Below are 116,126 nucleotides of genomic sequence, written 5' to 3' on the forward strand. Positions count from 1 at the left end.
CCCTACTCTACTCTACTACATTATACTAGTCTCTCCCACTCCCCAAGGCAGGCTTTGTACCCCAAAGTATCTCTAAGTTTGGGTAAAATTAAGAGGTCAGTTGTGCCTCTTAGAAGCTGCATATAAATTGACCAGACACTGATTTCTATTGTACATGGAGTCTGGCTCACCCTCCTTTGGTGTCAGTGCCAGATTTCATACCCCAGCTGCTCTTGAACATGTGCAGTGTAACATAGCATGTAACTAACAAAGTTAGACATGTAAGTATGATATACATGGTGTAATTTTAAAACTCTCTTTGGTGCAAAGCCAGTGCTAGGCTGTTGAAAAGCATGACAGAAGACTGTTACTTACTATACTCAAAATGTTGCCATAAAAAAATCACGCTGCTTTGAGTAAATGCTAGTAAAATATCACATTCCTTCCTTTTGCAATAAATTAAGCAGTGTTGTGAAAATATTACAGAATTAATAATATTTGTGAAGATCTGGGTTTTCATAACGCAGCTGGACCTACTACTTTTGCAATTTACTCCACCGTCTTGACATCTTTCGAAGTAGAGCATAGTGGTTAATATACAGTTGTCTGTTTTCAGCCCTGCCCACATTTTGCAACAGAGGCCTACTAGATGAATAATTTCAAAAAGGCGAAAAATGTAAAATATAAAGGTATTACAGTTGATAGAAATAGAAACGAATAACTAAGAGATCAGTGATCTAATGCATATTCAAAGAAAGAAGCTCCCTCCATATTCTTCAGATATCCTCACTAGCTTCTATCCTAATCCAATACTATGGTATTAGCTATTCCAAATGCATAAAATCCTATTTTTTTCTCTCTTTGAAGTTGTGGCACAACTTCAAGGGGAAAAGAAAATGACTTGTAGAGCTTTTTTGAGTCTTCCCGCAAGATCTGTAAATACAATTAGTCACTGCTAAGATTAATTAATAATTATATTTGCAAGTACAAAATCATTAAAAAAAAAAAAAAAAGGATGGGTGTCTATTGCAGAGAAAACAGTCATTAGAATACTAGGGTAGACACAGTTAAGATATTCTGATATAGGTGTAGAGATTAGGATAGCAAAGAGATTAAGCAAAGATATACTAATTCAGAGTTCACCTTCCTGGAAAATAGTAAAAAAGAAGGCCAAATTGAAATTGATGGCCAGCAACTTCAATAGTTAGATCATAGTTTCAGGATACAGGCACATCATATAGTAAACTGAGCCGGGTCCAAAAATAATGAACAGAGATCTCATTAACTGAGATTCTGCAAGTTTCTAAATTTTACTAAATCATTTTAATGTAGCCTCTCACCACTAAGTGGCAAAAATAATACAGTGAAAGCACTCTGTATTTGCAGTGCTAGACATACCTAGCATACTCCCTATGCCTCCACAGAGCTTACAAAAATATAACTAAATATTTGTAAATCAGACCCAATTAATTTATTCTTAATCCTTTCCAAGACTTTTTCAATAATAATCCTGATGCTTCCCTTGGAAATTTTCTATCACACACGGAACATAATTATTTATAAAGCTATTGGAATGTACATGCAAACATGCTCTGCAAGTGTGTAGAAAGTATGGACAAGGTTATAATTTATTTTGGACTAAATGGAACAAATTCCAGTCCTGCAGAAGACTTAACTAATGCATTATTCTGTGTAACAAACAATTTTGGTGTGCCACATTGCTTCACTGAATGCTATTTTAAGAGTTTGGGAGCATCAGGCATACAGAGCTCAAGACATGGCCACAGAAGAAATCCTGTGACTATGGAAAAAAAAAAAATCACATTGCTTATCTGTATCAGCTTCTTTGCTGGTATCTTTCTAGTCTGATCCTTATGAAAGTCACAGGGATGAAGAATGGGTTTTGCAGGAAGGAGGAGTGTGGAATTTGACAGAAAAGGGAGTATGTTATTCCAGCAACAAGAAAAAACAGAATAAATTTATGTAAATGCAGTCCACATTGGAAAAAAAAATAGTTTCTTTCTCCAGGAGCCATATGATGAAGCTAGGATGAGGTCTATGGCTGAATTTCAACCCTCTGGCTTCGAGCACCCATCTGGGACTCCTTGGGTAAGAGCATGGTTGTCACTGGTTACATCTATAGACCATGAAAGAAGGCAGCTCTAGAAAGTGATTCAGGCCACCCAGGAGCCATCTTCTGAATAAGTCCATCTTCCTTCATTTGCTACAAGGTAACTGAGCTCCTAACATAATCCCCACAGGTAGGTGACAGGAACCTATGAAATGACCCAGGTCTCAGCTTAAAATGAATTTTCATTAAAAAAAAAAGAAAAGTTGAAAAAAATAGTATTTGTCTTCTTCTATAATTCACCTTTCTCAGTCAATGCACAGTTTTGCAAAGATTATCTTTTCAAGAACAGATTGCCGTGCAATCTCAGTATCAAAGGGGAATCCCTTTCTAGATAGCAGCATTAATTTCTGCATGATAGAGAAAGCTACAATCTATTGCAAAGCTGTGTAAAATTCAGTCTGCTTTTTAACATGACACTTTATAAAGCTACTGTTTATCTAGGGGTGGTTTTTGGCGTACCAGACATTCCAATATACTAGAAGTTTTGGTACACTTCAGGGAAAAGTGACATCAGAGGTGAGTACAAGGTGTCCAGTGATCATCTAATTTCTTACACTAGGAAAGTCGTCACTTTAGTCTTCTGGTAGGATGTCATGTTGCTTTACGTATGTCATTCACTCTTACACGGACTTTTTAGGAGACCAACAATGTTGTGTTCTCTTTGTGGCATAGGCAAAAATGGAGTTCAAGTGACCAGTTCCTTCCTCTGAGGTAATGCAGACCTATGAAGCTAAGCATGCATTTCTGTCTTTATTTTTAAATGTCTGATATTGAACTAACAGGGAAGGTAGAAATCTATGTAGGAAAACAGTGATCAACAACATCATGAAATTCAATGAAGGAACATGCCAGGTGCTGCACCTGGGACGGAGCAGTGCTGGGCACAGGCACAGGCTGGGAGACAAGTGGCTGGGCAGCAGCTCAGCAGAAAGGGACCTGGGGGTGCTGGTCAATGGTGGGCTCAACATGAGCCAGCAGCGTGCCCTGGCAGCCAAATGATATTTTGGGGTGCATTAAACACAGCACAGCCAGGCAGTCAAAAGGGGTGATTCTCCCACTATACTAGTGTTGGTGTGGCCTCATCAGCAATATAGTGAGCAGTTCTGGGCTCCACAATGTAAAAAAAGGACATTAAGATGCTTGAAAGCATCCAGGGGAGGGCAACAAAGCTCTTTACAGGGCTGGAAGGCATGTCCTGTGAGGAGAGGCTGAGGACACTTGGACTGTCTATTCTGGAGACGAGGAGTCTCAGTGGTGACTTCATTGCTCTCTCATGGCTCAGAGCTGACCTCATTGCACCTTCCTGAGGAGGGGAGGTGCAGAGGGAGGTGCTGGTCTCTGCTCCCTTGTGGCTGATGATAGCACACTTGGGAACAGCACAAAACCATGCCGGGGAGGTTCAGACTGGACATTAGGAAAAAAATCTTTACTGTGAGGGTGGTCAAGCAATGGAACAGGCTTCCCAACAAGGCGATTGGTGCCCATGCCTGTCAGTGTTCAAGAAGCATTTGGAATAACGTCCTTGATAATATGCTTTAACTAGTGGTTAGCCCTGAAGTTGATGGGCAGTTGGACTGGATGATCTTTGAAGGTCCCTTCCAACTGAACTATTCTATTCTAGCAGCCGTAAACTTTACCTTTGTCAGAATTTTTGTTCTAATAAACCGTCTGTCAAACCACTGATTAAGTATAAATATCTACAGAAATCAGGAATACATTCCATCTCAGAGCTAGCATCTCTACAATGACTTCAGGAGAAGGTATGAATTCTCATCAGGAGCATGTGCTGGCTGAAGATATTGTGTGTATAATATTAAAAGACCAGCTTATTCCAGGCTCACCACTATACTGTAAAACTTTTCTGCGGGAGTCTGTGACCACAGTCATATCCTATAAAGACTCTGAGGAACTCTAGACTAGCTCTGCCAGGAAATTCATGATGCACCTTACAGGAAATAAACCTTCTCATGTTTGGAGTTGTCTGATTCATTATTTACCTGTACTACAGTCTCAGTTCTTGAACACAGATCAGTACGACCTGTGATAAACTGCAGAATGTTAAACTAGCAATGCAAGTAGATTTCTTGTGTGTGCACTTCAGCACTTTGGATTTGTTCAGAACCCTTGTAAAACCTCTCCACAGCAGAGATGCATCAAGGCGAGTCATGGTATCTTACCAAGAGAATTCATAACCAAGATGGTAAATCAGCAAAGTCCTCCTTGGCACACTAAGACCAAGCCCCAGTAAGGAGACTGTTATTTGGAGGGTGCAAATGCAACTGAGAGGTTTAGCTGCTCTTGAAGAGACAGATTCAGAGAGCAAAATGTCATATTGCCAAGCCAAAGAACCAACACTTTGCAACTGCAAACAACAGAGCATGGCTGCCTTTGCATTGACAGCACACATTATAGAACTATCAGAGGAATTTCACCATAGAATGTCTGCATCTTCACCATAGAAACTTATACAGCCCAAAGTTTTTTGAACTTCTAAACTGTCTTTTGTTCCTTGCATTTAACTGACTTATGTGTATATATATTAGGTATACAATTATTGGCACTCACATACAGTTTCACATTTCAAACTCAATTCCTTGAAATCTGTACAGCCACTATTACCAGCAAAAGAAAAAACGTTCCATGCCTTGTGAAAAATAGAAACAACCCAAACAAAACAAAAGCATGTCACCAGTAGTCACAAACAGTATTTTAAATTTGACCATACTCAAAACCCAAAAAAGTGGGTGTCATAATATTGCTACAGATAATTGCATCATATTCATAATATAAATATTACTTGGAAGGGATTCAAGTTTTGACAAAAGCATGACAGCTATAATCTCATTACTCATAAATCACTGTGAGGCCTTTAATTCACTAGTGAAAGAGCTGTATGTCCTAATATGTCTTTTATATATCCAGCAACAATTAACATGCATATTCATAATAATTGCATTAAGCTTTAAAGGTGTCAAATACCGGGGGGGGTGCGGAAGTTAAACTTGGATGCTTATCCTACTTCTGCAATTTGAACTTGACACATTTACAAATCTGGACTTGAAGTACCCGAGAACCAATATAATCCCGTAAAAGCAACAGGCTGTGTTATCTTAAATATTACCTACTGCAAGATACCTTTCTATCACTGCTCACTCTCTGAACCATGTACAAATGTTAAAATGATTTAAATCAATCTGTTTGCTATTTGTAACTACTGAAAGGAAAAATTAAAACTAATCAAGAACAACAAAACAAGTAGATCTGATTTACAATTCCTCTCCTATTCGAGACCATTGAGCTGTATAAACTTATACTGTTTCTTATTTGGCATCTGTTTCCATGATCTTGGAAGTATCTGTCATTCCCACATACTAAATTTTACACATATGTTTATTGTGCAAGTTGTTTCTGAGTTCTTTTTTATTTTTTTTTTTTGATTTGGAAGAACAGTTATGTTTATGTATGTTTATGCAAACAAGAAGAAACAATACCATGTGATCCACAGGTGTACCTGGAATTTGTCATTGAGAAATGTCAACTAAGGGGATTAAAACAAATACATTAAATAATAATAAATATGATATTCTAAACATTAACAAATGATAAGTAAAACCCCCATTCCTGCCACCAAATCACAAAATTGATTTAAAAATCTTAAGGTTTTATTTATTTATTTGAGAAGGAAAGAACCAAAGGAAGAAAGAAAGAAAAATAGATAAAGAAATTATTAAGGATTATTAAATATTGCATTGGGAGTTTTAAGTACCTTGCCTGAGTTTTGTGCCCTCTGTAAAACCCTCGCTGTCTGCCTCTTTGCCTCGAAGCCTTTGCTTTGCCACTCACCTTCACCTGCTCCCCAGGGACAAAAGTATGCTTCTGGAATGGCCAGTTATTTGTAGCCGCAATCAAACACACCTTTCCTTGTTACAGCAGCTGCTCTAATGGACCTCAAAAGAGCTCAGGTTGTTGTATGGCCACAAGTTGGCTAGCACTGACGGAATCTCCTCCCTGGGGGCTTTAATTTTTGGGATAAAATTTGCATATTAGGTGTACAGACAGAGAGGAATCAACTTGCATGTGCAAGTGCATTGTCTGCAAGGAGCCCACAGCAAATTACATGAACCAGACATCAGTCACCTTTTAGTTATGTCACCTTTTAAAGTTATGAATATACCTCAATATACCATCCCACAAGTGAAACAACTGTGATCCTGGGGATTTAGGCTTGCCTGTAAATTATTGTATGGCACACCATTTTTTTAGAAACAATTTTCACAAAAAATCCATAGCCAAATTCATGTTCAAGAACACTAGACTGCTGGTCACCATTTGGTCAGCAGGTCAGGAGCCTTTTGGGATAGTGCCTTCTGTTTCTTCCTCATCGGGCACATTGCCAGCAGTGGCCCAAGGGTGTTTGTGGGTTGTCACACCACAAAAAGGGTTCCCTATCAAATTACAGCCCTCATGCCACAGAGTGAGTATGCTGGATCTGTGAGATGTTTTCCATGCAAACTGTGAAAATAACTTTGGGTCCACCCTGAAGGTCTTAACTGGACATAATTAGAAGGGCTGTGCCTCACCCAGGGGCCTGCCACCCAGGAACTGTGGGCACATCGCAGCCTTCCTTGGGGCAGTGCTTCCAAGAATCCGTTTCATGTGATTTACACCCACAGAGGCGCACGCTAAGAGTGTGGAGGCTCAGAGCACTGCGATGTTTGTGCAAGTGGGCACAAGGATAGAAAGTCTTTGTTCCCGGCTCCTGCACTCAGCTTTTAAATGTGGGTGCTGGACTCTGATGCCACTTTTCAGCACCTACAATGACATGATTGATGCACTTTAGGATCAAACTGGCTATCCTGTTTGCTAGACTGAGACATTTCATGTAGGGCCACATGTTTAAAAATTCATCAGATGTTAAAAGTTCAAAGTGGTTTCAAATGATCTCCAGCTCAAAAAGCAACCTGGGAGTAAGCACACTAGATTTTGTTTTCTACCTGTGCCACCACCATTGAAAGCTTCTTGTCTAAGTTTCCTCAGATAGAAAATGGCAATAACACCTTGATCTTTTGCTGCAACAAATAAGATGTGCATAAATAATATAATGACACTGAATAGTCTGAAGTCCTTGTTATGATACCGTATTTCATTTGAACACTACCCTTGCTTTCTTAAGTATCAATTCTCAGCCAACCATTAGGGTTTTTTAGAACCAGAACCACAGAACAGGTTTGGTTGGAAGGGACCTTAAAGACTACCTATTTCCAACCTCCTGCCATGGGCAGGGACACCTCCCATTAGACCAGGTTGCCCAAGGCCCCATCCAGCCTGGCCTTGAACACCTCCAGGGATGGGACATCCACGGCTTCTCTGGGCAACCTGTGCCAGTGCCTCACCACCCTCTGAGTGAAAAATTTCCTCCTAATATCCAATCTAAAGCTCCCCTCTTTTAGTTTAAAACCATTCCCTCTTTTCCTGTGATTGTCTGACCAAGCAAAATGTTGCTCTCCATCTTTTTTATAAGCCCCCTTTAAGTATTGAAAAGCTGCAGTAAGGGCACACCAGAGCCTTCTCTTCTTTAGGATGAACAGCCCCAGCTCTTTCAGCCTTTCTTCATAGGAGAGGTGCTCCAGCCTTCTGATCATCTTTTTATGACTCTCTGGACTCTAACAGGTCCACATCTTTCTTGTGCTGGGGTCCCCAAACGTGGATGCAGTACTCCAGGTGGAGCCTCATGAGGGCAGAGCAGAGGGGCACAATCACCTCCCAGGGATTTAATCCCAATGTTAGTAGACTGAAGTGGGTAGTAATATTTTTTCTTTACAGTGAGGTCAGAGAGTATATAGCTGCTACATCAAGAATTAATAACTAAGGCATTTGATGCTCAAAGGAAACAGTCTATTAATGCTAAAACAACAACAGACATGTTCTCACTCTCTAGCCTCCAAATATTTGCTCTTAATAATCTTTTCATCACCATAAAGGGCACTGGAACAGGCTCCCCAGTGTAGTGGTCACAGTACCAAGCCTGCTGGAGTTAGAGAAGCATTTGGACAATGCTCTCAGACATAACTTCAGAATTTGTATTCCCAACCCTGTTCTAAAAGATATGATCAAAGGCAAAAAGACTGAGAATGGTTGTTCACTTCAGCCTCACCTAGCAACTCACCTACACTGCAGTAAAGCTCTTACTCAACGGTTATACCTCTCTCTTCTAACAAAGTTGTTCATCCTCAGCTGTACCTTGCTGTTTCATCACTAAACAAACCTCCTTGTTGTCTCTCACTGACAATAACTTCAGGTATCACATTGCATTCAGAGTGTCCCATGAAGGAGATACTCTGCTGTACCCCCGCAATGAGTACGGGAGACTGTGCTGGGACAGGGTGCTGGAGGACGACAGGGGCACGTGTGTGTAGGATACTTGTAGATCAAATTGTTCTGGGTATGAACAGCCTGGAGGGTAGGGGTGTCCATGTGCATGTGTGCATGTATGTGTATGTGTGTGTATGTTCCTGGGGAGCTTGTTGATGCTCAGCTTGAACATAGGTGCCATAGCTACCCCTGGGCTAGGTTTGGGCTGCCATCCCTTAAGTTGTAGGAGTCTTAAGACTTTAAATCAATAACTTTTTGTTCAATGTTTCTCATTCAATTGTCAGGTGTAATTTCCAGTTAAAATAAACCCAATTTTGTGGTAAAAGTATAAGATAATCAAAGCAGTTTGATATCCCACATCAAACTCCTCCCTTCCTCTGCATCAACATAAATCTGGACAGCTTGGGCCTGGTGCCACACTAAAAGCTGGTGCTGCCAAACACTGTTTTTTCTCTGTCTCACACTTCTCTGTCACCAACAATAAGGTAGTTTTACTTGATCTTATTTAAGTGTAGCATTGTTCTCCTGTCACTTCCACACATATGCAGAAAGAAACTCTGTGGTGGAAAGGGATGTTGCAGTGAACAGGCAGCAGAAGGGCCCTGAGCACAAATCCATGAGTTGGCCCAACCACAGATATTCAGAGTAAGGGCAGATCAACCCCGTGAGTCCCTCCCACTGAAAGAAACTCATGCAGCACTGCTGTAAATGCAGTTAGAGGGGGGCTGACATAAGGATTTGGAGTGTACAAGTTCTGCATGGCCTGGGGTCATCCTAGCAAGCTCTTACAGCTCAGACATGACCATTGCATAGTGCAACCCAGAGCTGCTGAGGTATCTAGAAGCCATTGGTTTGCATAGTGGGGCTGTCCTCACAGGCACAAGTTTTAACATCTCTTTTTAACACGTTTAGCAGAAGTTCTTTCACTTCAAAAGAAACTGATGCTGACCACACCAAAACATCAGTGATGACTGGCTGGCTGTAGAATAATAGTAATAAAAATGTTAATTACACTTCTTTGCAAGGTGAACAAGGGTCATGTAACACTTATGAAAAGGTCACCTGGTGAGGTGGCTGAGAATGAGGAATTCTGACCTTTAAAGCTGAACGTAGCCCTCTGAATGCATTTGCTTTTGCTAGCTCTGAACACCAAATAAACTCCCAATATATGGTCACTGGCTAAGGAAACAAAGAGATCCCAGGAATTAGCCTTCTGCCTTTCTCCCAAAGAACCCCCTGTTATCAAGAGAAGTGAGTGGTCTGGAAGAAAAATTGTTGATGTCTCTCTTCCCCGAAGGTACTTCAAACAGTAAATGAACACACAAGATCCCATGTTTATTTTCTTTTAAATATATTTTTGAAAATATTGTGTGATCCAAAATATGTGTTTTTCAATTTTGCGTGCCATAGCCCGGCCATGAGTGATGTATTTTATCCATATTCATAACAGTGTACAAACTTTCTATTCATAGCTCTCTCCACAGCATAAATTTTGGTGGGCATGCTGGAATTTCCTTGTGCGGCATATGGTAATCCTTTACCTGAGGGCTTGCTCCAAATAAATGTTTACATTCCTCTGACAGCTCACTTGAAATGTAAAGGAACAAGGTATGTGAGTCTTCCATTAAATAACTAACTGCATTTACATGTTCGGGGAGGAAGGCACATAGCGTTCTTACACTGGACCCGTTGCAGGAATGTCCAACCTTGTTTCCTCTCATAAATATTTCATAATAGAAAAGACCTTAAAAATATGCCAATTCAAACTGCAGACTGACCCTTCCAGCTCCAGGCACCGTAGCTAGGAGGGACTGAAATAAACACCACAAGTAAGCAGTGCCTGCAGCGGGCAGTCATCTATGGAAACCACAGCCTCCTCTTTGGTCCTGGGGACGATCATTTCATTTGGAGGCTATTACAGGGACGGCCAGCTGAAAGAGAGGGTGGTGGGTGGCAAGGGTCACACATCAAAGATGCCAGGGAAGGTGGAAAGAATCTGGAGAAAAACTTCCTAGTCTGGGATTTGGTTTTATTTTATTTCACCCAGTTCAAGCAAATAACATTTTTTACTTAGGCTGATGAAAGAATATCACAGCAATGAGGGATAAGCACACTGAAGTAGTAAATAGGGTAAAAGCCTATATGCTGTGTATATATCTAATTACTGCAGTAAAAGTGTTGCCATGCGTTTATTGGCATGCCTGGTCTACTCAGGCTCCTGTTACTCCAGCTAGTCACATGGGGCTTTTTTAACCTTTTAATCATTATTCATATCATCGGGACTATTCATTTGGCCAGTTGCCTTTCAGCCGCCACCAGGCTGAGGCTGGCCAGTTACCAAAATATCCCCAAGAGAAAGAGCAACATAGGAAATCAGGAGTTTGTTATTCTGCAGGAATCCAAACCCACAGTTTTCTCTGCTCATTCCTGCCCACCTTCCCTAGCAATTTAGCTCTAATAAGATATCCTTCAGCTGCCTTTGATATCCTTTACTGAGGGGACATATTGTTTAGCCCCAGGAGGGAGTTAAAACACAGACACTCTTTCTCCTCTGTTACTCACATTCCAGCACAGTGAAATATCTCACATTTCCCAGTTGTGTTTCCCATAAGTGCTTGTCAAGAGGACCATATTTTTTGCCATTCCTCTTGATTGCTATCAAGACTGCTTGCAGCCCTCTCTAAATGAACACAGTTAGCTTGTGCAAACTGAAACAGAAGTAAAATTAGTGCTGGAGACTCACAATTCCTCTCAAAAGCTGAGAAGTGCCTGAGTGACAGCTGGTCAGAGACACTTAGCAGCTGATATGTAGCCAACATCCTTGCTTTAAATCAAGAAAACCTTCATGGAGGTTACATAATTTACACTGGCATAAAACAAGGGGAAGTAAATAGACCCTAGTAACTACAGTACGTTATAATAGCTATGATAATAGTTTGTAATAAAAAGCTGCCTCTCCTCTGAGGAACAAAATTGCCTTTGCAACCTTTAATTAAGCTGGGTTCTGAACGCTTTGTGGGCTAATTTTCTGCATAGTCCCCAATTTACAACATGGAAACCGAGGCATGTATATGTGAAGTAACTTGTCCAAGTGTTACAGAGGAAGTCAAAGATAAAGCCAAGAACGGAAGCAAAACAGACCATAATACAAATGTGCACAATTCCCACTAGAATCTGAAAGCCCATTTATTCAAGCCTAAATTTGACCCTTACTTAATTGACTTAAGTCCTGTGCCTTAAATACAAAACCACCCTTTGTCTAGCAGTAATGTAAAAATCAACCCATTATTGGAAAGATGCATGTATTCATTAGGCAATTGATACAGCTGTATTGAGTATCTTAGCACACTCCTTCGTTGAATTATGTTTATATACATCCTCTACTAATAGTTTTAGAGAAATGTCATAAAGATGGAACAGTCTGAGGAGGAGACAGAGTTCTTAATTAAAGTCACAGCTATTACTGATCAGTTATCATTGCAAACACACTTAAAATCAGATTTTTTAAAGCAAATAAATGATAATAGCACAGCCATCTTAAAAAAAATTAATCCGTGAATGACTCTAGTTTAGCTCATACCTGTGCTTAACCATTCATTTCATGGATTAACAGAAAATATGACTTTTGCAGTCTCTGAGGACCATCTACAGACAATACACAGAACTATATACACCACAGATAATATAAGCCAGCACCAAAATAGTTTTCAATTCTTGCTACAAAAGTCACTCTACAGTCAGCATGCCCAAGAAAAGTTCCTTAAGATATGAAGCCTTTTCAGCATACTTTTCAAGTTGACATACTTGGGGTTAATTTAAGTAGTGAAACAGATGACCAAACAGAAATGTTGTTGCTGGAAATAATCTTACCCCCTTGTTCCAGAACTTAAAACCAAGCACTGTTAGCAAAAACAGTCCAGAAAATAAAGTGGCACATAGTAAGAATGATGGTTTCTGATTTTTCTTGGGACCCAAACAGCATAGGACTTATAAACTGACTTGACAACAAGGTATACATCTTCCAGCTTAGGCAATAGCCCATTGAGAAGCCAGATGGGATTTCAAAGATTCTAGTACCTTGTGCATATAGATACAGGCAAGCGTCTCAGAGAATAATATCTGTGGTTGTAAGTACAGTCAGAGTGCACTGCAGAACTGTAAACTTGTATATAATCTTTATCAAAGAGGTAGCTAGCTCTCTTGCTGTCTTTCTCAACTATTGATGAAAACAGTACTGGTACTCTTACGTAGCAGTTGATTTGTCCCTGCCCAATTTTGACATCAAAGCTCCACAGACTACCCTTGCAGCACGGCCCCAAGGTTGGCAGGTTGAGATTTTTAACTTTGTTATTTACTAATGATGGAGATACAGATATTGCCGTCTTAACATTTCAAGCAAGTTTTTCAATGTGATTTCCTAGCATTTGGAGAATTTCTACTGTGTTTAGCTAGTGAACTACAAAATCTAACCACAGTCCTACACCAAACAGCTTCAAAAAAATCATTGCAAAGAGGAAAATCCACATTTAAAATTGGGCTGTTGTGTTTTACTGCATATTGGTTTCATATCCTCAGTGGAGATGTTGAGAGACATCTCCTAAATCACGAGGGTATTTCCAGACATATTCCTGGAAACAGGAAGGTTGCAGTATACTTCCCATCACACCATCAGTCTCATGCAGCTGGTTCCACTGAAGTGGGATGCAGAGCCCTGTCATCCTATGATACTCTGCTAGCCTATGGATGATCTCACACACCGAAAGCCTGCCTGCATTATAACTAAGTTCCATTGGAACCGCTCTTCAGGCCCCCACACAATTTCCATGTGTCAGAAAACAAGTTAAAGGTCTGACATTCATTGCACTCAGAAGAAAAGCCACACCAGGGTCTGCAATTAGAGGGAAAATTGTGTCAATTGACACAGCAGAATCGTTCATACAGTTGGTTGCACTCTCCATCCTTAGCACAGGGTCAGGCCATCCCTCGAGACACACAACAAAAGCTATGTAACGTTGTATGGCAAAGAGTGACAAAAGTGAATCACAGATTGCTGAGAGGGTACCTTATTAATGTTTACAAATATCTAAGTGTGGGAGACAGTGGGATTTGGCCAACCTCTTTTCAGTGGTTTGTGGGGACAGGACAAGGGGCAATGGCCACAAAATGGATCACAGGAAGTTCCACACCAACATGCGAAAGAACTTCTTCACGGTGAGGGTGATGGAGCACTGGGACAGGCTGCTCAGGGAGGTTGTGGAGTCTCCTTCTCTGGAGATATTCAAGGCCCGTCTGGACGCCTACCTGGGCAGCCTGCTCTAGGGAACCTGCTTTGGCAGGGGGGTTAGACCCAATGATCTCCTGAGGTCCCTTCCAACCCCTACAATCCTGTGATTCTGTGAAATCAAGTAGTACCAGTGAGACTAAAGGTTGAGAATATAAGACGCTTGAATAATATATGTGAGCCTTCAACGTTATTGCTCAGTTGTCACATTCTAAAGATCACAAAATATTTTTGAAATGTGCTGTAGTCCTGCAAGCAACAGTGGCAGCTCCTTGCACCCAAGTATTTCATTTGAACTAGAGTGATGTTTAAGTCTATTAAAAAAGAAATTGTCTTCTCATTCCATTCCATGTCCATTCTTCACTGAAACGGAATTTTGTTTTAAAGTATTTGCAAATTTAGCTAGGTTTGAGAAAGACAAAACAAAAACAACAACAACAACAGAAAAAACCACACACACACACAAAGAAACACAAAACACCACACAAACCAGTATGTGAGATGTATGAAACCTCAAATTTTCAGATTCCTTGAGGCTTGTTTATTTTCAAGTTAAGAAACCAAACATTTGATGATTACCAGAAAGAGGGCAATGTGCTTTTGTGCTGATTATATCAAATATAGTCTTCCATTGTCTGAAGAACAATTTTCTGTCAAGACATCGTTTTTACTGAGTTTTGGGTAGTAACAGACTTCTACTATTAAATACAGTCCTGTTTATCACCATCAACCCTGTGGCAGACTGAAAACCTCTTCCACTGGGATCAATAGCTTTCTGTGAAGCCAGCAAACTTACTTTCACAGGTATCTCACAAAAGCATATGATACAGAAACACAGAGATTTGTTTCATACTGAAAAAATCCCAACCTCTGCAATTCAAAATGTAATTGCTGAAGTAAATATCCTAGAAAATTCTTGGCTTGCTACGTTTCAGCTTTTATTATAAACATTTCAGAATAAAGTTTGCTTACATTCAAGTAGTTTTTGACTTATTTAGTGGAGTATACTGGAAAATGACAAAGCAGTCCATGGGGAACTTAGTGCCCAGATGTCAGGTTATTTGCTGTGCATTGGTTGTCACATGGGCAGTACTGGGATTTTTGTATTGCTGTTGTTCATTGTTATCAATATAATTCCATTATCACTTGTACTTTGTTCCTAGCTCCCCAGTCAACAACTAGATGCTATTGGCAAACAGAAGAAAAAAAAGTGACACGATTGTGGTTTTTATGCACTTTGAAGTTTTAAAAGCTGTACAAGAGCCAGGAGTTCAGCTGATTAGCATCATTTAGAGTAGACCCAGCTGTAAACAAATCTTATTTGTATTTATGAATCAGATTTTGAGAGGTAATTTGGACTTTGAACTAAAGACAGATGGTCACATCCACAGAAGAAAAGCTGCACATTCTGACAAGTAAAACTTGTGAGCCAACATGACCTTAAAAAACCCAGCACTTCAGATGATACATGTTATATTCCTTTAAAAAAAATCATATTAGTATTAGAAGTTAATGCATTGCAGAATAAAAGAAAGAATAATTTAAAGTCCATGAAAAGTTTGTAAGAACATTTGACTATTGCTGTTGTGGGTTTTGCAGAAAGTGTGTAAGGAACAGAAAGTTTCAAGCAACCCATGTGTTCAGATAGTAAGTGAAATCTTGCAACAGAATCTGTTTAAGCACTTGGTTCTCAGCTAGATTACAGCTTGATTACCACTCTGTTGAGTGTTGATGAATGTAGAAGGTAGGAAGGCTGAGTTCAGAAAACACCATTTTGTTGGCCATTTTTTACAGTGTGTATTTCAGAAGCATTGTGCCAAAACCCAATGCACCAGCTATAGTGTTGTACCAGTATCCTGGAGTATCACAGCATTTCCTCCTGGATGCCACAGTGCATGTGCTAACTGAACTGTAAATGAGGAAGACACATGTTAATGAAAAAAAAATATGTCTGCTTCAAATGATTTTTCATCATGTCTAGTCCTGCAATGTTTGCAGACCCTCTTCAGGCTGGCTGGACACTTGGCAAGTAGCCTTCGTTCTGCTAGGCAGCTTCCTCACAAACACCCTCTGCAGAAAAGTTTTGTCAGTTATTCCTAAATTTACTCATTCTTCTTGAGCTGTGGATAAAGTTCAACAAGCCTAATTTATTGTTATACACACTGATGGCAAAATCAGTTTCCAACACATAAGTCACATAATGGCCTTATCACTCCCCACATATATTGCATAATGGCTTTATCACTCCCATCTGTCTATTTCAGTAGTATTTGACATGGTCACCCTTCTCTTGAAGACGAAGAAGATGCGACAAGATATAATTTGAATAAAATTCTGTTCCACTGGTCTTATGTTTGCAGATCTACCTTTTCATCCTCTTCCCTTAGATTTCTATTTTATTTCTTTTTTTTTCCTCTCACTTCTTGCTCTAAGTTCTCTCTTTAATGATTTTTTGCAAAATTCTGCTTTCGTGCAATCTTCCTCCACCAAGATAGCTCAACAGGGTCCTCTCTTCTTTTATCAGGAAGAAGCCAAAGAAAGAGAGTGAAGGCTTATATCTAATAGCCAATTAAAACAGTAAGCAGTTTAAATGGTTTGTAGATCCTTTTCGTAGTTCATCCAGACCAGCACTATGACCTGGCACTAAAGAAGAGCTTCTGCAGACATCATTACTGGTGGTATAAATGATCTCATCTCCTCTGACATAGGAAACACAACAGCTAGCAGTCAAGGTGGCTGGGACTAAGGAATGTACTGTAGTTTTTTAGACAGAAGAAGACCAAATGACCACAGAGCCACTGCTGCTAGCTGGGGAGAGAAGAACACTTTTTCATATGGTTGTTCACTAACTAGGGAATGTACCATTTTAATGTGCATTTCTTTTAAGAGAGCAAAAATATCCCTGTGCCTTGTGACACTTTCTAAGTGAGTGATACAAACTAGGTAGCAATGGCTCATGGCCTGAAATCTCTGCTTTGTTCCAAGACATCCAGCTCTGTTTGAGATGCTTTTCTTCTGCAAAGTATAGAAAGACCATCAGAGCAAATACCCTGCTGCCTTCTTCAGGTAGGACCATGCTTCCACCAGGAGAAAACAATAGGATTCTTGATTTATGTCATGCAAGAGAGAATGAGAGCAGATTTAAACATATTATAATATGTTACCATAAAAACTTGTCTGTTTTCTGAAATTTAAGAAGCAATGCTTGTGAGGTCTAGATCACGGGGAAAATATGGTGCTGACATAAGATGCGGTAAAAGCATCTCTTCAGGCCCTGAGTTTTTCATGTGGAAAATTCACTGTGGCAAAGTAGTGTTTCAGTCTCTCAATTGACCGATTGTTGTAGTATTTGTCGTTGTGGTGCTTATTTGTTTTGCTAAAGGAAATGCTTTAGCAGGGAGCGCGCACACAGCCTGGCATAAAATGGAGAGTGCCCACATTCTTGACAATAACAGTTTACTTAGCTGTGTAGGGCAGGCTGTTTTCAGCTGGAAGTTCAGAGCACCCACTTTTTCCTGAAAAAGAGGAAATATAATAATACCATGGAGAATCATGGACTTCAGCTGCTTGATTTCACCACCAGATCTAAATTCCTCCAAAACAAAATACCTCAAAACATCCAGCCGGCAACAAGGTGTGCATTTATGCACTGCTGTGTCAGTCTGTGGATCATTTTTTCATGGTAATGTTGAGCCAGCTCATTATTTCAAAACCAGGCACAGCAGCCTTAGGTATCCACTGGTCTTCAGGCTATTACTATGGCATAAACATTTTATCCAAAAACTCTGCTTTACATTGCATAAGACATTTATACTCCATGAATTAAAAGCCTAAGAGATCAGCTGAGGATATCTGCAGGGCTATGAGAGGCAGAAGGCTGGGAGGGCTCAGCTGGGAGAGGTGAGAAGATATGACTTAGGTTTGTACAACCAGAAAGGCAATGGAGAAGGTGAGGAAGAAGACGTTCACCCAAATTCTCCACTAGTAGAACAGGGCTCAGTCCAAAACAGGTAAAAGCAACTTTACAGAGCAGGCAGTGCACTTCTGAAACATGCTGGCATGAGAGCCATGGTGAGGAGTCAGAGCAAACCTCCAGGTTAAAAAGAAGATTAGACAAAATAGAGCAAACCAGGTTTAAAAAAGCCACCATTGAGATTGGGGAAGGTTGTACCCTTCTGTACAGATTAGGGTGATTGTATCCCCAGTCCAACAGCTATTGTTTTACGCAAACTAATCTCCCTGGGTTGCCTTCTTCTACATAGCAAGTCATGGGGGATCCTGTCGTTCCCCAGGGACTCTCCAGTGAGCTCAAGGGGGCTGGCTTTCTAAAGGCTGAAATTAGCTTGAGCTGCAACTTCTCCCCAGATAAAGATTAACTTAATAAGCCCATGATAAATGTAAAATATATATATATATTATATATATAAATAAAATCGTATAACAAACAAAGCAACCAACCCTCTGAAATTTTTAAATAAAAACTGTGAAAAACTCTAAAGAATCAGAGCCAATTTTTCCTCCCACAAGTGCTGGCCATCCACTGACACAATGCTGGAGTTCAGTCACAGAGGCTCAGCTACATCTTTGTCCCTCAGTAGCAACAGGACTTGAGAAAATTGCACTACTACAGCAAAAATGTCCAGTACCTTCAGCCAGATTCTGCACACTTTTGACTGCTGGGAAACATCGTTGTTAGTCTTGTTCCTGTTGGTGAATGAGAATGAAGTGGACCATATTTTTTACATCAGTTTCAGGAATGAGATTATAGCTTTTGACTTGGAAATTACTTTCAATATTCATTTTGATCTGTTTCTTTGCCTTTATCAGGGCCAACTGCTTCAGCAATCAGTCATTGTTTTCCCCACTAAGCACAGACCACAAATTACTTTGGTATAGTGCCTTTCAGTTATCTTTATTCACAGAAACCCCAAATTCTTTGATGAATGGTAATCTATGTGTCAGCTGTCTGTAAGGATGAAAGATAAACTCTTACTGGAAAGTGCACCATACATAATTATGACTCAGCCCGAAAAACAATAAAATTTGCCTTGGTGTTTTGATCTGTCAGCTCCACAGTGTAATGTTAACCAGTCTTGATAATCCTGGGCAATAACACAGACTGCCCCATTTCAAGTTTTCTTTGCAGCATTCTCTGCACAAGAACTATTAAATTCATTGGCAGGTTCCGCTATAAAAATTACCTCTCTTCTGGATGAACTTTTGGGTCTCTGTGCCTTACCTGGCCTCTAGTTATCATGATTATCCCTGAGAGAGGAAACCCATTTCTAGCCTCAGAGTATCCCTGGCTGCAAAGCATGGAAAGGGTACATATGTAACTATATGTACCCATAATACGATATACTCATATACAAAAAAGATATCCATAACACAATAACGTATAGCTGTGATCTGTGGAGGTAACCTCTCTTTCCCACCCCTTACCCACTCCACATGATTGTAGACTCCTTCCTACTGGTGGGTACTATTAGATAGAAAAGTCTGATAGAAAATAGTTCTGCTGATGTGGCACTGTCCTGTCTGCTGGTCCTAAAGAGACCAAATGTTCATCCTCTCCCTCTGCAGAACCAAGTGTTTGGGGTCTTCCTTCCTTCTTAGGAAAGATTTTTCATACGTAAAGGCACTTTTTTATTTACTTCAGTCTTATTCTTATCGAGCTGTAGTGTGAAAAGTAGCCTATTGACTTTCTGCTTCAGGCCTTGCTGCGAATCCAAGATTAGCATGGGTCACTTGCTAGTGCTGGGATTTATTGATATAATGAATTTCATTAAGGTAGAATTCCAAGAAGTCTGTCTCACAGTTTAAGAGGAAGTGGAGGAAGAAATAGCAAATGAAACAAAAAAACATTCTCTTGACTACCATAGGTATAAACTGAAATCTTCATTGAAGCTAGTCAGAAAAGTAATCCAGAAAGGAACTAAAAGTGAAATTAGTCATCAGCCAGGTAAAGCTTTCTGCACTAAGTGCTCTTTGTATGTTCCAACAATGTACACAGTTAGTTTAAAATAATGGTCACCAGAAACCAAGACAAATATGACTGATGCTGACTTTTTATAAGTGTAAATGAAACAACACAAAAATAAAGAAACCCTCAAGGATAAACACATCTGTTTTCCAGTAGCCACCTCTTGTTCTACAGCAATCTTTTCTTCTTCTGTTCCCTTACCTTTCTTTAACTGAACTTTTAAAAACCTAAAAGGACCAATATTAGCATATTCATCAGCCTGATCATTCATCTTGCCTGGAGCAATTCCTAGGGTCATGTAAACAGTTTGCTGTTCCAGACAGCTTGTTCCCAGAATATGCTTCTTGACAACAGGAAACTCAATTAACAATTGCATGTAGGCTGTGGACACGTACCTTTTCAGGATGTAGCTGCACCAGTTGAAGAGGTTACTGAAGTGGCACCTTGTCCTTATGCACTCGTCACCTTCTCTCTGTGGCCTCTAACCAACATCCACTAAAATGAGATGAGTCAATTTTAAGAATTTAAAGAATGGCCACTGTTACAGCAGCTTATTTCGACTGAAACAAGTTCTGGAAAGTCACATGAGGAGCCTGGCCAGCAGATCAGAGAGGGTGATAACTTCCAGCATTAGCGGGAGGAGCAGGCTGGGGCACTTCTCATTGGCACAGCTGCAGCTGGAAAAGAGCATGCATCTGTAGACTTGCACAAATGCCAGCTTCAAGAAAGATGAGAAACCCAGAACAAATACTGTATAGGCATGTCAATGTACATACAGCATGAAGTAAAACATCTTGGCCTTGTAGTGAAGTTACTCCACTCGAGACAGTGGGACCTCTGTCATTTATGTCTGTGACAGAAGACTTTCTGAGTTCTCTGGCTGGTTTGAGCTGTGTTAAATGAAAGGACAATTTATCACACATCATAAGATGAGTATCAACTTGCTAAACCACATAATTAGATCATGTGTCTGAGCCCTAAATTCTTACTTATGCACCTAAAGAAATAGATTGAATTTCATGAGCATTGGGAATGCAGGCATCTCCTGTTGACTTAGTCATTCCAAAGGCAACTGTAAGGTACCCAGATTTTGGGAAAATAAAACCATTTACATCCTTGCATGAAGGCCAAGGAACCTATTTCTAAGTACACTTGTGTCAATCTTTCAGTCTGTGCAATTGAATGCAATGAAATAAAACCCATTTGGAAATGTAAACTTTAAATATTGCCTCACTTATTTTAAAATACTACAAAAAATGTAAGAATAATTTAAAAGACTAGATTTTACAGCAGCACAGTTACAGTGCTCTGGATGACTGTGGCGAGATCTTGGCCTCATGAAGTCATGGTTAAATTTCTTCTAACTACATAAAATTTTTCTTCAAAACAGAAAAATGTTATTCCCATCACATGGAAATCAGTCTTTCATTTCTAAAGCTAAAAGTGTCAATCACTTCATCAGCAGTCATCTTTCAGATACATGTAAGAAGACCTTTCAGCCTTTATGTTTAGTCACAAAAGAAACTCCTTAAAGTAGCCAACAACCATCTTTGAATAATGCAAGAACATTTGGCCTCTTCATTAATTTTACTAGATATTTCACAGTGTATTTAGAGATGGACCTGCCCCACTTTCAGGGATAGAAAGCTTTAAGGTGGTTTTGTACTTTCCGCTCAGAAGATTCATGAGACTGAGGATGAGAAATTACTCTTACAATTTGATTGCTTCTAGCTTTTTATGTACTTGGAGACCCAACTGTGTTTAGCCATACCAGTCACCTTGTCCAAGTTCATTGTGCTACTGGTGCTGCAGCCACAACATGGCTGTGGACTGCAGTGCAGTGAGTACAATGCAACCAACGCACACTTCAGTGCTGAGGAGATGCTTATCTTTCAAGGAACAAAAAGGAGTAGAGACTGGAAATCATGAGGATGAAGCTCTAAACAGCAGAAGATGAACAAAAGGTAAGGAAGCTTTCTGCATTTACCTGCACATACTTGGTCTTTTTCATTACATCAAAACTATTTACAATATCCCATAACACACTGATTTTTAACAGGTGAAAGTTGTAGACATTGCAGTATCTCACTTTCCAGCCCTCCTTTCCTAATCTCCTTCCCATATGTTAGGGATGTCAGTGGTACAAAAACAGATCCTCTGTGCACAGAGTTTATGAACCAAGATATTGAGTGTAATAGGAGGGAGAGGCAGCTGAGAACCACTATTACTGTATGAGGAACCTGGCCATGTATTTGGTAGCATTCTCCCACTGCTAGAAAAGCCTGTGTTGTTGCAAGAATAGGAGGACGGTGGCCTGATTTCCTCCCTACCAAGTGTCTGTGTTTGAAAACACAGTGTCTGCTGGATGCATGCAGGTCAGATGGAGAGAGGAGCTGGAATGGAAAATCTACTCACTTTGAAGTGTTTTCTTTTTCAGTACAAACTGGCTCAAATTAGTTCAGCATCAGTGAATTGGATGGCTATGGGCCTTGAATGGAATTTCTGGATAAATTTGAACCAAAATATATTATGGCCTAACTCCATGCTGCTAATGCTTATGTATGTGCTTGAACTGGAATTTCCTTGATTCAAGCAACCAGTGAGGTTAACATGAATTTAGTTAAACACTTACATTAGCATTTGCTGAGGTCTAGGATCTTGATTCAGTAAACAATCTCTTCCTCAGGTCAGACATAATCTTTGGTCATTAGTGTCCTGACCTAAGGTGCTACAAAGATGCTATCTGCAGGGTGAGACAAAACACCTAATTATGCTTCATATTTGCAACACTTTAAGCATGCATATCTGGCTAGTGACCATATCTCAGCTGACTCTGGGCATCTTCTTTCAACGTGATTATTCAGTTTTGGACTATGTGAGCATTTACGCTGGGTTCACAGGTGTTTTAAGAAGATAACTCCAGATAAATTGCTTTGAAGGTGTCTAAATTCCAAATGTGGTTCATTCACTTGCCTGTTTTCAATCCCTGAAAGCACTTCCATTTTCTGTCAGTCAGATTCCTCAATCTTAACACAACTCAATCTAATAATGGTCTGCTTCTCTCATCTGATCTGGGAAGTGGTTTTGGAGCACTTCTACTAATGAAGTCTCCCCGTAGTAGAAGTACTTCCACCTTTTTGCCTCAGATCATATTCAGCTCCATTCTCCTCTTCCGACTGAACTCCAGGAAACTCTTTTATCTGGAGTAGGAGATCGTTCAATTCCATCCTCTTCTGAAAGGCATGTCCAACAAATTTAGATGTGAATACCATAAATACCAGGCAGTAGGGTACTCTGTGATTCTATCTGATGATCTGAATAATAAACTGCTGTGAATAATTGCAAGTTAATTAGGTCAGAGAGAGAGAGATTGCACTATAAAACACTGTTTTTGCAAGAGGCTTTCTCAGAATATGTAATAGTCATGTAGTTTAATGGTTATCTATGAGGTAAGAAATGCTGCTTTCACTTCTTACAGACAAAGAAAAAGAGTCAAATCTCACATTCTTCCTTGTCTGGTCCTATTTCTGCTAGTCCCGTATTGCTGCAGAAAGGTCACCACAGCTGCAGTCCATGTGAACTCTGCACAGAATAGGCAGCTGGTGTTGGAAGAGAGCTCAAGACGGTGAATTGTGATCAAAAATCACCAGTTCCCTTCAGTCTGGAGAATCGGAAGAGGCGGGAATTCAGATAATATCATATGTTAGTATATAGTACATAGTATACATATTATATGTATATTATAATATAATTGAAGGTGCACTGGCTTTTGTGGATCCAGCTGATAATGATTTAGACCTCTCTGCATATTGTGAAAGGAGTGTAGGATTCTTACCTTTCAGGCAGTGGAGTTCACTAGAACATCTAAAAGAGAGGTCCTGCAGTACCACAGTGAAAATCCCATCCTGAGCATCAGTCTTCTAGAAGCTTAATTCCTTTTGATTCAAAAGAGTCTAGGTGTTTTTTATAAGCTTAACCCTGTGATCTTAGGTCACAGTGTCTTCAGGGCAGGGACCTGCTACTTCTGGCTGCCGAGCAATATCTATTCCCAGAGTTTACAATAATAGTGAATGCAATGGTATTCAGCAACTTATTGTCAACCTAAATACAAAGCTTACCACCTGGCCTAGAAGTAGTTGTTTATTTCATGTTTCCTCTCTGCATAGACCGTTATACTTCATCAGAGAGCAAAAGCTTCATCGCTATCTCCCTCCAATGGTAAACTTTGGTAATTTCTTTTGCAGACAGAAAAAAATATTCAAAGATGCTATAGCACTTGCTGTTTATGGATCTATTTTTTTTCCCCAATATGATGAGTACAGGGAGAGACTGACAATTATAAAAGTTGAATGCTCATCTCATTAGAGCACGGAGTCACTTTGAAGGAACAATTCCCATTTATCAGGTAAATATGTTTTTAGAAATGATAGAGTCAGAGGCCTGAATCAGTGTCACTCAGGCTGAGCAGGAGCTCAGCAGGTCCCTAGTCCAACCTGCTGCTCCCTGCAGGGCCAGCTGCGGGGTTGGACCAGGTTGCTCAGGGCTGTGCCCACTCGGGTGTGCAAACCCCCCCAGAACCTGCTCCGCTGCCCGCAGCCCCACCACAACAACCCTTCCCTTACAGCCTCAGCCTCTCTTCCCGAGGCCTGCCCTCTGTCTGTTGGCCTCCCACCGTGCACCCGTGGCTGTGTCTCCACCACTGCCTCCCCATGGGGGCTGCTGGCAGCCCCCGGCCCCATCTCGGCCTGGCTGAGCCAGCCCCAGCCCTCAGCTCCCGGCCCTGGACAGCTGCTCTGGTCTGGCCACCCCGAGCTTGCTCCAGTGTCTTTCCCACCCTGGGGGCCCTGACTGGAGGCAGTGTCCACACATGGTCTGATGAGTGCTGAGGAGAGAGATGGCATAATCTAGTAGCTGTGCTCCTGTTAATATCACAAAATGTCATGCTTTAGAAGATCTGCTCCTGTTTTTTCCATGCCAACGTGAATGACAGGACATCTCCCTCCTCCCAACATCTGGATGAAGACAGCTGGTCGTGCGGCCCCGCCAGTGGCCAGAGGGCAGGGGACAGTCACCTCTCCCTGCCCGCAGGGAGAAGTACCCCTGTGGCAGCCCAACTCCCTTACCAGCCCTTTCCTTTCAGGGTGTGAAGAGGGGCCATGCCAGGGCAGAAGCTCTCACTCAGAGCATGTATCTTTTACTGAAAATGTGGAAAATATGAACGTAGCTCAGCTGAGAACACAGATCACACAAGTCAAGGTCAGGTCTTGCTGTGGTTTCACCATTTCCTGGTAGCAGTGGCAAGAATTTCCATGCTTTTTGGATCTGATTTTCATTTGGAAAGTATGTAAATGGCTATTTTCTTTGCTTGTACCAACTTAGTCAGAAACTCATGCTGAATAAGATGGGCATTTTCCAGAATTTTCATAAATAGTGAAGCCATCATAGTTCACTCAAGAGATGCTAAGAGACAGAAGATTTGGCAGCATAGCTTTGAAACAGCCCAGTGTAGCAATTACTGGCTGTGATAATACAGTGTGTGGCACTGGGAGGCCTGCATGAGGTAGCAAAAGCCATGCTATTTGACTCCAAGACATCCTTATTACTAGCCCCAAATTTTGTCTTCATTGCTGTTACCCTCGTCTCCTCATGTCATTCTATGGTTTAGCCAGTAACAAGGTAATCTAGTAAATAATAAACCACCAAGAATAATGCATTTCAAATGGTGAAGAGATCTGGAATATTAAATGTTCACTATGCAGTTTTTGCAAATAGATTGAAAGAATAAAGTGTCTGCAATTTACTTCAAGGATTAAAAACATGTTTGTGCATATGCGTATGCCTGTACACTGTAAGACATGGCATAAAATTTGAGGGATAATTTTTTCACAAAATCACAAAATGAAAAAAGGGACTTTTAAGAAACACCTCTGAGAATGACAAGTCTCAGTCACAGTGACTGTCAACGAGACTGAGGCATCAATCCAGCTGTCTCTAACAAACAGGCATCATTTGTGAGATACTCAAACATCTTCAATTCTCAAAATTTACATGTGGAAAAAGAAAAAAATACTGCAAGCAAAGCCAAAGCATTTTGGTATCCTTGGTGAAATTTAACTATGGTTTTCCTCCTCCTCCTACCTTCAGCAGATAGCAAGCAGCAAGCTCAAGACAGCATCAATAAAACTGAAGAATAAAGACTTTTTGCAGAGGGCATCAGACAGTCTGAAATATGTAGGGAAGCAAACTTTGCAGATTTTTCTCTGTCAGAAGAAATCTAAGAACCTTATTCCCTCTTCCTTAGTACCTGTGACTTGTGGAGGTTAGGACCCCAGAGAGGGCTGACACAAGCCAGCTGTGCCTGGCATGAAGCAGTTGTTCTGGGCTTTCCCAGATGTGCTTAGGCTTTACCAAATATCCAACACATGAGCTACCCTATCAATATGCAAGCCTAGGAGATTGTTCCCCTTCTTTTTCTCCCCTAAAAGATTAATTTCCTCATGGCAACAGAGCAGGTCTATCATCTGATTGCTCCATACCATGATCCTCTATCCAAGACAATGTCTCTGGGGACACAACACTACAGTGTTCCCAAATTAGATCAATAAATAACAGATAATATAAAGCACTCTATCTCTTTCTTGCAGGTAAATTGCTCCGGGCTGAACACTAAGCATGTAGTGAGCTAGATGTCATTTTTCTTACTATCTTTTTTTATGTCTTTGATCTGCTGGTGTTATTGTCTGTTTCATTTCCTCCTGCATCTTTCTGTGATAAGTCAAAGTCTTAGAAAGAGAAATATGACAAATCTAAAGAACACCCTATTTAAAATTGTTGTGATATGAAGATCTATCTCCCAGACTTTCTGTGAACTGTGGACTAATCACATTTAAAAGCCTCAATATTTCAAAATTATACTATTTCACAAAAACAGGTACATAGACTAAATTCAGGAACAATCCAGTATATTAACTTTAAAAAATATAGACTAAAACTATGCGATATTAATTGAGCAGCTGACCCTCATTTAATGTTCACCATTAATAACTGATTATTTTTACTAGCACTACTTACTATTATAAATGGTAGATCATAAATTGTATATAAACAATAACGTGAAGCTCCAGTTTTATGTCAGCAATCTAAGTAATTGTGAGGAAGTGCTTATACTAAGTAGAAACCTTTTGTTATGATGAATGTTATTATACCTTGTGGATAGAAACAGATACCTATCTGTCCAAGAAAGAAAAGGGGTATCCGTCTGAAGGCCAAAGAGGTTGGAACTTTCAAGTGAGGAGGTACATAAAAAATTCAAGCTGGGACCAGTATTTCCTGGCTCTAGGGTCTTCTATGCAGTACATTTCCCCTGGTCTAAATAGCTTCTTAATTACTTTCGGTAGTAGATTTTCATGCTCAGCAACCTAAGCTGCATGACAATAAAAAATATGGTGATACTTAAACAAGAACACATTCTCAGCAAGAACACTCTGTCTCTAACTTAAAATACTATTAGTGAACATATGCTAGTAATTTTATATGAAGCAATCTGGGGGCATGTGCACTTTATAGTATCTTTTAATGACAATAATATAATATCTTTTAATGAACACTATCAGTACACAGTGAAAGTCTGGGAGATATCTTTTAACGACAAGCAGAAGGGATTATATATCTAAGCAAACAACACTAGTGATTTGTTTTCTTGCTGAGACAAAAATTACTAAATGGATGCGTGGCCGATTGATGTGGTACTTTCCTATCTGTACTCTGACCTGTCTTCTCTCCAGCACTGCAGTTAAATATTGCTTGAATTTTAACTGCTCTGAGCTGAGATATTCTCTGATGTATTTGAGAAAGTCAGCACAGTATTATTCCAGCCTTTAAAAGAAATGTATTATACTTTATTCTGTATGCAATGTACAGTTTATATAATACATAATGTGTTAGCAGAAATACATTACAAAGTGTTTTACAAAGGAGCAGAGCAAATAGGAAGAGAGTCTAAAGAGAAATACCACGCTGAACAAGTAGTTAAAGGTCTGTCCGAGTCCTGCCATGGGCGGCTCTGAAACACATTATAGCACATAGTGTTCTCTATGGCAGGATCCCGCAGGCATACAAGAGAACAAATATTTATTTCACAAATTTGGACCCTGTGGTGGAACATAAACATTTTGTATGTTGCCCGTAGACACTATCACAGAGCCAATATTACATTTCTCGGAAATCAATCACCTAGGATGCATTTTGTACTGAGACCCAGGGTAGACTAGGAGTAAGAATGCTATGTATTTTGATGATAATCCAAATGTAAGTATAGGTGTATCCCCCTGCAGCCTGCTAGAGCTCTGAGTAATTTGAGTACTGGCCAATCACATCAGTATTGTACTGTTTATGGTCCATTCCTCACATTCATAGTCAGCCCTGGAGTCGGCTCTTTTTGGACCGTCCAAGTGAGCTGGGTGTTCTTGGCCAAGGAATGGGTGTTTTTCCACAGCTGGGACAGGAAGGACTCAAGTGGGTACTCATGAATGGGAGGAGAACTGGACAGGTTTCCACAGCTGGAAGGAGGTAACTTCTGGTCAGTGGTAAGCTGTCACTGGAGGAAGATCTGTATGTACAGGTCTTTCAGAGAAGAATTGACAGAAACCCTGGCAGGGACCACACTCAGGTCTCCTCTGAAAAGTCTGGCATTAGAGGCCACCTGGAGGTCTTAACTGAGTCATGAGAGGTCTGTAGTTTTGCATGTTTCCAGAGATACATCCACAATGGGGAGAACATCAAGTGTGATCTCTAAAAAAATCCAGGATGCACAAGATTGCACTACATCTAATGCCATACTAACCCCAATCCACTTGTTCATTTTTCCTTTAACTAGAGGCAATGCTACCCCGCCCACAGCACAACACATTGACCTTCCCTTTGGAGTATCAGATAACTGAAAAACATTCACTCTGTGACCACAAGGAGCATCCATTTTATAAGCTGAAACAAAATATCCCATTGGTCATAAAAAATGTTATTCAACTCACTTTAAAGCCAGGTGTGCAGTGGACTGTGTAAAAAGTATATGGCATGAATTGCATAAGGGACTACAAAAAGAATTATTATTGTTCTCAAATTATTGCTACAGGAATAGCTACAAATCACTCTTTGTGTTATCGTACAACATAATAGAGGAACTGTTTATAATTTTGTTTTCCGCAGATCAAGTTCCCATCACCTCCTCTGAACCAGCCATCTACAAGTTTTTACGGTTTTTCATGGCTGCACTGGTGGCACAAATTAGGACTAACTTAGAAGCAATTCTAACTTGTAGTCTCCCATCCATGATACTAAACTCTTCTGTTACCTAGAACTGGCCAGGAGCAGACCACCCTTTCTCATCTTAATGTCACAGATCCCAGGAGAAGTAGAGTAAGACACTAAAAGGCCACTTGTGTTAGTTTTATAATGCTCCTATTGTGAAGGAAATCCCCAGAATGAATATTAGGAGAATACTGAAGACTGTTGGTGTTTACGCAGGCATGCTGAGAGACCTTGACTGGAGACCAGACCCTGGTTCCCTATTCCCTTAATGGTGCTGAATGTCCAAAAAAGGATTTACCAAACTTGCACCCATTGCTTACACCTCTAATACCCTTGTGGACTGACAGAATAAAAAGAACCAACTGTTGTTCCTTGGTGAGAAGACCAGCATAATGAGATGAGATCTTTTAAGAGACACCAATGCTACTTGGATTAATGTCACCTAGTGTAAGGGTGAGTCTGGAGCTTGCTTCCTTAAGCTACCAGTGATAAAGAGAAGTAGAATGCTCAGAAGACAGTTCAGCACATCTGGGACCATAGAATTACAGAATGGTTTGGGTTGGAAGTGATCCTTACAGTACCATTCAGTTCCAACCCCTCTGCCATGGTCAGGGACACCTCCCAACAGACCAGGTTGCCCAAAGCCCCATCCAGCCTGGCTTTGAACACCCCCAGGGATGGGGCATCCACAACTGGTCAACCTGTTCCAGCATCTCATCACCCTTATGGGAAAGAATTTCTTCCTTATATCTAACCTAAATTTACTCTCTCTCAGTTTAAAACTGTTACACCTTGTCCTACTGTTAGGATCTGAGTAACGTCTTTGACACCCTCTTCCTGTGGACTATAGAGGAAATCTAATGGACTTCTGCTGTTCTTTACTGTCCACCTTCTTACCACCGTAAACAACTTTGTCTTATCAGCAAACTTAGGCACTTCACTTCTTAGCCTCTTCCCAGAGCATTTCTGGATATGTTGAAAAATGCACAGATGCTTGCAGTAATCCTTTAATGGTCTCTTCTGTTGTTGAATGTTAACACAACTCTCTGGATGTTCTATATTTTTGTCCTTAGCTGAAGCTAAGTGGTGGTTCATCAGGGTGGTAATTTCAATCTTCCATGAAGTAATCACCAATGGTTTCTAAAAATGTGGGTCCAGCTTCATGTCCCTGTGCTACATTTGCCTACTTTATATGGCAACTGGAGAATCCAATTACATTTATGTGCTGTGCCCTCACTATGTCTGATCTTCTGCTGCCACCCAGGTCAGTAGAGAAGCAGGCGATCAGACTATATGCTTCTTTTTGGGTCTGAATCTCAATCCAAACAGATCAAATGAGTTCTTTGGTATTCACTGATGGTGTTAGTTCGTTCCGTGAACTGATTCTAAATTGTCCATGAAAACAGTGCTACTGTACCACCAGTATGTTTTTTTCTCCTATATTTTCTGTATATTCTGTTTGTATTTCAGTGTTTAATCAATTGTCTTCCTACTTCAGAGTTCCCTGTAAGACAGTGTCTTCATTGACAGCTAAACATAGCAATTCCTCCATCCCATTTCTTTGTCTTCTCACACTTGTGTATAAGTACAGGTGTTATTGCTCTGCTTCACTATTTGGCACTCTGTTTCAACTGCCTGTGCTGTCCACTTTATGCTTGATGGTTTTCATCCTCTTCCAGATTCTTAATTTGAGAACAGAGAATTCATGTGTGAAACATGAAACATAATGGGAAACACGATCCGGAACCATGCGCTCTCCCATACATATTGGTTTTCCTATGCTAATCAGCTTAAAAGCTCATTTAGAGCTTTGCTTTTCAGGGCCGGAAACTTGGTTCAGATGAAGCTCGTTCTTTCCATACAGGTTCCCATTATACTAAGAGTGCATCAAGTACCTCATGAATTGGAAAACACCTTCCTTCTGGTAATCTGCTGCCTCCCAGTTTCCCCCTCTTTTCTTTCTCCAGGAGATAGTTCAAAGGACACGACAGTAGAAGTCTTTGCATTCAACAGCCTTAACCTTTGTGCCTGTAACTTCTCTCTTGCCCTTTGCCATAAGAATGGTATCCATAAGTACCAAAGCTGTAGAGTCAGCTGGGTAAAGGAAGAAAAGACAAGGAAATTTTGTGTTAAAGTGCAGCCTTGTTTATTAAAATCTAACTACTGAAAAGGCACAGTTGCATCTAACATAGATAAACATACACAAAGTCATTTTTCTGGTGATTGCCTCAAATATTTTCACTCTGCAGCCTGTTCTCTGCTTAAAGTTTGAGAGATTACTACTGCCTTTACTACAAGGTCAGGGCCAGATGACTTTAGTCAAAGGGAATTCAACTGTAGACTTGCCAAATTACTGTTTGTAGTATATGATGTAGCACTTTAAAAAAAGTTGCACAACCAGAAGAATGGAAAGAAGGCTTTATAATAGGTCTCTTTGAATCTTTAAAATCAGAAATTTTAAAGTAAGTTCTAGGAGCAAGCCAGGGAGATACTGACCAAGAAGTCTGGTAGAAATTATGGTAGAGAATGGATTGAAACTGGTACATGTATGCGATATAATGGCAGGAGGGGACATGCTTCAAAACACGAGACTTCTCTGGAGAACTGAATATGAATAGGTTCTTACAGGAGATCAGAGATGCAGGAGCTTCCCAATGAGAAATAAGTGAGTAATAAGTTTAGACAGGTAGAGTGAGAATGATCTATGAAAGAGATTTACAAAATCATGAGTGGTGCTATAAATGTGAATAAAAAAATTATATTTATATTCTATAGGCTGTTTTTTTAAAGGTTATATGTGTCTGTAGTCCTTATGAAACTGTATCAGCATTATGATTTCTGAAGATTTATGAAGGTATGAAAAAAAGTTTTCAGAAATTATTACCATTTCTCTGCATCTATGCCTTTAAGCACACAATCTGTGATGAGTAACACAAGCCTGTCAGAAGTCCAGAGCACCAAAATTCCCCTCAAGGAAATAGAGTTAATAAATGACCAGTTACTCATTTCCATGGACAATCAGTACAAAGATCACCTGAAAAATGTCAAGTGAAAATTCAGTGAGTCAAAATCTTGAGATGTTGTTGTTGTTCTAATTGTTGTTTGTGATGTTGTTATTAATTGTTGGTGCCTTGAAAGGAATCACAATTTACTTCTTTTTTTTTTTAATACATTCTTGTGGCATGGAATAAAATACTATAAATACTTCATGTGTTTATAAGCAATAAAATTGCTCTTTGCAAAACTTCTGTATCTCACAACAGATGTGGTCAATACACTAATTTCAGTGGGGTTAAATGGAGTGCACTTTCACACATTTAAGATAAACTGTTCTGCAACACTTGTGAGTAAAAGAAGAACTCATAAACAAAGAGAAAATGGCAGCTAAAACTCTAATTTGAAATTGGTTTAAACCAATTTGAAGATCACGATCTGTCTGGGTAAGCTTAGACACAGACATATTGACTCAGTCTGCATACAGGTGCATAAGAAAAGTCCAAGAAACTTCAAGGAAGCAATGATGTTTCAGGCTGACTGCTTATCAGACATGCCAGTTGTCTCTTTTCTCTATCTCTTAGCCAGACTCTCAGCCTAAGGACTTAGCAGACAGCACTACGTGTGTGCTGCTGTTATCCTTACTGTAAGCCAGTCATTTAGTACTGCATTGTGCTACGTGGTGAGAGAAACAGCATCCTGCAGATAATGGAATTATAGGTTCCTCAACAACCTCTATGTGCGCATAGAGAAACATAGAGTGTGGGTGTTATGAAGACACAGAAAAGGATAGACAGAGAGGGAGAGGGAGAGAGGGGAGAGAGGGAGAGATTGAGCATTTGCTATTGATTAAAATTCTCTATCGGGCTAGCCACTGTACAAAGAAAATATTTTCCTCATCAGTCTGCTTTTGCAGTTTTTTTCCAAACTGCAGCTTGAAGTAAACAGGAAGAAAAATCCCTCTGTTTTCCAGATATTCTATCAGCATGCCAGCCTTTTCCTAGGTCATCGTATCAATCTTGCTGATTGTTCAGCCCACTGTGATCTGCGTAAGTTGTTTTAGCAGTTGTGTACCAACAGCAAACATTCGCCTTTTGCCTTCCTGTGTCACTGAGCTGCTCTCTTTACCCAGGAGCTCCTGGCCAGCTGCCACAGACAGCAGACTCACCACCTTGACTCGGTCATATTTATTAACTCAGTCTAGATAAACACAGCTGATCAGCAGCAGCCAGGGTCCCTTACTCAGCTATTTTTCCTGACAAACTCTAGCCATAGTGCGTAACTGTGTTATTGACTTGAAGGGTGTCTACCTCCACAGAGCTCTGGAGGAAGGCACGGTGTCAGTAAGCGAGAGGTACAAAAACACAAGACTCCAAAACAAGCCCTGAGAGCCTCTACAACTCCTAGGAAACAACCTTTTCCAACTTGACTGAAGAAAGCGTGAATTAACAGACATAAGCTTAATTAATTCACTGGTTCCAATGGAAAATGACATTTCTTGGCCCGCCCAAAGAAAGGAAAGAATCTATGTGTAAAGAGGGGAAAATATTACAGCCAAAAGAGCATAATTATCTTCAGGGAGGGTGATTAATTGCCTGAGAATTACATGGTCTGAAAGATGATGTTCAAATCTTTAGCAAGCACGTAAGTCCAGTTCATAACAAATTTCCTTGAACGTAACTTTTGCCACACTTGTCAGTTCTGTTTTCAGCTCAGAGATGCTAGCCTGTCTTGCATGGAGGCTGCAGTTAGAGAAAGGTACGGGTATCTGCAGCAGGGAAGAGTGCCCCAGCAGCTCATTGCAGCTGTAGTGATGCTTCTCATGTGCAACCATTCTGTGATGGGCAGAGATACAGTGTTCACAGCAGGCTGAGGGAGGAGATTCCCCCTCTCTGCTCTGCTCTTGCGAGCAGAGTATTTATATATATATAATATATAATATATATATATATATATAATACAAAGCTCTTGTATTCAGCTTTGGGACCCCAGCATAAGGACATGGAAGCATAAGAAAGAGTCAAGAGGAGGGCCACAAGGATAATCAGGAGGCTTGAGCTCCTCTCCTGTGAACATAGGCTGAGAAAATTGGGGTTGTTCAGCCTGGAGAAGAGAAGGCTCCAGTGAGAGTTCATAGAGGCCTTCCAGTAACTAAAGGAGGCCTACAGGAAAGCTAGGGAGGGACTCTATTGAGGAATGTAGTGATAGGACACGGGGTAATGGTTTTAAACTAAGAGTAGATTTAGATCAGATATTAAGAAGAAATTCTTCGCTCAGAGGGTGGTGAGGCACTGGCACAGGTTGCCCAGAGAAGCTGTGGATGCCCCATCCCTGGAGGTGTTCAAGGCCAGGCTGGATGGGGCTTTGGGCAACCTGGTCTGTTGGGAGGTGTCCCTGCCCATGGCAGGGGGATTGGAACCAGATGGTCCTTAAGGTCCCTTCCAACTCAAACCATTCTGTGATTCTGTGATGATTTTCAAACGAAAATACTGAGAGTCAGAAAGTCAAAACAGTGAGCACAATGATTGCATGCTGTCATCCAGGCTGGAAGCTATTTAACTTTCTGTCACTGCATCAAACGATTCTGTCATGTGTTTTCTGGTTTCCATTTTTGCCTTAAACAATATAACTGTCTAGATGATTTATGAAATACTCTGAGCAGGGAATATCATAGCACTGCTAAATGAGGCACATTAGTTTGATTGGTATTGGTAGGGCAACTTTAGTTACCAGCAGAGATCCATTGTGGGAGGAAGGTGAATGGAGTCTTTCCACTGCGGACAGCTGTACCATCAGGCATTTTTAGTTTTATTATTTAAAATAGTTCTCAGCTGGGATCTGTATGGAAGTCAAAGCTACAATATCTCTATTCAGGGTAAAAAAAGCTGTTTTTCACCCTGAATAGAGATATTTTTTCCTGTGATCATACCTCTGATGTTATGAGCTAGGTTTTACCCTTGATGTGATGCCCACTCACAGTTCTTCCATGACTGCCTGCAGCATGGCTAAAGGCAAGGGGAAATGAGAGAGCCTGTGTATCCAGTCATCCACCCACCAGAGCATGGGACTGAGAGCAGAAAAGGAAGATGAATAGAAAGCAGTTCAAATCCCAGTCCAAATTCACTCAATAAATTTACAGAACTGGGTAAAATATTCCCTCTTACCTTCAGACCCGCTGTCTCAGCTCTGGAGTCATAACAAGGTGGCTTTGTTTTTGTAATCCAGGCTCCAGTTTGAGAAAGGCAGTCAGTCTGCTGCCCTTGCCCATGTTTGGCAGGGAAGGGGGGGTTGCTTTCTCCAGGGCAGGCAGTGGGAGCTGGATTTAGGTGTACCATGCACACCTCCATAATTCATCATTTTCTACTACTTTGGTGCTAATTCAGCAAGCATGAACCTTTTCCATGGAAGGGATATTACAATAGAAACAATATGCAATATTTTCCAAATAATTTTTCTGTCACATACTACCTTAAAAAAGAAGTTGATAGTGTATTGTTATCATTTATCCTGTTCTATAATACAATTGCTTGAGAATAGAGCAGAAAAGAAATAAAGGCAAACTATAACTGCTAGTGTCATTTTCCAGGTGATTTATATTTCAAAGCCTGCTTTCTCATTAAAAGACAAACAAACAAACAAACAAACAAAAGAAAGATGACCTCTTGACTATAAAACTTAAAAGTGAATTAAGAGTAAACGTGGTAAAGTCTGGATACATCTAAGAAACCTGTGAAAAATACTGAATTTTAAGTCCTTGGTAACACTAATAAGAGATGGGGAGGGACTCTTTGTCAGGGAGTGTAGTGATAGAACAAGGAATAATGCTTTTAAAATAAAAGAGGATAGATTTAGATTATATATTAGGAAGAAATTCTTCATTCAGAGGATGGTGAGGCACTGGCACAGGTTGCCCAGAGAAGCTGTGGATGCCCCATCCCTGGAGGTGTTCAAGGCCAGGCTGGATGGGGCTTTGGGCAACCTGGTCTGTTGGGAGGTGTCCCTGCCCATGGCAGGGGGGTTGGAACTGGGTGGTCTTTAAGGTTCTTTCCAACCCAAACCATTCTGTGATTCTATGATTCTGCAATAATCACAGTTCAGAAAAATCTTGCTGTCTCTCCCTTGTGTGATAAAAATATTGAAGAAAAAGGAGGTCATAGTGAGAGGTGATATTTTATATTGGATTATGAAGGGAGATGTAAAGGTGCACTAATCTAATTTATTCCAGGTACTGCTGTTATGTCTCCATAGGAGATAAATTACAAGCAAAAATCACCATTGGAAAAAAAAATATGTGAGAAAGAATAAAAATCCTGAATTATTCAGCTTTTCAGTAGAAGGACTATTGTAAAACCACCCATTATTACCCAACTTTCCCCATTTACAGGTCCTATTCCTGGTTCTGTATAATTTTTCTGAACTCTTCACTTGGACAAAATTTTCCATGTCTAGTGTCTGCTTTAGGCCGCATTATTTACAGAAAAATACATCCAAAAATGATTCACTCAGTTCCAGGTAAGAGGTTAGTTAAAAATACATTGTTTTTCACACAGTCAAAATGTTCTGGCTGCTTTCCCCTGGAAAAGCACTCAAGCACCTCCCTCATTTGAAATGTTGTAGAAATTGGGCTTGGGCAGCACAAAGGATGTTAGGAAAGGGGTACTATGGCAGTGCAAGTGGGCTTAGAGAACAATCTAGAATATTATTTGCAGAAAACCAGCAAGTCCAGTAGTCTTCCCACCGAGGTGCTGCCAGCAGAAGTCTGTCAAACGTGTTGTTGGGTCACGCATCTTTTTCCCCTCTTCACCATCCACCACTCCTGTGCAGATCGCTGCAGACTGTTCACATCTGGGGGGGAAAAGTCAGCATTTCTATGTAGTCAGGCTTCCTCTAGCTGGCAGCTCTCCATGACCGTCTCTGTGTGTGCCAGGTGCCAGCAGACCATGCGTCACAGCCCAACTAGAGGAGTGTTCTGCATTAGATACATGTATGTATTTCTCACTAGTGGACCTTTACCATGAAGAGACACAGAAGGGAACAGGATCACACCGTTTGTGCTGTTTGCCTTTGTGTAGTGTCACTGTCAGTGTTATTTGTGAGGGCAGACATCTCTATTTGAATATATATCGTGTGTGTGTGCCTGTTGGGGATGCACACTCAGCCTTGCTGCCAGCTGGACCTGGGGACACTCCACTTTGGCATTCCCAACAGTACACGGTATTTCTCAATGTACAGCATGCACCTTGTGTGCTAATGCGAAGACGAAGATGAAACGGGCAAATAACAGGCTGATGAAAACGATTAAAAAAAATAAATCTTTTAATTGTTCACATTAGGTAAAGACTGAAATGTTGCGGTATTTAAACCCCAAACCCGGCTACTCCTTCAACAGCTGCCAACAGTTGCCATCAGCTGTTGGCAGACCCGAGCTCAGCGGGCTGGGACCTGACGAAGGCGCCAGCAGGCGGCAGCAGCGACGCACAAAATGGCGGCTGCGGGCGGGCCCGGCCGAGGGGGCGGGCGGGCCCGGCCGAGGGGGCGGGCGGGAAAACGCCTCCGGCAGGACCGCGGTTGTGCTCCCGGCGGCCACGAGAGCGGCGGTGCCTTGCCTTTAGAGCTCTGCTTCGTGTTTGTGTTTCGTTCGTACTTGTCATTTCGTTTCGGTGTGGGGCTGTCCCACGCTCTCAGCTACTCCTACTTGCCTGCTTTCTGCTTGAAAAGCTTAAACGAGGAGTTTAAAAGAGGCTGTTTTGGTGATGAGCTTTTGCCTACATAATGTTTTTGGTTTTGCTATGGGATGGGTTAAACATTTTTAAAATAACTGTATTTTACCATTATAATTCTTAGGTGTGAGTGCACACTTCTGGCTCGTTTTTCATATCATTTATTTCCTTTTCCATCTGTGTACAGGCCAAACACAGCAAAGACGATTTAACACCATGTGGTGGTTTTACTCGGGTGGGCAGCCGAGTTCCACCACAACTGCTCTTTCACTCCCCCTCCTCAAAGGGAAAGGGGGAGAAAATACAATGCAAAGGGCTCAAGGGTTGAGATAAGGATGGGGAGATCACTCAACAATTATCATGGCCAAAACAAACTCAGAGTAGGGAGATAATAAGATTTATTGCCTATTACAAACAAGCTAGAGAAGTGAGAGGCTCCCGAACTGAGCCTGCGGGGGCTGCCCACAGGCAGCAGCTCTCCAAGCACTGCTCCCACATGGCTCCGTACCACGGGGTCCATCCCCCAGGAGCAAACGGCTCCAGCACGGGTCCCCCACGGGCGGCAGCTCCCCCCAGCCCCCCTGCTCCTGCGTGGGCTCCTCTCCACGGGCTGCAGCTCCGGCCCGGGGCCTGCCGCTGCAGGGGCTCTCCATGGGCCGCAGCCTCCTCCAGGCCACATCCACCTGCTCCACCGGGGGCTCCTCCACGGGCTGCAGCGTGGAGATCTGCTCCGTGTGGGACCCATGGGCTGCAGGGGGACAGCCTGCTCCACCAGGGGCCTCTCCACAGGCCCCAGGGGAACTGCTGCTGCATGCCTGGAGCACCTCCTGCGCTCCTTCTTCACTGACCTTGGCGCCTGCAAGGCCATTTCTCGCTCCTCTCTCTGTCTCAGCTGCTGTTCCCCAGCAGTTTGTTTGTTTCCTTGTCTTAAGTCTGTTCTCCCAGAGGCACAAACAACATTGCTTATTGGCCCGGCTCTGGCCAGCGACAGGGCCATTATGGAGACATGCTTCTGGATTCTTGCAGAAGCCACCCCTATGGTCCCCCTGCTACCAAAACCTTGCCACATAAACCCACTACGCATCATCCCTTCTAGTTCCCTGTCAGAAGAGGGCATTTGTCCCATCCTTTGAACTGGCCGGTTTAGCCTTTAAAAGCTTCGAGCAGATGCTGCATGCAAATCTTTCAGGAGGCAGCAGAGAGTGCTGTTCAATAAGCAGTTATTTCTTTCAGTCTAGTTCTCGTTTTAATGAAAAATCTAAAAGGGGTAAAGAGTTACTGGACTCTTTCTGCTTGTAGTAAAGTGCCCGCCATCCTTCGCAAACTAAGTGGTGTACCAAGTAATAGCTGATGTAGGAGCAAAAAGAGACATGAAGAAGCTTGTGTTTTACAAGCATGGCATCTGCCTGTGTGCTTGGCAAGTCCATTTCTCCTGCCTGGGTATATGAGCCACACATAGCTTAAAGGTGAGCAGGTGCGTGTAGGGAGGAAGACCCACAGCACAACATGGGGAATGTGGCAGTTACGTGTTACCAAGTCCAGGATTCAGCCCTTTAAAGTTCCTCTTCTGCTGCTACCCAGCTGCACAGGTAGAGAAGCACCCACGTTGTGGTAGTAAGCAGGGCTAAACAAGCAAAATAGCCAAGCAGAGTAAAGAATGTGGCTTTTCTTCTCAGGCGTTGAACAAAATGGAAAAATCTTAGCACTAAAAAGAAGAAGATGGTTCTTGTGTCACACCTGATGAGGGGGTAGAGGAATAGGAAAAATCTATCTAGGGCCACAGAATAGGAATGGAAATGGAATGGAATGGAAATCAGAGAAAGGAAATTGCAGTAGGAATATAGATGGGAACTAAGCCCAAATATATGAGGTTAACTTCCAGTCCAGCGAGTACTGATTACAGGCAAATAAATTTTACTTTTCCTGTTAATACAGAATTTGAAACTGCTACTTTGGGTGAAATACGTTAGAAGAGTTATTCTCAACGAAAGTGACATTTTGGAGAGAACACTATATAGGAGGATCAATTTTACTGTCCATTCTGGGTTTGAGGCTGACTAATGATTTTTAAAAATGTTTTTCCATTATGAAATGTTTTCCCCAGCTTGCAATTTCCAAAATTTCTAACCAGTTCCAATGTGAAACAAACACTTTTTAAAACAAATATGCAGACAGACACTCTATGAATCTGCGTTAAAGTGGGGGGAGGGAGCAGAAAAAAAATTCTGAGTATTAATTTTGGTAAACAGGTTCTTTAATGGAGTTTTGGTAATAAATATGGTGCATGAAAAAATGCATATACAAAAAAAAAGAAAAAAGAAAAAAAAAAGAGGTACTTGGGAAAGGCATATTTTGTCTTTCTATTTACAAGGGAAGGTTCTTACCCGGTTACCAGACTATCTCCTGCCGGTACAGGAATGTTCCGTAAAGTAAACAACTCAAAGATTATATTTCACAGACAATAAAACCCTCAGGACTTCACATAGGAGGTAAACAATCAGTTGGACAGCTTTCATGATCAGAAAGGCTTCTTCCCCATCCTAGCTAAAAAGTGTTACCCTTTAGAGGTATGTTCATCTGGACATATATCTTTAAAAATTTCCCTTGTTGTCTGGTTCCTGTGGTGCCCTTCTCAACTTTCTGACCTGCTTTTCATTATCTTGCCAGCCTTGAAGGTCCAAATCCTCTGCTGCTGAAGGATGAGGTAGACTCGTATAGCTCTATAATGGATTCTTAGCACCTTATATCAGCAGTGAATCCAGCATGTCAAGTCTAAAAATGTGTCCAGGTTCAGCATTTCAATTACATTCTCCCCAGAGATGAACAATCTGGAAAAAGTTTCTCCCAGTTTTGTTGCATGATGCCACAAATAATGGCCAATACTTCAGCAGCTTTTATGGCATTCACAGCATATAGCAAACTTGTGATATGATGTCTAAAAGACATAGATATTTATAGAAGATTGCTGTAGTCCCCAGAAATGCCTTGCAAGGTTTTGGACAGGTTATGAACAAGTTTTTAAATCCTATCCCACTTTAATACCTTAAGACATTCTCTGATGACAACCAATCATACAATCTTAAAATGACCAGTCAAAAAGAAAAATATACGTCATGACATCTCTTCTAGACATGGGAGCAGACATTTTCAGTAAAACCAACATGAGATCCTTAGAAATGCTATTTGCCATGATGATGTAAGTATTTTTAATGCATTTTCTCTTGCGCTGATAATCTATGCTTAAATAAAACTGAAAGCCATTTGAGATTGTCACATTATCCTTGATCCTTCGTAAAACTATACTCTTTACAGCATTGTGTCAAGCTGTAAGAACTTTTTATTATCTGATTCCTTAGTAAGGGCAGGGGAAGGAGTCAGCAGCTTGGATTTAGTCAGGTTTCCTTTCAAGAGTGAGTTTCCTTTTCCAGTGAAAAATAGTTACACTTCTTTAAAATAACTGCAAACAGGGAAGTTAAATCATGATTAAATAATGACAATGTGCTGAGGAAATGCTTGTCCAGGCCTATAAAATCAGAAGGCAGAGTAATATTTTTGCTTTGGCAAAATTTTATAAGGGAATCATAAACTACCTGCAATGAGTCTGCTTGGTGGTTAATTACTAAGAGAACCACATTCAGCTTCCAGATGTTTTCTTGCTCACTAGGATGGAAGAAGCTGAAAGCAGTTACAAGGTGATATATATGTAACCCATGGGAGACATAAATAGAAAAGGAGAGCGCTGTCTCACAAAAGGCAATTTACTTTGCCAGTAACTCTCTGAATCTCAAGGAGTAGTTATAAAATCTGTTTGTGTTTTACAGTAAGAGTTTTCTGTCTCTCAGGGCTCACATCAATGCTACAGTTAAACCCTTTTGTTAGTGAAATCGCACTGTGTTGTCCTTGGTCAGACTTGGTGCCCCAAATTCAATGTTACATGGGTCTTCTGCATACAAAGTAGGTGGCAATTGTGAAAAGGCATCTGCTTAAAGTACATAACTTTTTTAGTATGAGTGTGCAAAATGTTCCTTGACATTAAATACTGTCAGGGGAGAGTTGTCCCTCCAGGAGGACCCGTGTTCTGCACTGGCCTCCTCTGTTACAATGAGCAACCAGAGGCTTCAGCTAGCTTGAAGGTAGGAGGAGGGAATAACACTTGGCATCATTTAAGGAGCTGTGACATATCCGAGGTAATATCAACAGTATGTAGGAATGCATGATAGCTGTGGGAAAGGGGCTGTTAACTTTATCATGACAATAGGAACAGCCTCCCCCACCCCCCTGCCCACCACTCAAAACAAACTTTATAAAATCAGCTGAGGCTTAAAATACAAGAGAAAATATATAACTTGAATGAAAAATGTCCTAATGCATGTTCTGTATCTTCAGTGATTAAAAGACTGTGATAGTCCAAGATAATCCTAAATTGATCAAGATCAAAGCAACACTCTCCCCAGAAGCATGCTCATCGAGCTAAGAACTGCTGCAGTATGGATCCATTTAGGTAGCTGTCTATAAGCTACCTATGACATAAGAAAAGTTGATTTCTGCAATATAATCTGGACATGAACTTAATAATCAAACGATAATAGAAATAGTTTGATTCAAATAAAAATAAATGGCAGCAGTTTAATTCTAATAAGCCTGGGAGATGAAAGCTGCTGCCTGTCCTAGCTAACACAAGCCCTGCTCTGTCTGTCCTGGACTCTCCCAGTCAAGTAAGCAAGGAATTGCACAATGATTTTATTCTGGGAGGTGGTGGTAAGGCAGTTGCTGCCATCTGAGACTGTAACATTATCACTTATAAACTCCCAGCGTACCAGCCTTCTTTCTGAAGTCATTTATTTACATTTTTAGGGTTTTCTTTGCTTTTGACTAAAAAGATGCCTATTTAATTCAACAGAACCTCTTTAAAAAATCAACAATATAGTTTTGATCTTAGTGCTTTTAAAAGAACACTTCAACAAGCATTTAATCATCCACCTCTGCATCATTCATCATCATTCCTAATTGTGAAACATCCAAAGTATGTTAAAATGAAGATTTTGCTTCTAATACAGGTATTTAGAGTATACCAAACATTTTCTCTATATCAGAGCAACTACCCTCCTTTTCAGTTAAAAATTCAGACTTTATTTGGCCCTTTACTTTCAGCTGTCATGCATATTTAAAATTCATGTTATATATGCAATCCAACTACATGGTTTCTTCAGTTCAGAGTTCCTGTCATATAGCAAGATGCATTGCTACCAAATTTTGTGAGCATATTTTAAAAACAAGGAAACATATTTCACCTACTCCTTGTCAGTTGCAGGGAGACCCAAGGAAACTTGAAGGGCAGCCATGAAAAACCTGGTGGCCCTGGTCAGTTCCAAACCTGCTCACCATGGCCAAGGGACAAAAAGCAGCACAGCCGCTGAGCTTCCCAGTGCACAGCCAGCAAAGAAGTCATCACCAAAGTGATAAACGAGGTCATCATCACTGCAGCAAACACTGGAAAGGCAGGGCGTGGAGCAAACAAAATTTGCCTGAGGGAATGGGAATGGTTCACTCACCACAGTTGTCTGGGAAAAACTTCATGTTCCCTTGTATATTTTTACAGCTGTGGTACATGTAGTCTTGAACGTTTTTACAGATAGTCTTGAAAGTAGTCAGATTTAGCTTAGGAACTGGAAGCAGGAGTTGCCATTCTCTTCTGCTTCCTACAGTTACATAAACCAGGGCAAAGCAGAATTTAGAACAATTATTGTTAATGATGGCATTTAAAAATCACTTTTCATCATTTAACGTTGGCACTGACACACCATACAGAAGAATACAGTCCTCCATGAGCATTGCCTCACATTGGTAATGCTCATATTATCTTACATTGAAGAAGAGCAGGATGAATAGGAGAAGCAACCACAAATTTAACAAACATATTTGTAGCCGTTAAAAATTTGCAGTGTAACTGAAAATGCTTTTCAATATTGAAATCTGTGCATATAATATAAACCAAGTGCATGGTAGGAAGAACCACATCTGAAGGCAGGCTGAAAGAGTTGGGGTTGTTCAGCCTGAAGAGAAGGCTCCAGGGAGATCGTATAGAGGCCTTCCAGTGCCTAAAGGGGGCCTGCAGGAAAGCTGGGGAGGGACTCCTTGCCGGGGAGTGCAGTGATAGGACAAGGAGTAATGTGTGCTTTAAAGTAAAAGAGGGTAGGTTTAGATTAGATATAAGGAAGAAATACATCACTTAGAGGGTGGTGAGGCCCTGGCACAGGCTGCCCAGAGAAGCTGTGGATGCCCCATCCCTGGCAGTGCTCAAGGCCAGGCTGGATGGGGCTTTGAGCAACCTGGTCTGGTGGGAGGTGTCCCTGCCCATGGCAGAGGGGGAACCAAGTGATCTTTGAGGTTGCTTCCAATCCAAACCATTCTATGATTCTATGATTCTATGATAGTTAGAAGTAAATATAGTAAATAATGTTTCCAAGCATACCATTATGGAGGAAAGGATATTGAGTATACATTGGGAGATCCATGAGTTACTGAAAAGAAGCATGAAAAAAGTAAAAGCATGAAAAATGTAATACCTCCCTGTAAAAAGGTACAAGTAGATGATACATGGCGTGTGTTTTGTTTTTTTTTTTTCTGAAATATTTACAAGCAGTGAGTTCCTACAGCCCAAGACAGTCACCAATATGTAAATGCTTTGGAAAGCTCTGATCCTCAGTGTTTTATGCCTTGGCATCCTAGGGCAAGCAGAGCAGGTGGCTGGCTGCAGGTCCCCAAGGTTGCAGGCCAAGACCTCCATCCCTTCAGGCCCAAAGACTCAATACTAAGAAGAGAGCTGAGAAAGGAGAGTTAAAAATTGTGTTTGAAGCCAGTTTTCGTTGGTCAGTTGGTTGGTTAGGGTGCCTATGTCCATAAAATGACAAGCCTGTTCCTAAGCATGTTATGAACAGCAGTGACTTGACTAAAATAACTTAGCACAACAGCTTTACTAGGCATGGGAGTCAGTGAGCCCTGCATCATGGTCACTGGTTCTCTCCACCCTTCCCTCCACCCCTTGGTTGGTGTGTCTGGTTTTCTGGGGACAGACTGTCTGTCTGTCCACATGGGGCTGCCATGCAGGCAGCTGGTGGGATCACCTGTACCACAAGCACTTGGCAGGGGCTGAAGAAAGGGAAAACTCACAGCTGCCCCCACTACTTTGATCAGCCTGCGACAGGCTCAGTGTGCCCATGGGATGCTGGTCTCTGGGAGACCTGATGCTCCTGGGGGTCCCTACAGCCCAGGGAAACCTCTGTGGGGATGGAGGAAGCAGCCCAGAAGAGGTCTTCGTGTCACAGCTGTCATTTTCTTTCAACTTCCCTCTATGCTAAAAAGTTAAGGACGAATTTGCTTTCTCTCTCTTTCAAGGGAGACATAAATGTTCCAAAAAGATTCAGTGGGAGGCACAGGGCAAAAGGAGTGGAAATTCTTCAAAGTGACAGAAGGACTAATTGGTCTAAAAATAGTCCCATTCTGCATGAAGAGAAGAAAGGGGAGAATGAAGCCAGTGTTTCTGCTAGGTTTTGTTTATTTAATTTGTGCCTCTTCAGCATCTGGGATAATGTGGCTATACAGCCCCTCCATTTAATCAGCCAGGCTGGTTACTCAGCCAGACCTCCCCAGTGGCAAGATGCAATCCCAGCACAGTTGCAGTCCCACCAGCTGGTCATGGCTCTACTTCTGGCACTTCCATCAGTCGTCACTCACACCCAGCTTAGAGGTCGCTGTGCTCCAAGCACCAGTGGGCAGGTGTGGGGTCGTGCGTGGGACCTGCAGAGGACATGCTCTTCCTTTTAGGGGTAAACCAAAGAGCTACGTAAACTACAGATGCTCCCTTCTCAGTATTCCTGAACCGTGGTTTTATGATAAACATGCAAAGTCACAAATGGTTGTTCGTTCAGATAATGTGAATATTTGAAGAGAGCCATATACTCATAAAGTGGAAGCTCCATAATGAATAAATATAAATACCAAATCGAACTAAATAGTATAAATAGGATAGACAGGCAATTAGACAGGTAGATAGCATACAGGTGGCAGGCAACTGGCCCATTGTGTGGGAAATCTGATTTAAGGAGAATGAGACTTTCAGCGCTGTACCAGAATGCAACTTCTATCCTGCTACAATATTCATATATTTAGCTTCTCACTAGAAACTCTTAATACATTTCTTCACACCGAAAAGCTTTGAGTGGCAAAATTTTTACAGGGAGGTATTACATTTACTTGTTTTGTGCTTTTTTTTATTATTATTTTTATTTTCTGTATTTACTTCTAACTATCATAGAATCACAGAGTCATGGAATGGTTTGGATTGGAAGCAACCTCAAGAGACACCTCCCACTAGACCAGGCTGCTCAAAGCCCCATCCAACCTGGCCTTGAACAGTTCCAGGGATGGAGCAGTTGCTCTTCCTCTAGCCACCAATGCTGTAACCCCATCATAGTAGGCCACCGGATTTGTCAGGCATGATCTGCCCTTGGTGAAGCTATGCTGGCTGTCATCAATATAACTATCATGAAAACTTTGGGTAACCAGAGAATTCAAGAGTATATGCTTTAGCATAGTTCAATATTGAAAGAAAACCACAGAAATCTGTGCCTGAGAGCTTATTTATGTGCAGTGTGACTTAGTAATTTTTTGCACCACCTGTTTTATTTTTTTTTTTCCAGTGGCATGACATTAGCTTGTAGCGCTTCTCACCTTTATCCTTGCTTTGAATTCTAGACAATTTTAGACTTTCAGATTTCATTTATTTTCTTGTTCAAAGTTTCTTTCATAATATAATGTGCTTAAATTTGTTTTGGATCCTTCAGCTGGAAGTATCCCAGAACTGTATCAACATGTCTATATTTTTATTTACTTGTGAAGCAAAATTTTCCTTTCTGTTCCTCTGTAAGTTATAAAACAGTTGCAGGTTATGCAAAAAAGAGCCATTAGTGCATAAGGCAGATCTTCCAGATACACTGGCAGTTATCTCTCACAGACGTCCTTTCTGAGCCAGCATTGCTTTACATCATCTCGTGGCACACTGGATGTCAACAACAAATACCCATCTGTTCTCTTGCTATTAGGATGGGTGCCCATGGAAAGGAAATCCCCTTAGATAAGAAACAGCTTCAAATCAGAGAACAGCCAAGTAAATGGAAAAGAACCCTAGATCTGCTTTATCTTAATTACAAACCAAGTCTGCATAAGATTGGTGCCAGTATCCCGCATGTCTACTAGTAAATACCTGAGAGACCACATTGCATTCAAAAGGGCTCCGCAGTCTAACACGCATGCTCTTTTCTCACTTATTCCTCTGTTATCTTCCATCTTAGTCCCTGGCAAGAAGTTGTTCAAATGTCAGTGGTGCTCACTGGACTCCGTGATAACTTAGCTGGAGGATGACCTAGGTTTTTATGTTCAGAAAAGAGCTGTACCAATAATCAGAAGATTTTTGTGCCTATAATTCACCATCACCATTGTTTGGTTTTTGTTTTTCAACCATTTATATTCAGGAACACAAAACAGAAAAGCACAATTCTTCTGCTGGCAGAAAGGAGACATTTAAGCAGTTACAATTAAGCAGTTACAATTCTTTATTGAAACTTCAGGTTTTGATATGAAAAAAAATATCTGTATACACTTTTTCCTTCCCTTATCCTGTACCAATAGGAGGGATAGCAGAAAATAACATTGTCCAGATACATCTAGAGGAAGCATCTGCCCAACAGTGGCAAAGAAATTCCCCAGGATTTGGTGGGAGTTACTCTCTTACTCCAAGTGCAGGCTGTGGCATCAGGAGGATTTAGTGGGCCCTGTGAACCTATGTGTTCACAGCTGATTTTAAACTTCCTTTATGCACACATTTCATAATGAGATTGTTATAGCTCCTAGAAATTTAATCTAGCATTGATTAATTCCCACATTTCTCCTTGAGGCATTAGTGTCTTCAATGCCTTTTCTCTGTGTAGATTATCACACAAATTGTCATTTTGGCTATCCACAAAGTAGCCTTGCCAGCTCTATGATGCTTTCTTTCTCACATCTCAAATGCAAAGAAGACAGTTTCCAAATCCTCTCCTTAGTTTCCTTCTGATGTGACAACTCTTTGCATCAGAACAGCCTGCTCTCGTTAAGAGGTGTAACTTCACAAACAAATGCAAGTACTTGTGTTTAACAACCAGTGACCCAGAGAACTGGTTCAACTCGGCCAAATCAGGTTCTTGATCTACTCTGGATTCACCACACTGCACAAGAGTACTCAGTAACATAAAATGCCCATTTACACAGATTAGTTTTAGTGCAGGTGTTACAGCAGTCAACATCCAAAACAATTGATTTTTACAGCCACACTCCAGTAAAGTTTATGCAGCACTGCAGAAAATTATAGTGAACTGTAGCTACAGAGTGGCTATAGAAATAAGTTTTTTTGAATGGTCCAAGTCCTTTTCCACTGTGTTCTGTAATTTCATTGGGGAGCAACAAATTAGGAATCTTTAGGGAATCTTCCCTGCCAAACACCATCTGAGTAAAGAAGATATGGATTTACACATAACTAACTAAATAAATAAAAAGTCATACACACGGGACACAAAAATAACCTCTTAATCAACAGTTTGGCATATTGTAATTCTCAGCGTGTGCTACCAATAGCTGCTGGCAGGCTTGTACACAGGTTCCCTGTGCATGCCAGAGCTTGGCTGTGAAATTGATCTTCATCACTGCTGCTATCTGTGTGGAATACAGCAAAGGTGTGCCTAGCCCTCACCAAAGCTTTATTTGGCCTACCCATACCTTAAGACAAAAGAAACGTGTTGAATTGTCAGGGACTAAGGAAGACATGAAGAGAGAAGAAACGGGGAGAGAAATCCCTACCAAGTCAAGGATTCCTTGTACAGGAATCATCATGGGGAGGTTTGGGGTTCTGCCCCTTCACACCTGTAGTGCGCCCTTCTCTTGGGAGGAGAGACCGATTAGCAATGTGTTGCTTCTAGAAATGCCCTCCGTGAATGAACCCTTCCTGTGGCTTCACTGCAGGTGTCAGACATGCCCAAATACATGTTTGCAAGACTTGTCCTTGCAGCAATGACTTCATAACCTGCAGATGTCAAGAACCAAGACAAAATAATATAGCACACTCCAGGCTGCATGTGGTTAACTAAGTTGCTTTTAGTTTATTAATTTTACCCATATACATAGTTGGTTTTGAAAACACCATGTGAAGAACCAGGACAAAGTGTAACAAAATGGTATGTGAAAAGATTTCAATACGCAACGTGATGGTGTACCTACTGTGTTTTATACATACTTTACATTGAAAACCAGATAAACCACAGATCTCAGAGGAAGTACACATTTTATTTTGAACTAGCGAATTTAGTTTATTAATATGTAAAAAAATAAATCTACAATAGCAACAGTGCAAACACATCAGAACTTGCATGGCATACAGAACACAAATGAATAAAAATTATTGTACAAAGGGTCCGATGTTTCCTATTGTGCTGGCTGTGATATGTACAACAAACAACAGGGCGACGAATAAACTGCAACTTAAACAGGAAGATGAGCTGCATATTACTTGTTCTGTCTTGTATGGCCTCTCTATTTCAGGGGGTAAAGCCGTCATGCCCTGGAACTGCAATTAAAATAAAATAAAACAGTTTCATCATATAAGATTAGAAATCTATTTTGCTCTCTAACTAGTTAGCAAATTGCATGAGACTCTATTGTTAGCTTTGTATTGCGGTTGTGACTCTTACTGTGGAGACATCAAACTCAGTAAAAATATTAATATATTGCACGTCAAATGATCATCCAGTGTGCAGATCCATTGTTCTCAGCTTGGGAACAATTGCACACAGTGGCATCCTCTCCTATAAAGCAAGGCCAGGCTTTTGTTTGTTGATTCGTATGACCTTGTTTTGGTTTGTGGGACTGTTTGGTTGGTTTTGTCTTTGTTTTCATCTTTCTGGAAGGTGAAAATGGAAGATTACAGCATTACAGTGCTTTTGGTATATTGGATGACAATTGAAAGCATTCATTGGTACATACAAGGCTTATACTTGCATGTAGAAGCCAGTTAATTGTGCACACATGTTCCACAGAATGGTTGAGGCTGGAAGGGAGCTGTGGAGGTCATGTGGTCCAACCCCCCTGCTGAACCAGGGCCACCTAGAGTAGTGTCATATTTCTATATATTTAGCATTTTTATGCTTCCCTTAGAATTCAGTGCAATTTTTTATGGAGGTTGCATACCTACTTGCCTCTCCTGGCTTTGACATGAAATGAGGGAGATTTGGGTACACCACTTAGTAATGCATTTCTAAATGTACTCCCTACTTACATGGTTTAACTCTTGAATTAAAGGAAACACTGACAGGTTTATGTTGAAGAAAAGAAGTTCTGTGAAAAGAGAGCCCCTGGGCACAAGCATTTTTGAAAGTTTGAATGGCCACCTGTACAGTATGTGCTTGTTTTTCCATGTTGCAATTATTCTTCACTGCAGAAAAAAAAAATAATCTAAATATGGATTTATTCTTAGCAAATACAACACAAAGCTAAAACTGATCAGGAAGCCATCCCTTCAGCAGGATGAAGATCTTATCAAATTAATTCCTCCACTTCAAATTTTTCCTTCTTGTAACAATTCACTGATTGTTTGGACATTCAGGTTAAATCTGTTCTTGATTTTGTTGAGGATGGCCAATTACACATAATATTACTAATAAGAGAAGGAAAAGGAAAGAGTCCTAATCGTATCTTTGAAGAATATGCCCAAGTCATTTGAAATAGGAAACTAATAATAAAAAGGAAGAACTAAACACTCTCATTTCCAGTTAACTCGCTCTTTGAATATGTTCTTTAAGTCGTAAGTATTGTTCCTTCATCCTGTAAGATAAAGGGGAACAGCATTTTCCAGAAAGCAAACTGCTTAAAAAATAGACGCCTGCCCCCTTCTGATAAAATTTCCACGTTTTCCATCTTCTTAACTTGTCCTTTGACAAATAATCAGTGAAAGAGTAGCTAAGCGATTGCTACTAGCTAGCAGTTGCAAAGGTCAAGAAGCTTAACCAAAAACAGTGAATAGTCATATGTATTATCATCACATGTAGTCAATCACATGTAGTCAATGAGTACTTTTCACAGAAGGTCTGTAGTGTCTACTGACATTTAGATTAAATAATAACCTACTGAGTAATTATTTTTATCTTACATTTTCTCATCAAGAAGTTAAAATCTTCCAAAGGTGCACAAAAAAGAGAGAGTGCTAATGCACTGGTCCACTACTATAGACATCTCTAAGACACAAGATCAACATAAAAGTAAGAGATATTGGAAGACTGTTCATATAGCTCTAGGTGGTTTAAGAGTTAAGAAGTTGGATTCTTGAGGCTTCCTTATGCAGCCAATATGCCTTCCCCTACAAAGTGATTCAGAGAAGAAATCTGATTCAGGAATTTCAAATCCTCAATTGCAATGCCCTAACATAAGACCCTGACAATAGAGGGAGCCAATGAAAACTAGCTTTCTAACTTGGTCGCCTAACCTGGATACATATGGTTACTCTTTCATCTGAGTCCTAGGCACAGTGGAGAAGTCCATATTCCTATCACTGAACCCAAATCTTGACCAAAGCTCCAGCTTTTCTATTCTTTTTAAACACTTCTAGAACTTGAGTTACATGAAAGCATTGATAAAGCATTCTCATCATTTGTTATTGCAGGTCTTCAATGGCCATGTAAAGAGTCTGAAACCAGGTACTTATTCATACTCAATCAAGCATGGTAAATCTCATTTGTTTCATAGCATTGTAGCCTCCTTTTTAAGACTTAGAAAACTTGATAGGAATAGACTTACCGACCATTCTGCATTATCTGTTTTTGAACATCTCACATTCACTGGTAGTTTAAGCACAAGCTCATTGTAGGAGAGACCCTCTGATCTGGACCACTTGAACTTGTTCATTGCGTCCATAAATGACAGATTTTTGTATTGCTTAGGACTCTTGATAATAAAAGGCCAAGTCCTGAAGAAAAATAAATACAAAGAATTAAAAAAAAAATAGATAAATGTCATCAAGTTGGAACTGATAAGGGAAAGCTTTGGGAGAATTTACTCAGGAAAACAAAGCACTATTAATATATATATGTATACATAATTCACATTCTCACCTAAATTCTCTCCTAGTGAAACTTGACACAGTGTCACTAACAGACCTATGAAAGTTTGTCATCAGTTTAGAACTTGCCACCATATGCTTTTAAAAATGAAGGATTTTAAGTTAAGAATTACATTGCTGTTCTCATCTACAAACTGAATACACAGGCTATCCAAAACAGATCTTCTATTGTAATCCCACCACCGAGGAAAAAAAAAAAAAAAAGAAAAAAAAAAGTCACACTCTCTACTAAGCTTGACAGACTGTTTTAAAGAAATGTTTGCCATTAGGAAGCTGCTTCCAGATTGCTCTGCCAAGCTCTGGTTGTAACTCAGATAACAAGTCAAACTTCATCTGAGCACGAGGGTGCTAGGTTGGCAACAGTGCCAAAAGATCAAATGACAGTAACCAGTGTTCTGGACGTTGTCTTTTGGCATGTCCCAGTGCCCTGGCTGCAAGAGAACTTTTGGCAAAGGTTGGGATAGAGAGCTGCTGCATTGCTCTAAGAGGGCTGAAAATTCACCAACATTTGGCAAAACTCTCCCTGAACAAGTCGGGTCAGTCCATTTCCCTACCACCATCCTGAGATGTGGGAAGGGAAGGAATGTCTTTGTCTTTCATTTAGTAGAGAAAACTCAAATATAATAATGAAGATTTTTTTTTTAAGTAAATAAAACCTTTTCCATTTTTCTTGCTTTGTCTTGACTCTGCTGGAACAAATGGAAAACACCATGGTGAGTGTGACAAGTTTTTAAAAGCAGAAAGTTATGTAAGCTTTGTGCAAAAAAATAAAGTGGCTAAAACTTTAACTAACCTAATTATTAGTTTAAAAACATGCTGAAGCATGTTATCTTTTTAAAACTGATGGACCTGTGTTATCTTGCAGTATGCTGTCTCCCATTTGCTTTGGTTAATGGGCTGCCTATGCCAAAGTTCAGCTCCACTCAATATATAGGCACGGAGGACATAATTTTAATCAGACACCTATTTTACACTATTGTAGCCCAATCACTTTAATCTCAACTTCTCATGATTTATACCACTGTCTGGGCCACCAGGCTGAGGAAGAAAAGGAGTTTTAAAGTGAGCCACCAGTGCCTTGATCCTGCCTCCAGCTGCCTTCATGTGTAAGTCAAGAGAGATTTTAAAGCAGTCAGTGAAGCAATTCCAGTGTAAAACTGACACAAGAGAGATGAGTATCAGGTCACATATCCTTAGGCTGACAAAGTTTAATGAAACAAGAATTGTGGATTAGGTCATAAATACTAGAGGCATTAATAATCTCTTCTTCTAATTACTCTTCCATTTGCAGCAGACAGTCTGCATACTTACTCTATTCAAAACATCTTTATTTCCCCAGGCCAAATGTGCATTTTTTTCTGAAGTACAGTTATCATGAATGAGCACTCAAGAGAGCATACAATTGTTAGAATATTTTCTTTATAACCTCAGAAAGACTCTTTTAGCTAGGACTGATTTAGAAACTGATCTCCCTGTATTAAAAAGGATTGTAAGTAGAAATATCATTAAAACTGAAGTAGACATTGACTGAATTCTGACTTTTTCAGACTCTTCAGTCTTGGGTGTAAACTTCAGAACTAAGACCAGTAAGTCTGTACATCAAATTACTTTGCAGTAAGAGTTTTATATTTATTTTTCTGTATTTCATTCATTTGGGAACTGTCCGTTTCAGACTATTCCCACACTATGTTTGCAATCACTTCCACTGCTGATCCTCTACTGAGATGCTTTCATTTTGGGCATTGTAAGGAACATTTAATATCTGAAAAAATATGCTATTCATTGATTTTTATATCTTCACACACATATATCCTGTTCATAGTAGGCTTCTTCCCATCTCCTACAAAAGTCTAAATTTTTTGTTAGATTCTGGAGATCACAATTGCTCACAGTGAGCAATATCATTGTGCAGGTCAACCTAGTGAAATAAGAAGGGCAGAAAAGTTAGATCTAACAACTCAGTGCGAGACGTGTTTTTGCCTAGGCCTTCATGATGAAGGCCAGCAAGAGTTCTGCTGACTTAATGAATGAATTGCAACACCTGGTTTAACCTTCCTCCCTGTGCTACACCCCCTGCAAACTCACAGGTCAGCAGCCAGATGCCAGATGAATTGCATGGACCTTCATGATGTTCATTACAGATCCAGAGTTGCCTAAATAGTAACGGTACCCTCCCACCCACACCATTTACGGAGGGGATATTGAATATTTGTGGCCCACTGAAGTAGTCAGAACCTACAACGGAATATTACCCCTTTCAAGCTGAGCAGCATGCCAATGTTCAGCATTTTGTAGGTTATTTCTGTAAGGAAGAAAAATTGATGGTAGGGGAGTTTCTTTCTGACACAGTCCTGTTTACCTCTCAAAAATGTGCAGTGACCTGTTTCCCTGAAAAGCAGGAATCAAAGTCTCAGCAGACAGTGTTTTTGCACAGAAGTGCAAGCTTCTGCAGTCAACAGCTAACCAAAATACTCTTTTCTTCCTCTTGGCTAGATTCCTACCACTTATTCTCCATTTTTCTCTACTCACTTTGTATATCATTTTCTGACTTATTCTTCCAAAGCTCCATCTCCCCATCATGGTGCTTATCTACAATTTTATCTTTTACTATGAATGATTTAATATTCTCTCCCCTCCATTTTTTTCTAATTTACAACTTCTTCCCATTTTGTGCATTCTTGTCAGCGTCACTGAAACAGCACTGAGCTCCAGATGTGAGAAACAGTTCTAGTATCAATTCTCCTCTTGGTTGCATTGATCAGCTGCAGCAGAATTAATGACAACAGATCTACACAGGCTAATTCAACTCTCATGCTCCCAAAGTCCTACTTTTTCAAAAGTATCTATATATCCTTTATTTCTGTCATTGAAACACTGATATGTTTTGCTAAACTGATACTTTTGAAACACTGATATGACATTGATAGAAAGATTTTTGTTTGTTTTTTGATGGTTGTTGGTGGGGTAACTGCTGTAAGAAAAAATGTTTAACAGAAGAAATTGCTTTTCAATTAAAAAAAAAAAAGACACAAAACAATAAAACAATTTGGCAGGAGAAATAAGTAGTTGCACAGGTTGTTCACCAAAATGAGGTGGCATGAGTGATCTTGCAACACATTGCACTATCAGAAAGAAATAAGGGTTGTATAAAAATGACCCTGTAAGACTACAGATTAAAGCAACAGACAGAGATAGAGGTGCTGTACATATTCATAAACATTTTACTTGCCTGACTGGTCTATAGATTTCCTTAACACCAATGAACTGGAGTTGCTCCATGATGTCTGGAATACTTGCACACCGCGTGAGGTTGATTCGTGGGTAATAGAGCAGATATGACAGGCACATTTCATTCCTGGTGCTCAGACCACCCTGAAAATGGGATTTTTCTTTTAATCAAGATAGCATTAGAATTCCACAGGTAGAAACACTGATTAGCATTTATATGTTAATGAAATGTGTATCAGGAAGCCCGATACAACAGGTTTACCTTTCACATTAGGTTATCAAATAAAAAGAAGTTTTTACGTAATTAATTTCAAAATACACTGCAAGCTCAAACAACAGCTCCTGAGCTTAAAAAATGTCAGAAGGAACACCTATCAATAAAATAAGCCTCCAGTTACGTTGAAGAGTATGATCTGAGAAGTTCAGATTTACTTTTGGTTGTTTCCACAGTTCTTATATGTACCACGTTTCAGAAAGATGTCTTCAAAATGGAGCCAATTTAGGAAAAATCTAGTAAGATAATTAGTCTTTTTAACAGAAAATCAAATGAGCTTTGCCTAGTAAAACGGAGGAAGGGATGTAATATGTTTCTATATAGACTACATATTTTGATAGAGTAAGAAAGAAAAAGAGTTATGTATTATATAGTTATGTAGTTATATTTATATTATATAGTTATGGTTTTTATATTTATATCGTTATATTTTATCTAGTAAAACAGATTTGTGGGACTGTTCCCACAGATCTCATAAATTCATGAAGCAGGGCACAAGAGCTAGTGTAATCACCACACAGGAAAATAGGACTACCTGGACTTGACCCTGAAGTATGACAGGATTGAATAATTAAACTCCAACTGCTTGCTTTTCACTAGTAAACATCAGTAACAAACAGAAAGCAGCTGATTTAATTCTGCACAAGGATACAAGGATCAGCAAACTCTTTGCATACATTTTGAGGTATTCTGTTTAACTGAAATTCTTAAAACTCCATGCAAGGCTTTATGAAATTCTCTTTTCCTATCAACATTCCAACCTGTGCACCTTCAGAAATATTTATTTCACTGCCTTGCTACATGCTGTTATGCACCAGTTTGTGAAGTGTCATACCAATTAAAATTACAATATTCAGTTAACTTACCACCCAAAAGTAAGCTAAGACCACAGACCATAGATTTACTACAGGACACCTTCTTTTTGAAGAGTGCTTTACTAGGGAAGCACACTAGTGTGTTTCAACATACACCTTTTTTAAATATGTTTCATTGTTTCTATGCATATTTCACTCAATTAAGATACAGCTGGCACAACAAAAACTGAAAGGACTTGATTCTCTATATTTGGACAAAATGTCTAGTATACAGATAAACAAAAACCTAATACAATGGGTGAACAATTGGCTGACTGGTCGGGCTCAAAGGGTTATAGTAAATGGGGTTACATCAGGCTGGTGGTCACAAAACTAGTGGGCTTCCCCAAGGCTCCATTTTGGGGTCAGATTTCTTTATTGTTTTCATAAATGACTTGGATGCAGGACTTGAAGGTATACTGAGTAAGTTTGCAGATGACACTAAATTGGGAGGAGCTGTTGACTCTATTGAGTGTAGAAAGGCACTGCAGAGAGATGTTGACAAATTAGAGAACTAGGCAATCACCAACAATATGAATTTTAACAAGAACAAGTGCCAGATTCTGCACCTGGGAAGGGGCAACCCTGGCTATACGTACAGACTGAAGAATGAGAGGCTGGAGAGCAGCCTCACAGAAAGGGATCTGGAGGTTTTGGTCAATGGCAAGTTGAATCTGAGTCACCGGTGTGTCCTGACAGACAAAAGGGCCAACAATGTCCTGGGTGCATCAGGCACAGCATTGCTAGCCGGATGAAGGGAGTTATTGTCCTGCTCTGGTACACCCTAACCTAGAGTACTCTGTGCAGTTTTGGGCACCACAATATAAGAAGGACATAATATTATTAGAATGTGTCCAAAGGAAGGCTACGAAGATGGTGAAGAGTCTAGAAGGGAAGATGTATGAGGAATGGCTGAAGTCACTTGGTTTGCTCAGCCCAGAGCAGAGCAGGCTGAGGGGAGGCCTCATGGCGGCCTGCAGCTCCCTCACGAGGGGAGCGGAGGGGCAGGCGCTGAGCTCTGCTCTCTGGGAACAGCGACAGGACCCGAGGGAATGGCATGGAGCTGGGACAGGGGAGGGTCAGGCTGGGTGTGAGGGAAAGGTTCTGCATCCAGAGGGTGGTCAGGAACTGGGACAGGCTCCCCAGGGGGAGTGGGCACAGTGCTGAGCCTGCTAGAGTTCAAGAAGTATTTGGACAATGCTGTCAGACACATGGTCTGATATTTGGGTGGTCTTGTGTAGAGCCAGGAGTTCGACACACGATCCTTGTGGGTCCCTTCCAACTCAGGATATTCTGTGCTTCTATGATTCTATTTTGCGTTTATTCATACACCTACTGCATATGCCTACATGCAACTGATGATTCAGCAAGAGCTATCCCTATGCTCTGGATGTCACGACCAACCAGGTCTTCCCTATTAAACAGATCTCACCTCCTGGAGATCTGGATCCAGCCCCTCCTGAGGACGAGGGATCAGCCCCTGGCAAAAGGCAGGTGCCTGCAGCTATGCCTGTCCCTACATGTAACAGGTTTGGCCTCACTCCCTGGTTTCGCAGTCAGCTGGCACAGTCCAGCTGCTGCAGTAGCTACAAGCACGCGCAGGCAGAGCACCCACTTCTGCCCTGCTCTGGGGATAGCAGCTGCCAAGGAGGGTCTTTGCAACTCCTGGCCAACGTATGCAAAGTACTTATTTGAGCAGTTAGCTGCTGGAAAACATGATAAACGTACCACACCAAGGCTCATGGCTCCCAGCTGCCTCATCTTAGTCATGCCTCAGTCCTACTTTAGGTGCAAGTGGTCTGATCTTAGTCATAGCATAAGTGAAAATCAATATGCAAGAACTCATAATTACATCTTCAGGGAAAGATGGATAACAAGTTCATAAAAATAATTCATTATAATATGCACAATTTACATGTTAATATATGTTATGAAGAAATTGGTCCTTTTGCTACTGAAGTCTCATTTTTCAAGATCTTTTATGTTCTGGCCTGCTTCTTTTTATAAACTAGACATATGAATGCAATATGCAAGAGATCAGACTACGATCATAGTATTTCTTATGACTTAAAACCTAAGACATGAAAGACAATACATAAGTAACTGCACGCAAATTAGCAAATAAGCTCACACATTTTAATAGCATCTTATGAAAAAGATTTTGGTCCCCCAAAATGGTCACCTCAAATTCTGTGTGCTTGTTTTGATCCAATAAAAATTTTCTTACCCATGTCATGCGAATTCGGTCCACAGTACTGTAGTGACATTCTGTGATTAAATTATCCCCCTGAAATACAAGATTTAAGAAGTTCACATTTCTGAAGTTTATGAGCACTAGCTTAGGGTATCTATGGATGACAGCAAAAACTTAAAAGGATCAGAGCAGTTGATATGAGTTTTTGAAAGAGCAAAGGATTAGGTAATTGGTCTATGCTAAAACTTTGGCTATTAGCATTTATATTATCCCATATCCTCAGGGATCCCCCATGGATTTAAACAGAGCCTTATTAAGAGTATGATCTATTTTTTCAAACTGCAGTGGAAGTGCTCAGTTAGAAGCCTATTTTCAGGAAAATTATATATGTGGACAATGTATATAAATGAGTCCTGTTCCAAAACCCTTCCAGTGCTAATTTGGGTATCTCTCCCCAGGCTAATTTATCCTGCCAACTTCTATAGAATTACTTGCCAAATCAGGAAAATAAGGTTTTCCACATCACAATAACAACTATTTATCTGCCAAGACTAGGAGAAGAGGAGTGGCAGGCAAAGACTTAGCTACACCGACAGATATGCATGGGAAAGGCTGAACACTTACCTTCTCAAGTACATGCAATTAACTTTTTGCTGTCTTGACAAACATATCTACAATGTTTTTAAATAAAAAGGTAATATCTTTGCTCCCTGTACCTAATCAAATACGTATCTCAAAATGACCATGATAATCAAATGGAAACAAAAATATTGAAGAACACAGACTTCAAAAATCTGACATTTTGGGGCAACTACATGTGTCACAAGGATGTCATAGGCTTATTTGCTCTGGTTTGTTTTTGTGTATCGCCACCTTCTTTCCATATAACCCATTGTATTAATCTTCCCTGGAGAAATCAGATTACCCTTCAAAGGCTGAGAACTTCTACTTCCCTTTGGGCTTTTCCACTGCCAGATCAGTGATAGCACTAACTGTAGTCTGGGCTACCACAAGAAGGTGTATCAGCCTTGTGCCAGCTAAATGAAGACTGAGCTTTTTGAAGGAGCATGAACAGGCACAACTTCATCACCCTCTGCAGGAAAATGCTTGTTGGCACTAGGGAGGACTCTGTCTCTCCTGGTATAAGGAGCTGCAGAATATTCACTAAAAGTTTTTCCTTTGCAAGATTAGATCTTTTGTGTCCAAATTCAGAAGAGGATACGAGTACACAAAGAAAACAAGATGGACTGCGCAGATGAAAGAAGGATACGCTATGTGGAAGAGCTATCAGGAGAGTGTAACAAGAACTTTGATGAAATTTTTTAATATTATTATTAGTATTATTAGTTAATTGATTAAACTGTGGTCAGAAATATACCAGAATGATGCATGAAAAGTTGTGCTAGTAATTTTGCATAAGATGAAAGCAATTAAAGGGTACAAAAAAGACTCATTTCAGAGAAAGAAAAAAAAATCCAGCTTCTACTCTATCTGTCTTTTTTAAGTTGCTGATACTATCAAATATCTCTTTTTGTCTTTTTGCTGTCTACTCCCTTTTGTTCTTGAATTTTAAGAGGCCCTTCTCTATAATCTGCATGGATATTCCTAAAAGTATTACAGGCTTTCTCTGTAAACCTGTCATCTTCTGCCAGCCCTCTTCCTAAACCCTTCAACATTTCTTTCCTGGAGGAGGTAACACCAGTTTGTCTTTGAAGTCTCCGTGGAGTACTAGCGGTTGGACTTCAAAGACTAAATTCTGCACCTGAACATCCAGATTTTGCTGTAGGAACTAAAGTTAACATTTTATTATTTTTTTTTTGCCTTTCAAGGACAAATGTCAAAGTATCTCAGTGTGGGAGAAGAGACATAAGAGAGGAAGGGACTTGAAGAGAAGCCTAGAAGATCAAACCACAGGGCTCCTGACTATACATGAAGTTCAACCATTCCAATGGCCTTTTCAGTTCAAATCATAAACAGAATGCAGTTGTTTGATATTTTGCATCTGACCAATTCCATGAGGTAATGGGCTTGTTCACATGCACCAGGACAAGCACATCGCCATCTGCACTGCTGGTCAGTTCTGGAGCAACCAGCTCTTTGCACTACTTAGCTTTCTGTCATCAGGCCAAAACTTCAAAAACAGATGCCAGCTGGAACTAACAAGAGATGGGTGAATAATTTTTAAATGAGTGACTCATCCAAAAATATATAGAGAGAGACTTCTTTCATGAAATACCCATGAATAGCTACTGGTTTAATTTAACGCTTTATAATATAAAAATTGTTTGTTTGTTTGTTTTTTAAGTATATTACGTTATCATAAGAGCAGCAGATAGAATTGCATGATTCCTTCTTCCAAAGGGTTTTGTTTACTTAGTGAAACCTCATGTAGAACAGGAGTGTAGAATTTTATTCCCAACAACAAATAAAAATATGAAGCAAATAGAAGACTTGGTTGATTTGCAGACACATTTGCAAGGCTGAATACTTGCCATGTACAAATTCTCAGGATGTGCTATTTGGTTACAACGGCTCAGTAAAGCCACAAGGGAATGTTTCCATTCTTCGGCTGGCCGGATTCACGAAGATGGCACAACCAGGCACACCTGTGATTTTGTTATCCACTCTGTTCAAGAATTTATGATGGTAAAGTTCAAGTCAGTAACTGTAGACACCAAAAAACACCCAGTAGATGAACTGATGGTCCAAGCCAGTTCTGTAATGAATTGTGTGGATACTTACAAGACACAGAAGCTTTAATGCATTAATCACTCATGGGAAAATGACCAAAACATTAAAGAAATTAATCCTAAGTGTGAGTAAATGTTAGGTATATGATCTCTTAAACAACTTCAGGGAAAACATTAAGAGTGTCATACTGGCAAGATGGTTCTTTCTTCTTCCAGATACTGAAACTCCTGGAAGTTGAAGTCAAACTCATCATCATATGCAAGTAGCTTCTGCTCCTCGCCATTGCGGAAGTGGCGCATCCGGATAGCTCTGCCAGCAAGATGAGCATGAAGAAGTACTGCAAACACGTGAATCCCACTAGGTCTCTCAGCACCTAGAGCCTGGCCAGGGGAAACCAACACTATCAGTGTGCTTAGGTGCAATGTAATGTAATGCAGAGTGAAGATATATTAATAAATGCAGTTCATGTTCTGTCAGTTTACAACAAAGTACAGTCTGGAGCAAAAGCAAATCAGAATGTGAAATTAAGGTTTTATAATTAAAAAGTTGCTGGGATTTTTATTTTTTGCTTCTTTTTAATAAAACCATGTCTTAATTCCTAATCCACATAGTTTTTATGAAAATCAACTGGACTGCCAATAGTTATCAATACATTAAGACTTTTCATAGAATCATCATCATAGGATCACAGAATGGCTCGGGTTGGAAGAGACCTTAAAGATCACCTAGTTCCAACCCCCCTGCCATGGGCAGGAATGCCACCAGCTAGATCAGGTTGCCCAGGGCCTAATCTAACCTGGTCTTGAATACCTCCAGGGATGGGGCACCTAAAACCTCCCTGGGTAACTTCTTCCAGTGCCTCATCACCCTCTGAGTGAAGAATTTCCTCCTAACCTCTAATCTAAATCTCCCCTCTTTTAGTTTAAAACCATCCCCCCTTTTACTGTCATTATCTGATTAAGCAAAGAGTCTCTTTTTATAAGTCCCCTTTAAGTGCTGAAAAGCTGCACTGAGGTCACCCTGAAGCCTTCTCTTCTGTAGGCTGAACAGCCCCAGCTCTCTCAGACTTTCTTCATAGAAGTGCTCCAGCCCCTTGATCATCTTTGTGGCCCTCCTCTGGACCCATTCTAACAGATCCACATCATTCTTGTGCTGGGGGCTCCAGACCTGGATGCAGCACTCCAAGTGGGGCCTCATCAGGGCAGAGTAGAGGGGGACAATCACCTCCCTCAGCCTGCTGGACACTCCTTTTTTAATGCAGCCCAGGATGCAGTTGGCCTTTGGGGCTGCAAGCACACACTGCTGGCTCACATCAAGCTTTTTGTCTACCAGAACCCTCAAGTTCTTCTCTGCAAGGATGCTTTCAATGAGTTCTCCACCCACTCTGTACTTGTGTCCGGCATTGCCCTGATCCAGGTGCAGCACTTTGCACTTGGACTTGCTGAACCTCATTAGCTTCACATGGATCCACTTCTCAAGCTTGTCCAGGTCCCTTTGGAGGGGTATATACCATAATTTTATATGTATTATATTGAAATCTCAACATTACTTTAGTGTTACTGACCAATACTGATGAATGTGGATGTTTATTTATAAATAAATAAATAAATATTTAGATAGATCTATGCAGCTATGAATGACATCAGTATTGTGCCACTTTAAATTAAGAAGCTGTAATTACAGTATGTCCTACTTCCCATCCTCAAGTCAACAGACAGTGAAATATTGTAGGTTTATATCTAAAACCTTTTTTCCTGGTCAAAAACTTTTTAAAATCAGTAAATTTGACATCACTTCCATTCCAAGTGAGATCTACAGATCCAAACTTTCGATATACTAAACACTTCTTCTTCAAAGCCCGAAATAGAAATAGTCTGTTATTGCAGTAGCTTTCAAGTGTAGACTTAAGGTCAGAAACCTCACAATAATAGATTACTCCAGTGTTTTTAAGCTGAAATATGCTACAATAATATGTAACATTTAACACCACTAAGAACAAAACTAAATTCCATATGTAATTTGCCCCTTCAATCCACATCATGCAAAGAAGACATTGATCCAGCCTTTCTCTAAAAATGACAGAGTATCTGAGAATCTCAGGTTTCAGACAATATTTCCATTATCTGCAGAGAAATTTAAGCTATCTTCATGAAACCTTGTGTTTAATGAATGCATAATTTTTACTTTGGGCCATACAACAAAACCAGCTCAGGTCTTTAGTTTCTGCGGTTCATCTAAGAACACTTTTCAGGCTTTCACTTTACTATTAGGAGCCTTTTGCATGTGCATAGGTCTTAATTAGTCTCTCTCAACATTTCTTTTAGGTTAGTGATTCCAGGCTATCAATAGCTTTGCCTTGGAAAACAATGTATGTTTATATATTGAACACAGAATTAAATCATCACAAACACAGTATCATTCCATATTACTTGTATCAGAAAAGCAACCTCAATACCGAGCATCCGAAATACCCAGATCCAAAAAGATTCAAAATTCCCTAGAGCAGCATGTAGCAGATGCCTTTGCTCATGTCTTTAACCAGCAACTATCAATCTTCCCAAGACGATAAAGAGGCTGTCCTAAACTATTTCTAAGCATGAAAACCACTGGTGTCAGGCTGGAGACATACCTCTTCCAGACACTCCAATGTGCAGTGACCCTCTGACACAAATTCAGGCATGCCCGGTGGGATATTGTGGAATAGGCTGACCCAAAGACCAGCTTCAATAACCCCAGCATCATATTTCCTTAAAACCGGAGTATAAAATAGCCTCAGACCAGAGTTATCTATTAAGCCTGCAACAAAAAAAAACACAGTCAGCCATGGCTGTAAATCAGTATTAAAAAAAATATAAAAACCCAATCATTTTGCATTTTTAAAGGCTTGTCCTAAGTTTCTTACATGAAAATCGAGAAATCAACCTCAATAACCTGGAAATTAGTCAAACCATATGCAGGAAGCAATAAATAGAGGCAGCCCACAGGAGGGCTGTTAAAGATGGTATGTCGATACCTGCGCTGTTCAGACACAAATGAAAAATGTGTGCTGCTCATAGTCCCTTCTGTTAAGTTACCTAACATGCATGTCAGAGAAAAGAAAGGAGACCACAGGCATACCAAACAAAACAAGGAAATAAGACCTCAAAAGGTGCCATGTATGATTTTAAAATAAAATATTTAAAGCACAACTTAAAGTTGTATTTGTTTTTTTTTTCTTTGAACTTTTGGAGCCGTGTGTTATATTCTGCTTGTGAATTTATAAATTCCTTTACCTTAAGCCCTAATATTAATTATATTTTTTCTTTTAGATTGCCTGTCACATTACAGCATACCTCAGATGACTAAATGCATCCCTTTCACAATCTCCCCAATTAAGAGTATCAACTAAACATATGAGAAATAACTTCCTAAATCACAAACTTGAAGATAATAACAGCACTTTGAGGAAAGAAGGCAAGAGAACTACACTGGCTTTTAATCCTGCCTTCAAGGACTTCTCTTGATTTCAAAAGTAGTTTGAAGAACCAAAGCCTACTGTAAGACGGTTGAGCTTTTAACAGTGAAAATTATATGAATCTACTTCATTCATCTAAATGCCATATGCATTTGTTTGTATATCTACTCAGAATTTGTGCCTCCACTCACTCACTGATTATAAATATTTATCTTGCATTAGCCATTTTTATGAGGCAAGATATAAGCAAAAACAAAGATTAATTTGTATTGCACAAGCCTTAAATTCTGTGTTAGCTCATCTGGTAACTTCCTGTTTGCTGCTCCTTTTCAAATTTCAGCTTTGAAAATCAAAAATGCAAAAACATTGCCAAGTATCTCAGAGAGGTAAGAGGCTTCCTCTATTAGTCTTCTAAAAAACAAAACAGACATAGCAGTGGCTTAAACCAAATTTTCCATCAGTATGAAATCAGCAGGTTATTTTAAGATAGGCAAATGACAGAGGGACAGAGGAGGCACTAAGTTACTCCTTCCCTGCAGTACCTAAGACAGAGTAGCATGTAAGTATTACAGAACAAACGATATGAGCTAAGCACAACCAATTACAAGTGGTAGGGAACTACAAGACAATCTGCAGTATACAAATCATATTTCAGCAGATATACACTGTACCACAACATCTCAATTTTAATTCATTTTGGAATCTGCACTCATTCCCTTTCTGAAGCTATCTGTAATCTCATCAACTTGGATTTTTGTGGTATTCCCCCTTCAAGCAGGCTGCTAATATCTAAATACCAGAAATTGTTACGATATCTAAGAGTTTTTGTTAAACAAAATCAAAAGAGGTCATCTGTCATATTAAAGGGGATGTAAATGACTTCAGAAAAGGAAACATTCAAAAATAGACAAGAAGCAATTCTTGAGTCTAACCAGGAGCCAGCACTGACTATGAAGCTGAGTCACTTAGGCAAACATTGCCCCAGATGCAGAGGGGAACCTGATGGCTTAATTGCAAGACCCAAGCTGGGAAAACACAGACCCCAAAATGGGAAAAGAAAGGTGATCTGGTGGCAGGATGGGTGGGAGGACTCGCACACCCCACCTGCACCAAAGCAGCGGGAGCACCTGGGTCCTCTCTTTCCCTCTCTTATCACAATCTCATACCATGTATTTTGTCAAGGAGGAGAGAAACGCCACGCAGATCACAGACACCCTGCTCTGCCTACGCTCTCTGAACTTTCCCAGGTCTTTGGTGAGACTCTGTGTTCACCTGGGGCTGTCCCAACAAAAAGCAAAGCTGTCTCCGTTGCTTATGAAGGAAACAAAATATTACTGATTCCGAGATTTTGTGTGTGTTACTTAAACTAAACCAAAATCATACAGCACAGTCAATTAAAAGAAAATAGTGAATTTAGGGACACAGCCTCATTTGGATACAAGCTTTCTGCATGTGACACATCAGGCTTTCAGGTAGTATTTGGTGGAAAAGTGTGTAGCATCAAGGATGCAAACAAAGATTGCTGTATCACATAAGAATCACAGAATCACAGAATCACATAATCATCTAGGTTGGAAGAGACCTCAAGTTCATCTAGTCCAACCTCTGTCCTAACACTAACAAGACCTCCACTAAACCATACCACTAAGGACTACATCTAAACGTCTTTTAAAGACCTCCAGGGATGGTGACTCAACCACTTCCCTGGGCAGCCCATTCCAATGCCTAACAACCCTTTCAGTAAAGAAGTTCTTCCTAATATCCAACCTAAACCTCCCCTGGCGCAACTTTAGCCCATTCCCCCTTGTCCTGTCACCAGGCACGTGGGAGAATAGACCAACCCCCACCTCTCTACAGCCTCCTTTAATGTACCTATAGAGAGTGATGAGGTCTCCCCTGAGCCTCCTCTTATCCAGGCTAAACAACCCCAGCTCCCTCAGCCACTCCTCATAAGACTTGTTCTCCAGACCCCTCACCAGCTTCGTTGCCCTTCTCTGGACTCTCTCGAGCACCTCCATGTCCTTCTTGTAGCGAGGTGCCCAAAACTGAACACAGTACTCGAGGTGCGGCCTCAAAGAATGTGTATGCTGAAGGGTGAGTGGCTGTCATTAAATAAAACAATTTTAAGAAAGTTCATTTCTGACATCACAAAGAGAGGGAATAACAGTAAGATAGAATGCCCCAGCCAAAACAAAGGAATTTACTTAAATACATAGGGATGTAAAGAAGGACCAGTACACTGTGCTGCAATGGATTTTACTTAGTTCATCCGTACTAGTCATCAGAATATCCTCAGACATAGTAGCTCAACAAATTTTTGTTAAAGAACAAAAAAAAATTACTGATCTTTTCAAAAGTCAGCTTTGAAGTATCCTAGATTTTTGGGGGCTCCCCAGTTTCACACAAAAACTTAATTTTCTTTCTTCTAGGTATAAATAAATTTTAGAATGAAGATTAAAAAATAACATTATAAAAGAGAAGCTTATCAATTAAGATAAACTGGTTTTACCTAATGAATAGTCTAGAATCCTGAGTTTTCATTTCACTTTCAGAAATTACCCACAGTGTAGGTAGATATCTTTAAAAAAGTACTTTAAAAATGAATAAAAGGCACATTCCCTGTGATGCTATCTAGCACATTGAGTGATGTACTGCTATTTCTCAATCTGAATAATGAGACTTCTGGATCTCTGATATGGATTTCAGAGCAAAAGCAAAGCACAGAGAGAGAGATAACATGAAGAATGTTGTGATAAAAGGTGTATTCACCTGGTCCACAACTCCTTGTATCTCTGAATCTCCCACTGTCTTCAGGCTAAGACAGTGTGAAGTTTTTCTCACTTCAGTGCAATGAGAAAAACACTGGGAACCAGGAACTATTGAGCAGGGAAAAATAGCCTCAGCTTTGCATCTCTTCTGTTTGCAGTGTGATGCAATGAGAAACTCCTGTGTCTAGAACATTTTTCAAACTTGCATGTTTTAAAGAGTGTGAGGGTACAAACCTTCCATGTATGATGGATTGTCGTAGTGCACCTCCATAAGAACAAACTGAGGGTCAGCTGCTGTGCCGATGGATAAGCCAACGTGGGGAGGGTAGGTGAAGCCCTGGAAATCAACACTTGCACATTAATCTAAGGAACTTTTCCCATAATTAAAAGTGGTTTTTGTGTGTGTGTGTGTGTGTGTGTTGTTTTTTTAATAAATAAAATTACCGATACAATCATCATAATAATTAAATTTACAAATGTAACTTTCTGAACATGGCATTTTGGCATACTATATTTATTAATATTATATGCACTAAATAACTATGCCAGTATAAATTATTAGGTCTTGTGCTTTCCAAAAGGTAAAGCCCTGAGCAACCCAGTCTGTCCTCATGGCTTACCCTCCTTGAAGTAGGAGGCAGGACTAAAAACTTCATGAGGTCTCTTTCAACCCGCATTATCCAATGATCTTATGATTTTTTATCCTTTATTTATTGCTTGAGTGGAAAATGAAAATGCCATTTTAGATGTATAAACACTGCACCATCAAGCAGTTAGTCTGACAATAAAATCCTAATGAAAAAGTGAATCTACATTTTAAATGTTTCTAGTTTACAAAAGCAGTAATTTTCAAGGAATACTGAAGTTGTTTGCAACTAGATTGTTTTTCCTGCATAAATCACTGCATTCTAAGAAAAAAATATTTCAACAATAAAAATGATCTTAATGGCTACATTTACATTAGGAAGCCATGTGATGAAAAAGAAATTGATCTGTACAGCATAACAGCTTGTGCTGGACCCTCTGTCCTCAGACTATTTTCCTTGGACAAGCTCTACTCAGACCCTATGCACTGAATCCCATTTGTTGCTGGGAGGTGCTGGGTTCAACCCCCAACATTCAATTTAACTTGAAGTTAAGGAAAAAAAAAAAAAAAAAAAAAAGCAAGCTTAGTGAAGTGGGAATAACTGGGAGATTTGCTTCAGAAGCTCACTCCTGATTCAACGTAAAATACCAGTATCTTATAAATGAACTCATTTTATAAATGAACTCATATAACATATCCACTTTTGGAGGAATGAATCTTTACTACACAGATACTATGTTTGAGATCCCAACTTTCCGATGCTTGATGGACAGTAATGAATTAATCTCAGAATATAGTAGTAAGTATTATCACCTCCACGCTACATAAAGGTAAACTGAAGCACTGTGAATACTCCAGTAAACCTGAATGTAACCCTCTCTGTAGATCTTTAACAGGACCATCCTTACAAAAGCCTTCACAGAGTTTGTGAGATGATAACTTATTTATATGAGGTTTTTTTCTTATTATTTCACTTAGTTTAAGAAAGTTGAAAATACAAATACTAGGTCAGAGCATAGCTGATGGCGAAAATGCACAAAGCATACATCAGGGATAATGCTCATAGTGGATTAAGCTTCTTTTGATGGGTAGCTACATGGGTAGCAGATCCAGCTTCCTCACACTGCAGCACTCAAAGACAGTTTTTGGACTGCTGGTTGGCCAGTGAAGCATCCAAAAACTGTGATCCGCCAAGTCCCTCTCTTTGCCTGCACCAGGTTTGAGTGGGCATGCAGTGAAGCAAGGGGGTAAAGAAGGGTTGGGATGCTTCTTTTGGCAGTAGTGCTGCCTTATGTCAGCTGAAAGCATTAACTGCAGCTTAAATTAGCATATGAAATAAACTGAAAACAGCCTGGGGTTAACATGGCATCAGAGACTGTGTTTTCAGTAAATATGCCCCATTGCCACAAGCGAAGTCGTCCTTGTGCCGGCTCTGCACCAAAACACAATCACTCCTACACTGAAATTATGTTTTTTAGGGCTGGGAAGGAAATTTCAGAATGATTTGCCTGAATGGGGGAAGGTCCTTCTTAGGCACAAAAAGAGTTAGACATATGTCTGACTTCAGTTGGAAAGTCTTGGATGCAGTCACCTACAGAGTGCTTTTCATTCTGTCATCCTCCACAGATAACAGACATTAGTCCTTGCTGGAAGCAGTGCATTTTCTTATCAGATGGGGCAAGCTGATATGGTGACAGATTTCCATGTTCCCAAGTAATCTTTTTCTGCCTAAAGCATCAACTCTCTGTACTATTTTCATTATTTTTAGCTTGTCACTCAAGACGTTCATTTCATTTATCACTTAGAAGGCCAACGAGAAGTTGAAGACAGTGATGAATCCATTTAGGGATTGTGCTTGTTTACCCATAAAAATAAAAATAAAAAAGACAGATTAAGAATTCACTAACATGCTGGAAGGAAGCTTTATTATGATATACACCCTCCTGATGCCCCATTGATGAACCACGTTAGACAGCCATTCATCCTACCTCTCCTCCAATGGCCCAAGCAAAAATGACTGTCTCACATGTGAAGAAAGAGTCTGGCATGTTGGGATGGTAACACTCATGTCCGTAGTCCAGCACACTGTCATTCAAGTTGCTGCTGCACTGATACAGCAGGATATGATGCACTAGGTTCTCATGGCCCTTCTGGATCAACGGCTCAACCTGTCAATGTTAAAAGGAAAAAGAAAAGGAAAGAAAACACGTCTCAAATATGACTATTTCAATGTGGGTACACAGACAGAACAGCAAATTATATGGTGCACTTTTACTGAAAGAGAAGCCTTGATATTCAATTGTAACTAGGTTGAGATGCTACTTCAGCGCTCTGCAACTCCAAGCATTAAAAACATTTTTAGGTGCATCAGTAGGGAACAGGAAGAAAAATCTGTGTCTTGATTAAACCTATGTTGCCATCTGTCTTGTTCTCCCTTCTCCCACCCCAGTCTTGAACTGTCACTTGTCTTTCTCCCTGCCCAATCCTGGTTAGCTGCATTCCAGCATGAAGGGGATATAAACCAGCTGTATGTCTGCTCAGCTAAACTAGCTTGGTATCTGAACTACTCAGGACATTTCATCCCTGTCTCTGCCTCTTTTGTACTACTTTGAACTAGAGCTGCCAATAAATTCTGTAAATCTAGGGGGAGCCTGGAGGTATAATCCCACATTCCTCAGCAGGTCAAGATGGACTTCCAAATTTTTTAGACGTCTGTGAAAAATTAGACCTAATTTACAGTCTGTTCAGTTGTAAAGACCTCATTAAGTCATTCCACAGAGGTCGGGTGCTCTGGTCTGCTTGTGGCAATGAGGAGCTGGAAGGTTCTCAGGGGTGCAGGAGTGCCCACAGTGTAATGTGACCACTGAACTTCAGGGTAGCCCAAAATTTCATTCCAATATAACAGTGTTAACTCTCTCTTCGGATGGATGACGTTAAATTACCTCCATCAGAGATGACATCTGGGCAAACATGAATACTTCTAAAAAAAATTATTTTGCTTTTCAGAAAGATCATATTCCACAAAATATCAGCATATAGAAAACAATATTAAAATGAAAAGAGTTTCTTCCTTGTTTTGCATTCAAAGATTGAATGCAAATCCATGTCTATCATATCTACCTTTAATTTGAATAACATACACATTCTCTGTAAATGTTTTCACAAGAAAGGTGAAGTTTTAGCAATACAGCACTTAAGATGTGGAGAGCCATGCAGTATTGCATTTTACTATTGTTAGGAAAAAGAAGGTGTTTTAAAGAGGGAAAAAATGCATATACATCCTAACATTGCATCTATTTGTTTTGCAAGCACGTGAACCCCGGGTACCAGAGGACAAGAGCAGGGTAAGAAAGAATAGTTTATTACCTTATTAAAATATTTTCAGCACAATATTGTCACCAGAAATTCATCTCTGCGCTTTATTCAAACCACTAAACCAATTACAAAAGGGGAAGGGCAGGAAGAAGTGACTAGAGCCTGTTCATAACAAGACCACCCTCAGTGATATAAATCTGCAAAATACCATTGAAGTCGGGCTCTTGGGGAGTCCAGCTGCTGCTGAGTATCTGCAAGTCTGTCCAAGAAGTGCGCAACCCAAACCCACCCACTTCACTGTGCTTAGAAATCAATGGAAGGATACCAATTTGCACAGACATACCAAAGTTTTGTTCTGATGGCTACACTGAAATGCTTCACAAGGGATATTCTGTACTGTTTTCAGTAATCCCTATTTTGGTTAGCATTACCATCATCATGAATTACTCTACTACGAAAATAAAGGTATTTTTGAAAAGGTGCAAAGAGTCAGTTCACCAGTCAGAAAAGAATTCATATCCAAATATATCAGGCTGACTGACAATGATTCAGAAATCTATTTCAGCTTGATGTTGCTTCCTCCTCTGCTCCTTCATATACATGCACACCTATCCAAATGCTGCAGAATCGTATCATGGTAGCTTATTGATGAAACAGCAGTATATGTATTGGGAATTTAGAAATTCCACATAGTGTATGGGTTAGTTGGATGATGGTTATGGAAATATTATCTCTGTATCTACCAAGAAAAAAAGAATATTTTTGTCCAAAGACATGACAGTTCTGCCTGCTGCTACAGGATCCCAGCACCTGCTGTGCTTACAATCACTACTGCAAAACCAGCTTCCCCTCAGAACAATGGGACAGCACCAAAATTAGAAACTCACATCCTGTCATCAGTTTCTTAGTGTCAGATACCTAAACAAAAACAGAATTTCAGAAAGTAGTTTTGTTCAGCTTTCTTTAGTGAAGAAAAAAACAAAAACAAAAAACTTGAGCATCTTTCCAGCGTATCTTGTAGGACTTCTCATATGCTTCACATGCACCAAGAAATAATGAAAAGCAGCAGTGAACTTAAGACCTTTCACACATTTTAATTACAACTGGGTTACAGAACTACCACCCTTCTCTCCTTCCTTTTAAACAAAATACAGAAAATAAAAGAAAAAGAAAAAAGGAAAAAAAAACTACTAGGTGTGGGTCAAAAATCTTTTAACAAAATTTTAGGAAAATCACTCATGATCACAAATTGTTCATTACCCAGTAATGTAGGGAAATATTTTACTGGCCAGCTCCCTAAGGCTCACAGCATCATTTCTGACTGAAATGAGAAAGAAAGAGGAGCAGCCTCCCTTGACACACTCGGTTCCCTTTCTCTGATTCAGTGAGTAGCTAACTATACTTACGTAGTGGAATAACTTCAGCAGAAAATAAAATCAAAAACTTTTATTTGACCCTTTATTCTAGTGATTAACTGAAGCAGGGATTTAAACATGCCAATTCTACATCCCAGGAAGAGTGCTGTCCTAGTTACCCAACCGTTCATCATTGTAGCTTATAGAGTGAGGAGGGTGTTTAAGCTGCCTCCCTCTTCCTCTCTCACTTTCCACAAAGAGAATCTGTGCAGCTTCAAGCTTAATTTGCTTCAAGCAGAAAAGAAATTACAAAACCTCTTTTTTTTTTTTTTTTTTTCAATAAATAGAATTCTTGTTTTCTGGCCAGTCTTACAAACAATGATGAACAACGACCAAGTTCCTCAAAAATGAGGCCAAATCTAGCAAACCACTAATGCATTTAAATGTGCACATAAGTAGTCCCAAGTGTAAAATCAGTTGCTAGAGCAGGTATCTACAATTAAATACCTAATACCAGGGTGGCCTGGTTTCCAGAGCACTTGCAGTCCCAATGAATGATAACAATTTCTGGGATCATCTCCTACAAGGTTATTCCTCTATGAACAGCTCTATATCAGTCTCGATCCCTAATTATAGGCATTCATTCATAAAATGTGAACTGTTTAGTGCACACATTCAGAGTTTCCAATTATTTGAATTTTTAAGCATTTTTTTTTTTTTGGGGGGGGGGGGGTGGTAGTCTTTAATCCACAAACCACAGAACTGAAAGCTTAGCTAAGGTCTAAGTTTGCAGGTCTCCAGTCACAATAATGGTGGGCCAACACTGAAAAGTCACCACGGCTGTCTTGTACATTTGTCTTGGGAAATAATTCGACTTTTAGAATACTTATGAAAAGATAGTAATTTACTATGCTAAATTAGGGCATGAAGAAAAATATAGAAAAGGCGATAAAAGTAGGCATACTATATAATAGATAATAAACACTGCAGACTTCATTAATTTTTGTTGGGATTCTTATACATAGGCTTGCTTAGTTTGTACTTGTAAAGTAAGGGGATGCTCAAACGTCACTTTCAGCCACCAATATCTGAGAAATTTAGAATGGGTTGTAGTGAAAATGGGAGTCAGCCTTTCACTTTCAGTAATTATGAGGAAAATTGTGACTTCGAAAAGTTGTTCCTTTCTCTTTCCTTGCTAATTCCTACTCACCTCCTTTTAGCCAAAGGAGTAAAGAAAGAGGCTGAAAAGAGATTCAAAGGGAATATACATATAATTACATAAAACATCCAATTCTCCATTTTACCTCATTCTTTGAGGTGTCTTCACTGTTGCTGCAACGCAAGGAAGAACCAGCTGTCAGGGTTCATCTGTTTGCCATGTCGGGAATAAGCCAAAAGAGATACTGCACTACTGGGGCACCTCAGTGACTTCCTCGCCTGCAGGCAAAGTGCATTTTCTGCTTGACATTTCATAACTGCCAGGGGCTTGGAGAACAAAAGCCCTATGTCCACTCTGCATCAAATTGCCGAAAGCATTTGGAACTGGAAAAAAAATAAGTGGATGCACAAGAATTGCCCTCCTCTGCTTTTCGCAAAACCTGCAAACAGAAGCTGCTGTTTTATTATTCATGAAGGCTTACTTTTTGCATCGTCTCTACCTTTCCTGAAAGGTTGGGTGAAACATCTTGCTAAATGAGCACACTGACATACATGAACGTATCTGACTTTCATTAAAAGAGGTAAAAAACAATAGATGTGCTATAATCCCCCACCGCATCAAATCATAGTTCCAAAGAAGGAGGTATTTAAAATAAACATCATGCAAAATAAAGACAACGCCTTTTGCAACCAGAAGTATGGGTTATGGTTATGGTGTTTGATTAGCATTATCTGTACTGATGGGACAGGTTGAGAGGTGTCAAAGAGTTCTTTTCATCATTACTGTCTCTCTTAGCACTTCTCAAAACATTGACTTTCAAAATATATAAAAATAACAAATTTTCAATTTAAGTTAAAATAGAAAAGACACTTGCTTCCCACCTGTTACTTTAACAGAAACCCTAAAAAGACAATAACAGAAACCCGAAGATAATGCCTACACTCACTAGTTCTGGATTACTCAGCTTCAATGTTTCTTCCTCTCTTCTCTGTTACCTATTATCTCTTTACCTACTGCACAAACTGAACATACCACATGCATTTGTTTCATTAAAAAAAAAAAAAGCCAACATTGTAACATAATAGAGGCTTGCATCTCAAGCTGCTGATAAGCAGGGTCAAGATACTAATGTAAGACACATTAAGTGGGATGAAAATGCAAACAGATGAAATGGTCCAAGAAGTTAGATTCCCTACAAGGAAAAATTATCTCCAGAAAGCTGGAAGTCTTTCTTGCTTATTCTTTTTCCTCCCTTTTTATTTGCTTTGCTTTCTTTGATGTTACAGCTGTGGTTTGTTCTTCATGCCTGTTTGTGTGAATGATAAAAGTCAGTAAACTATCTCCATAGTCTCCCCATAGTGTCCCTGTTACAAAATAAAGTTCACAGACCTTAAGTAAACAAAATGCTGAATTTATTTTTATATACAAAAATAGCAACAGGTTTTTGGTCTTGTTGCAATGATTTTTTAATACAGAAATGTCAATGAAAAATACAATTTTATTTTTTCAGGTTCAAAAGCTAGCTTCAACTTAATTTTACATTTCAAAGTGCCCAGATAAAATGTGCTGCCAATAATCTATTACATACAGTGACATCTAGCCTCCTTTAGCCAAATGTACACTAATAAATACAGACCACAGACGTCTCCAGCCTTGAATCTCCATGGGATGCCTTGTTCACATATTCATACAGCTAACCTGTCTAATAATTGGTCGTACAGCTGCCTGAACCATGTCTGGGCATTAGTTGTTCAGCAGTGGTCAAAACCACGCCAGGCAATCTGCAATGAAGTAAAAGGAATGCAGTCCTCAAGCAAGGCCGTGATAGTAAAAATGAAAGGGAATGGTTTGAAAAAAGGACAGACATACCTCAGCCCAGAGTCTTCTTCAAACTGACTTCAGCTGCACAAGTGTTAAGCTACTAAGATTTCCAGTTCCCTCTGGAGAACACTAAAAAGCACCAAGCATCCTGCCATGACCTCTACTAACCAGAAGACACTACAGCATGGTATGGCATTTACCACTGTAAATGACTCCAAACAAGGCCTTAGCCTTACACAACACTGTGTGTATGTACCCCCGGTGACACAAGGAAAAAACATTTTTTTATAATCTCAAAGCTGAAAATAAAAATTTGTCACAAGGTTTTGTCCTGGCACTGCTGTATCTAACATTCTAGCCCACAGCTGGCTATTTTATTTATATGAATTTGCCATGTCTGTCATGATTAACTAAGACCAAAAAGTGATGGTTGTGAAACTGCGTGCTGGCTGAGATTACTGAAGAGAATTTTTGTAACAGGAGATGGAGGTTTTTGCTCTCTGCTTTCTATACCCATCCTTGGGAAGAACAATCACCGTCCTATTGACTACTCTGGACTTCATACTTCGTTCCAAAATGTACAGCATGTACATACATTTAAATAACTGTTCAATTTAGAAAAGCTCCTCAAAGGTAGATACAATGTCATCAAGATTATTCTGATTTTTCTGTTATTTTCTTTTTATCTTTTTTTTTTCAAAAATGTAGTCACAGAATAAACAAATATTTATCTAAAACATCTGATTAAAGGTTTAAGATTTTTTCTTCCAAAAAGCAAATACTTGGAAATACTTGGCTTAATAAAGTTGGATCTTTTTCAGCAAAAACTCTGTGTACACACCACCATAAAAAAAAAATCTCAATAATATGGTTTTATTTTCATATAAATTTTCAGAAAGAAAAAAAAAAAGCTAGTGTCTTTCTGCTTAGCATTGGTTCTTCCTACAACTCAAAGGTGTGCTGAGCAAAAACCCAATAGCTAGAAATATGCCCCTGAGCTGGGGTAGATGTTTAAGTACATGACCCCAAGTGTAGACCAGGTTTTTAACCCCAACAACCCAACATCTATCTCGTGTCTGGAGGATAGCCTGTCTAGGGCAGCATTGTGTCTGGGACGCAAATTTGCTGCAGACTTTCAGCCTCAGGTTCTGGAATCCTGGGGTCAGGCAGGGACCATGCTTCCAGCCCTCCACCCACCTGACCAATCTGACAGAAAGCATTAAATTAATACCACAGAACAGTTAGGACTGAAAGAGATACATCAAACGCTCAACAGGCTGCAGTCTAGCATGGACTAGCTGCTGTAACCTTTACTGAGATTGGCCCTATCATTTGCTTGCACACAACTACAGGTCCATTTTTTTTTCTCACTGAATAATCCAGACCTTAAATTCAGCCATTACTAACAAAATACTTTAAATTGCTCTTGATCCCGAGTGCTTCTGAATTTATACTCTGCTGTTTACTTAAAAAGGTGTATGGTTTGGTGAGCAAATTGTAGGAAGCATAGCAATGCCACTGTATCTATTTCACTGGTGGTTATCTATGTACAAGCATTATTGCTTATCTTGAATTGTTCTCCAAATGTAAAAATGTTTACCCAAATTATTTTCATACACATTACTTACAAATTCAAGCTGGAGAAAAATAAAACCTGTGTAGTTACTGACATATCTGGCTTCTTATATTTTAATATGAAAGAGATGCAGATGTAGCAAAGGCGCAGGCAACAGCAACCACCCCCACCCCCAACCTAATAATGTGATTAGGTAAGGTTTCCTTGGAGGATGGAAATTTTCCAGCGCAAAAACAGAGGTTCCATACAACTTAAGGCATTTAAATTTGCATGGTTTGTCCATGGTGTGGAGTTGTTTTTTTTTTTTTTTTTTTTTTTTTTTCCCAAAGCAAGATTCAAATACAGGACATAATCCCAGGTTGAAATAACAGTGCTGAGTTGTTTATTTATTTATTTAAGTTATAATGCTGGCATTTGTTTTTATCTGGTTTTGGGTATACTTCAAAACATGTAACAAAAATTCTAACATCACTGTGGAGAAAAAAGTACTTACCACATGAATGGAAAAACTCATTCAAAGCAGATATTTCCTGTTCTTGGTGTAAAGAAGAAAGGATTTGTTTACTTAGTGACTGTGTTGTTCAATGAAGGCTCTTATTAAAGTTTTATTAGTATACCACATTAAGAACTAATTACCATACTGCAGTTTTAAGCTGCAGAATTTTCATAGGAAAAGAATAAGGCCTTCATGATAAAAGTTACTGTTGCTGTGCTGTTATTTGGAGAGGAGGCTGTGCCTCTAAATTCACACAAATCCTTCGGTCCCCATATATTATCATAATTAAATTAATGTTAATGATTGAACGTACGGTTCAATCCAGAATTTCTATAGATCAGTGTGCAGAATAACTTAAATATTTTAATTAGGAGAGAGGAATCAAACAACATAATAATCATGAAAAACAAAGCATTTAAAATGAGAACTAGAGATAGTTTAGGGCTTCTTGTTCTCTCTGCCTTCGAGTCCATTCCTAAATTCTTATTCCTAATTAATTGCCTGGAACTCTGCCACTGACAAAGAGTTTCAGATTTGAAAGGCATGCAGTAATTTAGACTAAATCCAAAAGAAATATACCTCAAAGAAATATTCATTTAAAAAATGGTTTCTGCCTGAGGTACGTCTGAAGATTTAAGATAACACATTTAGCAACAGTTAAAAAGTATAACCCTGAGGACCAATCTGATAAAAAGCTTGGGTCAAGAAAAAACATGTTTCACTCAGTTACGCTTTCTGGCAATACATTTACTGCACTCCTAGGCAACAGAAAGATGGGCAGAATGGTTGCGGTATTGAGTACGACCAGAGTCTCTCAACACGCCATACGCACCAAACAGAATTAATCGGCAATTAATCAGTAATATCATTACTTTCTTGGGAAAACAATATAATAATACAGTAATATGTAACCAAATACTTTTCAGATCTGAAGCCAAGATGGGTAGTCTATAAAGAGTGTATATTATTTCCAGATGAACATATAATTTGAACAGTATAAGTAATGAAGGTACTTATCAAGTTACTTATACAGTCAATGAAGGTACTCCCATTTTGTTCATGAAATCTCCGTTAATACACAGAGATGTCTAGCTGCTTCTTTGAGATGGCAAGGGAAGAGGTTTTAACAGTATTGTACAACTGCAAAATGTTCCCTTTGATGATAGCTTAATAACTTCATACTTGTTGTCTTCCTGCTTGGGAGGGAAGAAGAAGCTTTACCAAAGACAGAATGCGTGAGAATATCCAACATGTCTGCTTTGTGTTTTACAAATACATGGGCATTCTGTTAGCAAACATGTTTTCTGAGAAGGAAATGCTAACTTTTGCAAAGGAGAACCAAAGGGGAACATGCACGAGAAAGACTTTAAGTCTACAGATACTGAGTGTCTACAGCAGTCACCAGCCCAGACTCTCTGGCACCTGACATCTACTGAAGTGAAAGCATGGGATAAAATATGCTCAAGGCTAGCGATGTTGACTTGGCACAGCTTCCCTCCAAAAAAATTTATTTACAGGTTTAGCATACATGAGATGGTTTACAAAATACATGTCGCTGAGTAGTGTATGTTAGGTTACGCCTAGGTTAATACCATGATTTCCACATTTTCTCACCCTGAGCCAGATCCTGGTATGCTTGCTCCAACACCCATCAACAGCTCCCAGAAAGCCACACAACAAGTGCCATTTTCAGATGACATGGCTCTTTGGAAGTCACTTAAGAATACTGTAGTAAAATTATATTTCTTATGATAATTTTCTTATTTCTCTATTCTTAATTCTCTATACATATTATAATTGTCTAGAAACCAATACTCAATTCGAACTTCACAAAACAGAAAGACACAGTTCCAGTCCAAGCAACTTATGAGATAGCAAAGGCAAGGTCACTGAAATGAGGGGAAAGAGAAAGAAGACTGGCTTTCAACGTTTAATAATTTAGATACTTATGTTTTCTCAGGTTAGGGTTGTGTGTTTGTTTGATTGTTGTTTTTTTTTAATTTTAATTAGAGTCATGATGTAAGTTATTTTCATAACAGGTAAAACTTCACTTAAATTGTGTCACAAAGAGAAACTGTTCATCATCTAGCTGTGGTTCAATCATCAGCTGTGTGAATTTGATGTCATATATGCTATGTGTGGACATGGTGGAGTGGTATTTCTGACTAAATTATTCTTCCAGTGTTATTAGTGCTCTTTCTTTCTATTTTACCCCCCAAGGGAGTCAATGAATCTATGCTCTGGACATAGCTGCAACTACCGTCCACTGCAAAAGGAGGCAGAAATGGAGAAGGTATCATAACATTACTCTCTGAAGACTGAACCAGTAGCTGATGCTGGTGTTGGACAGGGAGAGATGGGAACTGAAGAAAAATACTTATAGTTAGATCGGGGATGACATTTCTTCTCCCTAAAAATTAGATTGGAGCAATTAAGTGTGGCCCTAATGAAAATTTAAGCAAATTTAAGCTTAAGTAACAGCTTAAGATGCTGTTACTATGCGACGCATCTGAATTAGAAAGTTGATTGAAAGAACCAATGCCAAGCAGTTAGCAGGACTGAGGTAAATATGCTCTGTGATCCATCCAGATGCTTACTTCATATTGTGTAAGCCCCACCAAGTCAGATTTTGCTAACTATGAACCTGCTGTTCTGCTGTTTGCTCAGAAGATGGTTTACAATTGCTCATCGGAGGCCCAATTCTTCTTTGAACTATATTACCTGCTATGATAAGAATTGTATAATAAAACTATCTAGGTTGACTATGGATGATTTCTAGACAAGATTTTATCTTCTCAGTGCACTAGCTAATCATATTATTCTAAAACTGAAGATAAGAATGAGGAAGGAAAAAAGACATTTTACATGACATAATGGGGTAAATCAATTGCAATCCTCTACTGAAGATCTCAGAAATAGGAGTTGAATCTCCAAGAGCTTCAGCAAAGCTGCACCCTCCCCTTCCCCATGCTCACCTTTAGTCATATTATAAGTTAAGCGCATATATGCAATTAGAACTTACATAACTTCTGACTTTTATTTAACCAGAAATTCACATAAAATATGTATTTTCCAACAATGTGTTGGCCTAGTGAATACAATTCCGTAATGGATGGATGTTGTCTTAAACAAATAAATAAATAAATAAAATCAAAGAAACAGGATTAAATTAACTAGATGTTCAAGTTCGTTGATGACAGAACTGAAGTAGATTATTTTTTCATACCAAACATAGAATAATTAATAGAGCAATAGGAGCATAGCTTAAGTATTCTTATTGTAAAGATATACAAGTGAAATGAAAGAAGATTACCACAAAATAAGAATACATTCCACTAAGAAAAATTAAGTTCGGTGTGACAGGAAAATCTGTGGTCATAGTAGTTTCATCTTTGATCACAGAATGAAATAATGCATGAAATAATTTCAAATGTGAAATTATTCAGCAGGTTATGAAAAAGAAAAAAAAAAAAAAGACAGTATTTCTGTTATTTCCTCAGAGAGCTGCTTGGGAAAAATTGATTTTCCAGTCAGTTCAGTTATATATGAGTCCTTAACACTGCAAAACCTAATGGGCCAATTCAGGCTTGCAATGAAGACAGCCCTCCAGATCAAAGGGCAGAGAGCTTGCAAGCTCTGCAGTGCAAGATGATAATTTGGTTGCCAACCTAATTTACCAAGGCTGAAATTGCTTTGCAGTGGGACATACAGGAAAATAGAGAACATTCGCTTGTTTCAGGCTGCATGATGCAATTTGTTCAAGTTATCACATTTAGCAAAACGTAAAAGTTCAAGCCAGAGAACAACAAGCAGTTACTGTCTGGTATCACTCAAGTTAAAAATCAGTGCCCTCATTTAGGTACTGAAGGCTACACGCTGCCCTTCTGGCTTTCAATCAATCAGTCTCTTAAACTGGAGTCCCTTTGTATTTTCACACTGGGGTCTTTGGTATTACTAAAGCATTCCACTGTCAAAAAGCAGAGTTACCCTTGGCAACAAGTTTTTTTGGAGTTTCTACTTCCTTATCAGAGATTGCTCTGAAACTGAACATGAAGATTAACTAGCAGCTGCTGGTGTGCTCTAATACAGGCCTTTATTTAACTGAAAGAAGCTCTCTTTTCTAAGGAGATAAGCATGGCAAAGTTTGGTGCTTATATAAAAATATGCCCAATGTAACAATTCTCAGCTAACGCCTAAATAATTCTTTTTTTTTTTTTTTCTGGTGATATGCTTGGCCTATTTTCACTATTCACATCCTCAGTTCAGTGCCAAAAAATTACACATAAGTAATTGTGGTTGAGAAAAATAATTTCTTTTCCTACAGGCAAATTAAAAAAAAGAAAAAAAAAGTTTTATTTTGCAACTTTTGTTCTTATTACAGCCTCTTCTGTTGCCTGACCATTTTGATGGGACACACCTTCCCCGATTCAGCCACCAGAGAGCTATATGTCTAATACAGGGTGGTTATCAGGCTGGTTCTCTCGCTCCAGTCAAAGGAGAGAGACTGAGCCATACAGGCGATGTTTGAGCTCATCTATTTCAGACACTTACCCTGGGATGACATAAATGGCTATTTTTGCCACTGACTACTAAGGTCATTCAAGCAGCTAGCTCAGATCTGTAGATTGGTCAAGTTAGATGAGAGAAAGCCCACTTTCATTTTTTGGAAATCTCCTGTCTTTAACATGTTGCCTGAACTTAATTCAGTATGCATGAGGTATACTGAAGAGATACTTAATTTTGGCCACAGCACCTAATCCCCAACATGATGCTTGCTCCCCGTTTCAGCAATACTTAAACTCTTCATTCCATTCTTGTAAGCAGATTCAAATAACACACATGAAAGGGGTGCTTTACACAGGCATCCAAAAGTTTAAAGCCTTACAAAATTGAACCTACTTTCCTTCTTTCCAGCTCTGAATACCCTCTAAAATTGGGATTCCCATTTAAAAAGTTCTCCTACAGAATCTGAAGTATTTTGCACTCCTGAGCACAGCTGCATTGCAGCCTTCTGCTGGTATTCATCCAGCTATACTGCCAGTTTCAAAAATTTGTAAAGTTAAAAATCATATGAAAATGAGCAATTCTTAGAGAAAAGGCATATACATACAGCTAAATGACCCAACTGCTCTATTGTATTTGTTATTTTACATAAACTGAAATTCAATGTCAGGCATATTTTTGTCTATGTGATTATAACTACTCAAGCTTAGAGCACTACTTTCCCAGAGGAAAATGCAGTATATTTCAAAGAAGTTAAGAAAATAAAGTGGGAAAATGGACAGTGCTGAAACTAGCATGGGCATGCTACACACTGAAGCTGAAAAGTTTCACGCAAATCAATGACAGAGCATCTGGCACATAGTATATACACACCTTTCCTTCACCAGTAGGTACTGTACATTTTCAGATGTTAACACACCACATTAAACAATATGTCAGGTGTAGTGGGAAACCACGGATATAGAGGATTTGTAGAAAATCTAGGCACAGTAGAGGAATTACTGTGTTTTAAGCTTGCTTCAGTTGCACTGGAAAAAAACAGCAGTGCACATGGGAGACATGAGGTTAGTAATGAATATTACTAAATATGAAAAGTAATGAATCTTTAGCAGATGCAGTTTTATTACTAAGCATTAAGATTAAATTAAACAAATGGAAGACATGGAATATTGAAACCTAAGCTAAAGACAATAACAACAAAGATGTCTCTTTGGAACCACAAGTAGAAAGAACAGTAAAAACAAGCTTCAAAAATACAGCAAGAGCTGTATTTACTTTAATACTGAGAAATATTTCTCATAAATATGAAACAAATTTTCACTTTCATGACGGTGGTAAATATCTACATGATGCCAGCTCATGGTAAGCAAAAAATAATTCATTTTGGCAGGAAAAAAAAACAATCATAGACGTGTCAATGCATACATATGCATGTACACTGAAAATCATACATCTCGACCATACAAAAATTAAAGGATTTCAGAAGCCCAAGTGTGCTGCCACTAAATAACTTTTTTTTTCTTTTTTTTAAACTAGAAGGGAAATAATAAAGGGACTTTTAAAATGGGCTGCTTACAGGATGGAGGGTGCTGCACAGAGTGCCCTTTTCACTGCGTGCTCCTCTCAGTAAGTGCCTCTCCCTCCCCAGCCCTGGCATGGCAGTGACTGCCTGTCTGTAAGGGCTATCCGCACCCACAGGAGCTGCCCTCTGTGCGGCTTGAGCATGGAGACAGAAACCTTTTCATGGAGAGGCTGGTGCATGGGCATGCCTGTCTGTCTGTCTGTTTCACCCAAGGATCCCTCCCTCCCTCAGATGAGTCCTCCTGAAGCAGAGGTCCTTCTCCAGGTGCAGTCATTGAAACCAGAAAACTGGCTTTAGCGATGAGATTAAGAGACACATTCAGGACCAGGCAAAATAATGTTGTTTACAGAGCATGGCAGAAATCCTAGCAAGAACTAACCTTTAGCCCATCTCCAAAAAGTCTGGGCTAATAAACAGAATGCCTTTTTTTTTTTTCTAAGAAAGCTACTTCTGAGAAAGCTCACAGCTCGCTTCCATCTGTGAGAAAAACAAAATCCCTGTAGGGTAGTAAGCCTGAAGCGCATACCACAGCCTGGAGCTCAAAGCAGCAAAACAGGCCAGTGCACATGTAGCTGCAGGGGGATTTTGCAAACAGGCAGCGATGTGCGCTCTGCCATGTGAAGAGCTGCCAGGGTCAGCGCTCCAGGATCACTTTGGAGCCATCCTGCAAGCAGCTGCTGCGAAGGAAGACAGTTGCTGGCCACTACCTCCAAGCATTCCCTTTCACCTCTTCTGTGAGGTGTTATTTTCAAAGTTGATCCATTACCCTGATAACTGGTTCTGCTAACAAAAGTAAGAAAGCAAGCAAAAACACAGGAGAGGGAAAACCTTTGGAAGTTTAAGAATTTTTCAAGTAGCCACCCCTCCTCCAGGTAAGCTGCTTGAAGTTAAGGAGTAATGACTCCACCAGAGCCACAAAAACAGCCTGGTGCCTGGCATTGTTTGCAGTCTGAATAACCCTTATCACTATTACGTCCAGCTATTGAGAAATCATCTTATTTTGCTTTATTTCTTAGCAGGCATAAGGTTATTAGAACTAGCTTTGTGAGTTATTTCTCCAGGAGTTCCTGGAGGCATCAGAGAAGATCTTGTAACAGAAGGTATTGTAGAGACATGTAGGAAGACACACTCTTTTCCCTAGGGAAGAAGTTGCAGAGATATGAAATGAAGGAAGATTAAAAAGAGAAGTCCTAACCCTGGCTGAGTGCCCTGTTATCGCACTGGAGCTCTGTTCTCCACTGCAGCACATTGTTCTCCATGCAACACAAGGAGAAGTTACTTATCCATGTCCTCATTCTACCTATGAGATGAACTAAGATTATAATCTTATCTCTTGCACAATTTACATGTCATGTAGTGCAGCTTGATCAAGAACAGTCAATGAAAGTATGCTGTTTCTCATTACCTGAGGTTCTTGGAAAGTCGCATGATGTAAAGAGAAAGAAAAGACATAAGATCTTACATGATTTACTTTCCACTGATTTTGAAATCTTATGCTAGTCATTTCTTTATCTTGTGCTAGTCATTTCTTTATCCTGTGCTAACAGAAAAACACAGTGCTTCCAGTCATTACCCAAACAAGCCCTCTGATTCACTTGAAATCAGCAGCTTGCTCCTCCAGGTGGAGGACTTCGCCTTGGCTCCCCAGAGGGCAAAGGCTGTATACTGGCACATGTGCAAAATAGCTTCTCATTTCCCAGAGAGTCACTCAGTGACTTTCCTTTCCTTTCCTTTCCTTTCCTTTCCTTTCCTTTCCTTTCCTTTCCTTTCCTTTCCTTTCCTTTCCTTTCCTTTCCTTTCCTTTCCTTTCCTTTCCTTTCCTTTCCTTTCCTTTCCTTTCCTTTCCTTTCCTTTCCTTTCCTTTCCTTTCCTTTCCTTTCCTTTCCTTTCCTTTCCTTTCCTTTCCTTTCCTTTCCTTTCCTTTCCTTTCCTTTCCTTTCCTTTCCTTTCCTTTCCTTTCCTTTCCTTTCCTTTTCCTTTTATTTTTATTTCTCTTTCCCTTTCCCTTTCCCTTTCTCAATTTTATTTCCAAAAGAACATCTACTCCAAAAGCACAAAGGAAGAAAAGGACAGTAGAGGAAAATGTTGTGATCCTGACATCCACACTATCCAGCTTTAGAAGTTTTCTACTTGTACAGGTACATCTGTTTCTGCCTGGGGTACTTTCATTGTGCTTCTGGCACACATCTTCTTGTTGAGTTTCACCCAAAGGGATTCAGTTCATGAGCTCTGCAACTGCATCATGAAGGTATCATTGCCAAAGTGAGGAAGAATAACTTGAAGATTCACTTCAAAAGCATGCTCTTCATCTAAACACTACTCTAATGCTGTTATGGTAATGGTTTAGTTTGGATATGCCCTAAGACCAAGCGTCATCACTCTACCCAGCTGTTGTACCACTAATGTGTAGTTACAGAATATATTTATAAATGCTTTGAAGACATTCTGTAGCATATAGCTACTCTTTTTAAAGAGTGTGGTCAATGGAAGTTAAAAAAAAAAAAAAAAGGCCTCTTAGCTGGAAGTCATAGGCTCTACCTCTACTACTAGGTCTAAATTTTTCTCAGACATTTTCCTTCACTTAAATATTGTGCTTTCCTGAGGAAAGTGACTTTTTAAAAAATACATTATTATGAAATGAACAGAGCAATTTGCAAGACAAAAGGAATGATGGAGAACAGCTAAACAATATGAAGAAAAAAATCCTTTTGTGGTTGTTGCACCTATTTGACACTCCAGAACAGCAGCTGAGAGCACAGTTCAATGCTGCTGCTGGCACATGCTGTCCGACTGCACTGAAATGTTCCATAAAACCACAACGTAGCACAGAAATGGATAAAATTGGCTCATTTGTATATGACTTATATAGACTGAATTACACCAGAGATCAATTTTCACTATTTAAACTTTTCTTTTTTCTGTCTATAAAAATAAGATGTGTAGATTTGTATGAAAGTGATGCTACACAGGGAATAAAGAATCAACATCTACACAGGTATTTAACTAACACTTTGATCAGGTCATATAATTCATCTGTCCTTCCCTTTGTGAAATTCAGCCTTTGTTTGCATAGTTAATATCCATCCTTCTGAGTACCCATAAGCCCAATCTTTTGTGTGTCAGAAGGCTTTAGGAAATGTTTAAACAGTATGTAAGAATGTATAGACACAACTCCATAACAACCCTCTAAGTGTCATCTACAAAAGTCACACAAATGAAAATATAAATTATGCCCATGAAAAGATATGCTAAGGAAGTCTTTCTACATTCATTCTTCTCTTTTCTGTAATCATTTTTCTCTCTCTAACCATTTTTAAGCAGCAGTATGAAATCTGTTTGCTTTTCTGAAGCTGGAAAATCCCTGGGGATTCTTATCTACTTTTTTTAAAGTTTATAACAGGCAAATAAATTGCTGATTTCAAAATGTAATTCCTAAAATTATAATATGCATTACACATCGTAGTAAAAATAAATAATATAAAACTCTTCTGAAAAAATAATCAATGTATGTCTGAACTAAAATGATGTTTTAGCTTCAACCAATTGCAGCTTTTTAGAAAAGCGTACCTGTATGTGTGGTCAGCCAAAACATTTAAAAAATAAATTCAGTAAATATAAATAATAAATAATTCCAGAGATAATTCTGCAGTTTTTAGCAGAACAGCATACATATACAATTTCCACCAAATTAAATATGAAAAGCATGACCCTGATACTGCCATTTCAGAGGTCTCTCACTTGAAAACAGAAAACTAGGAGTCCTGACTTATATACCATATTACGAGCAAATTCTGTTTTCCATATCGATCTCTGAAACCACCTGTCACAGATTTCAAATGTGTTTAATGATCAAGTACCTGAGGGCAGAAATTTTGACCTTCCAATCCTTCATTTTGATAAAATGAAGAAACCCACGATATTTCAGAATATACATACTTCTCAGACATACGTTGGAGATCACATCAGGTTCTCTGAGTTAAAATAGAATTTCAGTCTTACTGAATTCATTAGAGTAGCATGACTGACAATAACCAAAAAAACAACCAAACAACAACAACAAAATAAAATTCAATACTTACATGCAGAAACGGGTTCAAAGAAACGTAAAAATGAGGGCCATGATTCAGCAGCCACATTCATACAATTAGTTCCACTCAGGTCAAGAAGTACTAGTTGTATTATCCACCTCTGAGATGGCTTTATCTTATCTTCTTCATTTTTCCCATGCAAGTCTAAAATAACCCTTTGCTCTGTTCTTTTGATGTTTTTTGATTTATATGAAACAACCTTAAGGTTACTGTCTATACAGCATTCAGTTAATGACGAATGAATAGAAAAAGCACCTTAAGGCTTGTATGTTTATTTTAATTAGCTATATCACTATGCTATCTTAAGTAGTCTTGAACAATAATAAGAGGTTGTTCCTTTATGAGGTCTTCAGTATATTGCTCCTGGGGAGGAATGTGAGAACCATCTTTCTCTCGGTACTCTGAAGCTTTCAGTTCCAAACTGAAAGAAAAGCTAGAAAATGTATGATACAAAATCATGTTTATGCATGTAGGTTTTGAAATCACTTTGGATCACACTGATCTTCTTGTAGGTGTTTACACATTTTCATTAATTTTTGAATAAACTACAATATCCATCTATTTTTTTTTGTAATATTTGAATTTTATACAGCCAAAGGCAACGAATTCTGTTCTCACATGATGCCAGTCATTTTAACAAAATTCTCCCAATTAATTATTTTTAATCTAAAATTACTCTCCTTTAAAAGAAATCCCTGACATTCTTATATAAAAGTTGAAGCTTGACGGAACATGCTTTTAGACATTTTTACTTAATCTTTGCCAAAAATATTTATGAACAGCAGTAACTTTCAACCTGATTTTCTTAGGGGAGGGAGGACATGGGAGAAGAGAAAGAAAGGATCTCTATCACTCTGCATGCTAATTGTTAGGGAAATACCAGGGCCAGGTGCTGAGCACACAAATACGTACTTTTTACCTGTGTTTGTGAAAATGTACAAGAGGTCTTGGTTTTACTCTACCACAGAGCTAAACAAATTTTGAAAGTGCAGTAATTGATTTGAAGAGTCATCATCCTCACCTGAACTCTAAACACAAAAACAGAAAACATAACCTGAACTTCACACAGTCTGAATCACTCACCTTTGTCACATGGTGCTTTTCATGTTGTACAGGAATCTTAAACATTTGGCACCAATATGTTGTATCCTTGTCTGGTATAGGCACCTGTCTTAATGAAAAGGGCAACGATATTATAAAAGTCATACTACCCTGTTGTGTAAGCCTAAATATTGGGCTTAACCTTAACCCTAACTGCACATAAATCCAAAACCCAGAGTAACTTACGTCTTTGTTTGTCAAGTCGAAGTATGGCAAAGAGGCAGATGAGACATCTGCTTTCTCTGGGTTCAGTAAACGTAGACTCTTTGTACCACGATTAGACCCATGGTAATTTTGACCTGCTTCTCCCATGTCTTTGTGGTGGTAGGCCCATATTACCCGCACTGTGCTCTCCTGGAAAAACAAAACAAAACAAAAACAAACAAAACCCATAAGGAACAGGAACAATATCTTCTTCACATAGTTCATTTAATTCCTAATATAGGTGTGATGTAGACATCGCTGTACTTGAACAATGATAATGCATACCAGAGGCAAAATCATCTACTGACGCAGAGTTTTCTTTAAAATGAATCATGTTTTCTATTTGCAGGCTTCATGTGGATCTACAGAAGTTGTATCTTTCTCTGATAGCTTCCTTCACTAATGCAACAAATTTAAGTCATAACTGCAAATGGCAGAACAGACTCATAAAGACATAACCAACTAAGTACATAGAACATTTTTTCCTAGAGATGGCACTCATTTGACCAGCACTCAGAACGTACCCTCCCAAAGCAGCTTCCAGGTTCAACTATGCAAAGATCTGAACGCCTTTTGTGAACTGTTGTCCCTATATTCTAGAGAAGATAGCCATTCAATTACAGAATGGATTTACATCTTAAAAATCAGGCTACTGCTACAGTGCAGACCAGTTCTCAATACACCATCCTCACATTGCAATAATCACCCCTGAGACAAAATACTGTAATAAATGCTGAAGTGTCCCAGAATGTTAAATTATACTGAGACAATTTGGAGCAGGTGTAAAAACCACAGATCCATCGACTGCCTGGAAATCTGGCAGTTTATACAGCTGTGGATTTCCTTCGTGTATCTTTCAGCTCCTCATATTGTTATTATTGCATATATTGTGAAAACATAGATAATGACAATAGTGTTAAACTGCTACTGTGATGCTTCCAAAATGAGTAATACTAAACAAACCAAAGCATAGAAAGTCCTCTAGATCTCTTTAACCTATCTGTCATTTCCAATATGAAAATCATCAACTTTGTATAATTTAAAATGATGCTTAGGAAGTACAGCGGTCACTAGGGCAACAAAAGAATTTCCCATGAGAAGTATTTACCATGGAATAAGCTGCATCATAAAATTCTTCGATTTCTTTATTTTTAATATAGAATTAAACCAAAAAATAAATATTTTAGCTACATATGCTCAAAAGTCTAGATTTAAGATGAATTACAAGTTAGTGTAAGATCTAAAAGTGTTTCTCAAGTTGACATTTCTTGAATGATTACAACTGTGGGACACAGGAGCTGGGAGCACAGAGATACCTCTTTGAATCCTATGTTCACATGGTGTGTTACAAATTAGAGAATATTATGCATTGAAGTGAAGGAACAAAGAAAGCTGAAATTAAAATATAAGAGTTTAATAAAACTAGCACAAGTATTTTACCTGGTTAATTTGACTGAATAAATGTTTTGGAAAGTGCTTTGGGAGCTGAATTCATTTGCTAAGTGAACTTCTCTAATTCTTTTCTTTTACTAAAATGAGATTTTAATAACCAGTTTCATAATACCATATACTTTTGGCCTGAGTTATTTATTTCATCCCTATTTCTATAGGCAGAGCATCTTACCGTTATGCTCTTATCATTTGTATCACAAGTGTGCAGTTCTCTGCTAAAAGCCAATATTGTGTGTGTACTGTTTTCCATGGCATATTCCAGATGGTAATCCTGTTGTGGGTCTTTTTTCAGTACTCTGTTTTCATCTGTAAAATAATCCTGTTGAAAATAAAAGGTAGATCATTGTTAAAAGGTAATATTAAGTAAAAAAACATAACTTTCTGGTCAAATGCTGAATCCACTTAAACATTGTTTTTATGTAAAATATTGAGGGATGACAGTTTGAGCGACGCTAAACATTTTTTTGGATTAAAAATCTTCAAGAAAGCAAGTCTCCTTGGTAAGCAGCTTAAAAAATGTCTTCAACAACTTTAACTGCCTGTACATGACTACGGAAATAAAGGCTGTACTCAACCAATAAGCGTAAATTATCATAACTGGGGTGTTGTGAACTTTGGGGAAATTACAGAGGGAAACAAATTCACTTAATACTCCAATCAACAAAATCACTGTTCCCTCTTTTCACGACTTTGTCTTTGTTTTTCCTTCCCCACAAAAAGCAAACCTCTCGGATTAAAATCAATTGGAACCAGGAATCCTGCAGTTTAACCAGGATGAACAGTGCTTAGTGCACACAAAAGGTGCCTGGAGGGTTTTGGAGTTTATTTGTTGGTTTGGGGTTGGGTGGTTTTTCTTAGAGGAAAGGTTAAGAAAGATGATCCCTGGCTCAGCAGAAGCACGGTGCAATGGAGGAGCCGAGCAGCAATGTTGGGTCATTAACCTCCTCACCCCAAATTCCTGCTGCCCCGCGCAGCTGTGGCGGCCGTGCAGTGCCCCTCTGGCCTCCTCCTCCCTCTCCTCCAGCCTCCTCCTGCCACTGCCTCCAAGATGCATCCTCTGCTTGCCTGCCCGTGAGTTTTAGGCTGTTTCTGCTCAGGCTGGGGCAGGGCTGGGTGGTTTGCGGGAACTGCTCCGGGCACCCAGTCCTAGAGGAGAGCCTCTAGCCTTGGTTAGCAAAACACCTCTTTTTTTTCCATAGTACACCACCTGATGGCAGGCAATTTTGTCAGTTTTTTTTTTTTTAACATGTTACTGGCAGATGCCATTAACCGTGCAGCATCCTTAGCAAAATAACACCACACCTGCTGCTTCTTGAAGGCATTTAACTCTAAAGCTATTTGGACCTCCATCTACTTTTAGAGGGATTTCTAGCTTTTACATCCCTTTGCTAAAGAGAAGGGAGCAAAGCTGAAAAAATGTAGAACATTATGTCCAAGTACTGGTAAAAGTGGCTGCCGGTTTTAATTCACTAAAGGATCAGTTGGGAGCCACAATCTTCAGCTTAACCGCACCCGAGAAATCTTTGTGTGTACAAAAGACCACGTGCACACCAGTCACAGCTCACAAGCTGGTCTGCCTGTTATTGATGTACAAATAGCTACATGCCCAAACATTTCATTAAGATATTTTAATTTAGATGAAAAATTTAATAAAATTATCTCATGATGCGGTTTCAAGGAAGAAAAGGGTAAAAAGCAGACCATTTTTACCAGTATGAAAACTTCCAGATTTAGTTCTGTCTTCCTGTAACTATTGAAACATTTTGGATTTTTTCACCCCAAAACAAATCTAAATTAAAAAAAATAATAATAATAAAATTGAAAGGTACTGAAAAGAGTCATCCTTTTCCTGTCAGCACTTTTTGTGACTAGAAGTGAATGAATACTTATATGAAAGAATACACACTTTGAAAAACTATCATCAGAAAGAGCAAAAGAGAGGTCTGGGAGCTGAAGAAACAAAGGGAAGTGATGTGTTATATTTGTTTAGAGAAAGAACGACCAATTTGCTTTTCCAGATGGAAATAATGGGCCTGTGCTAGGATGGTACTTGAAGGTGGGTATTGTATAGGAACAAAAAGCTCCATTTCACCCCTGCATCAGAGCTTGGACAGAGACAATGTATATCTACACAGAATACCATCCCTGTTCTGAAAACACATTTCTATAGAACCTCTGCTTTTATCCTAGAAATAGTAAGGACTTATCTGGGCTAGAAGTGTGTCCTTGTGAACATTGGCTTTTACCTAAGTGTGATATCTTTTCTAAAATGTTAGATTAAACTGGAAGAAGGCATCTTTGTATTAGAATAAGCACCCAGAGATCAAATTACTGAGGAACAGAAATCCAAGAATAGCTTTTCCACATGGGAGTAGGTTGAAAGTTTTTGCCTGAAACATCTGGGAAGGAAAGTTCAGAAATATAAAGCCAAGTTAGGTGTGTACACTCAAATATTTTTCTGGTGATCTTCACCATTTCTTAAAAACTCTAAAGGACATCTCTGTAACCCCCCCCCCAAAAAAAAAAAAACACAAACAAACAAAAAAAAACATGTTATATAGCCCTGACTTCTATAAGCCTGCAGGGAGAGTGCAAGAATAACTGGAAGAAGTGGTGTAATTAAGATATTGGCTCAGATGTGCCTTGATAACGCAATTGTCAGTGGAATGATTTCATTCTCCTGGATGACAGTCAAAGATGGGTCCCAGCTCCGGCTCGCTGCAAGGGGCTCCCTTTGTGCCTGCAGGTGAGTGCTCTGGGGAAGGTGATCCCACTGCCCACATGGGTGCTCGCTGCTGACCCCGCATCGCCTCTGCGCAGCACCTCGCTCTGTCGCTCCCCGGAAAGTACTCTGCGGGTAGATTTTAATCTGACCGACTAACATTAATCTTTCCCACGTGAAAATTTCTGTGAATTAATGAATTCGCTGGCTCTACTTACTTCCTCTGCCTGATACACACCACCTTGAAACATCCCTTGAATACCAGGCTCCTGAGAATACCTGGGAAGCAAATTCATGCAGCTCACAGAAAGACAGGGATGTTCCTGTATCGCTCAAGTCCTATAACTCCACTGAGTGCAATTGGGCAGCACTAGGAAAATCAGGCATGAATACATTTGCCAGGAGCTATTTATGAGTTATAAACTGCCTCTATTACTATTTTTATTTCTTTTGTTGAAAATCATCCAGATGTTCATCACAAAACTAAAATCAAATAATGTAACAAGAAAATTTCAGAACAGCTCAGAATTTGGTTGCTCAATCCCTGACATGAAAACAGTTTGTCTGCCACTTTGAAAACAAAATAAGGCCACGTTGCCAAAACATTCTGATCTCTTTCTGTTCACAGAACAGATTAAGTCAAACTATGCATGTTTTGCTCAATTTATTCATCAGAGCTTAAAAGACTTTAAGACACATACACGCATGTTTGCGTACCAGCCTTAATGAACAAAAGGAGGTTATCAAAAAAGAAAACACACTGACAAGTTGCGATGCCACGTCCTTTTCAACAGTATGTTGGAAAAGTAAGAAAAAGTGTCTGGAAGTTTCAGTCATCTATCCTCATATTTGCTAAGCAAAGCTTGTGTAAAGCCTATTATTTTTTAAACAAATACACTCATGCATTAGCACAGAACATACATAATGTGGGTAACTTTCTTGCAACACAGGTAAGCCCTTTGCAATTTGGGTAAGTGGCATCACAAACATTAAAGGCAAAGACGTGCATCTGGAGATGCTTCATTTCAGAAAGGAAAAATGATAACAAATAAAAGTCCTGTGGACTATGGTGTAACACCATGTTACCACATTTGGACAGCCTATACTCCACTTAAATCCTTGTGTCTGCTCGGGGAGAAAGCTTGGTTCCTCTGAAGGCCTGTAAGTGTGACTTACAAGGCCAAAGGACAGCACAGAGGATGAACACACCAGAAGCCAGACATCAGGCATCTGGGCTTCAGCTGAACAGAAAGTATCTAAATGTGGTCCCAAATGCTTTCAGAGATAGCCTGCCATAACACAAAACTCACCTAAATTTCCAAGTTTCACACATTTAATTCTGCTGAGAAAGGAGTGGGACATGTTCATCAACAGAATTGCAGTGCTTCAATATCTATCACAGATGGTCTGAAACCTGCCTCATTTCAGAACAGCTTATTCTTCCTACCAAATAGGAAAAGGCTCTAATATGGCTACATCTTTTACAAAGATTTGGTTTTGACATGCCATACAGTCAGAAAACCTGTGTGTTTTGTAGGCAAGATTATACTGATACAAATAATTCTGAATTTAATGGAGTTCCAGCACAGATCAGTAAAAATTATCAGGTCCTTAATACTGAATTTCTGAAACACTCAGCAAAAACCTGTAAATACGGCTTTATTTACTGATTCAGCCCTTGAATCCAGATTCTTTGGTTTCTTATGCACACACAGAATATATATGTTAAATAAAGATAAAGCTTCTAAGTTTTACATCAATTTTACAGAAGCATAGGAGTTACAGAAAGAAGGTAAAGCTGTAATGACTATTTTCCTGGTATGAACATCTTATTTTGATTATTTAAACAATAAATGTTTTAAACAAAGATTTGGAAGCATTATTTCTCATGCCATGAAATAACAAAGATGTTGCTCTTATTTTAAAATATACTTAGATAAACTGTTTACTTTTGAAACATTGAAAGTTTCTGCACTCCCATTGATTATATTGCACAAGCTGGCATTTTAAACTGGGGGCTATGCTGTGCAATCAAATAGTTAGGTATCTTGTTCCTTACGCTACCTAGAAGTTGGAACAACATATGGAAAATGAAAAATCTTCTTGATTGTACAAGTTCTTGTATGTTCTTTTCCAGAAGTGAGGCCCATCATGTTGCACAGTTTTTCAGATCCTATTAACCTCCCTCTTTCTCAAAAAAAAATGTTGTGTGGCATAAACAGTTTCTGATTGTTGTGCTACAAAGATGGGGAGAATAATTTCTTAAGGTTGTCAAAAAAAAAAAAAAAAAGATGCAAATGGGCTTTTTTATCCTCAGAGAATGTAAGCACAGCTGCACCAAGAAGCCTGACCCGAAAAGCACTACCAGCTGTCATCGCATACTTGAACAGGTGTTTATAGGACTCCCTCCCCAGATCTTTACAATGTACAAGCTCGTTTTGTTTATGGTATCCATTTCCCATGCTAAATTATATACAGCACCTTTCAACCTAAAGGAGCAGCAAACAGCTCCCAAACTGTGGCCCCATCCAGCAATCGCCTTGCAGGCTTGGCTCAGGAGCAGCTCTGATTTATGTGTGCTGCCCTCCTCCAGACAGGAGCTCCCTGCCATTCCAGCAGCAGTGGAAGAGTTGCAAGCAAGTCAAGGGACAAGCTAGGAATGGGAAATGAGGGAAAAATCAAGCTTTGTCACAACTAGTCCTCACCTGTGGTCTGCAGGCAGCTTGTGCAGTTTTGAATATCCCCAGACTACCCATCTGATGTCTGAGACCGGGGCTGAAGACAAGCCTGGCAAAGAAATTGGGAAGCTGCAACCAACATGAAAGTTGGCACAAGAGAAGATCTATCCTAGTATAAATAGGATGGATAAATTGCCACAGTATGCAAAAGAAGCGACCAAAACTTCTGTCTGAAATCAGCACCAAGCTATGTCTTTCTGGGTTTCCAAAAAAATAACTGTGGTTAACATTTCTCTTTTTTATTGTTGCATTTAATTCAGATGGAATCCTGCTGCTCATGGTTCCAGCACACACTGGATATTACCACCAAAAAAAAAAAAAAAAAGCTGTTTGTATTTGGCAAAAAGTAAACAAAGCATGAGTTTACAAATAAGCAAACTAACTTTTTTCAACCCCAAATAATTTCAGCTTGAGTTTAAGGCAAAGATCTTACTATACTCCTATGTCAGTGAAAAGCAAAGCCCACCCACAGAAAACTAACATGAAGTAGTAGGAGTATGAAAGCATCACTGCTTCATGTAGGAACACCTTGAGAGCATTCCAGTAGACTGATCCAATCTTGGGATTGGCCTGCAAATGGAAAAATATCCACAGAAAAAGGTACAGCGGCAGCGATCAAACAGCTGCAGGAAGTTCCTGAAGTCAGTGGGATCAGTAAGTTCAGCTGCTGCCCTGTAAGCAGACTGCTCAGAGCTAATGGACTGCTTTGTTGGGTGGTTTTTTTTTTTTTTTTTTTTACCTACACACCAGATTAGCATGAGATGATTCATTCCTTCCTGAGAAGCCCAGATCTTAGTCACACGGACACCTCTGACAAGCTGCATCTCCTCCTGGTACGGTTCCAGTTACACTGCCTGAGGTACACTGGAGTCGATGTGGCTTGTTTACTTCAGGTATACTACTAACTGTAACAAGGATGGAACATTTTTATCTGTAACAAATAATAATGGGGCGGGGGGGTGTCTGTTTTTTAAATGCACACACACACAGACACATTTTCCACTTGTGCATTTACGTACACAGATAATGCATGCACTTGTGTGTACATGTACAGATATTGTCTTTGAAAAAAAAAAAGACATTTTTTACACATGAAATAATTATTTACTGAGAGACGTGTCTTTGCTCATTTAAGCCAGAAGTCATTTGAATACACTTCAGTGTATTTCTCGTATCTCAATTGATGCTGCCCCGGGCTGCCTTCCAGTAGCCAACAACCTGACATCCCTTGGTTTCTGTGGCACTCATGGAAGATACAAAAACTTCACTTTCCACACACACAAATGAAAAGCACTGAATCATGATGGGCTCTCTAGCTGCCACACACAGGTGTATGAAGCATCAGCAGTTTTAAGTTGAAATATAGCATCGCTTATCAGCGTGGAGCATTCGACTGCAGCAGAGTCCCAAGGAGCCTTTACATCAAGAATAAATGTTGATTTTAGAAGTTATACTCCAGCTTTATCAGAAGCTATGAAGCTAGATTAAAGGCTGTCCTAACACAAACAGACTAGACAAAACATGTCACAATGTGTTTTAGGGGAAAGAAAACCGTAACTAGGAGATACTGCATGATCCAATCTCACAACTGTACTTTATCACAAGAAACTTTCCTTATACAGGAGCCCATTTAAACAGCACAAGTTTTCTTGTTTTAATAACTTTAATTACTTCAATTATGAGGAAGTTTTCAAAGCACTGCAGGGATTTTGAAGCACAAATATTAATGAGACTCGTTCCCAACATTTCTATATGTGCCTTCAAAAATCTCCCCTCATCCCTCTCCTATTTCTAAGATACTTGCTTATATGGAAAATGAAACCATTACCCCATAATTTTAAGCCTTTGCATCACTCATGGTAGCTACTTTTCCATATTGCTCCAGGTGTGAAGCTCTGACTGTAAGAGGTACTTATTTTTTTGGAGCTGTAAGAAAATTTAATTTCCTTGGTGTTGCCAAAATCCAATCTGCAAGCAACACACCAGGTATTTTGGAAGCAAACAAACAAACAAAAAACAGCTTGCAAACCAGACCCCTGAGGCCTGCAAAACACAAGAGCTCCAGAATTATTCTCATCTTCTGTTCACCAACTGTTGCTTCCTTGTCCTAACTATTGTACCTCTGAAAGGGAAATACAAAGCACCCAGCCGGTGGAGATGTACGCTGTAGCGTCTCTTTATGCCCCACATTGAAGCCAAGAGGGCTCATTAGTCATCTGGAGATTTTGCCACAATGCCCGAAGGCATGAAATACCTCCAACAAAGCACCGACTGAAATATGTCAGTGTGGCACTCACTTTGCATCTCTCTTTTGGTGCCTTTCAAGTTGTTTTCTAAACACGTCTTTTGTTGCTGTTGGCATGAGTGCACTTAAAAGCAGCATATCGTTAAGTACAGAGAATGCTCACTGTTTTCTGTCCTTTAAAATCTCTTCCAAGTACTTCCCTGTGAGCAATTAAGCTAACTCCATGGGATACATTTGATAACAGATATTCTTTAGTTTGGGTGACAGTTAACAAGCAAGGCTGTAATGAATAATAAAGTACTTTTTAGTGACACACAGTCCCTATTCACCCTGAGTAGGGACTATTTTTGTGCAAGTTCAACAGAAGACTCTAACAATGCAACTCTCTTGTATAACTTGCACAAAATAGCCATTCATCAAGGAGGATTACTCTCCCCAAAATGGGGCTCTCAGCAGCTACGTGCTGCGGGTGGGGATGCACAATTCCAGACAGGGGTGGAGACCAAGGAAAAGGCATGGGTCTAGCATGAAAATGCATGCTGTGTCAATTCATAAGCATACACACACACACGCACACACAAAGAAGGAAGGAAGGAATGCCAAATGCAAAAGCTGAAGCTGTCCCAAAAACTTTTATGAAGAGCAACACATGCTGCAAGTGACCACAGCAATATTGCAGGGAACATTTTGCTGAGTACAAGCTATTCTTCCAAGCCCACCCCCTCCCTATGGAGATAAAGGCAGCTCTCAGCTCTCCAACACCAGACCCCATCGATATCTTCTACTTTTTCTCAAACATGCTCACCCAAACCCCACATAGTCTGCAGCTGTGCACCACGGGGCTCTCAGGGACGTGCTAGAGTTATGTGCTCACTGATCTGCCTCTTTTTGGTGGAGGTGGCTCCCTCAAAATACAACACTGTTGTGCATGTATGCACACATGCATGTACACTATGTCTTCTACGTCCTCCCCAAAGACGTCTAGGTTCTTGTTCCAAATACTGACTTCCCAAAATGTTACGATAATCAATGCGTAATTTGAGGATCATTCAAAACCTCTTCAAAAAGCTACTCCAGTACTTCTCTCACATGGCATCGTAACACTTTTTACCTTAATATACTTAGAGAAAACTAAAATTCTGTCTTTTGAATCTTTCCAGTCTTTACTCATTATGCCGGACCTCCTTTTCCTTAAATACAATTCAGACATGGAAAAGCAAAGCAAAACAACTAACCCACTACACCAAAGATCACAAAACATCTAAAAACCAATAAAGTAAAATACAATTTCAGACATCCAGAACTTTGAGTCATCAGATTTTTTAAAGGAAAGGCACTGCCTGCTGATGGTGGGAATCACATCCATTTGTTGTGAGAGGATGAAGAATAAATGCCAGAGGAAATGTTCTCTCTCCTCTCTGAAAATGAACTGGAACTTTTCCTCCACCTCGGTACATTGCTCTCTCACAAACCAGGGAGTATCTGCTGTTAGTTCCTTTACAGAGGGTGGTAGTCTAACTGCATTTACACGTCTGCTCCCAGAAGAGGACTCTTCCCTCCGAGAACACTTTCTATTTTTAGAGGAGGAGAGAGGATTTAAGGTGGGGAAAAAGCTAAATTCTCCTAAGAGACTAGCAATTTTAATGCCCACTTGAAAGGTTATAAAGGTGTTTCAGAACAACTTCGAAAAATCAGGCCACTAACTAGCGTCTCTAAACTGTCAAAGAAACCAAAAAATGACCCTTCTAAGAGTTTAGACCACGATGCACATTTTCCGAGTGATGATCAGGGAATAAAAACATATTTCTAAAACCGAAAAGTAAGTTCTTTCATTATATGGTGTACAAATCTTATAGTGTGCAGCTAGGCATAAAACCACATACTTCCAAGGCCGCTATCTATGAAAAAATCTTTTTAGTAGTAACTAAAACTAACTGTAAATGATTATATACAATTAATAAATGAAGTGTTTTTAAAATCTTAACTGTGTGTCTAAGTAAACAATTAGACACTATTAAAACAGGATTCTGGAACTAGGTATTCGTTTTATATCAGTCTGTGTTGCCTGTCCAGAAAAAAACCTTCGGACAAATTTTGTTTCTTCAAAGCGTTTAGCCCATCCTCTTTGTTTCTCACCTTTCCTTCTTTCAGTGCAGGCACAGAAATACTTTAACAGACCACCTTTTTCAAAAGACCTCCTCCCAGTTTAAAAATAAAACTTGCTTTTTGCCTAACTGAAGAAGAAATGGGGATAGTGAAAACACCAAGATGCCAGCAAGCTTAACAGATAGAAGTTATTTCTTCTGTGCCTTATCTACTCCAGAGTGTAACACAATAACTCATAGCACTTTACATAGCAGATGTTTATGTGTTAAATTAGTGTTTCAGGAAAAGTATCAGCTGTTCCCTGACAGGAGGCACTTGCTACAGTCTTTCCCCTTTCTCTCCATGTTGTATTTGTCATGTGATGCCTTTGGAAGAAGAAGGGAATTCTGTATACACGGCATTTTTAAGGGTGCTGAAAACCTGTGAGGGATGCTGAAAAGAGCCACGAAAGTGCACTGAGTGCTGGGGAAAATGACCTGCAGTGGGATACTTACAGAGCTCGATCTATTTATTTTATGCAAAAGAAAATTGAGGAGTGACTTGATTACAGCATATAAATAATTTTATGGGGGCAGGGTGGAGGAAGTAGACTTTTAAATCTGGTAGAGGAAATGCATATCTGGAATCTGAACCTGGCCAGACAAATACTGGAAATGAGGAGGGGCAAAGGCTTGCCACTGCCATAGACTACCAAGGGAAGTGATGGATTCTCCGTTACTGGACGCCTTTACGCTAGGTTTGGATGCCTTTCTGAAATGCTTGCTTTGCACAAAGAGGACAGCCAAATTTTAGCCAAACAGAAAGTTTGGTTTCTTTCAATGCTTAGTAGGTGTATCTTCTGAACTGTAGGGCTCCAGCAAGCCTCACATTCTGCGCCTCTAAGAGCTATGCTGCGCGATGACTAGAATGGGTTTTCTTATTATTAGGGGTTTATTTAGACTGAGGTTTTCTGAAAAAATGATCTTCACTTTGAAATAGGAGAAAAAAATATTCTGGAAATCACTGGTTGGAACTTAAATAAGACAAATATTTGCCTAAACTTGATATAGTAAACTAATAGGGGAAAAATACATTTATGCTAAAAGCACTCTTTTTCCAGAAAAGGTTTGCTTTTATAGTCCTGACAAACAGTAGGGAGAGATTCTTAACTGTTTGGTTTTCTTATGGCAAAAAGTTAGCAAAAATCCATACTCTTACAAAAGAAAACTCTCAAAATTTAAGCAGCAGCTTCAAAGATCAGCTAGCTCTAACAAAATGAAGAAAGACGGCTCCTCGACCGTACCGGGCATTACTCTGCCCTTAGTTTGTCTCTCTAAAAGTTGTCATCCGGGCAAGGAGGGTGACAGGTCGCCATGCCGAGCCTGGCTCCCCTCTCTGTCCCACGGGACGTGCTCCCTGGCCCCACAGCAACCCCCCAGGCTGGGGCTCAGGGGGGGACCGGCGGAGAGGGTCCCTTCCCCCGGCTCCCACCCCCCCGCTGCCTCTCGGAGCAGAGTTTCGCTGCAAGCCCCGGCTGAGCCCACGTCCCCAGCCACGGCCTCAGCAACACCTAGACAGCTAGGGGAAAATATCTAGGGATTTACACGGCCGGGCTCCTCGGGGGTCGCTTTGCCAGGCGAGGGACAAGTGGCGAGTCCCGGCGGCCGCTCCTAAATCCTTTTCGGTGGCAAGGTCGGAGCATCTCCGCGTGAGGAGAGGAGGAAGACAAAGCCCGGGGCCGGCGGGGGCTGTTCCCGGAGCCACGGCCATCGGCAGCCCGGGGCGTTATAGCCTCCCTCGCCCCCGCGGGGCTGCAGGGAGCAAGCCCGGCCGGCGCCGAGCAGGGCGAGGGGAGCGGGGGAGCCGTGCGGGAGGCAGGGGGAGGCCGGCAGCGGGGGGCTGCGGGAGAACCGGGGGTCGGGGAAAGGAAGCTGGCGGGGAAAGGGGGCTCGGGGCGGGGCAGGGCAGGGGAGCGGAGCCGGGGGTGCCGTCTCGGGGAAGGAGCCGGTCCTTACCTGCAGGTAGGGCTGTCCCCCCTCCACGCCCCCCACCACGATGTCTGCCGAGGCCATGCCGCCGCTGGCCGAGAGCCCGAAGCCCACGTAGCCGCGGGTGCGCACCTCCAGGCGGAAGGCGAGGGCGCTGCCGCGGCGGCCCCAGCGCAGGCGGTAGGCGGCCGCCCCGTCGAGCAGGGCGCTGTGCGGGTAGCTCCGCGACGGGGACCCGGACCCGGCGGCGAGCAGGGCGCCCAGCACCGGCACCAGCGCCCAGGGGCGCAGCCGCCGCATCCTCTCGCCACGCGTGTGAGTGTGCGAGGCGTGTGCGCTGCCCCGGCGGCCCGGGGGGGCCGGGAGCCCCGCTCACCCCGCCCACGCTGCGGGCGGCACCGCGCCGGCCGGCCGGCCCCGTCGGGGGTGCGCGCACCGGGGCCGCCGCCGCCGCTCTGCTCGCCCCCCGTGGGGGTCCCGTCGGGGCTGAGCCCCGCCGGCAGTACCTGGGCATCGCTCCCCCCCCCCCCCCCAACGACGGGGGAAGCCCCGCGGTGCGCAGGCGGCCCGGGGTCCGCTTGGAGAAGAAGGCGCTGGGCTGCCGGAGGTGCTTTGTGCGAGGTGAAACTTACCGGGAAGAGCCCGGCAGCGCTCAGCGGGAGCGAAACGCGTGCTCCCTGGCAGCCGGCCGGAGTCGCACGGGAGGGGGCTGAGGGCTGCAGCCCTGACGGTCTGCTGGCACGAACAGCACCGGGGCAAACAGCAGCACACGCCGCCATGTGAGCCATACATCGAACTAAACGCCCCTAGAAAAATAAATAAATAAATAAATAAATAAGCGCCAATAATTACTTTCACCTAAAGCATCATAAGAAATTAGGAAAAAAAAAATAGGTACCAGTGAAATGGAAATCATTTTCAAAGGGAAAAGATCGGCGTGGCCTTTCTTCCTGTTATAGCGGTAACTTCACCGCTGCAAACTCGGGCAACTCACAAAATAGAAAACAATGAGATGTTGGCTTGTTAGGTTCTCGTCTCAAAGCCAGCTAACAGCTACAAGGAGATGGGGGTGAATCTAAGCTGAAGCTGCAAGTGCACGATACTTCTCCAGGCCACAGGTGTGGCCTCAGCACTCGAATGGGGGACATGCCCTTTGTAAAACCACGTCTTACACGGCTACATGAAATATGCTTATGTTTTCTGAATGGAGGATATTTCCCAAAACGTGGCTTCATTTTCTTTTAGGCTGTTTATTCTGTTCTTACACAACAGAAACCCTGAGGTAAAGTTTCAGTCCTGTGGACACCACGAGCTCAGGCACCAACCTCACTCCCGGACCGACGGAGCAAGGTACACATCTGCGAGGAGAGCTGTCGTCATGCAACCGTGACAGTGGCCACCACTTGTGCAGAAAAAAAATGAAAAATACTTATTTAAACATACCCTGTGATGTTTAGTAGAAATGATACTGACATCTCAGAAACCTGTACATGACACAGGGTATTCTTGTGTAGAGAGCACCCCACGCAGCCCAGTATGGGCACAGGGAGCAGAAGCAGGGTTCCCAGCCAGCAGGGACGCTAGGGCTGGGGGAAGTGGAAGTGGAGTGGGGTGAGCACTGAGGAGGCTGCCCACAGGCTGTTCCACACAGGAGCAGGCAAGAAACTAAAGAGCAGGCTCCCATGAACCCAGGCTTTGGGTCAGCTGAGCTCATTCCAGTAAATTCAGCCAAAAGTCGAGACAGCAGCACCACCTCGTAACTTGGGCATGCTGCAGAGAAGATGACCAGAGGTTTGTTCCAAGGGGTTTGATGAAAGTGGAGATGCTACAGGGAAGTCTGGTGTTTCAGGTGAGCTGCAGGGAGCCCTGCCTCGGAGCGGGACAGCCCCCCAGCAGCCTGGCATGCAGGTCAGCATCCTGTGCCCGCAGAGCCCATGGCCAGGGCTTCCCTGCTCCACCACGGCTCTGGAGCTAGCCCCAGACTGCTGCTGGGCTTTATTTTCTTTTGTGGGGAAAATGGCATTCTGGAGGCTGAGGGCTGGGACAGAAACAATACTAGAGTTCCTGCAGTGCCCTGTGGGACCGAATGAACTTCTCTCCACGCCGCTCGAGGGTCAGCCTGCGCCTTCACAGCTCTGGAGAGCTGCTGCTGAAAGCTTTATTCACAAGCCTTGGTGACCCTTCACCAACATCTGAGGATACTAACCTGTCCTCCAGTGACTGAACTGGGCTCAGTGGCACTGCTCATCCCATTGCAGTGCCTGAATTTGGAACACGAGGAGTGCGGGAATAGCAGGCCTGCTGCTTTCCAACCTCCAGCGGATATTTTTCCATTAAAACAAACCATCCAAACAGTTTTGCACAGCTGGCGTGCTTGATCTACAAATACAGTGACAAAACCAACCTTTTCATACTTGCTGCTATTTATAATCCTAAGAACAATACCAATGTAATAAAATTTTCCTAGTGGAGTTAGAAGAGGCACTTTATGGGTAGAGTAGTGCAACCCCAAATCTCACATTAGGACACTTCAGTGACAAAACACTTTTTTTTTTTTTTTTTTTCTCATCAGAATGAGACCAAACTCGTACAAAAGCACATTCTAAATCTGATCCTTGTCCTAGAAGCAATGCTGTGGGCAGGAGTGGGAGGCAACATCTGGTCACCACCTTCTCCTGGCTGAACCCAATCCCACCTCTTCTCTTTCAGAAGAAGGCAGCCACCTCACCAAGCACAGAGTGATTCAGCGAGTGCTTTCCCTCTTTAGATCTCTTACTGACATTATAGAAGATGATCTTGCCTCACACAGTTACACAGCATTGCCCATATACTAAAACACTGTGTAAAAATGTCATTCTTGTTCATGTCACAAACATTTGAGAAAGAAGCACAAGATCTATAAAGCATTAAAAACTTATTACAAATGTAGACATCTTTTGATATAAACCAGTGCCTGTTGTTGCAGAAGACACTCCACCCATGAATTCCCAGAACTGTAAGCAGAGAAAAAACATGTCACATATGAAGCAACAGCCTCTGCCTATTCAGGGGAAAGCTGCACCTTGCTCGATGAACTATTGAAGCTCTGTAAGAAAGAAATGTAAAAAAATAAAAATAAAAAAATCACTCGGAGCTAACAGTGATGCTGGGTTTCATTCAGAGCAACATCATCTCCCTCAAACAAAACACTTGCCCAAAAAAGGCTCCTGCACCAGGCACCCCATGTTTAATTAGTATAGAAACATTTGAAGCCAAGCGGATAAGGACCTTCCCATGTCCTGCAAGAAATGCATGCAGATACATTACATGCACGTGTGGCACCATGCACCTGTGAATAATGCTGTGAAGAATAGTATATAGCAATTACTGAAAATAAATAAAATAAAATAAAACAAAACAAAATAAAAATTGCTGTTATACCTATGTAAAAAGCATTTAAACTCCGGGTATGCGTTGTGTGACATTTAGATGGACTGACAAATAGAAATATAATTATACGTGTCTTAGATTAGTAAATATGAAGCGTAGTTGACCATTTTTAAAAGGTACTTATACATAAAGGTACATATTTTAAAAGCAGTTCCATCTAGGGAGGAAGTGATACATTCTGTGAAAATCCCCAAATAAGGATTGGGACAAATTGGGGTGAAAGGGAAGGAATTCTCCCACACACCTGAGGAGCTACGGCTGCACAGAAATGCCATTGCTGATGTAGCTCGTTGCGGCACTGCCCGTGAATCAGCTCCCAGTATTGCACTGCATGAATGACTGCAACTAAGTGCTTCCTTTCACGGAGGCACTCTTAAAAGAAGTGAAAGGACAACAACCACAACCAAGAGAAATGAGAGACTCTTTGCTGTAAAGCTTGTATGCTTTTCCAACTGGTCTAATAAAAACCTTGCCCTCCAATTTTCTCTCCCAGGAGAAGTGAGAAGTCTCTATGAACTTAACTCAAAGTATTTGGAAATTTGGCAATGTCTGCAGATACCAGCCTGCCAGTGTGGAAAAGAAAGCTAAATAATTCTGCTAATGCTCCCAGCACAGGATTGGGAAAACTTTTCTTTTTTTTTTTTTTTTTTTCCTAAAATTGATTTTGTTTTTCTGTCCTCAGGCAAGTAATTTCAAGCATCAGCCTACATGAGCCAAAACTCAGCATAAGAACTGCCAAAAGTGTCCTGGTCCTTATTTATATTAGCCTGAGATTAACAAAACATTTGATACTTAGGTTTAAGGCAGCACAGGAGAGCTCCAAAACTACCCTAACTTGAGCCAGGGTTAAGCTGCTTCAAGAACAGCTAGGTAGGTTTGTTCTACCTATGTTCCCAGTGGTGCCAAATATTTCTTCCAGTGATTAATGTATATTACTTCATAAGAAGAATTTGTAACTCCTTGGTATGCCAACCAGAAAGCAAAAGCAGAGATACCTTCTTCTCCACTCCCCCCAGCAAAAGAAAAATGCAAGACAAATAGATAAAATGCACAGTAAGAGAATTAGAAAGATTTATAAAAGCCTTCATGTGGTTACTTTGTTTACAGTGATCAATTAAATTGCAGGTAGATTCCATTGTACAATGTAAAAATAGTTTTTGAATATTTAGGAAATGGGGTGGAAAAAAGACAAGTGAAAAAAAAATCTCAAAGGACCAGAAGATAAAAGAAGATAAGGTAATAAATCAAATTCCAGATAAAATATTTACTGAAGTGCTGAGTGGTGGAGAACTTGTATCCCCACTTTTACTAATATCTTGCTTTCAGTGGGCTTCTATTTTCAGAAGATGCAATAGAGCCATATATTTCTCCTCTCAGAGATAGTTCATGCCTTTGATATCTATTCAGAAAAACACAGGAGTGCATAGGAACAGTAAATGCCCAACTTCAGGTGTATTTACACGGCCATGTCATTATTCTCCTGGGTGCAGCTTCAAAAAAACCATCAACAAAACAAGCATCATGCTCTTGTCTCCAAGCTTAATCGAGTAGGTTAGGACAAAACAGTTGTTCCCTACCTCAAGGGTTTTGGTTTTTGTTTTGTTTCCCTCCAAGTCAAGTGTTTTAAACAAATGTTTAACAGCAGCTGAATCATTGTATGTGCCTGAGAAAACGGCACCGGTGGAGGCATAGGTGGAACATTTCCATCTTGCTCTTCTTGGAGCAACTTTGGCCTTGCATCAAGACAAAGGAGCTTTACAGATTGTGTTGCCCAGCAGCCTGTCCTGTGCCTTAGCATTTCGGAGGCAATATCACGGAATCGTAGAACCATTAAGGTTGGAAAAGACCTCCAAGATCATCTGGTCCAACCGTCCCCCTACCACCAATGGCACCCACTAAACCATGTCCCTCCCTATGCACTACGTCCAACCTTTCCTTGAACACCCCCAGGGATGGTGACTCCACCACCTCCCTGAGCAACCCGTTCCAATGCCTGACTGCTCTTTCTGAGAAGAAATGTCTCCTAATTTCCAACCTGATAGCCAACCAAATCATGGTTCATCCCACAACCCTTCCTGCTCTTGGCACCCCATCTGTGTGGGACACGAGCTGAATTACGTACCCTGGGGAGGTTACTCCGTGTCGGTATCCTCCCAATATAACAAGCTCCCAGCTGGATCAGCAACCTAACTCTCTAACCCTCTCGCACCCCCCTGACAACAAAATCTGGATTTATGTCGTTCATTCTGATGGGGGACAGAAAAGGAATTCAAAAACTAGGTAAAAGGTTTTTCATTTCATTTTCCACAGGTGAGAACAAAATTCTTGTTGCCTTCTATTAGCAAGATGGTGTTGCAGTGGCTAGGTAATTTGCTAAACATTTATAAAAGACTTTGTGTTTACTAGTAATGTGTAGCCAATATCCCATATGCACGTATTTCCTTGCTGTAAGCTAAAGTGCATAAGAGAACAGCCAGCACACAGCTAACCCAAAGCACACCACCGAGCGCTGGATACAAAACAAACTGGTGGAAATTAAACTTTTGTGTGTCTATGGGATGTCCTGTTGTCTGCGAACGGACAGAACATAGAGCTGGGCTGGGCTGCTCCCTGGGTCAATTAGGTGTTAGGCCACTACCTGTAATCAGGCTAAAGCATCGTAATTAAGTGACTCATTAAGGAACAACAGAGACATCATCGCTTTGCCATCTCTCCCCAGCTCCTATCAACACCTAGGGGCACCCTCGGTAGGGTAGCACCAGGAGCAGAGTTGCCTATCTCCCTGAACTCGCTAGTATCTGCTAAACCTTGATAATTCCCTACAACACTAAAACCTGCCACATGCACTTTACATACAGGTCCTACAGGTTACAGGATGTAGGCCTGAATTTATGAGAAATTCATTGCCTGTAAGGAATATGAAAATAGCATATCGTTTGGAGAGAAATCGCTGTAGCTTTAAATGCACACAAACCACAGCTGAAAATGCAAAAATAATAATAACAACAATAATAATATATATATAAAAAAAGCTGGAATTTCATACATTGCTTTTTTCAAAACAAGCTAGTGGTCCAAGGCTTCTGGTTGTGGGTGGCTTATGGTACTCCAAAATGTCTGAAATTCCGACACTTCTAAATCAACTTCTCATAGTCCCATTAAAAAATCAACCCATATTTTGGAGTAATGATTCAAAAATTTTGGTGATTATGCAAAATATCTGAATGGATTTGACACAATAGAATAGTTACTCTTTTCTTATATTTCTACATCTAAAAATTAACTCCCATACTCTTCCTCTCATATGGCAAGACAAATCCATGTATTTGGACTAGACACAGGGTGCAGGAAGCCAGCCAAGCCCAGAAAGAACAGCCCGTGCCAAGAGGACTCTTACCACAATGACACCAGTGAAAAAAGAGTCCGACTGCTTCTCTCTGCTGTGTCTTAGTCAGATCAAACATGAAAAAAAATCTAGAAAACCAAAGTTATTAAATTATTTTTTTTTATTGGTTATAACAAGACTGTAGAGACATTTTTCACATATTTTATTGGCTAATTAAATTGTTGCTATCTCCACATAATACTAGGTTTTTGAGAGACAGAGTATATGTTAATTGGTTAATAACTTTAATAACATCTTTTTTTACTAAAAAAAAAAAAAAAGTGGGTTGTCAAATAATTATCAGTCTGAAGGTGTCCTGTGGATTTTTTTTTCCCCTGAAGGCAGGCTAACTAAAATCAAAATCGAAATGTTTGTTAGAGTAGCACATTCACTAGGTTGGAATTAACTTTGAGAGACCATCTCAGCCAAGCTCTTAGTGCAGGGCAAGAGCAGCTTTTACCTGTGCCAGACCTGAGAGGTGTCTGTCCAGCCTACCCTTCAGGATGTCCTTCAGTGCAGATTTATTTCCGTTCTCCTCTTTCCTTCTCACTTCACTGTGACTGTGACCCATCACCACGCATCCCATTAGACAGCTCTGCTAGGAGGCTAATCTTCATGGAGGCAATTTAAGGCCATAACTGCTGTTCTGAACCTCACACATTTATTTGACTGACTGGAAGCCAACACAGCCACTCCTGGAGGGGAGAAAGGCCCTTCTTGGTCCCTAGCCTTCGCTGCCTTGCTCTCCCTGTTAGTATAGTTCATGAAACAATGGGTGGATATCTTTTTTCAACCTGTATGACTTTTATAAGAAGTTGAAGTCCCTACCTGTTGCGTAGCTTTGACAAAGCTCGATAGACACCCATTTTTCTAAAGCTAAATGGACAATCTCCACTATTTCCTAATTGGACAGATAAATACAGAAGGCATAACTTTAATTTCTCTCTCTTATTTTTAATGTAAAAATTAGCAGCACAAACACAAAACAGAAGGAGAATGGGAGGTGGGACTCCTTGCCTTTGAGGAAATACTTTGTTCTGCAGAAGTGGAGCACAACCCCATGTGCAAATGGGCAACTATTCGCAACCCTCTGTGCAAATGGGCTGAATAGCTTGTTGAAGCTATAAATACCCACAAGAAAGAAAAATGTAGCAGAAAGAGGATGCCAAATGTACTGCATCCTTTGGACAACAATGGTAGCATCTGTCCTCCCAATGAATTCTGAAGATTGTCACGCAATTGCTCCATCACATAAAAGTTTCCAGAATTCTTCAACACAGCAAAGCATTGAACACTATCTTCTTTCCATTGAAGTCACTGGTAAATCTCCAAACACAAACAGAACTAACCTTGCTTTTTAGAAGGAAAACATTCCTAGATGAAAAATACCCATTTCTAAAAATTTCAAGCACACTGCTGAGCTGTTTCTTTTCTTATTTATTTATTTATTTTAACTCAGAACGGATGCAATACGTTTCGCTTTTAGAAATAACAGCTCCCCTTTCCCCCTGCTTCCCAAACATTTACACATGCACAAGATGGCTTGTGTTTAAGTAATGAATGAAGTTGTGATTAAACAGAATTTATAAATAAAGTGTATGAGGTATACACAAACTGGGGAATGAGTTGCTTGCTTGGTGATTTGAAGGTATATTTATTGTTAGATTTCCAAAAGATGGCATTTAAACATGGTGATCTTTAAAACATCAGGATTTTCCACTTAGACTTTTTTGAGTTGCTTATCACTGGTACTTTTGTCAAGTTTCACAACTAGAAAGACAATCACAGTTACTAGAAAAGTGAAAGGAATATGACAGAAAGCAACATAATTAAAATCCTTAAAATCCTTAAAATAAACAAATGACATCACCTCTGGACATTAGCAATGAAACACGAACTTGAGGGGACACACAGCATACCTGAACAAGGAACACAAGAATGCAAGACCATAACATCAAGCGTAGAAAGAAAGTTAGAGACATATGATAGAAAAAGTACCCTGAAAGCAGTGACGCTGAAAGAGTCTGTGGCGTCTTGCTAAACAACCTACAGAGCATGAACTCCCAGCATGAAACAACAGAGAGAAGAACTGGCTGTGCCACCAGTGAAGAAGGCAAGCATTGCAATGCTATGTCCCCTGTTCCAGGGTCCATGTACTGAAAAGATATTTAAGAAATTGAAAATATACAAATGATTACTGTAATACTTACTGAAGGTCTTGGGTTTTGGGCTGCTGCATGTCCTGTTCTTACTGAATCTAAGCTGGGTAAAAAGGTTACTGCACCAGTCAAGTCCCAGCTACTCACCATCACTTTCCTAGTCAGGAGTTACCACTGTTATCCCAACTCTCCCTTCCATTTCTATGCTGCTTGTGGTCCTCATTTTATTTCCCTAACTACCCACTAGCCCCTGAAAAAAAAAATATTGCATTTAAAATCCTTTAAGCTAGCCTACCTCATTATTGTTTTGACCCCACCTGTCTGTTATATAGCTCTGCCCCATATTTGTGTGAGGAAGTCCTGTAATCTCCTTGCAGTGTGACCATGACCACTTACTTCAGAGTAAAGTGTAAAGCTGTTTAGACAGAGGTCTGCACCAGGTGGTTTAGGACTATAAGGCAATGTCCTGTCTAGTAAAATAGGCTTGGTCATTTATGTCTTACTTTAAACAGAATTATTTATAAATTTACATTGTTATTCTTTTATACTATAGCTATGTTAAGGATACAGTGTCATCAGTACGTATTATTTTTGAATCTTTGCTGTTTTTTCAGAGATGTTATGCAACATTTCTGAAAATGTTGCAGAAGAAAGAATAAGTATCATTAAAAGATTTCTAGACTTTTTGAGAAAGTTTCTGTCTATACCACAGTGGATCTCAGATGGTTCTTTTAAATATCAGGAAAAAAATAGCTGTCAAATACCCCCATACGAATACTAACTGTAAAGATTTTCAGCCGTCTGATGTCCATAGGCAGAAACATTTTCAAGTTAGTGCTCACTTCAGCACAGTTACTCTTCCAAACAAAACAGAACAAATCATTGCTTATAGCACACCATAGCAATCCAAAGCACACATGCATATTATTTCAATTTTCATTGATGACAGGTTTGCAAATACACCCATGAGACCAAAGCACAAAACACATACTTTTATAAGCAATCTTTCTACATGTGGCTGTACCAGCTGGACACGACATCCACAGACCATTTGCAGGGACTCCTGGGTGGAGCTGTATTGAACACTTTCTGCTGGTGGTATGAATATGGGTCCTTGTCTGCTTTATATCCCCTCAGATGACTCTAGGTGTGGTAAACTGAGCAAGTGTGAAAGTCATCACAAAGATCAGCAGAAGCAGCTGCCTGTTTGCTGGCTTTTATTTTAACTGAGGCTCTAATTCCTTTTGTATTAGTCATAAATCCATGACATTAACAAAATATCATAGATTATCCCATTATGCCAAAACATTGCTGGGCTGCGGGAAAAAGAAACTACCCCTTCCCATAACTAAGCTTGCTTTAAACTTCCAGGAAAAAAATATTTTATGAAAACATTTACTTTTAATTATGAAGATCAACACGACTTGATTGCTAAATTTACTTCAGGTCAGGTTGTGTGGTCGCTTCACGGTTAGGGGTGGAAGAAAGCAGGGAAAGGCCCCACAGAAATGCCAAAGCAGGGCCTGCCCTTCACCCAGTCCCAAAGAGTCTGGCAGAAAGGCATACAGATAGAAAAACAGCTCTAATCCCCATTCCCGCAGGCTTTGGTCTTAGAGCTGGCCAGGCTGCAAGCTGTAAATATGCAGGAGTGTTACTTTAGCAGAGCCAGCGGCTGCGGGGGGCACGTTGGGTGCTGGGTGAGGGAGACATTTATTCTGATTGCACACGCAAACTAATAACTGTGCAGATATCAGAGCAGTGCCTTTTGTGCAGTCTGGATGTGGGAATACATGTGCACAAGTCAGTCTTCTCAAATCTCCCTCCTAATGGAGGGAAGGTAAAAGGCATCCCCAAACTGCATTTTTGCAAAGGGCTGCTTTATTAACTAACTGTGTGCCTGCTCCACTGAGGTGCAAAGATTTCAAGCAGCTGACTTTGGTGTTGCTATTGCCTGTGGAATGCCTTGCAAGCAGAATTCTTCCACTGTCCAAGATTTCTTTATGGTACAGCATTTTGAAGACAGTGATACACTATTCTTGATCAAAGCAAGGCTTTTGTTGCCCTTTGCCCTCTCAGTGTTTTACAAGCCTCCTTTAAAACACCAATACCACTACTGCCAGCAGACCATGAGTTGTTCTGGCAGTGCAATGCTCTGGAGCTCCCACACCTGGACCCACAGCAGCTCTGCTTTGGAAGCAGAGCTCCTCAAGGAAGCCATGACTTCACTGCTCCTCCTCAGAGCCTTTGTGGGAGCTGAAAGAGGCAGTCACCGTACACATCCATCTGTGGCCACAACCTCAGAAGTCTCATGTGATATCAGTGCTGCTGTCAAACCCTTCTTTCCAGACTCATTGCACAATGTGTAATTTTCAGTAAGTAGTGGCATTTCATAGACTTTAAATCACAATGGCTTTTTGTTTAGCTTCATTCATCTCTCCCTATTCCTATAAGCCTGCCATCACAACAGCCAGGCTCTCAGCTTTACATTGAACAGATGATCTGTGAGTAATGAACTTTGGTTCATCAGCACAGAACTGTAATTTTGTAGTGCTAAGCACAGATCAGAGTTTAACTCCTCAACATTCTTCAGGAGCTTCTCAATTATTTTAACACCATATCCTTGTTATGTGTACTCCAAGGCCCTGGTAGGATGGGAGGTTACATTCCCAACCCAAACTTCCCTGAAAATTGCCTGTTTACATGCTCACAGCCTCTTCTCAGAGATTTCTCTGTGACGTACATCACCACTATTTGAAAAAAAATAATAAATAAATAATAATCCACAATTGCTCGTTCTTCTAGCAAATTTTCATTAGGACTGATGATGTAAAAACAAACAAAAACCACCAAAACAAACAAAAACCATGAAGATTTTCTAGCAATTGTTTAGACATCTTGGGCTGAAGATCTTGGGCCTTTCTCCCCAGCCTTTCTATCACCAGTCTGGTCTCTTACAGCTTGGGGAAAAAATGTCATCAAAGCCTGATGGCTTTGTAGATTGTCCAGGTTGCACTGAGTTTTGAGGGAAAAGACAACCAAGATAGGAATGCCCACAGCTTTTCAGGCTCTATCACTATTCTGCTGCCTGAGTTTCAAGCAGGGTTTATTTATTTATTTATTTTTAATAAATATTTTCCCCATCACAACTGCGGAAGCAGCACAGTTCTGAGGTGCAGTTGTCACCTCTTTATTCTCATCTGACACAACACCTTTGCATGAGCCCAGACTAGTCCCAGCCTTGTGCCATCCTGCTAAATCTATTTCATCCCATTGCTCACAGCATCTTCAAGTAAACACTCAAGGTACTTTGGCACTCATTAAAAGCAAATCAGTACTACTGGCGCTCTGATGACTACTAGTCATTAAGTACTACTCAGCACAGTGGGAAGTATTCTGTAATGCATATCCACAGAAAATATTACAATCCTGGATAAGTAGGAAAAAAAGTCATAGAACAAAATGCTCTTAAAAACAACTTGTGCTAGAGGCTGTGTTAAACATTGTTAAATTTGCATTCTCCTGTCTCACATTAATTTAAAAGTCCCATACATTTTCTTTTTTTTCTGTAGAGTTTAGAAATTCTTGATCAAACAAATGGTTTTATAGAATCATTAAGGTTGGAAAAGACCTCCAAGATCATCTGGTCCAACTTTCACCCTACCACCAACGTCACCCACTAAACCATGTCCCTAAGCACCACGTCCAACCTTTCCTTGAACACCCCCAGGCATGGTGACGCCACCACCTCCCTGAGCAACCCATTCCAATGCCTGACTGCTCTTTCTGAGAAGAAATGTCTTCTAGTTTCCAACCTAAACCTCCCCTGGTGCAACTTGAGGCCATTCCCTGTAGTCCTGTCACTAGTTATCTGTGAGAAGAGGCCGACCCCCAGCTCCACACACCTTCCTTTCAGGCAGTTGTAGAGAGCAATAAGGTCTCCCCTGAGCCTCCTCTTCTGCAGACTAAACAACCCCAGTTCCCTCAGCCGCTCCTCACAGGACTTGTGCTCCAAGCCCCTCACCAGTTTCGTAGACCTTCTCTGGACACGCTCCAGGGCCTCGATGTCCTTCTTGTAGTGAGGGACCCAAAACTGAACACAGTACTCGAGGTGTGGCCTCACCAGAGCAGAGTACAGGGCGACTATCACCTCCTGGTCCTGCTGGCTACACTACTCCTGATACCAGCCAGGATGCCGTTGGCCTTCCTGGCCACCTGCACACACGGCTGGCTCATGTTCAGGTGAGCATTGACCAACATCCTCAGATCCTTTTTCCACTGTACAGCTTTCCAGCCACTCTGCCCCAAGCCTATAGTGTTGCATGGGGTTGTTGTGACTAAAGTGCAGGATAATATTGTACTTTTTGCCTTTGTTAAAAATTTCTGGGCTAAATTTGTTAAAAACTCATCAAAAGGTCTTCTACATATCTATACTGCAAAGCCTAACCAGGAAAAACTGAAACCTAGCATTCTTTCTCCTCCTAGGTGTGGGCTCTAACCTCAGGGCTACAGACTCATGCTGCTATCTGCTCTTCTAGTCCCATGATTTGTTTGGGGTGAAAGAGCCCCAGCAAGGAGTCCCGAGAGCAGTCTCCCTTCAGAAGGGCATCCAGATAGCCATGGACAGGCAGCCTGTCTCCCTACTGCTTCCAGTAATTTCTTCAGCCAGTCCATAGCTCCACATGCTGGCTGGGTGCTTTGAAACCCATTGAGA

At 40.3% G+C, this 116,126-nt stretch overlaps 1 protein-coding gene and 1 long non-coding RNA gene across 2 annotated transcripts; both read right to left on the reverse strand.

Moving 5' to 3' along the window:
• Window positions 1-14,261: 14,261 nt before the first annotated feature.
• LOC118244114 (uncharacterized) lies at window positions 14,262-20,474 on the reverse strand. The gene is made up of 3 exons (XR_004777459.2): window positions 20,142-20,474; window positions 18,410-18,467; window positions 14,262-17,278 (listed from the first exon to the last, which is right to left on the reverse strand). It is a non-coding gene; the product is annotated as an uncharacterized LOC118244114 (long non-coding RNA).
• Window positions 20,475-47,361: 26,887 nt separating this feature from the next.
• Window positions 47,362-102,827, reverse strand: MOXD1 (monooxygenase DBH like 1). The gene is made up of 12 exons (XM_035538535.2): window positions 102,470-102,827; window positions 90,837-90,983; window positions 89,195-89,362; window positions 88,991-89,074; window positions 70,001-70,180; window positions 67,661-67,763; window positions 63,834-64,000; window positions 61,393-61,584; window positions 58,547-58,606; window positions 55,193-55,335; window positions 51,642-51,810; window positions 47,362-49,419 (listed from the first exon to the last, which is right to left on the reverse strand). The coding sequence occupies exons 1-12, from the start codon at window positions 102,740-102,742 to the stop codon at window positions 49,252-49,254; spliced, it is 1,854 nt and encodes a 617-aa protein (XP_035394428.1). The 5' UTR covers window positions 102,743-102,827; the 3' UTR covers window positions 47,362-49,251.
• Between the last annotated feature and the right edge of the window lie 13,299 nt (window positions 102,828-116,126).

Source organism: Cygnus atratus, chromosome 3 (assembly GCF_013377495.2).
Source record: "Cygnus atratus isolate AKBS03 ecotype Queensland, Australia chromosome 3, CAtr_DNAZoo_HiC_assembly, whole genome shotgun sequence".
NCBI lineage: Eukaryota > Metazoa > Chordata > Aves > Anseriformes > Anatidae > Cygnus > Cygnus atratus.

Excerpts from the sequence above, each read along its gene's own strand:
- MOXD1 (XM_035538535.2), bottom strand. The coding sequence starts at position 102,742 with ATGCGGCGGCTGCGCCCCTGGGCGCTGGTGCCGGTGCTGGGCGCCCTG. Across the intron at positions 70,181-88,990 it reads AAAAGCACCATGTGACAAAG|GTTGAGCCGTTGATCCAGAA; the intron begins GTGAGTGATTCA and ends TAACATTGACAG. Across the intron at positions 58,607-61,392 it reads AAGAAAGAACCATCTTGCCA|GGGGATAATTTAATCACAGA; the intron begins GTATGACACTCT and ends CTTGTATTTCAG.